Source organism: Pomacea canaliculata, linkage group LG2 (assembly GCF_003073045.1).
Source record: "Pomacea canaliculata isolate SZHN2017 linkage group LG2, ASM307304v1, whole genome shotgun sequence".
In the NCBI taxonomy this organism is placed as follows: Eukaryota; Metazoa; Mollusca; class Gastropoda; order Architaenioglossa; family Ampullariidae; genus Pomacea; species Pomacea canaliculata.
Window position 1 is genome coordinate 26,866,678 of NC_037591.1, and position 133,587 is coordinate 27,000,264.

Sequence of the window (133,587 nt, forward strand, 5' to 3'; positions counted from 1 at the left end):
TCTTTGTATGAGGTGGTAGACTGACGAGAATTATTTTGCTTCAAAAAGGAAAACATATATATATATAGTATTCATGAAAATTTGGGGCCTACAGCTGTTTGCATTACGTAGTCGAGGGGGCTGTGGAGTTTGTGCTTCACGTAACACCAGTAACTACAGCTGCATCTCCAGCAAAGTAGCTGGCCCTCTACAACAAGTACTACCAAGTAGGGAAAAAGCAGACTGCCTTCAGAGGAAATCCGAATCCAGGGCAGACCAGACAGTCGAACAGTAATCTAACTCGTTCATGCAATAATCTTTGTATTTCTCATCTCAAGACATTTTACAACAATAGAATTATCTCCATATTTCTGATTTCTTATTACCTGCTGCTCATGTCACTGATTACCTGACAGAAGGCGAGACTAGTGCATCTACGATGACGTACAACGGTCTTCCCTTCGCCGCTAGTGACAAGTCAGTCAAAGCTTCCTCGATATCACCATCATTATAGAAGTCATATTTTAGAAGATAAAGGTGGCCTGATTTCACAGTCTTTGCCAGTTGTGTTTTTATGGTCTGTTGCAGCAAGCAATACGTGATCAAGCATCCTGCACCTCCCCGTCTCTGGGTGCTGACCATGAAGACGTCACGTCCACATCGCAGCCATTCTGTAGCCTTCAGCTGCAGCACCAGACTTTTACCTGTACCAGGAGGTCCAGTCAAAAGGACCCTGGGAGTCGCTGTGTTCAGCAGATGAACTTGCTCAGGGAACAATGTAATAACAGCATGACACAGGCTCGTGGACGATGAAGGTTGCTCCAAGGTTTTGAGTGACAGGCGTGGGGGTGACAGGCATGGAACAGTCACTGTTACCGCCGATCCGCAGAATCTAGTAAATGCAGTGAAACAATCTAAAAATATAGTACAAACTAGTAAAACACAAAATAATGTATCAATATTCGGATTAACAAAAAATAATATTTCCAATTTGACATAATTTCCATTGGGTTGAATAGTTGAGGGGTTTCATTTGAATACACCGCTTCTCGATTTACGAGTGGCCAGTTACTCGAATTTAGAAGAACGTGTACGATATTTCATCTCCAAATATTTTATTCATCGACTTTTGCGCAGTTAGCCCAATACAGTCGAATAACAGAATGCGATCATCATCATTATCATCATCATCATCATCATCATCAATCAATCAATCAATCAATCAATCCATCATCCATCAATCATCTATCATCATCATCATCATCATCATCATCATCATCATCATCATCGTCGCCCAGCATTTCATGCCAGTTTATGTTGGGATTTAAGTTGTGCTGCTGCTAAATTCGAATACCCTCATCTTTATTTATTTCCCAGCTAATGCGTTAGAATCCCTCACAGCATGGAAATATTTTGAAACACTTCAAAATGCTATCTTTTTCGTTTCAGTTTAAAATCATTCTTTTCACAGCTTCTGTCCCTCGAATGACACTCCCATGGACAACCATTCTAACCCATATTTGTCATAAAGTTTATTAGTCAGCTATTATTCACATCAGTGCCATCGGACTTCACCCAGAAGTTCAGACAACTTAAGTCCTGATTTGTTCAGTAGTTGTTTCCAGAATTTTATCGAGCTCTAGTTGCTGGATGTTCACACCACATAACTGACAAACTACAGAGAGTTCAGTGGCTGGTTGCACAAGATGTTTCTAAAACGTAAAATTGTTCTAAAGAAGCAAATGAAACCTTTTTTTAAAAGTCACTCCTTTGCACAAGTGACGAAAATTCAGCTGACGGGAACGAAAATTTGGCTTAAGCAGATTTATCTTGTTTAAAACAGTTTTTTGAAAGTGTAAACTTGTGTTGCGAACTGTGTTATCTAAATACTTTTACAGTATGAAAGAGTTTGAAAGTAGAAATGTGTTGTACAACTGGCCTTACAACTCCTTTGCACACTTTGTTCTTTGCCAACAAGACGTAGTCATGTCCTACCTCCTCTCCGTGCGCTCAACTGTCTGTTTGTTCAAATCTGAGTTGATCATCAGATGGTGATATGACCCAGGGTCACCTAGGGCTCCTCTGTCACCATATCTACCATGCTCACTATCTATTCTCCATTGAAATCATTCGTTCCTCTGGAAACTACACTGTCCTACAACGAGAGACTTTAATGACCAAGTGATTGCCACGTTTTAGGACACCAGGCCTTCTGTCTTCAAAAGGCTGTTTATGAAAGCTATCTCGTGCTGATACTGCGGAGTCTGCTACCGTTTAATTGTTTTGAATATGTTGTTTCTGTATTTGGTCAATACAGAATAAATTTTGGTAAATCTGTTGACAGCCGTTTTTTAAAAAATAGGACCGCTAGGTACGGACTTTAAATTATGTTTATGGTCTTGTGTCTTATCAAATATGATAACTGTTTTTGAAACCTGTTAGTACTAACCTGGCCAACAGTCTCTGGTAATCCCCAAAACTGATTTCGGTTGCAGATCCAGACCGAACCACACATCGCAGCCACCATTTACCAAAGTCAGTGTTGACAATACCCGGGGTACCAGAGACAGAAAGCTGATCAGAGGTGAGACAAAGGTCAGTGACGCCCGCAACATCTGTTGCTCCGAGACACCGACACAGAGCCTGTAAAATAACCAGGTATTGTTGAACCATTACTCAAATGCACCTTTCTCTTTTTTCCCTGAAACAACCCATTTTTCACAGTTCCTGTCTGGTGATAGCTGCACAACATGTCTCTAACACTTAAAACTGTTCTAAAGAAGCAAATTTTTTTAAAGTTTCGCTCCTAGTCATTTAGAAGTGTTGCACAAGTGCAGTGAAAAATAGTACTGATGGAAACGAAAATCTAGCTAAAACGGTCTTTTTTTAAAAAAAACAAACTAGTTTATTATGTTTTAAAATTGTGTTGTGCACTGTTTTTATAAAACTGATTGTGTAAATAAATTTAACGATGCCATAAAGTGTTTAAAACTAAAAATCTGATGTGCAGCTGTTTGTTTTAGTCAATGAACCGTGGAGTACCTCTGTTGTGACTCCGGAAACCGTCTCACCGACACACTGGCCAGTGTTGTGTACGGCCTTCTAGTGCAGTCAATCGCTGAGTTACACGGAGCTACCAAAGAGTTTCTTTCTCCCCCGACCCTGGGAAGGATCAACCGATTCACTAGGATTATAAGTGTCGTCTGTGTTATCTGGGTTCTAATGGCTGGAGATGCGGAGGGCGACAACCCTAAGATAGTGGGACGCCGTATTGTAAGAATCGTTATGGGTGACTGATAATTTGATGATGCTAAAAGTTAGTGTGCATGGTTAAAAATTGATATATCGAGGACTCGAACTTTGGAAATTTTTATGAGTAAGATTGATTAATGTCATTAAGAGTAGAAACTATTGGATTACGAGATATTTGTGATTCCTTTCGAACCCCGCGCCTTCGATGTTCACTTGTCAAAGATGTTTTTGACCATATTCTAGTCAGAACCGTTTGTTGAGATATATGTATGTGTGTGTCTGTGTGTGGTGTACGCCGTAAAGTCCTGATGCACAACGAGGACGTAGGCAGCCACAGGCAATCATTCTGTTGTGTGTTAAAAGAATGCTCACTTGTCTGGCATGTGTGTGTAGCTTGCACTACCCTGCCCTGACACACGGAATTCTAAGACCAACAACAGGGGTTGAGGGGAATGTAGAAGACAGGCACTTTGGGGAACACCATAGAGAACTGGAAAGGATTTAGAGGAATAGGAGCTGATGACGAGGACTTTAAAAACAAATATGGGAAGGGGAGAGGGGGATGGCGGCTGTAGTGCACTTGAGAGATGGCTAGTGGTTGCGTTGTCAGCTGTTGGATCAGTGGACGAGCATGCGACATGTGTTCAGGCGACCCTTGTGACAGCCTCTCACACAGTTTGCCAAGGTCCCAGATGAAAAGTTAAGCACAGTAGTCGAAAAAAGTCCGAATTGTAGCAGGGCAGACGATTCATCCATCAATCAGAGTACTTGTTTAATAAACAATAAAGTAAGTTGAAAAAAGTCGATTATAAATTACGAGGAAACCCACTTCTACCTTAGATAGATCACCAAACTAACTGCTCCACAGTTTAGTCTACTAGCGATAAACAAAGGAAAGCGAACCCATGAAAACACAAAAAGGAAACACGGATGAAGGATAATATCAACATTCAGCTAGCAGGCTCAATGGCAACCCACATTATTTAGGATACACTTGATACTTGGGTATCTGTGACAAAGAAATTTTTTTTACCTCAGTAGATCGGGGATCTTCAGCGAGTGCCATGTGCTGACCTCCAACGATGCAAGAAACTATTAGTAAACTATTTCACAGTACTTGTAAGAGCATATGAAATGATTTTATAGCATGAACATTTCAATGTTACCTCAGTCAGTATCGGATCCTCAGCAAGTGCCTGTTGTACCTGATGACCTGTAAGGTTCGGGAAAGCAATTGTCTTTGTGATGCGCAGGCCTGGGACGATGTCTGACACCAGGTGTGACAACACGGCCTCCGCCCTGTCCACCTGTAATATGGCCTCTTTGAGTTTACTTCGTATCTTGCTGTCTACATCTTGTTGTGACATGCCACTCTTAGATGAGTTATCGCCAAAGGCCTTCACCTCGCAGACGACAAGACCGTAGGTTTGGTGAATGATGAGCAGGTCAAAGTCGCCTTCTTCCCAGTTTCTTAGTGGAGCAGGAGGGACACTGTCGGGTGGAGGTAAATAGTCAGCTGCTGCTGAGTAACAAGGTTCGCCGGGGTTTTGTCCAAAGTACAGCTGACTGAGTACAAACATCACCTCGTCCTTTGCTTCTGATCTTTCCTTCAGACAGAGCAACACCTGCTGTAAGGCTGAGTCGTTTTTGACCGAGTTGTACCAAGGAGCATGTTGGTGGGAAGTGTCCAGTGTTGACTGTTCCTCGTTACAATACAACGAAGCAAAGTCCTGTGCACAGACTGGAAGCCAGAACTGGGTGCCATGAAGATTAGGAAAGGCGTCGTTCACCCACTGTATCCAGGCTTCTTGGCTCTCTTCTAGTGTGAAATCCTGTACACAGGTTATAAAAAAGCGATAATATAATTCGCATAACTAATTTATCTGTGTGGAGCGACTTCAATGAAAGATAACAAACGAACAGTTTATCATACAATTTATAAAAAAACACGCAAAAGCAAATGGATTACACCGTGCGAAACATGAAGTGCGTGGATGATGAGGAAGCAATTGAAGACTTCGCTTGATTATGAAAGTGAGCTTGGTTTTGTGACTAGAAAGGTACAAATGTCGAGAAAGTAGCAGAGAATTACAAACGATGGGTCCAGAGAAGAAGAAAGTGTCTGCCAAATGTCACTCATTTAAAAAGTTGAATAGAGGAAGTAATCATCAGCAGATGATGAGACCGACTGGGATGTCGTTAATTGATGATAACACTACTGATGATGACTCTGACAAAACAATTGTTTGTTGAAAACGGGATTTGCAGTCGGTAGAACATCAATGTTAAAACCAAGTTGCCGTGACAAAGAGAAATGTCAAATGAAGCAGATGTAATTAATCAACAGCAGCTACTACTTTTGTAATCAACACAGAATACGTAGACAAGAGAAATTCGATATTTTTATACATTTTAACGACATTTTACCTTCATACCTTAGCTGTTGGGTACATGTTGATGTGTGGCTCAGTCTCTTTTTTCGTTAAAAATGTTCCTGAGCACAAAAGCATGAATATAGAAAATAGCATAGAAAACATCTAACATTTTATAACAATGATACTTATGCTTACTTCCCTCTTCACTCATAAAATAAAATCTTACTTCTTCTCCTGAATCAAATAATTGAATAAATGTGTGAGTATAAAACATACTTTCCCCTATTTATGTAAGAAGAACTACGATGCAAGTTTTTATTTCCTATTTCCGCTATATTTGTGGTTCACTGGGTTCCTCCTCACATTATCCTTTGGTGAAAGCTGATGAAGAGAACTGTAAAAATTGTTTAAACCTGTGGTCAGCACTAAACAATCTGAGGTAGATAAAGCAGCTGTGGCATCTAGACAAGGCAACGACGGGAAAATCCTCTATATGAAAGGAGAAAATCTGAAGATCTGACCCATCCAGTAAATAGTGATGTTAACTCAGCATCATTCTGCTAAAGTCTCCCATCGTGTAAACTATATATAAGGCAGATTCTCGAGGCTAGCCTCTCACCTTTTTTCTGCCATCTGGCCCGTGCTAGAGGATGATGTATTATTAGGTTCTCTGGAGGGTAGATGTAAAACGGATCACTATGACCCTCCTTTAAGTCCGGTCTTCCAGAACTACTCTTCTGCGAGGCAGGTACCTTCCCAGCCTGCAAAGCTAGTGGGTTAGTAGCTTCAGAAACTGGGTTCCTTCCTGGTTCCAATGCAGTTTGTCGCTTCTGCTGCATCGTCTTCTGGAGGTGATGCAGCTCATCCTCATCCTCATCCTCATCCTCAGATAGCTCAGATAGGAGATGCGTTAGCTGCAAACTCTCCTGAAAATATTGCTTTTGCTCCTGCCTCGCCACCTTTTTGGATTTCGTCACCATTTCTGTGTCGGGCTCCTCCATGGCCTCATAGGCTGCCCAAGCATAGTCATTATTTTTTGAAGTGACAATATAAAGTGTTTTGAACATGAGATGGGGAGAAGACTTATAAGGGTTGTTGTATGGCTATCACAACACACGCCATTTGCTTGATAGTGTAAGACAGTTGTGCTACTCTTAAAGTCAGTATAGGCTTAATAATAATAAAAGCATAGAGATTTCGTTAGAAAATAGATAAAACAAAGTCTATAAGGTGACTATGCCTTTTTTTGCAATATTTGCAACTGGGGAAAACAGGTTGTGAGATTTTAGGAGATAGGAAGAAAGAAGGAAATGGGCGCGTGTAAGGTATTACAGTTACAGTTACACTCAATAAGTAATCTATCATGTCCATTCACTATTTTCTGTATGCAATGAATAGAAAACAAAGCTGCAGAATTTCAGAATCTGTAAAGTAAATGCTTAAAAGTGTAACTGCTTTGTAACATAAATCAAGTTGAAACATGTTAATCCTCGAATGTTGTGGCCATTTTTAAAAGACGATGGAAATTCTGCGGATTGATAAAATAATTGAAATAATAAAAAAAGATTGCTAGTGTAAGTGGGAAAATGTGGAATAAATATGTTTTTAAAGTGGTTTAGCCAAAAACAGCAGCATTAATAATATAAACTCAAATAGTGTTGTTATTCACAGGAACACTATCCAGAAAATTAATACAGATATGTAAATTATTTGTGTTTAAGTTACCAAAACATATTATATCCTATATTTCATGCAGTACTTAAAGTTTATGCAATATATTACTGGAAGTTGTTTTTCCTTCTGTACTCACGTTAAAATACTATCGCACATGCCAAACTCAGTTTGAACAAAATATTACTAAAATAATTTCCCCTCTTGAACTCATTGTGAAAGTACTGGAGTGTATGCGCTACTAAACTTTGCAGTTTCATTGAAAATTCTTCGAAGAAACTGTACAAAGAATAGGATGTGTGCTTTTAAATATTGCTACTTTACCCGTCATCTTCGAAAAGCTAAAGTTATCTAATTGTGGTACTTTACTCTTGTCAGTGCTAGGATGAACGGTGGCGAAGTTATCTTCAAATGTTTTGCTGGTGAGGGAAAACATACTCAAAGATCATGATTACTTTTAATGCAATCCTAAACATGTAATATGGTTGTTTATCGTGATTAATTTCCAATATTTTTTGTAAATGCTGCTCAAAGAAAGTTTTTAAAACTTTATTTTGGCTGTCTGAACCCCCACATTCCTCAGAATCAAACATGTATGGGTCAGTACTTCAAGACTAAGCAAACTTTAACATTGTCCATCTGTTATTACATTGTCTGAACCCCTACATTCCTCACAATTAAACACACATGGCTTAGTACTTCTAGAACTTAATATTATTTAATATTATTCTACGCGGCTGCAGCAAAGTAAATTGATCTTCCAAGGAATCTGTACACTGGCTATGGGACAGCACAACTATACATACTTATATACTGGCTATGGGACAACACGACTGTACATACTTATATACTGGCTATGGGTCAGCACGACTGTACATACTTATATACTGGCTATGGGACAGCACGACTGTACATACTTATATACTGGCTATGGGTCAGCACGACTGTACATACTTATATACTGGCTATGGGTCAGCACGACTGTACATACTCATATACTGGCTATGGGACAGCACGACTGTACATACTTATATACTGGCTATGGGACAGCACGACTGTACATACTTATATACTGGCTATGGGACAGCACGACTATACATACGTACATACTGGCTATGGGACAGCACGACACTTTGAGAACATTTTACGGTTTTTTAATGTGTGAACGTAGAGATAAATAACATGTAACCCAACAGATATGACTGGAACTTTCTGAAGACTATATGTGTACCTGCTTTTTCTTTGGCCTTTTCAAGAAGACTTCCAGTAGTGAGAGCTGTTGTGTATCCAGCCAAGTTTTTCCTCTTTATTTGGTGGAGAGAACACAAAATAGAAAAGTAACGTGAAACAAACTAACAAACATATCAGCGCATGTAATGTGCTAATATGTACTTTTTGTCCATGTCTGCTATCAAACGATCTACACAATTGTTCTGCTAGTACATGTATTCACTGTATTAAACAGAATTAGCCGATGCTACGTTCTGGGTTCGAACTATTTGATTCATATTTGTCAATAATATTGACGAGAGATATTCATTACTGTATGGGAACTGTAATGATGTGGTTAGGTTCTGTTGCTATAAGTACTTTAGTCAATGATACAACCTTTAACCCTGCCGCCATGTGAGTCATCTGGGAGAGCATCTGTAAACCAGGGATCTCAGAAGTAACCTACGATCTCGGTTAATTTTTGTCTAGTGCATCTAATTTTTGTCTAGTAGTTCTTACATGGCTTGGGTGTTATACCTCACTGACATAGCTGTGACTCTAAGTCTGGTAGGGCCGTCACTGGCTACTCACCGTCAAGGGGGTAGAGGGCGGATCATCAGCCGTCAGCTTACAATGTCAGGGTAAGTAACTCACCTAATTCCTGTTGAGCAATGTTTGATGATTGATAATAAGTCAGAAGCTGAAAAAATATCCGAGACATTCCTTACAGTTTGATTACAAAATAACCATGATATGTGTGTGTGTGTGAGAGAGAGAGAATTTCAGTTTTCTGTTGCTTTGGTCAAAATATCAAGGAAAATAATCATCACTTAAAGGTCACAGGTAGCTTGCTGTTGAAGGACTGGTCAGCAGAATTTAAGAACTTGCCGACTTGTTTGACAAAGCATCAGCTTCACAATCTATGGGAATGAATGAGAAAAAAAAACCGGTATTTCCTTTGGTGATAATACGATAAGTCATTTCCTTTCTCTTGCAGAATCTACATCAGCGAGCAGGAAGCGAGAAACAGTCCTACGGAAACCCTCTGATCACAGTAAATAATACACAAGAGCAGGTAAGTATGAACACGTTTTCAGGTTATAAGAAAGTGCAAGGACAATCATGAAGTAAACAACACAAGGAGGCAGGAGAAGAAACAGGCACAAAAGTATGGCTAGGTAATATCCAAGACTAGATACGCTTGTCATTGAGAGGATCAAAGACGATGGCAAACTGACAGAAAGTAAAAGCTGGTATGTAAAGGTAGTTTTTACTGAATTTACATTCCAAAAGCCAGTTTTTATTATTACTACCACTGGTGATTAGGAGACCCTTGGAACATTATAAGATTATAAAGTTTCTTAATATTTTACATTGATGTCATTTTTACTTTGCATTTACAGTAAACAACACGTTGTAACAAAGGCTTAATATCAAATGATTAAAATTCTGAACTGCGATATAAAGCACCTTTTGGTCATAATTATATAGTTTAATAACTAATTTAGTTCATAATGTAAATATTTCAGCAGTGATAATTCTTCCACCTACACGTTTCATATGCCAGTCAGAGCCTTCATATATCTTTAGATAAACAATCGTTGTCCTATTTTAATCGGTTTGATAATATTTATACCACATGTGCCTGTTTGCGCTTTCTTGGGTAAATACTGCCTAAAATGCATTATTTTGTTCAGAGGACGAACTGAACGTTCAACGAATCTCTTAACGAATCTTGTGGATGATCGCTAACATTATTTTTTTCCTAATAAAGAACCTAAAGGCACTCAAACTGTCGCTAATTGTGTGAGTGAGGGCGGGTAGACCTGAGATACCAGCAAGCTGTTGACTATGCTCGCAAAGAATGATGTTGAAATACTTGGTATTTTTAATGGGATTGTGTTATCCACTTAGTGGTCAGACAAACCACTGATCAGAGACAATGTCAGCGAAATAAATTTTATTTAAATGGACTGCTCTTACTTCACAGATAACGATGATTGAACACCGGTAAAACATTCCCATAACCATAATATACGACAACCAGTTACTTGATCTCCTCAAACAGAAAGTGCGAACACAGACACTTAGCTTCCCACGTACACAAACTCTTACATTTTAATTGGTTGTTGCCGTTGGACACAGACGTAAACAACACGGAACATTGTACTCCGAGTTTGAGTAATGTACAGAACCTAGAGTTTAAGATGATTTCTTTTCCAATGTAATAAACGCAAATACGCGGTTACCCTTCAACCACAAGTGTGTGTGTTTTTCTCACTAATCGTGTAATATGAGCGAAAAGTGACTTACATGTTGGGTAATATGAGTGCATATTTATAATCATAATTGAAACAACATTTCATGGCATGTTACACGTGTCTAACAGGCAATGAAAAAATAGCAACCAGATGAAGGTGTAAAGCGAGCTGAGACATGCATGATACAAATCGGCAATTATGTACACCACCTTATAACTGTATTGATTGAACATAAACAATATGGCTGACTCGCCAGCCTGTAAACATCATAGCAAGACCAAGGAAGGACCCCAGATTTCCCATCAAAGGATAATTCTAATCTGGACAGGGACTACATCAAAACAAAACAAAAATTATGTAAACAGTAAAAACTGAAGCATGTTTCTTGCTCAATTATTTAAGTGAGCCATGATCATCTCCTAAACAAGAATGGCAAAACTAAAAATTCTAATGCATAACTCTAGTCCAACGCCATCTTGGCTGTGGATCAAATCTTTCAAACTGTAGCTGCCGAGCGTATTGTCACTGAGTGGTAATAAACATCTTAATAGGCAGGAATGAGCGGTAAAACAACGAGACAGTACATTCTGGAATCTTAGAAATCCTACCAGACAGTGTCGGCAAACTGAAGTAACGATAAAGCAACTGCTTACCTACTCGCAGGACAAGCTCGGACAAGACTGCTGGGAGCGAACTAGTCAACTCTAATTTCTCGAAGTTATTTATAGACGAGATCAACACTATCGGAGTTTTCCGAACCTCAATCAAGTCATACATCTAGATACTGTATGCATGTATTGAGTTTATTAACAGGTGTAATCCAATCAGTGGGAGTTTCCCAAACCTCGCTCGAGAGGAACATCCAGATAAGTACAGATGAAGATGAGTCCTATTCTACTCAGCACATAGGTGTAGGGATATTTACCAGCTTCAGCTCATTAATTAAAGATGCATTTTGTTTTGGTGACGACCTTAACCGTCACACTAAACACTTTTGACGACTCTCTCACTGATGTTTGCCTCCTTTGGATACGTGGACTGCATGGTTAGCATGTAAAATGTAAAATGATTAATACACTTTACATCTAGCGTGTAAACTCTGCAGGTAATGAATTTGTTCGTGATGTGACTAGAAGTTTAATCCATAATTTTAAATAGTAATAAAGAAATTAAGTAAGAAATAAGTTTACAGGAACTGCTGTGGAACGAACGACTGTGAAATATCCAGATCTGTTAGGAGCCCGAGTATATTCTCTTTCCTTTGGGCGTTTGCCATCGCGAGGATGTTGGAGTTGGTGTGACTGGGAACCTTGGCTGGGAAGACCCCTTCACTTTCCAGGACGGTGTACAACGATGAGTGTTTTTCTTCGTCTGTCCGAGCGAATTTCGTCAGCCAAGGATTAACTGTGTTCAGTGGCTGGGTGTAGGACTACCTGTGCCAGTGTTTGAGTGAAATAAGTGCCACCGAGTTCTTCGGAAGTGTGCGTTGGAGTAAGCCTCCCTCGGTAGGTGATGTGTGCGATTCCCGACGCGGTGTATGGTTGAACTTGTTATTAGCCGGCAGGGAACGAGCTAACTGTGGAACATAAGTGTTATATAACCTACTAAAAGTGTAAAGTAACACTATTCATGAACAAGAATGTTGCAGAGTCCCACTGTTCAAGTGGTCCATAACGTTAACAAGGAAGACAATATCTGTACCCCATTCACGATCACAAACTTCGTTGAAAGCGTTTGTCTTTTCTTTTATTTTTAAAAACAGAGCAGTTTCTTCTCGGAATTCTCAAACTTGCATGACAATTCTTTCCAACATATCCACTGCATATTTGTGTGGTAGGCAACTTGTTTGTGATTGTACCCAACGTCCTTCAGCAATTTAAACTGTCGGTAGCTGACTACTCTTGTTGTAATAAGGTTCGTGATCTTCACCACAATATTTACATCACGGTTAGAACAGCCTGTCTAAAACAGTTTCTTATGCATTAAGGAAACAAGTCGCTAATGGGCGAAACCACAAATCGAGACTGTCGGTAACTAGTCGCACAGTCGAATTACCAATGACAATAACAAAATTGTTTATTTTGATAATAAATATAGCAACTGAGAAAGAGGTAATTGCAGAACCAGAAACATGTTTTATTCAATAGAAAAAAATGCATACATATGCGAATACTGGACACGTATAATAGAACACTGAAAAGGTTGTGAAGCCATTGACCTTGTTACTTAGATGAATAGCTTAGGATGTCAAGAGTTCTTACAGTCAAACTTTTAGCTTGTGACTATAAAGGGAGCCATTGTAATGGTGCTAACTGTAACTATACTCAAAATATGGGTAATAAGCAGATCCAGTATTTTATAAATGAGCAAGTAAGATTAGCATTTTATTTGAGACTTATTATTCCAGCTGGAAATGCTGATTACCGTTATCTCAGGGCGAGACCTAGCTGAAGTTTACACAAGCTGTAAAATCCTTTATCTATCGTCTTAACAGAGGAAGAAAATAAAAGTACAATCTTTGTTCTATGCTCTCATAAGATTCTGTAACATAAGAGAACTGAGACACACGACGATAAGTTAATCAACAAGCTGAAATCTCATGTTCCAAAATCTTTTCAATTTGTCAAATATGATCATTATATTTTAGCATCATATTTATAAAAATGTTTAATAATTTCACTTTTTGTCTGTAATAAATGAGGCTTCTGCTGCCTATGTGTACTCTAAATACCGATTCATACATATAAATTGAGGCATTACCTAACACAGCTGCGTAAAAATTTGGAAAAAAAAGTTCATTCCAAATTTATATTATCACAAGCTAGCGCATGTCAGTTCTATCTGTGGAGTGTTTTAAACTTGAACGAACGCACGCATGGTAAAATATAAACTAACACTAACTATACTGGATATACTGATGATCCGAGCATAAATCAATTCGCGACTCTTAAAATACTATTTCACACAAGTTTCAAAAGTATAGTAATAATTATTTGTTTGACATAACAGGTCACAGTAATCCATAAAAGTGTTTATGACATTGTGATATCTTTTCAGATAATTCATGTTCTTTACAATGATTCAAAGTCTTGAATGATTTATTCACAGACTAGTCAAATAAAGCTTAATATAAATGGTTATAAAAAGTTGTCTCAAATATATCTAAGTGTGTTGGTCTCTACACAACGAAGACATCGATATATAATTTGTATGAAAAATATCCATAAATCGAACAAATAGAAATACTCAAAAGCAAGGTGACGAGTCGAGTTAAAGGGCGGGCGGTGTGCATTATTTGTCTAGGGATGGGGTAAATGAGTGCAAGAAACAGCACATTGGTACTGTCAGGTTTCCTGTAGTCCCTTCAGTAAAGAGCCAAGACCAAGCTGATGATTTGCTTCTGCTTCTTATGTTTGTCATGAGAACGATAACAAGTTTTTTAATGATGAAACTTTTGCGACACAGTCACAGTTATCACAGTAGTTATAACAAGTATGTGATGGAAATAATAAAACAAGACATGTCTTTTTTTTTTTACTTAATGACACAAAAATAACTTCATCAAACTGTTGTCAATAGCCAGAATTCAAGGGCAGATCATTCACGCTTGTGGTTGTCTTCTTACTGTACACCTCAAGGCCTCCTTTACACTAATGATACGGGCATGCTTTTATACAGTTGATTGTAACACTGTATCTTTTAAGAAACTCTTTTAATATTCTTTTAACATTGATTGCCCTGTTGATTGGATATTCTCTGTTATTTGAAGAACATTTCCTGTCTTTTGTGTGATAAGCTGCTGAGTAAAAGTTACATCACCGTGGACATTGTTAATGCTGACGGCAGGAAAACTGCAATTGGTACCATTAGAAATAGAGTTTTCCTTTCCATTGCGCTGCTGAAACATGAACATGTTTTGATATATTTGAAAAATATAATTTCAAATATAATTGCTGCAAAACCTCGCATTCTTATTGTGCACAACGATTAGCGATTTTTTAGTCACCTTATTGAGGGGAAAACTGTAGCAGACAGCATTAAGAGGATCAACATTAAAACTAACAAATTTAAAAATGTTTAAAGCAACTTTGTGTGATTTTTAAAAACATTTAAGGAATCATAGATAAATAGATCGATATATCCAGTTCTCTCTATCGCTCACACACTACACCGCCTATTCTTTCTCACTAACACAGCTATCCACTTAGTGGAAGAAAAAAAAGTTATTACCTGGAGATCCACTTGATATGGTGCACTGTTCCACAATGGTTCTATACTCTCCTGCGTTTTAAAGTGTGAAACACGAATGCATGCGACTAGAGTTGAAGGCATCCCTTTATTTTCATTTGATTTACATTTCAGCATCCAGCCAGGACTGAAAGGACCCAGGTCTGTGTATTTCACTGCCTGGTGTTCTTTGGAGTTGTCACATGTTACTTTGCCCCAGTTGAGACAGAATGTCTGGAAAAGAAATAATTTGAGATGCCATTTGCTACATGATTTAAGAAATAAAACCAATTCCAGTGATCTATGAAAGGTTTGTAGTACACCAGGTACTTTTGCTGTCAAATCTGTGTAATCACAAGTAAATTTTGCTTTATCTAGCACTCAAACAGTCAGTTATAAACATCGTACCAAAAATAAAAACTGCTCGCAGTTAAACAATGAGGAATAAAGTTATAATAGTTATGTTCATAAGCACTTAGCCCTGAATTCTTCTCTAAACCTTATCTTACTCCTAAACTTGAAAAACCAAAGCCCCTCTTTCAACCATTTTGAAATCCACTTTTACTCTGGTGACGATCGAGTATTGACTGTTTTTATATAGATTCGTGATACCTAAAAAATCACTTGTCCAAAATGTACTTTTATATACTGAGCACTTGTATTAGTATGCAATTTGATACATGAAAACACGTACTTGATACTCTAGAATTTTATACAAAACATCGTTCATCTTGCAACGTCTCCTCATATTTAATGATTTAATACAAGTTTCTATCTTGAGACAACTTGTGTGGAAGCTTGAAATGAGGAGTTATGTTTGTTAAACAAAACACGAACCTTTTTAGCATATTTCGTGGCTTCAACTTATTTTTTATGAGTGTTTTATAGGTGTCCGGTCACTTAATCCCCAGACACTTCATCCCCGACACTTCATCCCCGACACTTCATCCCCGATACATTTAATCCCCAGACACTTCATCCCAGACACTTCATCCCCGACACTTCATCCCGATACATTTAATCCCCAGACACTTCATCCCAGACACTCATCCCGACACTTATCCCGACATTCATCCCCGACACTTCATCCCGACACTTCATCCCCCCGACTTCATCCCCGAGACATTTAATCCCCGAGACTTTTAATCCCGACACTTCTCCCTGACACTTCTCTCCGACCTCCTCCCGAACTTCATTCCCAGACACTTAATCCTTTATAAAGCATTATGTAATGCTTCTGTCAAAGCATTGAATTAGAATACGTCATCCCCACACTGTATAGAGCAATGTGTGATGTGTGATGTGTGATTTCTAATCACTGATTTTTCTATAAAGCATTGTTTAAAGCCTCTATAAAAGTGTTGAGTTAGTAAGATATTTTTATTCTTCGTTGAACGACAGTTCTGTGAGCTTGAAATATAACCGTAAGAGAAATGCCTCTGGAGTTCATAAAAAGTGGTAAAGGTAGATCGATACTAATTCATGATGGACATGAATTCTGGCTCAAGAAGAAGGCGCTAAACGGAAACATGAACTGGAGATGTACCAAGCATCAATCACTGAAGTGTCCTGTCACGTTAGTGACAGCTGAAAATGAAATCATCAAGGAGTTATCTACTCACAATCATGAGTGCAACAAAGAGAAGGCGATGGCAAAGAATGCAGTTGGGAAAATGAAGGAGAAGATGACTGAATACAACAACTGCGGGGGCTTGTCAAGCTGCAGTAAGTGTCAATTTACTCCATCTGTTTCTCATGGCTCTACCTGGTAAAAGTACTATAAACAGGACTCTTAACCGACATCGTGAGAGACTCAGAAACAAAGATGCTGGTGGAGCTTTGCCACCTCTTCCTGCTGATGCAATGTTTGAAGTACAGCATTATATCAAGGAGTTTCTATTATACGAACTCCATGGGGACAAGCAACAATAATCGCTTTCTAGTTTTCGGTGACAGACAATTACTAGATTGGCTCGGACGCAGCAACTGCTGGTTCGCCGATGGTACTTTTCAAAGTTGTCCGCAGTTTATTCTACAACTCTACACTATTCAATTTCCAATTCGCGCAAGGAGTGATTCCGCAGTGCTGTACTGCTTGTTTCAGGACAAATCAAGTGCAACCTATAATAGATTGGTTGGGTGCAGTTAGAGAGCTAGTGCCTAATGCAGCTCCAGAGACTATGTAACAGACTTTGAAGAAAGCTGCGATGACCACTTTTAGAGAGAAGTTTCAGTCATGTAAAGTAAGGGCTGTTTACTTTCACTTAAGTCAAGCGGTATTACGCAAGTCTCTGAACTGGGGATGAGAAGTGAACTATGACGAAGACGACGAGTTACGTGGAATGGTCAGATGACTCCCAGCACTGGCCTATGTACGTGAGGAAGACATCGTCGATTCCTTCGAATTGCTTGCAGAGTCAATGCACAGACATGATCGCATCGGAACTTCTATCCTACTTCGAGCATACGTACATACGGGGCGCAGACTGCGCGGTAGAGGGGATATACTACGCTTCAGCTTTATTCCTCCAGACACTTGGAACAAATACCTGGACGTCATCGGCGGTGTTGCACGAACAAAAACTCTGTGGAGGGTTGGCATCACGCTTCAATCTCTCTTCTCCTGTCATCACCCAACGATGTGGACATTCCTTGAGGTCTACGTAAGGATTGGTCAGCTACACAAGGCGTCTGTTTACAATCATGCGCCGGCACAGAGAAACGTGCAAAGAGGAAATACGCTGAGTTAGCAACATTGTAGAGAAATATGAGTCAATGGATCGTCTCTGTACCTCCGATCATTAGCTTACTTTCATATTGATTAACAGCAATTACTCCGAACACTCAAGAACAATTTTCATATCATATTGTTGAAGAACATTAATTTACTTGCTTATATGAACTTTAACTAATGTTGTAGATGTTCAATGACGTTGAAGTTAATAGCATGAATTTGAATTTGAATTTCAATTAATAAATTTCAAATAAATTTTTCGCTGATCTTCATAATTTTTATAGTTTAAGAATTTAGTTTAGGGATGAAGTGTCTGGGGATGAAGTGCTTAGGGATTAAAAGTCTAGGGGATGAAGTGTCGGGGATGAAGTGTCGGGGATGAAGTGTCTGGGGATTAAGTGACTGGGAACCGTTTTATAAACAAAACTGCTGTAGTACCTATCCGCTCATCAGCAGCTGCTTAAAAGAACTAGAGATTATTTCTAATGTAATACTCAATCCAGTGTATATATATATCTCAGAATGTATACACCACTCTAAAAGCAATTAGCTAACGTTTTAGTGTTTTTAACTTGATTATCCGACAAAAGAATGCTATATGTGGCCACAACAAGAGAACATAAAGTACATTGATTAAACAGTGCTAAGACAAATATACAATGTAAGAAAAATTGTAACAAGTCATACGTTTGTTGCTGCGAGTTTCTGGTTAAACTGCCACGTAGTCGTCTGTTCATTGTCGATAATAAGGTCCACTTGCAGTTCAGCTGGTATCAACATCGTTTTGAGTTGAAATGTTGTACTTAAGACTCTTTGTAACAATTGTCATCCGGCTTCCACTGTACATGGTAGAACTGTCTTTGTAACATCCCATTAATAGTGTTTTTTTCTTACACTTATACTTCTACGAAACGATTGAATACGTATTTGTGCAAGCCAACAAACCTAAGCAGATTTAATTCTTGTAAGCTTCTGGAGATAAATATTTTGTTTGAAAGTACACAGAATCAGGAAATTCTTTTTTTTCATAATTTGAAACATCAAGTAGGCCTAAAACGATTTTTACCAAATTTTCATTTTCAAATAAAATGTGTTTTTATATATCTCCTGCACTTTCAATTTCTGTGTATCGCTTGTCGTCCGTGTCTGTCTTCCTATCTAACTTTGCTTATATAGCCTTTAACACATGCTTCATCTATTTAAAAGAACCTTTAAATGTATATTTATACTTGTTTAACTGTTGGATTAGATGCTTTAATTATAGAAACTGTTTTCTGCTCACCTGTCGAAAGTCTGAATATGTATCTTGTCCCAGAGCTGTGCTATGACGGACACTTGCACAGACTCATCGTCATACGTGGGAGATGCATACACCTCCAGGCCGATGTTCTGACACAGACCACAGTATGTGCACACGTAGCCACTGAAATGTGACGTCATCACTTCTACCTGTCTTTCTTCATTTACATAAAAATAGACTTCTAATGCCTCTTTGTCAGGTGCCTCTGTCATGTCTTGCAGTCTTTGTATTTTGCTAATATTTATTTCTTCTTCTTGTCCTCCGTGTGTTATGCAGTAAACATGCAAAAGGTTGACGTCATAGTCTGAAGACAGGCAGGTAGGCAGGGTGATCTGAATATGGTTTTGGAAGCAGAAGTCATGACCTGCCTTGAACTCGGCCAGTGGGCTGACGATGGTTTCCGTGGAGGGCAGCTGTAGTTTGTGCTTGATGTACACGTCATTAGCACAAACGGCAGCATGAACTGTGACCTTTGTGTTGTCCTCTATAGCACCTGCTGGTACCTGGAGAACTACATCAGATCCTTGTTTCTGCAGTCTGCCTCCTGCAGCAGAGAAGCAGCCCCGAACTTGCCAGTGATCGCTGAAGATCGGACTGGAGAAAGTGTCATCGCTTGTGTCGGAAACCTCGTCTGTTCTGTCGTCGCGAGGACAGCCGGACTCCATGATGTGCTGTGGAGGTGTCACAGCTGCTGCTTCTCTGAGATCAAGGTTGATCTTAAAAGGAAATGAATAACACTTAGAGTTTGTGTCCTTTTGTATTTCTGTATCCTCTGCCCCTTTCTTACTGCATGGAGCTGATGCTTCGCATTTTCTTCTCTCTTTCTCCTGCGTCTCCTCGACATTCGTGTCAGATTCCACACCACAACCTTCATCTGAATTTTGATCAGATTTTGTTTCAGCATTTTGTCCGTCAGCGGGGGAGATACCTAGACAGCAATGTGTTAGCTTGATTAAATCTACTAAACAAGTACACGCGTGTAAGGACCTTATTTTCAGGTAAATCAATGCATCACAAAATGTGCCAGCTACGACAGACTCGACATTTTTAAGACACTTTATCCTACTGCTTTCAAATCACTAATAACCCAACGAACATAATCTTAAACTAACTGGCCTGTTCACACCTATTCACTCTATTTACCGTTTTGAATGAGTCTGCATGATTTGGAAAAGGATATGCACATTATATAATATTGAAGAATGATGTGAAAAATCCGAAAACATACTTAGAAGTTAGGAATTTGCAAAGCGGCGTGTTAGGACAGTGACTTTTAGTATTAACATGAGCTCTGTCGCTTGGATGTCTGTATTTTTGTTTGGGGGGGGGGATTTACACATGAATCTACCTGACGGTTTTATGTTTAAAATATATTTTTTTATGAATGTACCATTTTTTAGGCTCTGATGTTGACACGGCTTTATAAACCTACAACCAGCTAACCAACCTGGTGACGGGCTGATGTCATCGCTGTTCTCAGTAGTGTCTCCTGATCTGCACTCATCAGGAGACCGGTCAGGCTTCACGTTTGGTGGTAGAGATGCTTCACTGAGATCAGGTATGGTTGGATGCGGAACAGAAGAACACTGAGGATCAGTGTCCAAGGTGGAGGACGTTAGTATTTCGATATCTTCTGATTCTGTGACATGGCATTTAGTCACAGATTTGTCAGTTCTAATATCTTCCTTTTGATCTTGTTGGCTTTCATCCTCAGAAGCTAAGTCGCAGTCCCCGTAGTATTCTGCAGCAAGTAAAGTATGTGTTGGCAAAATCCATAAAATTTATAAGGATAGGTTGTGACAGTTTTGTTATTATAAGGGAAGGTAACATTTTGTTAATTAGTTTCGAGATTTGTTTCTTATTGTCTTTTTACTTTCTCACTATTTTTCATTTTATTTTTGAGTTTTTCATCTTGACAAACAATTTTTCGTTGTTTGCAAGAAGTAGAATACATTCTATAATTTATTCTACACTATCCGTTTATGTGATGAAGAAACTTTGGTCAACTTTGCTTTCATTGTTGCCTTCTACGTCGTATACGTATTAAGAATGACTGAAAACTTATTTATCTTCGTCCTTTTTCATCAGAAAAAACATGGTCTACATAGATATGCAATATCCCACAATCATAAGGAAAAAAAAAAAAAAACCCTAAAAAAATGTCGTATTTACAACAGAGGCTAATTCACAGTATTTCCTTCTACATTCTCCTCTGAACGGGTTTTGTTAGTTTGTTCCTTGGTAGAAAACAAATGCTTCAAGATATTTAATATATTTAAGACTCTTATGTAGCTCAGGTTTGTTCGTAGATTAAGTATTGATTATCATTATACAAATGAAGTAATATCTTGGTTCAGGATGCATAACAGAACGGCTATTTACATTTTAAAAAATATGTATAAATAGCAGTTTCTCAACAATCATAAAATGGTGATATCTCCTTTTATTGTTTGAAACATCTTTTCTTCAAAACATTTCACTCCTCAAAAAAGGCAAACCTCTGTAGGTGATAAACACCAGCTGCGACCTGCACCGGGATATGGTAAGAAGTCCTACATCTTCAAGCTCATCAACGATAGCGACAACTACTTTTCTTTCAAGACCACGAGCATCATCTTCATCTGCAACTACCACCTCGTCTTCACGCGCCGTGACGATGTCCTCGAGGTTATCCCTTCTCATGCACCGGACAGGGATACCCGCCTTTCTCAGTCCTGTCTCCAGGTCCATGAAGTACCTGACATGAATACTGGGCAGTACTAGCACGTCTCTGTACTGCAGGCGCACAGATGTTGTGTCGCTTCTGGTGGGAGCAATAGCAGTAGATGTGGTGGTAATATTTCCTGCAAATATTCAGTTTCTTGTATTAAATGCCGGAAACAAACAAACAAACAAACAAACAAACAAACAAACAAAGAAAGAAACAAACAAAGAAACCAGTAATATTAGCCATGACATAGACCAGCATCACTCATACAGTCTTGTTAACCCTTTGACATTTGACTCTGTCATGTTGACCGCCAACATGTGCCTTAGCTCCTCACACTTTTATGTGGCGCAGTGGTGCTTGTCACTAACAGAGGGAAAGGTTTAGCTCTTGTATCAGATACGACATTCTTTTGGCTCTGTATTTAACACATGTTTACATGGCTATCTCTGGCCTTGATGTTGTCTTAGTGGCGAGTTTAGCGCGAAACACTCATTCCTCCCCCCTGTCCCCCTCTTATCAAATTTATTTTTTTTTATTTACGCCATGTAATAAGTCACAAGGGCAAAAGAATTGCTTGTGTTATCTAGGTGTACGTGGATAAATAGCATTTTGTACATGAAAGTCTCTACCCATTACTCAGTCTACCTATCACCGTTTTATATTACCTACAAGTTGTATACAAGTCGGCCCTAAGCTCTACTTGGGGTGATTAGGAACAAGAAGAGGGGGGGGGTGTTTTACGCCGTGCCAGCAACTGAGGCTATATTACGGCAAGCAGCCAGCCCTGTAAACAGATGCCACGTGCAGAGAAAGAACAGCGTGCCCGAGACGAGAAATGAACTCTGGGCAGCCAACCCTCACTGTATTGGTGACAGGCGCTAACCGTTGCGCCACCGGACCGCTCTAGGAACAAGAAGAAGTAAACAAGTAGGTTATACTGCATTTATGGCAATGAAAGCATTTGACAGTTTACGGCTCTTCTTTTTAAGTTAGTATATATCATACATTTTTATTTGCAGGGAAACATCTCGAGGAACGAGTTTAAATTAGTCCTTTTTCATTTTACTAATTCAAAGGCTGGAAATACCATTGCACGAACTGTACCCCTACCTGGAACATCAGCAAGAACGTCCATTAGGATCTTTGCCACGTGCTCACCGCACGTAACACAACGGTTGATACGTCGCGTGCTTCTGTGACTGCCTTTGTGTCTTGGGAGAGGGAATCGCTGGACTGGTGGGCCACGTGGACTCTCATACTCCCCACGAAGGCTGTAAGTCTCCGAAAAGCGGATGGGTATGGTTAAATATTGAACTTGCCAGCGGGACGGTGCAATCTCGAGATAATTGCTTGCCGCCCAGAAATACAGATGTGGAACTTGTGTCAGTAACTTGTCCCAGAATATTTGTGCGCGGTAACTGTAAAAAATGTAAAGAAAAAGAACGATTTTTCTCAATGTTTGATAAACGTATGCATTTTTGTATGTGATTGTAGATGCATTTTTAAAGTTTGCGACTTATTGTTGCGATTTTGGCCTCTAAATTATAATAATTGAAGTTTAAAAATGCTCTATAAAATGAAGTCACCTTCCTCGGCGAACTTAACAATTATCTTTGCTGATACATGTAAACAATGGTTGCTTTCATTGCCTTTATAAATTTTGAACGTGTGAACATTCTGTTGTAGTGATGCAATAACTTTACTTTTTATCAGCCGTTTCTCATTGCACTCATTACCTGACTGAAGAGTCCATTTCATCGGCGATGACGTGCAGCACTCCTCCAGTCGCCGCTTGCGATAAGTCCCTCACAGCATTGTAGACATCACTATCTGTTCTAAACCTATACTCCCTAAGGTGGAGCTGTCCAGATGTCCCAGAGGGCGCCAGTTGTGTCTCTATAGTCTGCTGCAGCAGGTAGTACATCCTGTAGCACGCTGCACAGCTGTCCGAGGTGCAGACCAAGAAGACATCGCTTCCACATCTCAGCCATTCTGTGGCCTTTAGCTGCAACACTATGCTTTTACCTGTACCAGGCAGTCCAGCCAGCATGACCCTTGGAGATGTCATGGTCAGCAGGTGAACTTGCTCCGGAAACAATGTAATAACAGCATAAGAACACTGTGTCGTGAAGGGCGAAGGTTGATTCAAGATTTTAAGGCACAGGCGTGGAATGGTCACCGTTACCGTGGAACCGCAGAACCTACAACATTTAAAATAATAGTGTACATGTGAGATACTCACAAGAAAACGGACATAAGAAAAGTAAAAGCTACGTGATAATTAACTAGCACTGATAAGAATAATAAGAATAATAAGAACGATACCTGTGGGACATTATTATGACTGGGAAAAATCAGATGTTCTGACTTTGAGGACCAGAAACGGACAAAAGGCGAAGATTCTAGCACAATGGAGAAGACACTAAACGAGAGCTTCTTAATTTGCAGGAAAGTGGTCAGTTCCATTTTCACCGTTGTAAAACGGCGACCAATGACCTGGTTTGGCCATGTTACACGACACAACACTACACAACACTACAGATATCGGTAGATATAGGCGGTATAAACCTAACCTGTAAATTTCAGCCTCCAAAACCCATCCGTTGACTAATTATCCTCTACGTTTCGCACCTGTGACCAACGAGCGCTGATAACAGTGTACTACGTCACGTTGGTACACCATTGACAACATTGCCTGCAGTCAACATCAACCAGAGAAAGAGAGAACGAGCGACAGTTGGGATTATTCAGACGCTGACAGTCGACTTTCTCGTGGTTCTGTAAAACTGCTACTGTAGTACGAGAAATACAGACTTTCAACGTCCGAGTAAGCCGACGTTTCTGACATTCTCCCTCTTATTGGTGTTGACTGCGTGACGTAGTCCACTGTTAGCGTGACGTAGTACACTATCAGCGCTAACTGATCACAGGTTCTAATCGCGTTCTTTGCTAGTGGATGATTAATTAACGGAGGGGTTTTGGAAGCTAAAATTTACAGGTTAGGTTTATATCGCCTGTATCTACCGATACATGTAAAAAAACAAGCCATTTAGGTTGGTCTTTAAGGTACCATAGAAGTCGGTCGACGCAGAGGTGAACAGAAGAATAAAAGGGCTAGCAAACGATAGGGAATGGTCATTTCATGCAGGCCCTGGTCCTCACCGCTCAACACAGGCCTAAATGGTGAGCATCGTTTGCTTGTAGGTAGGTTGTCTACTTTAAGGGTATCGCCGGATTCTTAAGATTCATTGTAGATTTACCTTTGTTGATTTTACTGGAAAAAAGAATTATCTGACCACACTTTTCAGACACCAAAGTAAGTGGCTTTTCCCAACCAAGCATAAGTACGCGTATTAATTTACCTTTGGTTTTCTATTATATAAATTAATAACTTTTATTGCAGCGCGCGTGTCTGCTTGTATTATGAAATATACGACAATCATTAATTCAAGACGCTCTTATGAATTCTGACATGTGTCGACTGTGTGAAAGACAAGATAGTTTTAACAATTACCTGGCCACCAGCGTCTCGTACCCATCAGAAGTCATTGCGGTCTCAGATCGAGACCTAACCACACATCGCAACCACCATTCCCAAAGTTCTGTAGAGACATCCTGCAGTGCACCGGACAGATACAACTGCTCAGAGCAGAGACAAAGACCAACGACACTGACGAGGTCAGCTGCTTCCAGACATCGACACAGATCCTGTAAGACAACCACATGCTGCATAAGTATATAATGAATACAAACTGTTATTAACACTGACAGTTGACAATTAAAAGAGTAAAGCCCTTGCAGCACTCTGTTTCAGAATTTTTTCCGAAACATCCACGCTTGATAACGGACATGCAATGTAGAGTCTGTTGTAAAAGTGGGAATATTGTTAACATATATATAAATGCTTTGTTGAGATAAGTTAGTGAGTACACAGGAATAAACATATTGAAGGTGCTCGTGAACTCGACTGTAGTCAATAAACACAGTATACTTTCTCACTGGGTTAGTAAAGGTGGTGATTGTCATCGCAAATAAAAACAGTAAATTATATTCTTTTTTAATGCTAACTTAAGCTTTCATGATGCTCATTATTCTACAGTTCTTACCATCCATATTCCTCATATTACTAACTGGCGCTCGGAACATAACCCACCAACCCCTATTCAGGCTTGTCTAGGTGACAAACTACTGGGTACACTGCTCTAATGGACTAGATTGTACCCTGGTGGCACAGCGTCACTCAAATGCTGTTTCTCTGAAGACACATTCAATTCTGTCATCATCATCATCATCATCGTGCGGTGCACCACCACCATCATCATCATCATCCAATCATCGATCAATCAACAATCAATCATCATCATCTTCATTGCTATTATTCACTGACAATGTGCATAGGTTTGTTGTGTAATTGTATATCGGCTTAAAACAGTTTTTTGGTGGATCTAAATTTATGGATGGAGTATGACCGTTGCATTATTCTCAATTTTATCCACGTACCCAGTTATCACAGAAACAAGAAACTCGTTTGTATCTCTGTCTCTCCACTTATCGAATGATTTACCAAGGTGTCTCGACATCAGTCGAAACAAATTAGTACAAATGAATTATCTGCATAATTCTGAAAAGGTTTATTTCATTAATTAATTTATGCATGGAGATAAACATAATGCAGATAAATTAAAGATAATATTTGGATTTTGATAGGTGCAAAATATGTAAATTCGATTCGCAGAAAAACACAATTTCATCTCACATTTACAGGTGACTTAAATTCCAATGATATGATTAAAAAAGGTGGAATTTAACACTTTGTGCAACAGTGTCCGGGGGTATGGATGAATGCCAGTGTGGAATTTCATGACCACGCACATTTCTCAATGTTAAAGATGTCACATGGACTAACCTCCCACGATGTAAAGTAAGAAACCATTAGTAAACTCTTTTAAGTTAATCGTACGAGTATATAAAATGTTTTTAGAGCATGAACATTGCAATGTTACCTTAGTCAGTATCGGATCCTCAGCAAGTGCCTGTTGTACCTGATGACCTGTAAGGTTGGGGAAAGCAATTGTCTTTGTGATGCGCAGGCCTGGGACGATGTCTGACACCAGGTGTGACAACACGGCCTCCGCCATGTCCACCTGTAATATGGCCTCTTTGAGTTTACTTCGTATCTTGCTGTCTACATCTTGTTGTGACATGCCACTCTTAGATGAGTTATCGCCAAAAGCCTTCACCTCGCAGACGACAAGACCGTAGGTTCGGTGAATGATGAGCAGGTCAGAGTCGCCTTCTTCCCAGTTCCTTGGTGGAGCAGGAGGGACACTGTCGGGTGGAGGTAAATAGTCAGCTGCTGCTGAGTAACAAGGTTGGCCGGAGTTTTGTCCAAAGCACAGCTGACTCAGCACAAACATCACCTCGTCCTTTGCTTCTGATATTTCCTCCAGACAGAACAGCACCCGCTGTAAGGCTGAGTTATTGTCCTGAGGAGGACATTGCTGGGAAGATCGGGATGCATACTGTTCCTCTCTCCAATAGGTCAAACCAAAGTCCTGAATGTTGTGCACGAGATCTGCACCCGCAGGACGCCAAAAATAAGTGCTATGAAGAAGATCAGGAAAAGACTCTTTAACCCACTGTATCCATAAATCTCGGCTCTCTTCAAATTTGAATTCCTGCACATTATTTAGAGAAGTATAAAATTAACAAAAGTATTTGTATGTAATTTGTCCTTAGAAGGTATTTTTATGTTTTATACGATAATTGTTGTTTTAAAAATTGACTTTAACCATTAGCATATTGTAGCGGACAGGGGTATGAGTGGATGAAAGGTTGTCACTTGTGAATGTCCAAATATTAGTAGAAATCGTGGGCCTCGTGATTTTTGGATACCCCGTGAGTTTCAGACCTCACGAGCAAGGCATGTAGAGCTCCCGCCGTGTGGAGGGTGACAGAGGCTGTATATATAGACGAGAGTTGGAAGTCTATGGGGGGCAATTGTTTTTGGATTAACACCGACAGTGTGTACGTGAAGAAGCTGTCTGGAAGTGCGAGCGATATGTGTCGTGTACCGGAGACGTTGTACAGTCTCCAAGTCACTTCTGCTGTGTGCGGGGGAGTGAGGCGCCGGGCTCGAAACGGCTAGAGGTTTGTTTGTCAGCCGGAGTCGACGTCGACGACGACAACACCAGCAACAGGAATGATGGTGGCCTGAGGAGAGGACCCCCCGCCCCTCCATCATCCGGAACAGCTTGAGGGCGTTTCGACGACAGGAGGCCTGTCTTCTGCAACTCCACTGCTATCTGCAGGGGGGAGCGATTAGCTCGGCGTGAGAAAGTCAGGAGAGACTTGACTAGTGTGAGCAGTAGAAACTTCAGGCCCGCTGGTGACATATACGGGGTGCATACTGGTGCAAGGCGACGGTACGCGTGAGAGCTCGTCCCAACTCCCTACTTGTACATCTATCATCGCGGTGCCGGACGACGGACGAACAAAGTCATCGGCCATCATTTCTTCTGCGTTGCGTCTAGAGTGCCCTCCATACAACAAGAACAATTGTGCAAAATCGCAAGTGACAATTGTATGTGCTCATCAGAGACTATACATCCCACATAGCAAGGACGTTTGGTTGAAGCTAAGTGGCATGTGTATGTGTATTGTGTGGTGGAACGAATGTGATAGTTAAGATTAGATTAATTGACTCATTAAGTTTCTGGATTAGTATTAAGGAGAATAATTAGTATTAACGGGACATCCTAGATAACTAGCCAAGATAGGGAATTAGTTCATTTGCATGTTCCTTTTTATTCCTTCATTGTTTTGTAAGCTCTCGGCATTTTTTCCTTGCCACTTAATAAGTATTCTTTGCTTTCACTGAAATTGCGTTGCGTTGTTTGTTGGGGTGTGCGCTGAGTTTCTCAGCTGTTTGTTGCGGTAGATTACTCAAATTGTGCTTTTTTTGGTTTCTGAAGCTATATTTCAGTGTTGCAAGCTTTGTTTGAATCAAATATTTTGTTTATTTTAAGAATGGCTAACTAATAAAACACATGTGCTCTTTGTACAAAAAGTGTTTGCATGTTTACAACCAGGACCGCAAACGTGCTTTTATTTTTTTTTTACGTTTTTAAAAGTAACGTTTTATAGATTTAATTATGTGATGTTTATCTTAATATGATACGGGGCACATTAAAAACCAAGTGTAAACTAGTCGTCATAATTTTTTCAGAATCAGTAACAATCACACTCTGGAGTCATCCGATGACCCCTACCCACCGACCACAGTCTTTGGTATGTCAAGGGTTACGTTGGTAGGACATGCATATCTAAACAAAGTTTAGGCCTTAGGGTTAATTAGTTAGGCGGTTAAAAAAAAAACAAAAAACCCCCCAAAAAAACCAAACAACTAGCAGATATTCCGTAAAAACTAAATCTACGTATTTCTAAATATAGTTTTCTTATATACTGCAATAGTATCGTATACAGGCAGTCCTCGACTTACGACGTTCTTCCGTTCCTACGTCTTGTCGTAAACCTATTTTCGCTGTAAGTCGGAACATACGTACATACAGTACATAAATAAAATACTGTAAGCACTTATCCTATCCTAACACAGTAATGAAATGAAACACGCACCAAACACGAAGTTCGCGTGACGACGTTTACGACGCAAAACCACTGAAGTGGAAACAAGGCTTTATACAGGAGATGTGTCGTAACCACGAATCATCGTAACTTGGGGCTGACGTAATCAGAGGACCGCCTGTATAGCCATATGAAATTCTATATTCATTCTCTTTCATGATGACGGAAAATGTATAAAGATTATACAAATCTATATCCTGTATACGCGACAACGACACTGTCACCTCATACCTTTGCTGTCTGGTAAATGTTTATGTGCGACACAGGCTTCTTCTCCGGTACAAAATGTCCTGAACAAATAACCAAGATGCTCAAGAATATCATAGACGGCATCTAACATAGAGATATTTATAAACAAGCAGCTTGTAATATTTTGAGACTGAAATGTTTTAGCATTAACGTTATTTGTTACATTTGTTGCTAGGGAAACCTAGATTTGACCACAACATGAAGTCGCTGACCACTTGAGGTCAAATATCTTATGACAGTATAAAGGACTGACATGGTAAAGATGTCAAGTTTTAAAAAGATAAACACAGAGTTTCAGGTCAGCTTGATTATTTACGTGAGGGAAGTTTGTCGACATGGAAATGTAAATGGACAAGTCTTGCTATGCGATGGGAGTCAGAATACTAGGGAGCAGTTTGGTTTGTCGATAGTAGGGAAGATGTAGTTTAGGTAAGTAGTAGTTTTCCGACGAAAGAACATAATCCAAAGTAGAAATCCCCGACGCACGGTAATGGTAGCAAAGAGAAGACTTTAGTTAACCGTGACCAAACATTATTTAGCTGTGATGTGGGTAGAAGGGCGAGGTCTAGGTTACTGTTGGTATCACTTTTCAATTATTTCATCACCCGATCCCTATTTCCAGTATTTAAAGAAAGCTTACTTTCTGCGTATTTCCAGTCTGTATAATTGTTCCTTCTTCCTTCCACAATGGGCCACGGTTCAGGTAGACCTGCAGTATATGAAAACACTCAGATTAGAAAAGTTGTCATTTTGGACACATACGTAGTATGGAAATCCATTATCATTTAAACAGTAATGTCTAAGCAAACATAAAAAGTATAAAAGATCGGTTAAGCTAGGATACATTGTTCTACCCATCAAAACACTCTTTTAAAACCCTTAAAGTTTTATCTCAAATCCTAAAAATTACGGCTGACCTGTTTGGGAGATGAACACCAGTTGTGACGTGCAATGAAATGCAGCATGTTCAGTCTCTCCAACGACGACTACTACTTTTCTTTCAAGACCGTGAAGTTCATCTGTGGACACCATCCACACCTCGTCTCTATTGGATGTGACCATGTCCTCAGTGATATAATCTGTCATGTCCTGCACTGGAACACCCGCATTTTCCAGTGCCTTCTCCAGATTAATGTGGTCGTATCTGCCTTTCACTATCAGCACGTCTCTGTATGGCAGGCTCGGAGATGTAGTATCCCTTTTGGTGGATGTGATAGATGTCAATGATGTAGTGGTGTTTTCTGCTGGTATTCAAATAAAATTTAAAAAATAATATTCTTTTTATTATTCGTTTATTTTAGCAGTTATCAATATAACGATGACGTAGACCCGCATTATTTATGAAGCCTTGTTAACCCTTTAAAGACCTACACAATAATTCGCGTTGTTTTTTTTTTGTTTTTTTTTTTTTTGCAGTTATCCGATAGGTATAAGACTATAGATGATAAAACTAAGCTATGAATGTCAGCCAGTAGTTAATTATCCGGTAAGAAAATACATGATTCGCATTTGCGATGAACAAGTGCCGTGAAATAAATTCCATCATGCTACTACACAATCACAACGTTGCCAGCAATGAACATCAAACAGAGATAATGAAGGTAACGAAGATAACGGATTATTCGAACTCTGAAAGTCTGCATTTATCGTGCTATACTGACAGTGTTTTCAAAAGAGTTGAACAACTACATTTTATGTGAGGTTGTTTTAAACAAATATGATATATGGTCGACCGCCTAGAAAACATCCTGTGACGTAAAACTAGTTAAAACACCCGCTTGTTACCGCTGCATTGGGAGGGTCTGGGTTCCATGACGGTTACATAATGACTCTGACAGTGCTTGTCAAGCTTTGATCTACATTTGTCCTTGTAAGAAAGGCTTAAACAAGAGAAGATGCTTTCTTGGTCAATATATCCTATCCAAACAGTAACATCCTTTTAAAACTTTGCCAAAGGCTTGCTCATTTACCATATATTTTGCAATAATAATAATTAAAATAAAGAAAAAGAAGAAGAATACTTATCGAGCACCGAATCCTAGCTAAAGCCAGTCTTACCTTGACAAATTAGACAACAATGTAAATAGGTAAAAGTTAATACAAAAAAAATAATTTCAATGTTAATACAAATTAGTTGTACAGTGGCGACTCGTTATGTCATCCAACACGATAGATGTGATATCAGAGACTAGCTGTAACTTTCTGCTACAAATTGTACCGAGAGCCAGGGGATGGCAAGATAACAAGATGAGACAATGTGTGTGTGTGTGAGCGTGTCTCTGTGTGTCTACCAAACAAATACGCTCGCAGTCACGCACTATAAATTATTCAATCAAAATAGCTTCTGTGAAATTTTCCAACCTGCAAGGACCCCGCTAAAAATAACCAAGTGAAAATGTTTTTTGAACGGACAGGTTTTGCATTTTTTAAAAACTTTTAATACAATTTATCTAATGGACATTTTAGGGAAGTGAATTCCAAACCTTGAGGCGAGTTCTAATAATGTTCGGAACATTAAGCATCAATCTTTTGGCTCTTAGGATGTTCACAGGAAGAGTGAAGGGGTGTATAGGCTGTCATAATATCGGAGATACGGTACAGTGAAATAATTGTGAAAAACTGTTACAATTTAACAAAAGTTTGTACTTAGTATTTGTACGGGCAGCCATTGCAAAATCTTTACCATAAATGTACAATAATTATAATGTGTAGGAAAATGATCTATTTTAAAATCTTTCTCGGTAAAAGGATGGAAGCAGCTGAAAGTACAGACAACATAAAATTGACTGTTGCTCAGCAGGTGGTAATGCGCTAAGGTACGGATCTCATGAAGAAGAAATGCAAACTTCTCTATGTAAAATTTATTAAGCGCTTTAATCAGTTGACATGAGACATACATAGTTGGAAGTGAGTTAGTGCCACTCAGTTTGCTGTATATATTACGGCCAAAGCCCGAAGTACGGCTAGTTCCCGAACAGGTCGGCTGGTCTGCACTTTGGCCGACAGGTGTGGTCACAGACCGATGAACGTGAAATGACCAGTGTGTATGCTACTTTGACAGACCATTTCCCGAAGAGGCGGAATATCCCTGACAAAGCTCAATGTGCTCATATATCTCTACACCAGATGTTGACAGAGAAGCATTTTGCAGTTGTCATGAACGTCTACAGCGGTTTCTACAAGCTAGGAATAGGACATGGTGTCCTCAAACAACTGAATCCCAGAAGTGAATTTTTCATTCTTCACGAGGAACTGCTGACACTGGAATCTGTAGGCACGGAAGAATAATCCTACCAACCGTCGCGTCTTCTCAATCACTGACCGGCAGCCAAGGCTGCACTCAATGCAACTGCACTGTTAGGGGCGCAGCATATCGCTGCAGATGTAGAAATAACAAACTGTCGTGTAATTCAAAATGAGCTAAAAGTTCATCAAAAATTTTATTCGGACTTTGGGCTATCACCCCATGCCATTTTGCAAACTGGCCAGCCAAATCCCCAAATCAAAAAAAAAAAAAAAAAAAGATGGGACATTGGCCATTTAATTTAAAGCAACAGTGCGATTTCCCGTTAGTCGGACACTTTACTGTTTGGCCGATTTCGGACTTTGGCCGTAACATGGAGTATGATATAAAATACTTTATCATGTTACTGTAATGATGTGTCTTTAACAGAGATATAAGTCTGCTTAGACATCCAGAGTAAAGTGTTAAACTATAGTTTCACAATATTTGGTAAACTCTATTCCGTCTTCACAGTTCTGTAATGCGCAGAAAGCTGTCCAGTGTAGTCTACTTAACATAAACTTGAATTACTTTACATAGCATTAAGTTGACTGTCTGTTTGTAATAACAAGCACAATCACAATAAATGACTTAAGTGTTTGATGAGTTAATGTTTCTGGTGTCAGAAGTAACGCTGAATACAACATTTACTTACCTGAAGCACCAGCAAGGAGACACTTTAGGAACCTGACCACAAGCTCACCGCACATATCACAGCCGTCGATAAATTTTCTTTGATCATGTTTTGGGAGAAGGAACCACTGGACTGGAGGGCCATGAGTAGTATCGTGCTGCCCACGTTGACTGTATGGCTTGAAAATACCTGGACGAAAATCTGCTAATTCCATCTCCACAGACTTTGGAAATCGGATGGGTCTGGTAAAATGCTGCACTTGCCAGCTGGACGGTGAAAACTCGAGGTCATAACCTGCAGCCCAACAATGGAGATCCGGAACTCTTGTCAACAACTTGTGAACGAAGTGTCTGATGTTGTACCATTCGTTCCTGACGTGTAATTTGGAATGAAAGAAACAAACATTTCAGAATACTTGCTAGTGGTGAATATGAAATCCAGGGCAGCCCAGTCAGTCGAACAATAATCTAACTCGTTCATGCAACAATCTTTGTATTTCTCATCTCAAGATATTTCACAACAACAGAATTATCTCCATGTTTCTAATTTCTGCTGCTCATGTCACTGATTACCTGACAAAAGGCGAGACTAGTGCATCTACGATGACATACAGCGGTCGTCCCTTCGCCGCTCGTAGCAAGTCAGTCAAAGCTTCCTCGATATCACCACTATTATAGAAGTCACATTCTAAAAGATGAAGCTGGCCTGATTGCCCAGTGGGTGCCAGTTGTGTTTCTATGGTCTGTTCCAGCAGGTAATAAGTGATCAAGCTCGCTGCATGAGCCCATCTCCGGGGTCTGACCACAATGACGTCACATCCACATCGCAGCCATTCTGTAGCCTTTAGCTGCAGCACCAGACTTTTACCTGTACCAGGAGGTCCAGCCAGAAAGACCCTGGGAGTCGCTGTGTTCAACAGATGAACTTGCTCCGGGAACAATGTAATAACAGCATGACACAGGCTCGTGGACGACGAAAGTTGCTCCAAGGTTTTGAGTGACAGGCGTGGGGGAGACAGGCATGGAACTGTCACTGTTACCGCCGGACCGCAGAATCTAGTAAATGCAGTGAAACAATCTACAAATATAGTACAAACTAGTCGAACACAAAATAATGTATCAATATTCGGATTAACAGAAAATAATATTTCCGATTAGACATAATTTCCATTGCGTTGAATTGCTGAGGGGTTTTATTTGTAACTTGATTTTAATGAGTAGACACCGCTTCTCGATTTACGAGTGGCCAGTTACCCGAATTTAGAAGAACGTGTACGATATTTCAACTATTTTATTCATCCAATTTTCTGCAGTTAACCAATGCAGCCAAGTACCAGAATACGATCATCATCGTCGGCGTTGTCGTCGTCATCATCATCATCATCATCATCATCATCATCATCATCATCATCATCATCATCATCATCATCATCATCATCATCACCATCATCGCACAGCATTTTATGCCAGTGAAAGGAACTATATTGAGTTGCTGCTAAATTCGAATACCATCATCTTTATTTCCCTGCTAATGCGTTACAATCCCTCATAGCATGGAAACCTTTGGAAACACTTCAAAAACGTTATCTTTTATGTTTCAAGCTCACATCATCCTTTTCACAGCTTCTGTCCCTCGAATGACACTGCCATGGACAACCATCTAACTCATATTTGTCGTTAAGTTTATTAGTCAGCTATTTTTCACATCAGTGCCATCAGACGTCACCCAGATGTTCAGACAACAAAAGTACTGATTTGTTCAGTAGATGTTTCCAGACTTTATCGCTATCTCTACTGGCTGTTCACAACACATAATTGACAAACTACAGAGTTCAGAGGCTGGTTGCACAAGATGTTTCTAAAACATAAAGCTGTTCTAAAGAAGCAAATGTTGAAACTTTCTTCCCGAAGTCACTCTAATGCACGAGTGCATACCAAAATTCAGCTGACGGGAACGAAAATCTGGCTTAAGCCGTTTTATCTTGTTTAAAAGAATTTTTTTTTAATGTGTAAACTTGTGTTGTGCACTGTGTTATCTAAATATATTTACGTTCTGAAAGAGGTTGAAAATAGAAATGTGTTGTACAACTGGCCCTAGAACTCTTCTGCACAATTTGTTCTTTGCGAACAAGACGTAGTCATGTCCTACCTCCTCTCAGTGAGCTCATCTCTCTGTTTGTTCAAGTCTGAGTTGATCACCAGATGGCTGTGACATGACCCAGGGTCACCTAGGGCTCCTCCTCTGTCACCATATCTAACATACTATCTATTCCCCATTAAAAATCCTTCGTTCCTCAGGAAACTTCACTGTCTTTCAACGAGTAACTTTAATAACCAAGTGGTTTCCATGTTTTAGGACAGCAGGCCTTCTGTCTTGATTTGTTTATCTTGGTCATTCGACAGTTCAAAAGGGCTGTTTATGAAAGCTATCTCGTGCTGGTACTGCAGAGTCTACTACAGTTTAATTCTGTTGAATGTGTTCTTTCTGTATTTGGGTGTGTATGTGTTTTTTGTCAATACAGAATACATTTTGGTAAATCTTTTGACATCCGTTTTTTTCAAAAGGATCCGCTAGCTATGGACTTTAAATATCGTTATGGTCTCGTGTCTTATCAAATATGATAACTGTTTTTGAAACCTGTTAGTACTAACCTGGCCAACAGTCTCTGGTAATCAGCAAAACTGATTTCAGTTGCAGATCCAGACCCAACCACACATCGCAGCCACCAGTTACCAAAGTCTGTGCTGACAATACCCGGGGTACCAGAGACAGAAAGCTGATCAGAGGTGAGACAAAGGTCAGTGACGACCGTAACATCTGTTGCTCCCAGACACCGACACAGAGCCTGTAAAATAACCAGGTATTGAATCATTAGGCAAATCACCTATCTCTTTTTATCCTGAAGCAACCTATTTTTCACAGTTCCTGTCTGGTGATAACTGCACAACATGTCTCTAACATTAAACTGTTCTAAAGAAGCAAATTCTTTTTAAGTTTCGCTCCTAGCTATTTCGAAGCGAAGAACACGGCCAGTGAAAAATATTATTAATGGAAACGAAAATCTAGCTAAGACAGTTTTCTTTTTATTCAAAAGAAACTAGTTCATAATGTTTTAAAAATTGTGTTGTGCACTGTGTTTTTCTAAAACTTATTGTCTGGTCAAATCACTGGAGACAACGACAGTGGTAGTGAGTAGTTCTACTTTCTGTTTCTGTCATCATTGGGTATCATGAACTTGAAGTAATTCTGTTTTGTGTTAAAAATGATATGTTGACATGTAAAGCTTTTAGGAAGTAGATGGAAACTTAAAATTCGTTTTGTCGTTTCTTCATTCGTTACATGGGTTTGAAAACCCTAGGTTACTATCATCGAACACTTTCAAGCTTGCTTAAGGTTGGGAGGCATCAGGAATGTTGATTGTTTTAATCGAGTTTCATCAACAGTCTACTGATCCAAAAGCATTTGACAGGGGATGATACTAAAGATCTTAAGTCAAAGGACCGTAAGAATAACGAATTATGTAAGTGGTTCACAGTGTCAAGGTTACAATTTGAATATGTAGTTCAACTCTATGACTCTGACACCTTTACCATCTTTTATTTCAAGCCTCGACCTAGCAATACTTCTACTGCGATGTCGAATAACTTGGCCTTACCTGAGGATTATTCAAAATGAGATGATTTGATGATGCTTTCAATTTTATGAAAGATATTCAACATATAGTTATGGACGACTCAGTACACAGCCACGAGACAGTTCTATCAGAATGTATGCTTTTTCTGCTAATAACAGGCTTTTTGGAGATATCAAATAATAATAAAGCTTACTTATAGAATATCATATCCTAGACATCGAAAATCTCAGTGCGCTTTGCAAATCACAACATCCAGCATCGAGAGTTCTTAGCAAATAAATCACATTCTATGATGACAAAGAAAGACCAAAGCCCAGATATAGTAAAACATGGAAAAAATAATTAGGGGCACAGTGTTTGAGACATTTGACACAAAACCATTTCAGTTTACAAGTACTACGGTCGTTGATTGGCAGTCAGTGAAGTAAGCTAAGCAGGAGGATATGTCACGTGATGTCTTACTTTACCGGAGCATCAGGCGAGCAGCGACATTCTGCAAGAGTTGAAGGTTGCGGAAGCGGGAACTAGAAGGCTAGAAACGAAGGAGTTGCAGTATGAAGGAATATGAAGGAAACAACCAGCTGATGGCTGTCTAGTGTCAGGTAACGTAGATAGCGAAAATGAGTCCGAGATGGAAGTTTTGATTTATTGGCTACATGGAGAAACTGGTGTTCAATTTGACATTTTGAATGAAAGAAAGAAGTGACGAAAGAAAGAAGAGCGATTTCTGTGAGTGGAGAGGTATTGTATAACTGAGTATAGTCTGGGATGGCCAGATGGTGGAATACATGGTGTCAAGGACCAGTCCGTGCCTCCGTGTTTTTCAGATTGTTTTAACCCCTTGTCGACTGATGGACTGCAAGTGTAGATTTGAATGGGAGAATGAATGGGAAAGTCAGAGGGGAAAGGGTTAACAGAGAGACGAAATATTTGGTGGACCCGGTTCAGCAGTAGATTTTTGGCGAGAACGAAGTAGAAATTTTACTTAGCCGGAATAGTGAAGGAAGAAGACTTGCCTGAGTCACGACTTGTAAATCTCCTTCGTTGATATTACAGAGTAGAGCAGGGATGCGGCGCGGTACTGACCCCCTGTGGATTAACCTGGCCTAAACAAGGCTTTTATTGTAGGGCTGAAAAAACTGGAGCCCTTCATGATGAGTAAGAATCGCATCCCCGGATCATTCCTTGATCGCTTTCGGTCCAACACCCAGCAGCACTTGGGCTAACTGAACGAGATCAACCAACGGGCCTGTCGAGGATTTGTATGTAGGCCAGTAGAGTACCGTCGGCCCCGTGACGTCACCTCAGCTGTGACCCCGGAAACCGTCTCACCGACACACTGGCCAATGTTGTGTACGGCCTTCTAGTGCCGTCAGTCGCTGAGTTAGGCGGGGAAGGATCAACCGATTCACTAGAATTATAAATGTAGTCTGTGTTATCTGGATTCTAGTGGCTGGAGATGCGGAGGGCGACAACCCTAAGATAGTGGGAGGCCGAATTGTGAGAATCGTTATGGGCGACTGATATTTTGATGATGCTTAGAGAGGGTATGATGAGAGTTAGTGTGCATGGTTAGAAATTGATATATCGAGGACTCAAACTTTGGAAACTGTTATGAGTAAGTTATGAATTGAGAGATTGATGAATGTAATTAAAAGTAGAAGCGACTGGATTACCAGTTATGATTTGTTTCCAAACCCGCGCCTTCGATGTTCACTTGTCATACGTGTGTTTGACCATACTCTATCAGATCTGTGTGTTGAAGAATGCGGACTTGTCTGGCGTGAGTGTGTAGCTTGCACCACCCGTGCCGTGACACATGGACAACAACAGGGGTTGCGGGTAGACTGCGTAGAAGACAGGCCCTTTAAGGAACACTATAGAGAACTGGAAAGGGTTTAGAGCAGGGATGCCCAACCTACGGCCATATCCGGCCCGCGACGCGGTGCCATCCGGCCCGCGAAACTTCTGCCCACAGTGCAGGAAATCGGAATGGTAGTAATAAAAAAAAAACGAAAAAAAAAAACCGAAAAACGGGAAGAAGTATTTATCCTTATGTAGGGGCGTTTCCCAATCTTTTTTTCGATGGACGAACATTTTGATTCAGTGCTCCGACTTGGTGTCTCTACGATGAGGCCGGACATTCAGAAGTTGGTTTCGGGAAAACAACTTCAAATATCCCACTAATTACTACATAATTAATGGTAAGTACAACTTGTTTCTAATAAAAAATGGTATCTGCTCTATTTTTTTTCTTTTTTGTATTTTTGCGGTGAAGTGGCCCGCGACACGGCTGTCCGAAATGGATATGGCCCGCAGGCCCAAAAAAGGTTGGGCATCACTGGTTTAGAGGATTAGGAGCTGATGACGAGGACTTTAAAAACAAATATGGGAAGGAGAGGGGTGAATGGCATCTGCAGTGCACTTGAGAGATGGCTAGTGGTTGTGTTGTCAGCTGTTGGATCAGTGGACGAGCATGCGACATAATGTGTTCAGGCGACATGTGTGACAGCCTCTCACACAGTTTGCCAAGGTTCCGGAGGAAACGTTAACCATAGTAGTCGAAAAAAGTCCGAATTGTGGTAGGGCAGCATGATTCATCCATCAGTCAGAGTTCTTGTTTAATAAACAATAAAGTAGGTTCAAAAAAGTCGTTTATAAATTACGAAGAAACCCACTTCAACCTTAGACAGGTCTCCAAACTAAATGCTCCACAGTATAGTCCGCTAGAAATAAACAAAGTAGAGCGAACCCATGAAAACACAAAAAACACAAAAAGTAAACATGGATGATAGATAACATCAACATTCAGCTGACAGGCTCAAAGACAGACCAGACTATTTAGAATACACTTGATACTTGGGTGGTGATACTCTGTGTGACAACGAAAAAAACTTTTACCTCAGTAGACCAGGGATCTTCAGCGAGTGCCATGTACTGACCTCCAACGATATAAGAAACTATTAGTAAACTGTCACTTTACTGTAAGAGTAATATAGAATGATTTTAGAGCATGAACATTGCGATGTTACCTCAGTCAGTATCGGATCCTCAGCAAGTGCCTGTTGTATCTGACGAGCTGTAAGGTTCGGGAAAGCAATTGTCTTTGTGATGCGCAGGCCTGGGACGATGTCTGACACCAGGTGTGACAACACGGCCTCCGCCCTGTCCACCTGTAATATGGCCTCTTTGAGTTTACTTCGTATCTTGCTGTCTACATCTTGTTGTGACATGCCACTCTTAGATGAGTTATCGCCAAAGGCCTTCACCTCACAGACGACAAGACCGTAACGACGGTGAATGATGAGCAGGTCAAAGTCGCCTTCCTCCCAGTTCCTTAGTGGAGCAGGAGGGACACTGTGGGATGGAGGTAAATAGTCAGCTGCTGCTGAGTAACAAGGCTCGCCAGACTTTTGTCCGAAGTACATCTGACTGAGTACAAACATCACCTCGTCCTTTGCTTCTGATCTTTCCTTCAGACAGAGCAACACCCGCTGTAAGGCTGAGTCGTTTTTGACCGAGTTGTACCAAGGAGCATGTTGCTGGGAAGTGTCCAGTGTTGACTGTTTCTCGCTACAATACAACGAAGCAAAGTCCTTTGCACAGACAGGAAGCCAGAAATTGGTGCCATGAAGATTAGGAAAGGCGTCGTTCACCCACTGTATCCAGGCTTCTTGGCTCTCTTCTAGTGGGAAATCCTGTACACAGGTTATAAAAAAAATGATAATATAATTTGCATAACAGATTTATTTGTGTGGAGCGAGTTCAATGGAAGATAGCAAACGAACAGTTTATCATACAGTTATTAAAAAACAGACAAAAGCAAATGGATTACACCGTGCGAAACATGAAGTGCGTGGATGATGAGGAAGCAATAAGAAGACTCTGCTTGATTATGTAAGTGAGCTTGGGTTTGTGACTAGACAGGTGTGAACGTCGAGAAAGTAGCAGAGAATTACAAACGATGGATCCAGAGAAGGAGGAATTGTCTGCCGAATGTCACTCGTTGAATGGATGAAGTAATCATCAGCAGATGGAAGGGACCGACTGGGGTGTCATTAAATGATGATAACATTATTGATGATGACTGTGACAAAACATAGTCTGGAAATTTCGCACTTGTAATTTATTTTGTCGTGTATATATAACTGTTTGTTTCAAAATGGATTTGAAGTTGGTATAAAATCCATGTTTTAACCGAATTGCCGTGACAAAGAGAAATGTCAAATTAAGCAGATGTGATTAATCAACAGCAACTACTACTTTTGTAATCAACACAGAATACGTAGACACAAGAGAAATTCGATATTTTTATACATTTTTAACGACATTTTACCTTCATACCTTAGCTGTCGGGTACATGTTGATGCGTGGCTCAGTCTCATTTTTCGTTAAAAATGTTCCTGATCATAAAAGCAAGAAAATCAAAATATCATAGAAAACATCTAACATTTCATAACAGTGATACCTGTGCTCGCTTCCTTCTTCACTCATAAATTAAAATCTTCTACTTCTCCTGAATCAAATAATTAAATAAATGTGTGAGTATCAAACATACTTTCATCTATTTATGTAAGAAGAACTACGATGCAAGTTTTTATTCCCCATTTCCACTATATTTGTGGTTCACTGGGTTCCACGTCACATTTTCCTTTGGTCTTAAAGCTGATGAATAAAACTGTAAACATTGTTTAAACCTGTGGTCAGCACTAAGCAATCTGAGGCAGATACAGAAGCTGTGCCATCTAGACTTAGAAAGCAACGACGGGTAAATCCTCTGTATAAAAGGAGAAAATCTGAACATCTGACCCATCCAGTAAATAGTAATGTTAACTCAGCATCATTCTGCTAAAGTCTGCCATCGTGTAAACTATGTATATGGCAGATTCTCCAGACTATCCTCTCACCTTCATTCTTCCATCTGCCCTGTGCTATATGATGACGTATTGTTAGGTTCTTTCGAGTGTAGATGTCAAACGGATCCATTGACTCTCCTTCCAGTCCAGTCTTCCAAAGTTTTCTAGTACTACCCATCGAGACACCTCTTGGTTCCAATGCCAGTCGTCGCTCCTCATACTTCCTCGTTAGGATCTCATCGGCGGCCTCATATCTCTCAGCTGGGAGAAGCTTTTGTTGCAAACTCGCCTGAAAATGCTGCTTTTGTCGCTGCCACGCCAGTTTTTTCGACACCATTTTTGCGTAGGCCTCCTCCTTGGCCTGATTGCCTGCCCAAGCGAAGTGATTACTTGTTGAGGTGACAATGTAAAGTGCTTTGAACATGGGACGGGGAGAAGACTTATAAGAGTTGTTGTATGGCTACCGCAACACAAGCCATTTTCTTGATAGTGTAAAGACAATTGTGCTACTTGTTAAGTCGTATAGGTTTAAAGATAATAAAAAACACTGAGATTTTGTTAGAAAATAGAAAATAAATTCTGTACGGTTAATATGAGCTTTTCTGCAATATTTGCAAACAGGGTGTGGGGCAGATTTTAGGAGATATGAAGAAAGAAAAAAATGGTCACATGAGAGCTATTACAGTTATAGATACACTCATTAAGTAATCTTTCATGTCCATTCACTATGATCCTTATGCAAAGAAGAGAAAACAAATGTGTAGAATTTCAGAATATGTAAAGTAAATGTATAAAAGTGTAACTGCTTTGTAATGTATATCAAGTGAAAACATGTTAATGCTCGAATGTTGTGGCCATTTTTAAAAAAGATGAAAATAATGTTCTGGATAAAAACAAAGATTGTTAATGTAAGTGGGGAAAAGTGGAATAAATAGGTTTCAAAAGTGGTCTGGCCAAAAACAGCAGCATTAATAATATAAACTCAAATAGTGTTGTTCTTCATAGGAACACTATTCAGAAAATTAATACAGATATGTAAGTCGTTTGTGTTTCAGTTGCCAAATTATGTTATATCCTATATTTCATGCAGTACTTGAAGTTTATGCAAGATATTACTGGAAGTTGTTTTTCCTTCTGTACTCCAGTTAAAATACTATCGCACATGCCATACTCAGTTACAACAAAATCTTACTAAAATAATTTCCCCCCATGGATTCATTGTGAAAGTACTAAAGTGTATGCGATACTAAACTTTGCAGCATCATTGAAAATTCTTCTAAGAAAATGTACAAAGTGTACAAAGAGTAGGATGTGTGCTTTAAGTATCGCTACGTTACACGTCATCTTCGAAAAGCTAAATTTTCTAATTGTAGTACTTTACTATTGTCAGTACTAGATTGAACGGTCGTGCGGTTATCTTCAAATGTTTTGTTGGTGAGAGACAAACATACTCAAAGATCATGATTACTTGCAACGCAATCCTGAACAAGTAATCTGGTTGTTTATTGTGACTAATTTCCAATATTTCTGTACATGTTGCTCAACGAAATCTGATTCTCACAATTAAACATATGTGGCTTAGTACTTTAAGAACAATATTATTTAATATTATTCTACGCACATGGAGCAAACTAAATTGATCTTCCAAGGAATCTGCAAACTGTTCCGACCGTTGTATTGTTTAGATGTTAAGGGACCAGCTCTGACGTAGCAGGTTATTCCCGCCAAGGTTCGAGATTTTCCAGGACTTACTGACTAGAGTTCCAAATCGTCATCGTTGAAATAAGATAATAAATAAACGATTGTGCTTGTCAGGCGCTATAATTTCCAGAATATGTTTATGTTGTCTCTACCTACCAGAATCTGTTAACTCGGACCACTGGAGTTTGTCTTTGATATCTTAAACACCAAGTATGAGCCCTAAGATAATTTTTAAGTGTCTACCCAGCTTGTTAAGTGAACCATTCCTTCAATATTCACTTGAATCTCAACACAGACTGAAAGTGGAGTATCAGGTGTAATGTAGGATTAACCACCATCAGAAGGATTAATGAAAGTGCTACATAAATGCATGTTAAATACGCTCTCGTGGAACTTTCAGAGTCATATCTAGTCCACAAAATTCCTGTTTATATACTTCATTGCCTTTTTTAGCGACGTGTCCAGCTTATTAATTTCAACTGTTATTTTTAAAAGTGCTGTGCACCACTAGCCGGATCGCTGGGATGCAAATCCAACGAGTATACATACTTATGTACTGGCTATGTGACATCACGACACTTAGAGATCATTTTACGGTTTTCTGATGTCTGAACATTGAGATAAATAACACGTAACGCAATAGATATGACTGGAGCTTCTTAACACTAGTTGTGTACCTGGTTTTACTGTGGCCTTTTCAACACGACTTCCAGTAGTAAGTGGTGTTGTGTATCCAGCCCACTTTTCCCCCTTTATTTGCGGAGAGAACAAAAATAAAGAAACAACGTGAAACAAGGTAACAAACATATCAGCGAATGTAATGTGCTAACATGCCCCTTTTGTCCATCTATTGCAGGGATGGCGAACCTATGGCACGCGTGCCCAAGGTGGCACTTGAAACGATTTTGTGCGGCACGCGACGAAGCTGATGGATTTTTTAAATTTTCAAATTATCATAAGTAATAGCCTTCAATTTTTTCAGAAAACTGTAAATAATATTAAAGAAGTGATGTTGGATCATATTCCACATAATTTTTTCATATTACTTTTATTAACTTGGGTATCATATGACATAGCGTCATAGCGCATAATAAATTTTGAATAAGACAAATCTCGTTTTTGAAAGAGTTCTCCTTAGCTCCAGCCATTTTTCAGATTCTGAAAACGCCTCGGTCGTACACAAGGAGGTCCTACGTTGTTCGCTAGCGTTTCAGTCAATAATTTTTAAAAATAGTTACCGTAACATGTCATTTTCAAACATTGAAGAATACATGGTATACCCCAGATACCAAACTGTTATCATCTACCTCACAACAGCAGAAGTCGCATTGATTGACCTGCCCCAAGACTTCAAAATCTGTAGGTCAGGATAATAACGTTGAATAAATAAGTATTATTTTATAATTTATAATTTTATACTAAGCAGCTTTATTTTTTCCGCGCAGCAAACTTACTGTTTACTAGCTGTAGCACTTCGTTTCTATAGCGGCGTCATTAAGTAGACCGACTTGGCACGCAGCAATTTTTATTGCTTTGAAATTGAAATAATTGGCACTCGGACTGAAAAAGGTTCGCCATCGCTGATCTATTGTATTGTATGAGTATTGTCCATCCACAATTGGTCTGCCAGTACATGTATTCATTGCGTTAAACAGTGCTATACCTCACCTACATAGTTGTGACTATAAGTATGTTAAGGCCGTCACTGATTACTCACCGTCTGGAGACTAGAAGGCGGCTCATCAGCCATGTTGTCACTTCGTCCGCCGTCAGCTTACAATGTCAGGGTAAGTAACTCATCTCCTTCCTGTTGGGCAATGTTTGATGATTGATAATAAGTCAGAAGCAAAAGAAATATCCGAAACATTCTGTACAGTTTGATTACAAAATAAACATTATATATATGTGTGTGTGAGAGAGAGGGAGCCGACGAGAGAGTTTCCTGTTGCTTTGGTCAAAATATCAAGGGAAATAGTCACTTAAAGGGCACACTTTGCTTGCAGTTGAAGGACTGGCCAACACCATTCAAGAACTTGCCGACCTGTTTGACAAATCATCAGCTTCACAATCTATGGGAATAAATGAGAAAAAACTTAATGTATTTGTTTTGGTGATACTACGATAAGTCATTTCGTTTCTCTCACAGAATCTACTTCAGCGAGCATGAAAGCGAGAAACAGTCCTACGGAAACCCTTTGATGACAGTAAATAATACACAAGGGCAGGTAAGTATGAACACGTTTTCAGGTCATAAGAAAGTGCAATGAAAATCATGAAGTAAACAACACGATGAGGCAGGAGAAGAAAGAGGCACAAAAGTATGACTAGATAATATCCAAGACTAGATATGCTTGTCATTGAGAGGATCAAAGAAGATGGCAGAATAACATAGAAAGTAAAAGCTGGTATGCAAAGGTAGTTTTAACTGAATTTACATTCCAAAAGCCAGTTTTTATTATTACTACCACTGGTGGTTAGGAGACCCTTGGAACATTTTAAGATCATAAAGTTTCTAAATATTTTGTATTGATTTCATTTGCATTTACAGTAAACAACACGATATAACAAAGGCTTAAATATGAAATGATTAATATTCTGAACTGCGATATAAAGCACCTTTTGGTCAAAATAACACAGTTTTATAAATGATTTAGTTCATAATGTAAATATTTCTACAGTGATAATTCTTTCACCGACATATTTAATAATCAGGTTTCATATGCCAGTCATAGCCGTAATATATCTTTAGATAAACAGTCGTTGTCATAGCTTAATCGGTTTGATAATATTTATAGCGCATGTGCGTGTTAGCGCTTCCACAGGTAAATAGCACTTTAAATGTTTTATTTTGTTCAGAGGACGAACTGAGCGTCCAACGAATCTCTTAACGAATCTTGTGGATGATCGCTAACGTTTTTTTCCTAATAAAGAACCTAAAGGCACTCAGACTGTCGCTAATTGTGTGAGTGTGAGGGCGGGTAGACCTGAGATACCAGCAAGCTTTTGACTATTTTCGCAAAGCAGGATGTTGAAATCCTTGGTATTTTTAATGGGATTGTGTTATCCACGTAGTGGTCAGATAAACCACTGATCAGAGACAATGTCAGCAAAGTAAAATCTATTTAAATGAACTGGTCTTACTTCACAAATAACGATGATTGCACCCCGGTGAAGCATTCCCATAACCATAATATACGGCGACCAGTTATTTGATCTTCTCGAACAGAAAGTGCGAACACAGATCTTAGCTTCCCACGTACACGAAATGTTACATTTTAATTGGTTGTTGCATTGTGGCCATTGCGCACAGACGTAAACAACACGGGACATTGTACTCCGAGTTTGAATAATGTACAGAACCTAGAGTTTAAGATGATTTCTTTTCTGATGTAATAAACGCTAATACGCGGTTATCCACAAACAAGAGAACATTCTTCAACCACAAGTGTGTGTTTGTGTGTGTGCACGCTAATGGTGTAATATGTGCGAAAAGCGACTAACATGTTGGGTAATATGAGTGCATATTTATAATCAACATTGAAACATTTCATGACATGTTACACGTGCCTAACAGACAATGAAAACATCGCAACCAGATGAAGATGTAAAACGAGCTGAGACATGTATGATACAAACCGGCAATTATGTGGTTCCCAGTCACTTAATCCCCAGACACTTAATCCCCGACACTTCATCCCCTAGACTTTTAATCCCTAAGCACTTCATCCCCAGACACTTAATCCCTAAACTAAATCCTTAACTATAAAAATTATGAAGTCAACGAAAAATTTAATTGAAATTCAAATAATTCAAATTCAAATCATGCTATTAACTTCAACGTCATTTGAACATCTACAACATTAGTTAAAGTTCATATAAGTTAGTAAATTTAATGTTCTTCAACAATATGATATGAAAATTGTTCTTGAGTGTTCGCGAGGTAATTGCTGTTAATCAATATGAAAGGTAAGCTAATGATCGGAGGTACAGAAGACGATCCATTGACTCATATCTCTCTACAATGTTGCTAACTCAGCGTATTTCCTCTTTGCACGTTTCTCTGTGCCGGCGCATGATTGTAGAACAGACGCCTTGTGTAGCTGACAATCCTTACGTAGACCATCAAGGAATGTCCACATCGTTGGGTGATGTCAGGAGAAGAGAGATTGAAGGGCGTGATGCCAACCCTCCACAGAGTTGTTTGTGTTATAGAGGCATTGAACAATGCTTTATAGAAGAATCAGTGATTAGAAATTACTTATTGCTCTATACAGGAATAAGTGTGTGGGGATGACGTATTCTAATTCAATGCTTTGACAGAAGCATTACATAATGCTTTATAAAGGATTGAGTGCCTGGGGATTAAGTGTCGGGGATGAAGTGTCTGGGGATTAAGTGACCGGACACCCAATTATGTACACCCACCTAAAACTGATAACTGTATTGATTGAACATAAAACAATATGGCTGACTCGCCAGCCTGCAAACATCATACCAAGACGCAGGAAGGACCCAGGACGTCCCATAATTCTAATCACGACAGGGAATACATCAAAAAAATAATAATAAAAAAAAATTATGCATACAGTAAGAACTGAAGCATGTTTCTTGCTCAATTATTTAAGTGAGCCATGATCCTCTCCTAAACAAGAATAGCAAAACTAAAAATTCTAAGACATAAAACTAGTTCACCACCGCCATCTTGGCTACGTATCAAATCTTTCAAACTGTACCTGCCGAGCGTATTGTCACTGAGTAATAATAAACCAGGATAATAATAATAATTTATGTTAATAACCAGGAATGAGCGGTAAAACAACGAGACAGTACATTCTGGAATCTTAAGAAATCATACCAGACAGTGTCGGCAAACTGAAGTAACGATAAAGCAACTGCTTACCTACTCGCAGACTCCCTGTCAAGCTCGGACAAGGCTGCTGGGAGCGAACTACTCAACTCTGATTTCTCGAAGTTATTTATAGATGAGATCACCACTATCGGGGTTTTCCGAACCTCAGTCAAGTCATACATCTAGATACTGTACACTGAGTTTATTAACAGGTGTAATCCAATCTGTTGGAGTTTCCCAAACCTCGCTCGAGATGAACATCCAGATAAAGTACAGATGAAGATGAGTCTTATTCTATTCAGCACATAGGTGTATGGATATTTACAAGCTTCAGCTCATTAATTAAAGATGCGTTTTGTTTTGGCGACGACCTTCACCATCACACTAAACAACTCTGACGACTCTCTTACTGATGTTTGGATACATGGACTTCATGGTTAGCAGAAACAGACGCTTGACTGTTACGAGAAGTGCTTACTGGTATGTCACGAGTGTGGCGACCGTGATGAATACAAAGTCCTTCCGGAAAGAGAAGGTGAAGAAAGATGAGTGAGGGACGATGCACGCCCAGAAAAAGAGGAAAGGAGGAAAGGAAATAATTCATAATGACAACAATTTCACTCGGTCATCGAATCAGCGACAGTGGTTTGCAAAATAATTTAGCAATTTAATTACAACCACCTAAGCCGTAACGACAGTAATCAAACCTGAGACACAAGATGACAAGTTTTTCAGTTCCCTTCTCCTGCCCTGTCGCCTCCTACCAGACTAAAGCTACTTTAAGCACTTTATGTAGTTAATCAGGATTTGAGATGCACTTCACATATCTAACGCTGTCACACAAATTGCTGTAAGCTATATTGAAATATGAGACCTTGATCTCCGCCGTATCACTGGCCAAATTCCTGATCCGTGTACTCATCGTATTGTTTTCCATCTCTCTGACTCCTAACATCCGTTTCTTTTGTAGCTGCTGTCGGGCTTGTGTGATAAGCGTTTTAATTGATCAAGCAGCCCGTGATAAGAGGATGTCATGATAAAGACCCTTCATGTAATCTCTCAGTCGCTACTTTATGTGCCTAGTGATGTTCGTTGGCGTACATCTCGAGAACAGAAGGCGAATGAGGGAAATTTCACCAGATTTGAATGAACGTGTCTGGCACTGAGCTTTACTCTTTACTAAAGATGCTCCTCACTAGTCCTTTAAGAAAGTTTATAGTGAAGGGATTTTAAATTAGAAAATCAAAGTTACCTCAGCAGGACTGTTTATTGTTAAAGGTGTTTCCTGTTTCCTTATTACACTAAAGGGAATGGATGGATAGATGTCACAAAGCTAGATAGTGTGTGTGTGTGCGTACTTTTATGCAGTGTATATGTACGTAGTGTGTGTCTCTGTGTTCCCCTCTGTAGTGTGTGTGTGAGTGCGCGTGGCTGCCTAGTTGCAAGCCTGTTTACCCAGTGTCCCCAAGTATAAACTACAATGTAACCCTACCTAAAAATGTCACCGCAAATCTTGCAAACATTAACCTTCTTAGCTCGATGGCCACGACAACACTTCTCTAACGACAAATTCAGACCGATACATCTGACGTGCTCAGCGGTGCGCATCCACTGAGTGACGTCACAACAGTGTGTCACAAGTGTAGGAACTGTGAACAGCACACTAACCTATATCCGGAACAAGGCTCCTCACGTCACTTGCCACTGCCGCCTCGGGTAAACGTGTTTCTCCTTTCGTGAACGTTCAGCCTTGCTAGTGGTAAGTACACAGCATTCATTCAAGTATCCCTCTAGCGGTCTGTTCACAGTGACAGAATGACAGAGATATTAAACGTACGAACAGTTTATTAGTTTATTGCTTAATCTTCGTTAATTTTCTTTTTGTTAAACTGACTCAGGATGGAGGCGATTGGTAGAAATGTGTTCGTATACTCGCATGCTTGTAAAGCATATACACTTTGTATCTCTGAACATTTGTTGTTATAAGTGAGTCTGTAATAAACTTTTTTTAATGAACAAAATCCTCTCTAAAAGAAGATATGAGGGATGTGGAAACTGTTTTCTGAAATAGAAATGGCGAGTAGGGAGCAGCCACTTTGTGATCTGCGTACGGTTAACAGAAAACGAGTATAAAGAGCAGTAATTAAAACTGATGATATTACTTGCACACTGGTGTTTACCTCCCTGGAATTCCTGACTCGAAGATGTATGTTATCTACCCCACACAGCCTATTGGCTTTTATATCGATGTACCTACCAAAGCTTTAGAATTAGATCATGGGTTTGCCAAGTTCCTCTGCCCCGGACCAATCTACCAACGGTCGTGACGCGAGGTCTGGGAGAAAACACTAGAGGGCTGAGTTTAGCGACTCAAATACGTCACTGCCATCCGTTACTCATTCTAATGTTTTCAATATTAGTAATTACACTTGTTGTCACCAGCGCGTTACATCGCTGTGGGATTCGCTCTCACAAGCACGCTCACAGTCACGCTCGTTAAACAGACACTCCCACTGCCGATGCGAGCAACGAAACCTCAGTGAATGAACATAACACGCGCATGAACAGAAAAAAACCAGCAACAACAAACATAAACAAGGAGCCCCACAGTGTCGCGTGTCGGCGTGTTATGTTCTGCTTCGCGTCAGTTGCTCTCAGGCCTCTTCTTTTCGGGACCCGACTGTAACCCCTCTCCCTTTGACTTTTCTCCCCCCCCCCTTTCTTTACCTTGTTTCTTCGCGCGCGGTCCTTGGCACGTTTTTCTGTCTTTTCTGGACAGTTGTCATCCAGCAACGGACGGCGCCGGATTTGGGGAACGGTGCGAGACCATGGCCCTGGCGGCCTGCGCTGGTCTTCTTGTCACGAGTGGTTTGGGCATCCTTTTACTGTTCTTTTGTTTTTCGTCTTTGTCGTCGTATGTCCGCCATAGTTTCAACTGTCCGCCCGTACACACTGCAGCCTCATCGCCATGTCGGCGCGTAAGCAGGGGACCCTGCTTTGCCGCAGTGCAACCAAGCCTTCTGTGGAACAGCTAGTGCAGTGGTTCTTAACCTTGTTTGAGGTACCGAACCCACAAGTTTCATATGCACATTCACCGAACCCTTCTTTAGTGTCATCACGAATTGCGGGTGTGTCTTGACCTCCGTGGCGGAGACTCCGCCGAAAACCTGAGACCGACTCACCGAACCCCTAGGGTTTGATCGAACCCCGGTTAAGAACCACTGAGCTAGTTCCTGAAAAAGGACCCTCGGGGAGCGTGTGCCTAGGCGAGAGGAAGTGTGGGGGGAGGGGGATGTCAGCGCTGGAGCGGCACGAAGGGCCAGAGGGCGGGCTGCAGTCAGCGGACACCTTGAGCGGACATTTGATCTGCCACCCCGCAGTGCTTGCGGGTGGTGTGTCCTCGTGATTGCTTTGTATCTCGCCTGCGCACAGGGCAATCGTTTTGTTTTATTTTTGTTTATTTATTTTAATCTATCCCTTGTTTATGTGGATGTTAGAGACGTATGAGACGTTTCTCTTGTATTATTTTATGTGGTTAATAAATTATAGTTTGTGTTGTAACATTAATTTTGTCTTTGTCATTCCTGTGTGGTCTGAGCTCAGTTGCGGTTCGATTGGTACGTCGCGACCCGTGTCTGGCCGAGCGAGGGGTTGCCAGCGCGCATCCGGCGACGTCGAGAGCAGGGTACGCGACACGCAGAATATCAAAACATACAATCAGACGCCCTCGCCAGCCCAGAGACAGAAAGTAAACTAACCCTTGACATCACAGCATCGCACGCACTTTCTTCCCAAGTAATTGCCCTGATCAACCGCGCCGTGACAGCCACTAGGCCCGCTAGCTATGAGACCTGATAAGGGCTAGGAATGAGAAGGTAACTACTGCGTGAAACAAATGTGAGGGGTTGGGAGTCCTTGGTTGCGCACTTTCCATGTCCCACGCCCGCTGCATCCAGGTCCGTGCAGACCGGACGCTGCTCCTCTGCCGACCGCTTATCCCAGAGCCTGCCAGCCCCTGACAACAAATCACATTAATGATCCCCATATTCACAACCCCATAACAGCACAGATTTATTGTATCCGGAATATCAAATAGGTTCATTATTACAATAATGGTTATATACGATTTGGTTCAAAACGCGTTCAATTCACACTTTCAAACTACTCGCACTCACTGTACGCACACGTCCCCTAACGTGTTCTTTCACATAGATTTGTCGTGGGCAACAAAACTTTTATATCAGTCAACATTAAACACACACACGATACTGCGAACTATATAGATATATAAAGTCTGTAGGTCTTCCACGCCGCGGCCTGTAAATCAAAGTTGACGTATGTTTTTGAATATTGCGTTAAAGTCTTAGTTACTCACACCGCACTGCCTGAAGAGAACGTCTGTGCAACCCAAAAGTAAAACGTCCTGGTAAATTCCTCCCTTTCCCTGGTCCAGAAGTTGTGCAGTCTTGGCAACACTTGGCTGATATCCACAAACAAAACTTTTAGGGGAAACCACATGCACGTTCCGGTTCGTAATAGGAGTAAGTGCTGACTTGGCAGACACCTAGTCGACCACTAAGAATATATTCTCTGGGATCAACACACAAGATCCAAAGCGAACACCACAAATAAATTCTCTGGGATCGACACATAAGATCCAAAGCGGACACTACAAATAAATTCTCTGGGATCGACACACAAGATCCAAAGCGGACACTCCACACTTTCAGTCCTCCTCTCTTCACTCCCCACAGCCGTCTGCTCTCTTCCAAATAATTTTCACGCTACGTCCCTCTAAAATTGCGTCATAAAATGACGTCGGGTTCTGACGCGAAACCACGACGCAGCAAACACACTCTCATACTGGTAAGGGCAATAATCCCTGACTAACAACAGACAGGGGCAATAACCCCCTGTTCCTAACAAAACACATGTGAGAGTCGAGGGGAAGTGATAGGGAAAAGACTAGGGTCGGATGACTAAAGTAAAATGCGAACCTCTTTTTTTTTTTAACATGCCTGTGTTATTCAAGACTTTGTAAAAACTGTTTTTCGCTAATAACATGTGGTTATTTTGCATTTTGCAGTCCCTGAAAAAAAAAAATTTTCTTGTTCCAGCTACAGAAAGTTGCGAGTGTATAGAACTGGGATTTATAACTCGTAAGAGACCTGAACAAGAAAAGCCATTGTTTTTAACGCCATCATGGCGGCGTCTGAACATCCGCTGAGAGACTCTGCAGGGGACATAAGGTGCATCGCTTGTCCAAAAGTACCTGCCTCTCACTTGTGCACGCACTGTGGTCACATGTTCTGTCAGGCGTGCACGGATTGGCTGCGGCATATCAGCGTGGGAAAGGTCGACAACTTGCGCTCCATTTTGCGATCAGAAAGCGAGAGTGGTCCCCAAATCTCAGAAGAGATTTCAGTCTCGAAAACTCTCCCAACCAAGCACAACTGCCATCTGGTGGCTGGCTGGGTGACGGACGTTACAAGAAAGCTGCAAGATGATGGCGCAGAGGCTCGCAGTCGAATCTTGCGAGCAGCGGACGTCCTGGAACAAGCGGTGGCAGCCTGGAGAGGAAGTCTCCTACAGGAAGTCGACGATCACGTGATCAGATCTACACGTCAGCTCGAAGGACTACAAACACAGTTGGAGAAACATCCACGTGACGTCTGCTCGGTATGCGTGCGTGAGTCGGTTACACGTGACGTCACCAACGTGTTTCCCAACGACGCATTGCGAGGATGCAGACGATCGGGGGAATCCCCTTCTGTAGATAAGTTTCTGGTTGCGAAAATGGACGAGACCGTCATGGAGAGAGTGAAGGAAGACATCAAGAACATTTGCTGTCTTGCCTTTTCAACGATCGGCGTGGGTATCCGATAGAATCTGTAGCATAGCAGAAAATTGTGTATTCGCCTAATATGAATTTAAATAATAGAAAGTACATGTATCATTCCGCAGGGTGTATTAATAAGAGTTTAGTTACCAGGTATGATCATTGAATTCCCTGCATTAACTTTCGTCGTCTAATTGAATCTGTGATGCTGTGGGAGAATTTTTCTGGGTGTTTTTGGTCGCGACAGTTGGTAGTATATGGTAATCTCACGAGAATTATTTCCCACATAAAGGTGTACTTAATTAACAGTTACATAAAAAATAAGAGATAACAAATGACAGCAGCATGGTCGAGTATCAAAATCAATTAAAGTTTTATATGAAACGATAAGTGCTTAATGATGAAGTCAGAATTTAACAGATTAGTTAATGACATGTGGACATAAAAGACTAAAATTAAAAGGTATGAGGAACCATATACAGTATACACATAGGCCCACTTAAAGCTCTTAGTCTGTTTAAGGAAATTATGAAGAATAAAAAAGAGTTTTTTAGTGTTAGTCCAGGATGACCAACGAGTAGCTAATCAGTATCAAAATGAATGTGAGAAGCCAGTTGAATTTTATGACTAGTAACTTGACAGATATTATTTTTAAAAGAATATTTTTATAAAACATGTAAAGGAGCTACCTTAACATAAGAAATTAGCTATTAAATGTCTAAATAATCTAAATTTTAAGATACTGCAGTATGAGGCCTATAATGTAAACCTTGGTCAGTACCACTACCAATATAATAATGTAGAGGGGCGGATGTCATTTGGGAAGTTCCTTGAGCAAATGACATAAGGTGTGAGGTCAAAATATGGTGACGACAGACGTAAAAGAAACTGAAAGAGAGCAGACGACAGCGTGTCAGCGAAGGAGCACGGATGTGTGGCGCAGCCCTGGCCATTGTTCTACCCCGTTCATTAAAAGGTTGCACCTGCTGACGGCTCCTGCTTTTATTTGAGTGCTGGACGGTTGTTGTTGTCAGTCCAAAACCCCTGCACTCGGTTACAATAGTAAGCAGGAACTTTAATGACAGACATACTTTTAAACTCTGAAATTGATGATGGCGACTGAATGTATTGTGGTAGGCTGTTTCAGTCAGATATTGTCTTTTAAGATAAATTAGTTACAAATGTCAAAAATTTTATAGCTTGTGTGGGAATCATATTTATTTTCTTCTGACAGGAAGCCTGTGAAACCTCTCTGAAACAAGAAGAGATGCCTGAAGACAAGAAGTTTAACCGAGTGACTGGGTCGTCTGAGAGCGCCTGCTCGCAAAGTTCAAGTAGCAGCTGCAGTGTCGCCAGCCTCCTGTCTGTGGACGATGTGCAGGACGGAGTGGAGACGGTCGCGCAGTGTGAAGGGAGCTTTAGAGAGACCGATACACACGACAACTGCAGTGACTTGCTTTGCACTGGAAACGCCGCGGAAGGCCACACTACACTAGACTACAGGGAAGATGACCAGGGGAGGCAGGGCGGGAGCTCAGATGTCTCCGAGGACTGTGAGCCAGAAGACTCAGGTGAGGTCGTGAGTGAAGAGGCTGACGTCACAGGCCAAGGTGAAGGTCGTGTGTATGTCGGGACCGCGGGCAGCGTTCACATCGCACAGACTCTCATCGAGGTGGACATTCGTGCAAACGGTAAGTTAGTGAGTGAGTGAGTGAACATGACATGGATAAAGGCAGATACTCAGACAGCAAAAGTCTCAGATCAAAGAGATCGAAAAAGTTCACAAGTACCTCGAGAATGTTCGCTGCAGCGGAGCTCAAGCTGAAGCTCAGTGTAACGACTGAAAATTAACTAAAAAAAAAATTAACTGAAAAGTCTGGTTACAATGACTACTAGAACGCCTCCCATTGATGTAATTTTCTCAAGAACCCTATCGTTTGTGTGCTTGAAAACAGGAGGAAGTTTATCGGAAATTGTGAAATGCTGGCTTTTTGAATTTACTGCGAAAATTAACAACATTAACAATGAATATCCGTGAAACTGCCCGTATCGATGGACGGCAGCTGGGTGTCAAAGTTTGAGCTAGTAGACAGCTTTTTGTGAGCTAGCTATGTGTGTAGCTGCAGGACTATGTTACTGCTAGCTGTTAGCAGAGAGATGTTGCAAAGACTGCAGGCACCCTAGAAAACTAGGACTAGGTTGTACGAGCGCCTGTAAAATCGTTTCTTGTCAATCGAAACCTTCACTCTCTGTAAAGCATCAGGCATGAATTTTCTAACTCCTCTCCTCCTGATCATTTGTCTATGGTGCAGTGTTTTACAAAAAATGTCTTGAACTACACTTTAAGAGTAACCCGCTTTGTTTCAGAGCGTGACAATGCAAGAGTGGCGGCACCGCAAGGTTGCAGCGTGATGCAACACGTTGATCGCGTTGTGGTGGCGCAGCACAGCACGACACTCAACATCCATGTGGGCGACCGGCCGGACCTGGTGCAGCACGTCCTTATTGAGCAAATCACAGACCCTGCACTTGTTCATGCAGGTCACTCCGTCCTGCCATACTTTCGTGTTCAAATCCTACTTACCCTTTGTCGTGAACTCTCGGGTGAACTCTCTCTTGGAGATGGTAGAGGTTGTGATTTCCGTCGCTCCAGCCAATCACGCTCTCGATACCTCACCTAAAACCCGTCGACATTTACTGCATGCATCTATACTAAATTGGTTATTGACACTTTCAATTAACTCATCGAGCTCCCAGCATGCATCACCCCAATAAACAACTCAGGCAATTTAGTATATTGAAGGAATATTTTTAATTTTCGAGAGGATTGTATAAATTACAGAAAAATGATACGATTTCAAAATATGAAAATATGGTCGTTATCTAGGTATTCCGTTAACACTAATTATGCTCCTTAATATCACCAGATATCTAGTGAGTCAATCTATTCTTAACTACGACACTCACAACACTATACAATCCCTCATTCCGTACAATACACATACACATGCCGCCTAGCTTCACCCAATCTTTTGCCGTGTGGTGTGTTAGCCCTTGCTGGACACACCCAACTGTCACTTGCGATTCCGCACAATAGTCTCTTGCTGTGTGGAGGACTCTCTCAACGCGCCGCAGAAGAAATAGTGTTCGTGAACGCCTTTTATTTCTAGGTGATGTAAGCGTCGTGGTATGAATCCGGAGGATCTAGTCCACCTTCAGCCAGTTTGCTTACGTGCCCCACTTGTCTTGTGAATAGAACAGATAGGCCAACCCACACGAAAGCTCTATCCCCACTCTTTCGTGACACCCTTCTTTCATCTTTGCATCCTGTCCTCATTGCTATTTTCAGTCTAACGGGATCGCTCGCAGGGACCGAGTGTCTGGCTGGTTATAAGGCCCTGTAGCTCACTACACATGGGTATTGTGAAGAGTTCCCTCATCCGAGCCTGTCTGCTTATTTCTGCCTCTCTGTCTTCTACATATATATCTCTCTCTCTCTTATTTTCTCTGTGTATGTGCTTGTCCATATTAGCACTACCAGTGTATTTATCCTTACCTCTAACTTCATACGGGTTTTTATTTTTTTAAAATTTATTTTATGTCCAGTCGACAAAGTGCTTGTGGCGAGAATATCGTGGCGAACGGAAAGTGACAGGAAGGAATCTGCAGAACCACAGGGCTACACTTCTTCGGATGCTCAGACAGATGAAGAAAACCACACCTGTGACAGGGACGCAACAAAATTCGACGAAGCCTGGCACAAAGAGACCAGTCAGAGAGAAGGTCTCAGTCATCTTTGCCAGGACCAGACCAAGGAGATGGAGGTCAAAGTCGCGAGGTTTGTGGTCAAAGTTCAGGATGTTCATGACCAGCTTGTCGCTGGCGTGCTGCAGCAGCTGGAGGCGGGGAAGCTGGAGGACGTGGTGAGGCGACTGTACACTGACTTTAACGTGCGCCTGATGGCAGTGGACTGCGGCCTCGGCTTTCTCATGGACGTCCCGATGGCGCAGTGGAGACAGGCGAAAAGCCAGCATGTGGACATTCAAAAAGTCCTCAGCGATCTACTTCCTGGACAAAGGTCACAGGAACTGGACTGGGGCGATTTGGAAATTTGTGAACCTGACAGGGAGGGAAACCATGCCGATCTTCAGCTGGGGAAGCCTCTATCTTTACAGGTACAACTGTTAATAGCCTGAGTTGCGTCTTGTTTTAAAAATTCTTTATTCCTCTACCTTTTTCTATATTTTTTACCGTCCTTCTTTATTTCAGCTACCCTATGCCGTAAGCGATGACTGTCAGTTCATTAGTTTCACGATTTACCATAGTTAAACTACGGTTTAGTCCACATTTATAGTGATGAAGAAAGATCTTTTGCGTAATGGTATACGCAACCTTCTGAGTAACGACAGCACGATCTGTTTCAGCGGGAACCGAGGAGTCCATGTGCCAAGAACATGTCTCTCTGGCAAGATTTTATCAGCCTCCATTTTCCTGAACGACACTCTCAAACCTACACCATTCCTGACTCTAACGGCCAGAGCTCTCTGACCACGCAAGTCTCACAGGCCCAGTCTCTCGATGACTTCAACACGGAATCTGCACATCAGCGTGCGCTCTTCTGTCTGAAGAAAATGGCGGAGGCCCAGACGGAGGTCATGGTGATTCTGGGCCAGCCTCGGCTTGGCGACCGTTCACTTCACACTCCCTTCACTGCTGCGGACGCTCATATGTTCCCTTGTAATTCCCCTCCTCCGACCTTGACCCAGTCGCTCGTGGGCTGGGGAAAAGGTGACTGCAGTTTGCTCCTCGTTACTAGAAACTACGGTCTGGTTGTTTGCCAAATGAAAATGATGGGTGTTAGTCATTTACGCTCCTTTCGACAGCCCGAGGAAAAGTTAGATGTGTTTATCAGAAAGGTCGCGAGGCAGGCGATGCAGCAGATCCTCCTGAGGGAGAGAAGCGTAAGTTGGGTGGTGAATCAGTATGCTCCAGGACTAGCCGTTAGAAAAACGCTTGGACTGCCTTTCGTGACATCACAGGAATTCGTCGGGGCAGTGAGTGGTGACCCGACCTTGCTGCAGGTGAGAGCTTTGCTTGTCTTGACCACTTTCACTTTGTGATTGGGTCATGCACCTCTCCTTTTAAATCCGATTTATTGATTGTTAACCCAAAACTTTATTATTTTAAGGCACAAGCTTGGCATTAAAAAAGCAAGAGAAATATTCTAAGGGAAAGAGAAGAAAAAGGTATTATCGATTATGATAATTGATGATGATGAAGATGATGATGATAATGAGTGATGATGATGATGATGATGATGATGATTGTTCTCTGTACAGGAATTAAGTTACTGTCTAGAAACAAATGCTTCCGCTGCAGACATCGCCGAAGTCTGTCTTTTTGCTGACCACTTTTCGTCATCTGACCAAAAGCAAAGCGACGTAACCCGAGAAGCTTTGATTCGTCTGAAGGAGTGGTGGGTGCGACGAGTGGCTGGATCTGGACCGGACTCTCTCATGACCTCCGAACTCTATGACCTGCTCCTGGCATGGTATGTCAATTAAACCTAACTGCACGTCGTAATTAGATGACCATACTCCGCTGCAGGTATCTGGCGCAGGAATTAAATTGGCTTTCTCATTTTTTTTTCCTCTCTCTCTAATTACTTCTATAATTCTTTTTAATTAACAAAAAGTTCTTGAACTTAAGGCATTGCTAAGGGCTGAGGGCTGATAGGGTGTTGTATTATAGACAAAGGGAAGCTACTCATGGGGGAAACTAATATCAAATTCTGTAGTAGCCTCCCTTGAACTGTAGTCGACCTTTCGGGCAAGGAGGGTTGAGGTTTTGTGCATCACAATCAAACATGGTGATGTAAATTGTTTACTAAATTTATTTTTACATTACATATTCGTCTGGATTAGGTCATCTACCATGGTTAACATTTCTACGCTTCCATTCTATGTATGTGTGTTCGGTACCCTCTCTCTCTTTATGGGTGCGGTGTTTATTATTAGTTTTACACAGCACGGTAACTAACATAAATCTTTTATTGAAGTTGAATCAAACAGAATTAATTTTTTTATGAAAAAAGATCGACCTTAAGCTCCCTGTTCAGGTTGAATATATTAGTTTCTTAGACAATGAACTACCACAACTGCCTGTTAAAGGTTCTGCGGGCATCTGATGTCGGTGAAACTGCCCTGCCTTTCTGAGCCTCGTCTATCGCTCTCAGTGCCGGAGGGAGCCTCAGACGACAGATGCGCGCACATCACTCTGTCCAGACAGCAGGTGAACCAGTTGCACTCGGCTCCACCCCGCCTGTTTGTCAGCGGTCCACCCGGCACGGGAAAGACAACCCTGCTGCTGCTAGCAGCCATGGACTGGCTCGACCGCCGCCGTGACGTCACAGTGGTCATCACGTGGCTCAAGGCCCGCCCCGCTAGTTACCTGCTGCACAACCTCCTGCAGCAGCACGTGCGTCGCAGGACTCTGGCTGGCAAGGATGTCGGAACCGTGAATCTGGAGGAGCTGAAGATGGAAAAAGACAAGCACGCAAAGCGGGCATTAAAAAGACTGCGAAAAGTAATGTCGTCACGTGAGCAACTCTTCCTCGTGGCAGACGAAGCTGGGCCCGACAGGTACGTCACGAGGTCACCAAGCAGTGACGTTTGCCTTTATGAGCATTCACAAGCATTTTATTAGCGTCTTCAGATACTCGGATTGCAAACTCCAGCCTCGTATTAAAATAGCTGAAACAAATCTTTCTACAAGTTTTTCTCATGCAAGAAACAATTGTAACAATTATTAATAATTATATAAGAGAACAGTAAGCTGCTGTTAAACTAATCCTAATCAGATTAATCGATGAAAAATAATTAAAATATGCGAATCCCCGCGAAACTAATCCCAGGGTAAGACTGTGAAGCGTGAGACTCGCACTGAGTATATTCCATCGGTGTATTTCATGACAGAAAACTGACCTGTGTGAAGCAGATTCCATTGTGCTTTGTTGCTGCGGTTTTGAACTTCCTAGTGATGTTTTGTATGTCACGCCCACCATCGTATGAGCAGTCGCAGATTCTCCAATGCAACCTCGATTATGCGAACTCTTTCTTGATTGACTTGCTTTACATTTACTAAAAAAAACAATGCGTAATAAAACCACCAGTAACAATTCTTTCGCTTTATCTATTAATTCATGAATAAGTTGTTCCATTAAAGTAAATTCCTAGCCCTGATATTAAAATCGAAAAACCTATTAATGGTCTTCAGGATTTTGCTATTTCTGACCTGCTTATTTAAAATATTATTTTATAGTTTTTGTTTCACATCACTAGAAAAATTTCCGAGTTTCGCGGTCATCAGGCTAAAAAAATAAAAGCACTGCCAGGTCGCTTCTGACCATTTGCTAACAGAAAATCACTAGCATCACTCTTGTTTTGTTGGCAGGACGCTGATCTTTCAGACTCTGTGTTTCAACCTGTGTGCCCACATACCTGACCTACGCCTCTGGGCGGCATCCACCGAGTACGGGCACGCACCTCTAGGGTGGCAGATGGAGTTTTTGAACATACCCGTCCGTAGTCCTCCCAAAATGGTTGGAGAAATTTCGCAAGATAAAGAGATTTTAACAGGTAAACTCCACACCTACGATAGGAGAGCCATTCCCACTAACCTACATTGGCCCCCTCACACCACGGTGAGGCACGAAGGTGAAGGGCACTCGAAGAAGACACCTCACGACTGCGTCCAGTGTGGGCGAGAACTGGCCGCCTGTCTGCAAAGTCTTGGCGTAGGAGTCGTTGGTGAGTGTGTGTGTAGGTCTGTTGTGTTCACGTTTTTATTTAAGTGTTCCATATGTCAGTGGTCATAAGTATATGTATTTAGAAGTGCCTACGTGCGTGTTTTGTTGTTGTTGTTTTTTAAACGTCTACGCACTTCTGGTCCCTATTGTCGTGTTCTGTAAATCGTTTAATTCCGGAGCCTTAACTTAGAAATAATCAAAGTATAACGATGTGCCAGATAATGAAAGGAAGGCAACTCAACTTAATCGAGTGATTCAAGGGAGAGTATTCACACTACGTGACGTAAGGTTTGTAATATAAAAATTAACAACATTTTCATCACCAAGATTGCTTGTAAGTTTCGCTGAGAGATATTTGCTAAGAAATTTTGTAAATTTTCTTAATCAACCTTTGTTTTGTTGATTGCAATCGATATTCACCAGTTACCGATCTATTTGATTAATGATTCTACTATGAATATATCAGAACATTTAGCATTTTTCATATGCGAAAAAAATACAATCTTTGTCTGCCTTCACCAACATGATTGTGTTGCTAATCAATATTTTTTTTAACACAGATCAAAGCGTTGTTGCCTCGATGACCAGCTACGACAAAAGCAGTCATGCAGCATCGAGTGGCCTCAGGTTCAAGGACGTCTTCATCTTGTTTCACGAGAACTTTGGTAACAACTGCGGTCTGCTGGCCGGCCTGCGAGAGAGAAACGTTCCCGTCAGTACAATCAATGAAAGAGACGTCAGTGACGTAGAGGACGTAGTACGGGCCACCAGTGACGTAGTGCGCGTCGGTCACTGGGATGCTGTGCGCGGCCTGGAGAGGCGAGTGGTGGTCTACGTGAGTCGGCTGAACTACTCTCAAGAAGGCGAACCATGGTTCAGCAGGCTCCGCGGTTTGTCGAGGTGCACTGAGCATCTGTTGCGAGTCTACCAGCCATTCGACTTTACCTGAACTGTGTGCGAATCAACTCATATTACAGTCACTTGGAGAAAGTCAAAAGTGAGACGTTTTAGCTACATTATTTTGCCCGATCCCCACCCCCTCCCTTTGTCTCTTTATTTAAAAAAATCCACTTTTTGATTCTCGTGAGGAAACCTAACCTTTTTACCCTTAATTATCAATATTGACGACTTTAGTCTTTCACGAGCTATTGAATACAAGCAAATAGAAATCATTATTTTCGTCTCACATGCAACACCAAGGGAATAAAGGCGAGGTTGGAAGGGGAAGCAATGCAAGAAATGTATGGACCTCTCTTTTGCCAGTTACTTCCCCAGGGAGCCGAGGCCACTGTCTGGGGTTTCCGTCAGACAGGATCCTCTTAGAGGCCGATCACAAATAACTGTCTCCCATTGCCAACTCTCCTCCACCTGGCAAGTCGCACCTGTCTCCATCCACCGCCTGTGTGGGAGGTAGACAGGTGGACATCAAAGTTGGGAATTAAAACCTTTCCCTACCCTTGACTTCCGGTAACAAAGCCATGCACACACATGCCTTACCGAACTCTCTTTCTCTATTCCATCCCAAACTACACCACCACCGAAGAAGGAAAATAGTTGGAAATAGGCTTAATATTAGACTGATATACGATCTGATAGAACATTTAAATGAAAATAAACAATCTGTTTTACTAATATGGCTGGATTTCGAAAAAGCCTTCGACAGTATTTGTTGGATTTTTATGCTTAAGGTTCTATATTCCTTTGAATTTAGCCCCCTTTTCTGTAAATTATGCAAATGTTAAATCAAGTGTGTCAGTGAATGGCACACTATCAGAATGGTTCCAAATTAGAAGAGGATGCAGGGAGGGGGACCCCATCTCACCTTATTTATTCATTTTGTGCATAGAAATTCAAGCTATTATAGTCAGGAAAAATAATTATACAAAAGGTATAAAAATTCACAACTCTGAAAGTAAAATGGTATAACATAACTAAACTTGGAAGAGGACAGACCCTATTGATGAGCACTTTAGATATGTTTGGAAAGATATCCGGATTGGTACTAAACATCAAAAAAATCAAGTGCAGTATGGCTTGGGAGCAAAACAAACTCACCGATTAAGTTCTTACCACATTTACAGATACAGTGGAATCCAGAAAAATTTTGAATTCTCGGTCTTCAGTTTACAAATAACCTAAAAGACTTTATAAAATTAAACTATGAGAGCAAGCTTGCTGAAATTAGAATGTTGTACAAACTATGGTAAAGGAAAGACAGTTAGTTCCATTATGGAGAGTAGCAATACTTAAGTCCTTAATTTTGTCAAAATGAGTACATCTGTGGTTACTACTACCTAACCTTCCAGACTATACATTATAAATGACATACAGAAATCCATCTTTAGGTTTGTTTGGAATGGAAAAAATGGCAAAATTAATATTAATATATCCATTACAAATATCTATGCTCGAAGCATGGGCATACATGATGTTAGAACTTACATGAATGCTTTAAAATTATCGTGGCTGTGGAAAAGAAAGAAAACCAGCCACAGCTGGAAAAAATATTTTATCCACACATATAATAATTATTTGGACAAACTGGTCCCTGCAGTTTGCCACTTTATAAAGGCAAATAGCTTCTGGACAAATGTATTAAAAGCGTACAGGATATTTGGAGAAAATATAGTGTGTGAAAAACATGAAGAAATTCTGTGAAAACCTATCTTTTCTAATAACGATTGGGAATAAGCAATTCTAAACAGAAGATGGGTGGAGAAAGATATATATATATACACTTAATGAAATACTTAATAGATGAAAGAGGACTACTTTTTATCATATCCAGCTGTTAAAAATAAATATGATGTCAACATTAACTTTATCTCTTTTAATGGTTGCAAAAGGCTATAAAAACATATATAAACTTAAATACATTGAATAAAACAGATTTGCCTTCATCTACATATGACACAAACAAAACTTTAAGAATATTTCGATCAATACAGAAAGGAGCAAGACTATATTATAATAAAATGATATCTAACACATGTATGCCAACTGTTGTTTAAAATGGAATGAAAGGATAACAAAAATGATGATTGACATGTTATATATAATTCAATGGCTAATATAAAAGATATTAAATTAAAATGGCTTCAAATCAGAGTGCTACATAGAACTCTGGGGACAAAAGTAATATGTAATGATGTCTGCAGCTTTTGAAGAGACGAAAAAGAAAATATTCAGCATATATTTTGGAATTGTAAATATGTAAATGATTTTTGGAGAAATTTACGAAATTGTATATTAGACAAATGTACAAATGCTCCACAGATAACTATCAGTGAACATTTGGTTCTGTTTAGATGCAGTAATAACTTTGAGACAGGTGTTGCACTTGATTTAATATTATGGCTCTCAAAAGCATACTTATATTGTTGTAGATTTAAAAAAGTCATCCCTAAGTTAGGACCGTTTATCCACATTTTGAAAAACAGGTATACAATCGAAAACTTTAATGCATGCTTAGAAATAAACGAAGAAAAGTTTGCGAAGCACTGGCTAGCATATAAACAACTTGTTAACTAGATTCAATGCTGACTCTATATAGAAATTACTTCATGATTAACTAAAACTACATATGTCTTGATATGATATACATTAATGTTGTGCTGTCAGCTTATGACACATAGGATCCAAGGGGCCTCCTATGATGATTGCTTGATTTGTGTGAGATGGGGAAAAAACCCACATACTTTTCTGCTGTGTAAAATTTTACTTTGCTGGCTTCTCTGGGTAGATGGATGTATTCTTAAAATGACTGTTAATCTATGTGCATGTGTTTGTTTTTATGTTGTTATATTGTAAAATATTGCTTTTTGTTATGTATATTTATATTGTAATGCATCTGTGAACAAAATTATGTATTGCTTATGTCTCCTCGTAGTCTGGATACCTCTATCTACTTGAAGTGTTTGTGAGTAGATATGTTTTCGTTCCCCTATTTAACATTTATATACTTGAAAATAATATGTAGGTGTGGTATGCCTAGGATGAAACGAATGTCATATGTTTATAAATTAGTATATGTCAAATGATTGGTTGAAATGTGCGAAGTGCCTGAAAAAAGAGTTGGGGTATGGAAGCTTTTTTAAATTATGTATTATGTTTTATTTATGCCGTGTGTTGAAGGCTATCTATATTTGAGTAAGTTACAACTAAAAGTCAAAGACAAACCACTACAACCTATGCTGTTTCTATTGTCAGCTGCTTCTTTCATAGGGTAGGGTATGATGAGGTTGAGGAAAGATTTGTGCAGATTGCCATGGATGCGTTTGTTGATTTAGCTATGCAAATTGTTTTATGTGGTAGTATTTTATGTTTTATGTATCTATTGTTTAGTAAAAAATAACTTCAATAAATATTTGAAGAGTGTAGGGGAGCATTAAAAACATGCTTAAGTGCAAATGTGAGGATTTCTCCATATGCTTGTTTTAACTAAACCCAATATCTCCTCAGTATATTTCAACACTGATTTTACCTGGGAGTCAAGGAGTTTCCAAAAGATGGGTAGGCTATTTGAGTTCAGCTTTCTAATGGTCTTAAGAATTTCTAGCACACCTTTTCTCCTTGCATGCATAGCTCATTCCATGCTACAGTAAAGCTCATCTTAGTGGAAAAGGGTATTCCTAGTTATTTGTAGGTCTTTTTTACTTTCACTTCTAAAATACCACACAACCATTTTTCATTAAATGGAGGTAGCCACTTTTCCTAAAAACCATAACATTAATTTTATCCAAATTGACAGCCAACTTCAGTTTAACTGCTTCTTGTTCAGTAAACTTGCTGATTCTCTAAGCCAACAAATGTATCAGAAACAAGAGCCACAATAATAGTAAAAATAATTTCTACAGTCTAAGGTATGAGTTTGGATCTCATGTTTACGTCCCTTGCTTTTTTTAAATTTATTAATTAGAAACATTTGAGAACTTAGTAAACATCCTTGCTTGACATCTTAAGGACATTCAAACATATCCATATTTACAGACTTATCTGTAACATATGTAGAAAGTGATCTATGTATCTATACATGATCTATAAAATAATTTGAGAGAGAAAGCAAAAGACAATAGAAATGAGCCAGAAAAGGGAGTAGAGCGAGTAAGGTGACCGTTCTACCCAAAAACGTCGTGAACTGTCAACTGAGGGAAGGGACACCAAGACTGTGAGTAATGTTTCTATTTTCTTACACCGGTACTGTGCATGAATAAATGTGGCTTAATTAAAGCGATATATCAAAAGTTGACAATATAAACATGGATGAAAGCGTTAGCAACATAAATTAATATATCAGTGATAAGTTTCGTAATCTTTGTTTAAGGTGGAGGTTCACTTTGTCCGGTTCTTCGCCATTTATTCAATTTACACTTGCTATAAAATGCATTTGGTGCACTTGTTACTATCTTGTGCACGAGGTGAAGTTTCTTATACTCAATCTTCATCCTGTGCTGGATGGCTGAGGGGCAAGATGCAGGTCGCCAAGTAAGTACTGGACGTTAATGGTCGTCTTGTCGTTGGAACCATTGGAAAAGCGATTTTCATCTTCGGTGTGTTGCTGAAACATGAAAAGGTTTTAAATATTTTTGTGGATTTGGCTGCAGTTACTGAATTCAATAAGAAAACCTGTCACCTTAATAAACAAACTAAATTCTTTATATGGACGAACCAGTCCCCCACATTCTAAAAAAGAAAAACTAAAATTCAAACTTTGCACATCGTTTTGGTTCGTACATAATACGACAACAGTATCGCTGTTGTGAAAATTAAACTTTTTAATGTCGATTTTGCAATAATCAATGGTTGATGTGGAGGTTGGGTTGTAAAAATTAATTAGAGTGGAAGACAGATTGATAAGGGATAGACATGCATTAGGAGCAAAGATTTCCCTTCTTGCTAGGTGAAACATACATTAGCTTACTCAGAAGCTTACGTCAAGATGGAAATAATAATAAATAATACATTTTTGATAGATATAATTTGTATATTATGGAATCATAAGACAAACGCTTAACGTTTAGATAGGAAGAGAGAAATGAAACAAAAATCTCTAAATAAAGAAATGTGTGGAAACAAAGTATTACCCTAACATCGATCTCGATCGGTGCACAGGAAGAATCCGGTTCCAACTGTCCTTGTATTTGAGAGTGTGACACGCGAACACAAATTTCTAAAGTGGACGGTGTCGCTCCCTCTGGACTCATCAGCGTCCAACAGGCGCAGAAAGGGCCCAGCTCAGTATATTTTATTGCCGGAATATTTATGCATTTTGTACACTCTATTTTATCCCAGTTAAGTTGAAATATCTGAAAAATTATGAAAAGATTTTTTATATACAGTGTGGAAATATTTTCTTCCTTTCCTTTGTTTAAACATGTTGTAATGTATAGTAACACCCATTTAATATAGATATGTGAATATTTCATTAAACTTCTTAGTTTTATAGTTTAGAGTTTCTTACTCATCTCGGCTATCCATGTTTGACAGAAGAGTAAAGTGTTAATGATTGTGATTACACATATCTTTTGTAGCAAAGAACATAATGCTAAGTAGTAACAATATTTGAGAGAGCTTTTCCGTCACATAAATCTTAGGACATTATATGCATCATGTTTATTAAACGACAAAATATTTTAAGAGTGTCAATGAGTAAATGAACTCAAATACTCTGCACGTCGATAGAAAGCAGTGGTAATGACATCTATAACCCTGTTATACCTTTCTTGTATCTGGCAAAATGTCTTGAAACTTGATGTGCTGCCACATATTCTGCTGTTCATCACTGACTGTCAGCTCCATAAGCAGCTCAGCTGGGGTGAACATCTTTCTGAGCTGAAATGTGTCTCTCAACACCAGTCTGTAAGAGTCGTTTCCCGGGTTGCCCTGTATGGCATGACGATAGCAGGATCATTTTTAAAATACACCACTTCATGTGGTTGTAACTTTTTCGAAGCTTATATGCATATTATATAGATATAAATAGGGATTATCTAAAACATCGTTGATTATAGTTCAAAGAAACTATTACATTACCCACTTAGCCAGCCATATGGCACAGTCATCGTCATCTATACATAAGGTGTCCCTTTTAAATAAAACCGTTATATAGTGCCTTACCTTTTTGAACTCTCGAAGGTTTAGCCTGTCCCAAAGTACTGCCCTCAGAAACACTCGTACTTTGCCATGTTCATGCCTGTGAGATGCGTACACATCGAGACTTAAGTTTTGACATTGAAGACAGGAAGTACACACGTAGCCGCTGAAGTGTGTCGTCATAACTACCACCTGTCCTTTTCCATTTACATAGAAATACGCTGCTGGCTTCTCTTTTTCCGAGGTCTCTGACAGCTCTTCCAGTCTCCCCAGCTCACTGATTGTTATTTGACTCTCAGGTTTCTCAGATCTTATGCAGTAGACGTGACAAGTATGAACGTTGTAGTTAGATAACAGACAGGTGGGCAAGGTGATCTGAACATGTTTCTGGAATGGCAAGTCGGTACTCGCCGAGAACTCGGCCAGTGGGCTGACGATGGTTTCCGTGGAGGGCAGCTGTAGTTTGTGTTTGATGTACACGTCATTAGCACAAACGGCGGCATGAACTGTGACCTTTGTTTTGACCTGTATAGCACCTGCTGGCACCTGAAGAACAACATCAGATCCTTTTTTCTGCAGACTGCCTCCTGCAGCAGAGAAGCAGCCCCGAACTTGCCAGTGATCGCTGAAGATCGGACTGGAGAAAGTGTCATCGCTTGTGTCGGAAACCTCTTCTGTTCTGTCGTCGCGAGGACAGCCGGACTCCATGATGTGCTGTGGAGGTGTCACAGCTGCTGCTTCTCTGAGATCAAGTTTGAGCTTCAAACAAAATGAATAACACTTAGAGTTTGTGTTCTTTTGTATTTCCGTATCCTCTGCCCCTTTCTTACTGCATGTAGCTGAGTCTTCGCATTTTCTTCTCTCTTTCTCCTGCGTCTCCTCGACATTCGTGTCAGATTCCACACCACAAACTTCATCTGAATTTCGATCAGATTTTTTATCTGCGTTCTTTTTTTCAGCGGTGGAGATACCTAGACAGCAATGTTTTAGTTTGATTACATCTACTAAACAAGTACACACGTTTAAGGACCTTATATTTTTAGGTAAATCAATGCATATGAAATGGAACTCTCAGCAGATGTGAATCTGAAAGCATTAACGAAAAATGTTTTCTCGTTGCTGTCAGCATCAATATCACGAAAAGTGATGAAAAGAAAACATCAACTCTACTACTTGTATTAAATGTTTGATTAACAATATTACATTTTATAAATCTTTTAAAAACTAATCATAAGTGTAACATAAATGCACGCAACTGAGGCTCTCGTATCAAGTATAAGAATGACACAAGTTTTGGAAAGGAATAAAAGTCAACCGTCTAGCTTTTCTCTCCACTCGACAAATGCGATCTAGAAAAATGTGTAAGAAGTGAAAGTTTGTACCTCAAAATATTAGCCTCAGAGTCATCGCAGACCTCACTTGTACATTATGATAAATTAAGAGAACTTTGGAAACGCATACATTTTTATTAAGGAGTGAAAAGGAAGGAACAATTCATCAAACATGTGTTCCCCCGGAAAAAATTGAGAGCGCTGTCGGCTCCAAACTTTTATCTGTTCATAAACATCATAACCATCTCGTGCAGCATGCATGACAGACCACTTACATTTTAACCACATAACTAAAGTTTCGCTATTTATAAAACATGAACCGTTTATCTCAACATTTTGAAATTGCTTGACTTGACTTTTAAACTTTAGTGGTGGTCTAATCGTGGATGAAATGGATTTTCAAGTACCTGCAAAATTCGTAGCGTAAATTATTTATCGTCTATCGTTAACCACCTGTGAGGTCCGCATAGACCCCAGGTATACATGCCACATACAAATGAATTCCAAGAAATAAAAATCATCAAAATTTTCCCCTCGTCTTCCTTGTGTGTGCCTGATCTAATGGTTTTGCTTATCTCCGTCTTGAATTACTCATATCTTCCCTTTAAAACAGACCTGGGCAAAGGCCGGCCCGCGGGCCGGATCTGGCCAACCTTCTGTCTCTGACCGGCCCGCCCGCCAGTATATATACTATATATACAGTATTGGGTAAAACTGAGTTAACTATATTAGTCCGGCCCTATAAAACGATCCCAATTTTTCATGCGGCCCCTTGGGAAAATTAATTGCCCACCCCTGCTTTAGAACCTACTTTGGTGTCCATTTTCCCTTTTATTCAGTCGAGAAAATGCCTGGCGTAGTGGTGGACTATACAAAAGCTGGTTCCTTATTTTACAATGAATGTACGATTTCTGACATTATTATAAAATGGACGAACATGGAGGGAGAAGTAATTTATGGCGAAAACTGGAAGAAGATGACTTATGATGAATTTGAGTGCGTTGTGGGTGAAGTGATTTCGACTGGTGTCTATAAAGCTCAGGATGAACCGAGAGAACAGTTGTGGAGCAAGAAGCACGTGACAGCTATTTTTCTAAAAGCGATGCTCAAAGATTCGTGCAATTGAGGAGACAGAGAGCTAGTTGATGATGCCGCTGAAAGACTCAAAGGTGTCACAATGAAAAGCTATCACCAGTCTCTGAAATAGCTGATGATTTGAGTAGATAACTTGAAAGAATAAATAAAAGAACCCTCAGAAAATGTGACTGTCAATGAACAATTAGTCGTCTTTATGGGCCGATGTTTTTTCAAACAATACATTCCTATCATAAAAATCTGGGTCTGATGTGACAGCACAACGTATACACGACAAGAAGACCTGATCAACCAAGAGAGCAGAACCAGGGTGAAAGAGTTGTGTTGGACATGATCTCTGGGTTGGAAAATGGTGGAAGGAGCGTAACGCTGGGAGAGAAACTTCTTGCTAAGAAGATTACCTTGGCGGGGACCATTCGTAAAACCTGAAAAGAAATTCCACGTGCTCTTACAGAAACACAGAAACCAAAGGAGGGCAAAGAAATAATACACTCTGCTTTTCATGATTATGGGATGCTGTGTTTTTATTGTCCAAGGAAAGGCAGGGTAGTAATTGATTGTAGCACTTCACATGATGTTACCAACACCACAGTAGAGAAAAAACCTCGGTTGATTTTAGACTACAACAAGATAAAAGGTGGCGTGGACACAATGGACTGATTCTCTGCTACACCACGAAAAAAAGACAAGTAGATGGCCAATGGTAATCTACAACATGTCTACATTGGTTGGACTTTCCTTAACCTCGATCGAGTGGCAACTTGGCAAAAGTCACAAACGATGAATCTTTGTGATAAAACTTTTGGACTTGGAAAATCTAAGATCCCGTTCCCATCCTTCGACAGCTGCACGGAATACAACTCCATTGTCAAGTAAGCAATAGCGTTGTTGCTTTGTTTACCCAAGATCGAATGACGAAAAAATTGGACAGTTTCGATTGTTATATGATATTTTCCTATAGAATTCATACAAAGCTTGTATGTGACATATGTACTCGGCAGTTATCAGATATTTTAGCCTGAATGATCTTGACTTTTGTGACAATAGCAGAATGTAGGCCTAATCAAAACAATTAGTTCTGACCAACTCATGAGATACAAACTCTTCGTATCCTTTTGTAACATTACTATCTTGTCTCGTGTTAATTTGTGGTACGTGTTAATTACACTGATTTTCGCATTTTATTGACTTGTCATGTTGCAAAATTCTGCAGCACGAAAAGTATACGTGGGCAAAATAAGTAAAATTTATAAGGATAGCATGTGGCAATTTTGTTTTGAGAAGGTAAGGTAACAATTCTGCAACATTTTGTAATAGTGTCGAGATTTGTTTCTAATTGTGTTATTGCCTTTTCTTATTTTATTTTTGAGTATTTTATCCTAAGCATTTTTTTCTTTGTTTGCAAGAAGTACAATACATTTTATTCCCGTTCATTGATGAGTAAATTCTAGTCAACATTGTATTTCATTGTTGTCTTCTGCGTCGTAAAGGTAATAAGAATAACTAGAATGTTATCGGCGTCCTTTTTCAGAAAAACCCAATGAAACTAGATTATATGCAGCAAAGGCTATTTACAATATTAAATGTAAATGGACAAGCTTCCCTAAGCGATGAGAGTCCGAATACAATGGAGCAGTTTGGTTTCTCTATACTAGGGAAGATGCAGTTTAGGTAATTCACAGCTTTCAGACGAAAGAACATAATCCAAAGGAGAAATTCCCGACGCACGGTGATGGTAGCAAAGAGAAGACTGTAGTAAACTATGAGCAAAACTTATTTCGCTGCCACGTGGGTAGAAGAGCGAGGTCTAGGTTAGTGTCGGCATCACTTTTCAATTATTTCACCACCCGATCCATATTTCAAGCATTTAAAGAAAATTTACTTTCTGCGTATTTCCAGTCTGTATCCGTCTTCCTTCTTCCCTCAACAATGGGCCACTGTTCAGGTAGACCTGCAGTATATGAAAACACTCAGATTAGAAAAGTTGTCCTTTGGACACATGCGTCTTATTGAAATCCATCCTCATTTAAACAGTAATATCTATGCAAAGATAAAATGGAAAAAGGTTACATCCATTAAAAAACACTTTTAAAACCGTTATAGTTTTATCCCAAATCCTAAAACAATAAGTCTGACCTGTTTGGGAGATGAACACCAGTTGTGACGTGCAGTGGAGCACACCAACATAATTGTCAGGTTGAGTTTCTCCAACGACGACTACTACTTTTCTTTCAAGACCTTCAATATCATCCGTAGACACCATCCACACCTCGTCTCTATTGGATGTCACCATGTCCTTAGTGATATGCTGTCTCATGTCCTGCACTGGAATACCCGCATTTCTCAGTGCCTCCACTAGATTAATGTGGTGGTATCTTCCTTCTACTATTAGCACGTCTCTGTATCGCAGGCTCGGAGATGTAGTATCCCCTTTGGTGGATGTGATAGATGTCAATGACGTAGTGGTGTTCTCTGACAGTATGGAAATAATATTAAAATAATAATATTCTTGTACTATTCGGATATTTTAGTAGCTATCAATATAACGATGAAGAAGACCCGCATAATTTAGGATGCCTTCTTAACTCTTCAAAGTTATCGATAGGTATAGGTGATAAAACTAAGCTATGAATGTCAGCCACTAGTTTATTATCCGGTAACAAAATTCATGATTTGCATTTGCGATGAACAAGCGCCGGGAAATGTACTCCGTCATGCTACTACACCAGTCACAACATTGCCAGCAACCAACAACAGAGATAACTAAAGACATTTCGCATTATTCGAACTCTGAAAGTCTACATTTATCGTGCTATTGTGACAGTTTTTTTCACAAAAGTTGAATTAAAAGAAGCTTTGGCTTCAATGCTCCAATTCCAAAACAAGTTAAATTGTCATTGTCACCTGGAAGTATAAACCGGCAAAAGTGAATAAATGCAACAATGAACAGAGTGGTTAGCAGAGGGTTTATAAAACATGCGGTTGGTCTAGAAAATGATCTGTTTTGAAATCTTCCTCGGTAAAAAGATGGAAGCAGCTGAAAGTACAGACAACATAAAATTAACTGTTGCTTAATAGGCAGTAATTCGCTAAGATACGGATCTCATAAAGAAGAAGTGCAAACTTCTCTATGTAAAATTTATTAAGAGCTTTAAGCAGTTGACATGAGATACGTGGTTGGAAGTGAGTCCTGTTTGTCAGTGCCACTCACATTGCTGTATATGTTACAGCCAAAAAACCCTGAAGTTCGGCTAGTTCCCGAACTGGTCGGCTGTTCTGCACTTTGGCCGACAGGTGTGGTCAAGGCCCGATGTAGCAGAAATGACCAGTGTGTGTGATACTTTGACCGGCCATTTCACAAAGAGGCGGAAAATCCCTGACAACGTTCAATGTGCTCATATATCTCTATACCAGATGTTGACAGAGAAGCATTATTGCAGTTGTCATGAACGTCGACAGCGATTTTTACAAGCGAAAAACAGAACATGGTGTTCTCAAACAACTGTACCCCAGAAGTGAATATTCCATTCTACACGAGGAACTGCTGACACTGGAATCTGTAGGCACGGAACAATAATCCTACCAACCGTCGCGTCTTCTCAATCACTGACCGTCAGCCAGGGCTGCACTCAATGCAACTGCACTGTTAGCAACAAGTCGCTGCAGATGTAGAAATAACAAACTGTTGTGTAATTCAAAATGAGCTAAAAGCTCATCAAAAGTTTTATTGTGACTTTGGCCGATCGCCCCCATGCCATTTCGCAAACTAGACAGCCAAAGTCGCTCATCAAGAAAGGATCGGACACTGGCGGTCAGTGTACAGCAACACTGTGATTTCCCGTTTAGGCGGACACTCTCCTCTTTGGCCGTAACATGGAATATGATATAAAATACTTTATCATGTTACTGTAATGATGTGTCTTTTCACAGAGATATAAATCTTCTTATACATCCAGAGTAAAGTGTTAAGCTACAGTTTCACAATATTTGGTAAACTCTATTCCGTCTTCACAGTTCTGTAATGCGCAGAAAGCAGACCAGTGTAGTCTACGTAATATAAGCTTGAATTACTTTAAATAATATTTAGTTGACAATAACAAGCACTATCAATGACTTGCGTTTGATGAGTTAACGTTTCATCAGTAACATGTCATTAATTATAAAAATACTTCTCTTGAATACTACTGATGTCAGAAGTAACGTTGAATACAACATTTACTTACCTGAAGCACCAGCAAGCAGATCCTGTAGGAACCTGACCACAAACTCACTGCATGTATCACAGTCGTCGATAAATCTTCTGTGTCTTCTGTGATCATGTTTTGGGAGAAGGAACCGCTGGACTGGTGTGCCAGGTGTTGTGTCGTGCTGCCCACGTTGACTGTATGGCTCCAAAATACCCGGATGAAAATCTGCAGCTTCCTTCTCCACAAACTTTGGAAATCGGATGGGTCTGGTTAAATGCTGAACTTGCCAGTCGGACGGTGCAAACTCGAGGTCATAATTTACAGCCCAACAATGGACATCCGGAACTCTTGCCAACAACTTGTCAAGGAAACGTTTGTACCATTCGTACCTGACAGGTAATTTAGAAGGAAAGGAACAAACATTTAAGAATATTTGCTAGTGGTAAATATGAATGTATACATCTTTGTATGGGGTGGTAGACTGACGAGAATTATTTTGCCTCAAAAAAGGAAAGCACACAAATATATATATATATATTTAATTGTCATGAAAATTTGGGGCTTCCAGCTGTTTGCATTACGTAGTCGAAGGGGCTGGGGAGTTTGTGCTTTACTCTAAACCAGTAAATACAGAAAAGCAGCTGGCCCTCTACAACGAGTGCTACAAAGTAGGGAAAAAGCAATCTGCCTTGATAGGAGATCGAAATCCAGTGCAGCTCAGTCAGTTGAACTATAATCTAACTCGTTCATGTAATAATCTTTCTGTTTCTCATCTCAAGATATTTCACAACAATAGAATTATCTCCATGTTTCTGATTTCTTATTATCTGCTGCTCCTGTCACTGATTACCTGAGAGAAGGTGAGCCTATTCCATCTACGATGACGTACAGCGGTCTTTCCTTCGCCGCTCGTAGCAAGTCTGTCACAGCTTCCTCGAAATATTCATCAAAACAGATGTCATAATCATATAAGTCAGTATCTAGAAGATGAAGCTGGCCTGATTTCCCAGTCTTTGCCATTTGTGTTTCTATGGTCTGTTCCAGCAGGTAATACGTGATCAAGCTCGGTGCATGACCCCGTCTCTGGGTGCTGACCATGAAGACATCACGTCCACATCGCAGCCATTCTGTAGCCTTCAGCTGCAGCACCAGACTTTTACCTGTACCAGGAGGTCCAGTCAAAAAGACCCTGGGAGTCGCCGTGTTCAGCAGATGAACTTGCTCCGGGAACAATGTAATCACAGCATGACACAGACTCGTGGACGACGAAGGTTGGTCCAAGGTTTTGAGTGACAGGCGTGGGGGAGACAGGCATGGAACAGTCACTGTTACCGCCGGACCGCAGAATCTAGTAAATTAAGTGAAACAATGTACAAATATAGTACAAACTAGTCCAACACAAAATAATGTATCAATATTCGGATTAATAGAAAACAATATTTCAAATATGACATAATTTTCATTGCGTTGAATAGTTGAGGAGTTTCATTTGAAACTTGATTTTAATGAGTAAACACCGGTTCTCGATTTACCAGTGGCCAGTTACTCGAATTTAGAAGAACGTGTACAATATTTCATCTCCAACTATTTTATTCATCCAATTTGCGCAGTTAACCAATACAGCCGAGTAACAGAATACGATCATAATCATCATCGTCGTCGTCATCATCATCATCGACCAACATTTCATGCCAGTGAAAGGATTTATGTTGGGCTGCTGCTAAATTTTAATACCCCAATCTTTATTTATTTCCCAGCTAATGCGTTACAATCCCTCATAGCATGGAAACATTTGGAAACACTTCAAAAACATTATCTTTTATGTTTCAAGCTCACATCATCCTTTTCACAGTTTCTGTCCATCGAATGCCATTCCCATGGGCAACCATCTAACTGACATTTGTCGTTAAGATTATTAGTCAGGGCTATTCACATCATTGCCATCAGACATCACCCAAATATTCAGACTACAGAAGTCCTGATTTGTTCAGTAGTTGTTTCCAGACTTTATCGCGAGTTCTAGTTGCTGGCTGTTCACACCACGTAACTGACAAACTACAGAGAGTTCAGTGGCTGGTGGCACGAGATGTTTCTAAAGCATAAAGCTGTTCTAAAGAAGCAAATGTAGAAACTTTTTTTCAGAAGTCACTGCTTTGCACAAGTGCATAAAAAAATCAGATGTTGGGAACGAAAATCTGGCTTAAGCAGTTTTATCTTGTTTAAAACAGTTTTTTGAAAGTGTAAACGTGTGTTTTGCACTGTGTTATCTAAACACATTTAAGTTCTGAAAGAGTTTGAAAGTAGAAATGTGTTGTACAACTGGCCCTACAACTCCTCTGCACTCATTGTTCTATGCCAACAAGAAGTAGTCATGTCCTACCTCCGTGCACTCAACTGTCTGTTTTTTTCAAGTCTGAGTTGATCATCAGATGGTGACATGACCCAGGGTCACCTAGGGCTCCTCCTCTGTCACCATATCTAACATGCTCACTATCAATTCCCCATTAAAAATCATTCGTTCCTCCGGAGACTTCACTGTTCTACAACGAGAAACTTTAATAACCAGTTGGTTTCCACGTTTTAGGACAGCAGGCCTTCTGTCTTCTTGCTGATTTATTTATTTTGGTCATTCGACCGTTCAAAAGGTCTGTGTTTATGAAAGCTATCTCGCGCTGGTACTGCAGAGTCTACTACAGTTTAATTCTTTTGAATGTGTTCTTTCTGTATTTGTGTGTGTATTTTCAATACAGAATAAATATTGGTAAATCTTTTGACATCCGTTTTTAAAAAATAGGATCCGCTAGATATGGGGTTTAAGTTATCTGTATGATCTCGTGTCTTATCAAGTATAATAACTGATTTTGAAACCTTTTAGTACTAACCTGGCCAACAGTCTCTTGTAATCAGCAAAACTGATTTCGGTTGCAGATCCACACCCAACCACACATCGCAGCCACCATTTACCAAAGTCTGTGCTGACAGTACCCGGGGTACCAGAGACAAAAAGCTGATCAGAGGTGAGACAAAGATCAGTGATGCCCTCAACATCTGTTGCTCCCAGACACCGACACAGAGCCTGTAAAATAACCAGGTATTGTTGAACCATTACTCAAATGCACCTTTCTCTTTTTATCCTGAAACACCCATTTTTCACAGTTCCTGTCTGGTGATAACTGCACAACATGTCTCTAACACTTAAAACTGTTCTAAAGAAGAAAATTCTTTGAAGTTTCGCTCCTAGTCATTGAGATGTGTTGCACAAGTGCAGTGAAAATATTACTAATGGAAACGAAAATCTAGCTAAAACAGTCTTATTTTTATTTTAAAAAAAATCTAGTTTGTATATTTTTTTCAATTGTGTTGCGCACTGTGTTTTTCTAAAACTGATTGTCTAAATAAATTTAACAAGGCCATAAAGTGTTTAAAATTAAAAATCTGCTGTGCAGCTGTTTGTTTTAGTCGATGAACTTTTTAAGTTTCTGGTCAAATCACTGGAGACACCGACAGTAGTAGTGAGTAGTCGTACTTTCTGTTTCTGTCATCATTGGGTATCATTAACTTGAAGTAAAGCTGTTCTGTGTTAAAAATAATCTGTCGACATGTAAAGCTTTTAGGATGGAAATGGAAACTTAAAATTCTCCTTGCCGATTTCTTCATTTGATACAGTGGTTTGACAACCCTAGGTTACTATCATCGAACACTTTCAAGCTTGCTTAAGGTTGGGCGTCATCAGGAATGTTGATTGTTCTAATCGAGCTTCAACAACAGTTTACTGATTCAAAAGCTATTGATAGATGAGACAAAAGATCTTAAGTCGAAGGACTGTAAGAATAACGAAGTATGTAAGTGGTTCACAGTGTCAAGGGTATATGTTGAAAATGTAGTTCAACTCTATGATTCTGACACCTTTACCATCTTTTATTTCAAGCCTCGACCTAGCACTATTTCTGCTGCGATGTCGAATAACTTGGCCTTTCCTGACGATTATTCAAAATGAGAGGATTAAATGATGCTTTCAATCTTATGAAAGATATTCAACATATAGTTATGGACGACTCAGTACACAGCCATGAGACAGTCCTATCAGAATGTATGCTTTTTCTGCTAATAACAGGCTTTTTGGAGATATCAAATAATAAAAAAACTTACAGAATATCATATCCTAGACATTGAAAATCTCACTCCGCTTTGCAAATAGCAACATCCAGCATCCAGCATCGAGAGTTCTTAGCAAATAAATCACATTCTATGATGGCAAGGAAAGACCAAAGCGTAGACATGGTAAGACATGGAAAAAATAATTAGGGGCTCAGTGTTTGAGACATTTGACACAAATCAACTCAGTTTACAAGTACTAAGGTCGTTGATTGGTAGTTAGTGAAGTAAGCTAAGCAGGAGGATATGTCACGTGATGTCTTACTTTACCGGAGCATCAGGCGGGCAGGGACTTTCTGCAAGAGTTAAAGGCTGCGGAAGCTGGAACCAGAAGGATAGAAACGAAGGAGCTGCAGTAGTCCGGGGGGAGAATATGAAGGAAACAACCAGCTGATGACTGTATCATGTCAGGTAACGTCGATAGTGAACATGCGTCCGAGATGGAAGTTGTGATTTATTGGCTACATGGAGAAACTGGAGTTCAATATGACATTCTGGATGAAAGAAAGAAGCGAGGAAAGAAAGAAGAGCGATTTCTGTGGGTGGAGAGGTATTGTATAATTGAGTATAGTCAGGCATGGCCAGATGGTGGAATACACAGTTCATGCCTCCGTGCTTTTAAAATTATTTTAATCCCTTCTCGACTTATGGACTGCAAGTGTAGATTTGTATGGGAGAATGAATGAGAAAGTCAGAGTGGAAAGGGTTCACCGTGAGACGAAATATTTGGTGAGCCTGGTTCAGCAGTAGATTTTTTTGCGGAACGAAGAATAAAATTTACTCAGGTCGGGATTAGTGAAGGAAGAAGACGAGCCTGAGTCACGACATGTAAATCTCCATAGTTGAGATTACAGAGTAGAACAGGGTAGTGTCCATTGACGCTGGATGCGAAGCGGTACTGACACCTTGTGGATTAACCTCGCCTAGACAAGGTTTTGATAGTAGGGGCTGATTGAGCTGGAGCCCTTCTGGATGAGGAAGAATTGCCTCCCCGGACCATTCCTTGATCACCTTCGGTACAACACCCAGCAGCACTTGGGCGAACTGTACGAGATGGACCAACAGGCCTGTCGAGTATTGTAAGTAGGCCAGTGGAGCACTTTCGACCCCGTGACGTCACCGTGGAGTACCTACGCTGTGACCCCGGAAACCGTCTCACCGACACACTGGCCAGTGTTGTGTACGACCTTTGAGTGTCGTCAATCGCTGAGTTACGAGGAGCGGCCAAAGTTTCTTTCTTCCCTCGGGTAAGGATCTCACCTCGGGGTAGGATCAACAGATTCACTAGGATTATAAGTGTCGTTTGTGTTATTTGGATTCTAGTGGCTGGAAAGGCGGAGGGCGACAACCCTAAGATAGTGGGAAGCCGAATGGTGGGAATCGTTTTGGACGACTGATATTTTGCTGATGCTTAGAGAGGGTATGTTGAGAGTTAGTGTGCGTGGTTAGAAATTGATTATTGAGGACTCAAACTTTGGAAACTGTTATGAGTAAGTTATGAATTGAGAGATTGATATATGCAATTAAGAGTAGAAGCTATTGGATTACAAGATGTTTATGTTTCGTTTTGAAACCCGCGCCTTCGATGTTCACTTGTCATAGACGTTTTTGACCATACTCTAGTCAGAACTGTGTGCTGAGATAATTATATATATATATGTTTGTGTGTTGTAAGGCGTAAAATCCTGAGCCACAACGAAATAAACATGATGTAGGCAGCCACAGGCAATCATTCTGTTGTGTGTTAAAAGAATGCTCACTTGTCTGACGTGACTGTGTGTGTTGCACCACTCGTGCCTTGACACACGGAATTAAAAGACCAACAACAGGGGCTGCGGGTAGAGAGTGTAGAAGACATACCCTTAAGGAAACACTATAGAGAATTGGAAAGGGTTTAGAAGAATAGGAGCTGATGACGAGGACTTCAAAAACAAATGAGAGAAGGGGAGGGGTGAATGGTGACTGCAGTGCACTTGAGAGATGGCAAGTGGTTGTATCGTCAGCTGTTGGATCAGAGGTCGAGCATGCGACATAATGTGTTCAGGCGACCAGTGTGACAGCCTCTCACAGAGTTTACCAAAGTCCCGGATGAAAAGTTAAACATAGTAGTCGAAAAAGTCCGAATTGTAGCAGGGCAGACGATTCATCCATCAGTCAGAGTTCTTGTTTAATAAACAATAAATAAGGTTCAAAACGTCAATTATAAATTACGAGGAAACCCACTTCAACCTTAGACAGGTCACCAAACTAAATGCTCCACAGTGTAGTCCTCTAGCCATAAACAAAGTAGAGCGAACCATAAAAATACAAAAAGTAAAGATGGATAAAGGATAACATCAACATTCAGCTAGCAGGCGCAATGACAGCCCACACTATTTAGGATACACTTGATACTTGGTTGGTAATACTCTGTGTGACAAAAACAAAACAAAAAAAAAATGCAAATTTTACCTCAGTAAACCGGGGATCTTCAGCGAGTGCCTGTTGTACCTGGTCACCTGTAAGGTTCGGGAAAGCAATTGTCTTTGTGATGCGTAGGCCTGGGACGATGTCTGACACCAGGTGTGACAACACGGCCTCCGCCCTGTCCACCTGTAATATGGCCTCTTTGAGTTTACTTCGTATCTTGCTGTCTACATCTTGTTGTAACATGCCACTCTTAGATGAGTTATCGCCAAATGCCTTCACCTCACAGACGACAAGACCGTAGGTTCGGTGAATGATGAGCAGGTCAAAGTCGCCTTCCTCCCAGTTCCTTGGTGGAGCAGGAGGGACACTGTGGGATGGAGGTAAATAGTCAGCTGCTGCTGAGTAACAAGGTTCGCCGGAGTTTTGTCCAAAGTACAGCTGACTGAGTACAAACATCACCTCGTCCTTTGCTTCTGATCTTTCCTTCAGACAGAGCAGCACCCGCTGTAAGGCTGAGTCATTTTTAGACCAAATTGTACCAAGGAGCATGTTGATGGGAAGTGTCCAGTGTTGACTGTTCCTCGGTACAATGCACCGAAGCAAAGTCTTTTGCACAGACAGGAAGCCAGAACTGGGTGCCATGAAGATCAGGAAAGGCGGCGTTAACCCACTGTATCCAGGCTTCTTGGCTCTCTTCTAGTGTAAAATCCTGTACACAGGTTATATAATTTGCATAGTATATTTATCTGTGTGGAGAGAGTTCAATGAAAGACAGCAAACGAACGGCTATCATACAGTTATAAAAAAACAAGCAAAAGCAAATGGATTACACCGTGCGAAACATTGTGCGTGGATGACGATGAAGCAATTAGAAGACTTTGCTTGATTATGTAAGTGAGCTTGGTTTTGTGATTAGAAAGGTACGAATGTCGAGAAGGCAGCAGAGAATTACAAACGATGGGTCCAGAGAAGAGAAGAAGTGTCTGCCGAATGTCACTCGTTTAAAAAGTTGAATGGAGGAAGAAATCATCAGCAGATGGAAGAGACTGAATGATGATAACATTATTGATGATGACTGTGACAAAACAAAGTCTGGAAATTTCGCATTTGTAATTTATTTTGTCAACTGTTTGTTTCAAAATGGATTTGCAATCGGTAGAACATCCATGTTAAAACCAAATTGCGGTGAGAAAAAGAAATGTCAAATTAAGCAGATGTTATTAATCAACAGGAAATACTACTTTTGCAATCAACACAGAATACGTAGACACATTAAGAGAAATTCGATATTTTTATACAGTTTAACGACATTTTACCTTCCTACCTTAGCTGTCGGGTACATGTTGATGTGTGGCTCAGTCTCATTTATCGTTAAAGGTGTTCCTGAGCATGAAAACAAGAAATCAAAAATATCATAGAAAACATCTAACATTTCATAACAGTGATACCTATGCTTGCTTCCCTCTTCACTCATAAATTAAAATCTTGCTGCTTCTCCTGAATCGAATAATTGAATAAATGTGTGCGTATCAAACATACTTTCCCTTATATTGCCCATTTATATAAGAACTACGATGCAAGTTTTTATTCCCCATTTCCGCTATATCTGTGGTTCACTGGGTTCCACATCACATTTTCCTTTGGTTTTAAAGCTGATGAATAGAACTGTAAAGGTTGTTTAAACCTTTGGTCAGCAGTAAACAAGTGTAAAGATAAAGCAGCTTTGCCCTCTAGACTTAAAAAGCAAAGACAGGAAAATTCTCTGTATAAAAGGAGAAAATCTGAAGATTTGACCCATCCAGTAAGTAGTAATGTTAACGCAGCATCATTGTGCTAGTCTCCCATCGTGTAAACTATGTTTAAGGCAGATTCTCGAGACTAAGCTCTCACCTTTATTCTTCCATCTGTCCCGTGTTAGAGGATGTATTGTTAGGTTCTTTTTAAAAGACGATGGAAATTCTGCAGATTGATAAAATAATTGAAATAAAATTTTTTTACTGTAAGTGGGAAAAAGTGGAACAAATTGGTTTTAAAAGTGGTTTAGCGTTGCTATTCACAGGAACACTTTCCATAAAATTAATACAGATATGTAAATCATTTGTGTTTAAGTTTCCAAATTATGTTATACCCCATATTTCATGCAGTACTTAATGTTTATGTAATATATTACTGGAAGTTGTTTTTCCTTCTGTACTCAGGTTACAATGCTATCGTACATGCTGTACTCAGTTACAACAAAATATTACTAAAATAATTTTCCTCCTTGAACTCATTGTGAGAGTACTAGAGTCTATTCGCTGCTAAACTTTGCAGTTTCATTGAAAATTCTTCGAAGAAACTGTACACAGATTAGGATGTATACTTTTAAGTATCGCTACATTACCCGTCATCTTCGTAAAGCTAAAGTGTCTAATTATGGTACTTTACTCTTATAAGTACTAAATTAGTACTAAGTTATCTTTAAATGTTTTGTTGGTGAGGGGCAAACATACTCAAAGATCATGATTACTTTCAATGCAATCCTGTTCACGTAGTCTGTTTGTTTATTGTGACTAATTTCCAATATTTTTGTAAATGTTGCTCAAAGAAATCTGCTCCTCAAAATTAAACATATATGGCTTAGTACTTCAAGAACTTAATAGTATTTAATATTATTCTACTCTGCTGGAGCAAACTAAATTGACCTTCCAAGGAATCCGTACACTTTTTCGACCGCTGTACATTGTTTTGATGTTAAGGGACCAGCTCTGATGTAGCAGGTTATTCTCGCCAAGGTTTGCGATTTTCCAGGACTTACTGACTAGATATCCAAATCACCATCTTTGAAATAAGATAATAAATAAACGATTGTGCTTTTCAGGCGCTATAATTTCCTGAATATGTTTATATTGTCTCTACATACTGTAATCTGTTTATAACTTGGACCACTGGAGTTGGTCTTTGATATCTTAAACACCAAATATGAGCCCTAAGAGAATTTTTAAGTGTCTAGCCAGCCTGTTAACGGAACCATTCCTTCAATATTTCTTTTAATTCCAAAACAAGCTGAAAATTGACTATCAGGTTTAAAGTAGAGTTAACCACCATCACTAACATTTAACTAACAGAAGGATAAATAGAATTTCTACATAAATGTATGTTAAATACACTCTCATCGAACTTTCAGAGTTATATCTAGTCCACAAAATTCCTGTTTATATAGTTCATCGCCATTTCTGAGCGATGTGTCCAGCTTATTAATTTCAGATAATTTTTTTAATTTGAGATAAATAATACGTAACGCAATGGATATGACTGGAGCTTCTGAAGACTATTTGTGTACCTGCTTTTTTTGTGGCCTTTTCAGCACGACTTCCAGTAGTGAGTGGTGTTGTGTATCGAGCCCTCTTTTGCCCCTTTATTTGGCGGAAAGAGCAAACAATTTTAAAAACCGTGAAACAAGGTATTAAACATATCAGCGAATGTAATGTGCTAACATGTCTTTTGTCCATGTCTGCTTTTAAATTATCTACACATCTGTTCTGCCAGTATATGTACTCATTGTGTTAAACAGTATAAGCCGATGTCGACAAATGGTTTTTCATTTGCTACGTTTTGGGTTCAAACAATCTGATTCACATTTGGCAATAATATTGAAAAAAACTAATTTCCATGTACGGTTTAAAAAATCGTCTTTGACAGATAGTCATTACTGTATAGGAACTGTAATTATGTGGTTAGGTTCAGTTGCACAGTTCACTGCTATAAGTACTTTAGTCATTGAAATATCGTTTAACCCTGCTGCCATGTGAGTCCTCTCGGAAAACATCTGTAAACCGGGGATCTCCGAAGTAACTTATGGTCTCGGAGATAAGTACATCTAATTTTCGTCTAGAAGTTCTTACATTGTCTTGGGTGCTATACCTCACCTACATATCTGTGACTATAGCTATGTTAGTACCGCTACTGTCTACTCACTGTCTGGAGACTAGAAGGTGGATCATCAGCCATGTTGTCACTTTGTCCGCCGTCAGCTTACAATGTCAGGGTAAGTAACTCATCTCCTTCCTGTTGAGCAATGTTTGATGATTGATAATAAGTCAGAAGCTGAAAAAATATCCAAGACGCTCTATATAGTTTGATTACAAAATAACCATCATATATATGTATGTTTGTGTGTGTGTGTGTGAAAGAGAGAGAGAGAGAGTTTCATTTTTCTGTTGCACTGGTCAAAATATCAAAGGAAATAATCATCACTTAAAGGTCATACATCGCTTGCAGTTGAAAGACTGGTTAGCAGCATTCAAGAACTTGCAGATCTGTTTGACAAAGAATCAGCTTCACAATTTATAGAAACGAATAAGAAAAACTTATTGTATTTATTTTGGTGATAATACGATAAGTCATTTCCTTTCTCTTGCAGAATCTATATGAGTGAGCAGGAAGCGAGAAACAGTCCTACGGAAACCCTCTGATCACGGTAAATAATAAACAAGGGCAGGTAAGTATGAACACGTTTTCAGGTCATAAGAACGTGCAATGACAATCATGAAGTAAACAACACAAGGAGGCAAGAGAAGAAACAGGCACAAAAGTATGACTAGATAATATTAGAGACTAGATACGCTTGTCATTGAGCGGATCAAAGACGATGTCAAACTGACAGAAAGTAAAAGCTGGTATGTAAAGGTAGTTTTTACTGAATTTACTTTCCAAAAGCCAGTTTTTATTATTACTACCACTGGTGATTAGGAGACCCTTAGAACATTTAAAAATAGTAAAGTTTCTAAATATTTTATATTGATTTCATTTTTACTTTTCATTTACAGTAAACAACACGTCATAACAGAGGCTTAAAGGGATTCTAAAGGCAAAATAAAACTGTTTAGAATGGCGTAAAGAGTAGGATAAATTTGAATCTCGTCTATTTATATGTGTGTTCATGTGGAAAACGTTGAAGATTTTTAGTAGAATGTTGTGTTTAATAAGAGAAATTACACGGGACTCTTTTTTTGCTTCCACGAAGTCTCGTTCTCCGTCACGTGACCCTATGACGTGTGGTTTCCATGGTGAGAGCCATGCCTCGAGAATGTACTGCACCCAATTGCCACGAAAAGATGGGAAAAGATTCAAAATTTTCTTTTCATCAGTTTCCGAAAGACAGAGCCTTACAAGCCTTACACACAGAGTGCGTCATACGAATAAACAGATGACGACAAATCTTCGCAATGACACAGATACAGACACTTCCTGTCAGAGACTGACGTCACAAGAAGACTCTGACGTCACAATAAGACTCCTCTAATTGATCATCTCGGGAAGCTATCGTGGTTACTCGGCGGAAGGACACAAGGGTCGATTTCACTGGATTTTTTCGATTTTCATAAACATCGGCAACCGAAATAGTGTTAATAAGTGGTAATTAAGTGAGAAACGAATCCTTTATTTCTCCTGTGTTGCTCTCGTGCTCTGTAATTGTAACTAAATATATTTTTGAAACGTTTGACCGTCACCGCAGCCTTATCACAAGCCTTGAGTATCCCTTTAAATATCAAGTGATTAAAATTCTGAACTGCGATATAAAGCATCTTTTGGTCATAATTACATAGGTTTATAAAATAAATTAGTTCATAATGTAAATATTTTTTGCAGTGATAATTCTTCCACCTACATATTTAATAATCAGGTTTCATATGCCAGTAATACCCTTAATATATCTTTAGATAAACAATCGTTGTCATATTTTAATCGGTTGGCTAATATTTATAGCACATGTGGCTGTTTGCGCTTTCTCAGGTAAATAGCACTTTAAATGTATTATTTTGTTCTCGGTAAAGGACGAACTGAACGTTCAACGAATCTGTTGACGAATCTTGTGGATGATCGCCGACATCATTCATTTTCCTAAGAAAAAAGGACCTAAAGGCACTCAAGCTGTCGCTAATTGTGTGAGTGTGAGTGGGTAGACCTGAGCTACCAGCAAGCTTTTGACTATGCTCGCAAATGTCGAAATGCTTTTAAAGGCTTTGTGTTAACCACGTAGTGGTCAGACAAACCACTGATCAGAAAGAATGTCAACAAAGTAAATTTTATTTAAATGGACTGGTCTTACTTCACAGATAACAATGATTGCACCTCGGTCAAGCATTCACATAATGTATATTATACGACAACCAGTGACTTGATCTCCTCGAACAGAAAGTGTGAACACAGACTCTTAGCTTATCCTGTACAGGAAATATGTCACATTTTAATTGGCTGTTGCCATTGTGCACAGATATAAACAACACAGGACATTGTACTCCGAGTTCGAGAAATGTACAGAACCTAGAGTTTAAGAGGATTTCTTTTCCAATGTAATAAACGCAAATAAGCGGTTATAAACACACTAGAAAACCTTCTTAAACCACAAGTGTGTGTGTTTGCTCACTAATCGTGTAATATGTGCGAAAAGCGACTTACATGTTGGGTAATATGAGTGCATATTTATAATCAACATTGAAACAACATTTCATGGCATGTTACACGTGTCTAACAGACAATGAAAATATCGCAACCGGCTGAAGGTCTAAAACGAGCTGAGACATGCATGATACAAACCGGCATTTATGGACATCCACCTAAAATTTCTTAACTGTACTGATTGAACATAAACAATATGGCTGACTCGCCAGCCTGCAAACATCATACCAAGACCCAGGAAGGACCCCGGAAATCCCATCAAAGGATAATTCTAATCACGACAGGGACTACATCAAAACAAAACAAAATTTATGTATACAGTAAGAACTGAAGCTTGTTTCTTGCTCAATTATTTAAGTGAGCGATGATCATCTCCTAAACAAGAATGACAAAACTATAAATTCTAATGCATATATCTAGGTCACCAGCGCCATCTTGGCTACGTATCACATCTTTCAAACTGTAGCTGCCGAGCGTATTGTCACTGAGTGTTAATAAACATCTTAATAGGCAGGAATGGGCGGTAAAACAACGAGACAGTACATTCTGTAATTTTAAGAAATCCTACCAGACAGTGTCGGCAAACTGAAGTAATGATAAAACAACTGCTTACTTACTCGTAGGCTCCCTGTCAAGCTCGGACAAGACTGCTGGGAGTGAACTACTCAGCTCTGATTTCCCGAAGTACTTCATGGTTAGTAGAAACAGGCGCTTGACTGTTGCGAGTTGTGCTTCCTGGTATGTCACGAGTGTGGCGACCGTGATGAATACAAAGTCCTTCCGGAAAGAGAAGATGAAGAAAGGGGAGTGAGGGACAATGCACGCTAAGAAAAAGAGGAAGAATAAGAGGAAATAAGGAAGGGAAATAATTCATAACCACAATTTCACTCTCTCTTATCGAATTGGCGACAGTGGTTTTCAAAATAAGTTAGCAATTTAAATACAACCACCTATGCCGTAAGTACAGCAATCAAACCTAAGAGACAAGCTGACAAGTTCTTCAGTTCCCTTCTCCTGCTGTCCATTCCCGCCTCCTACCAGACTAAAGCTAAGGGATACTCAAGGCTTGTGATAAGGCTGCGGTGACGGTCAAACGTTTCAAAAATATATTTAGTTACAATTACAGAGCACGAGAGCAACACAGGAGAAATAAAGGATTCGTTTCTCACTTAATTACCACTTATTAACACTATTTCGGTTGCCGATGTTTATGAAAATCGAAAAAATCCAGTGAAATCGACCCTTGTGTCCTTCCGCCGAGTAACCACGATAGCTTCCCGAGATGATCAATTAGAGGAGTCTTATTGTGACGTCAGTCTCTGACAGGAAGTGTCTGTATCTGTGTCATTGCGAAGATTTGTCGTCATCTGTTTATTCGTATGACGCACTCTGTGTGTAAGGCTTGTAAGGCTCTGTCTTTCGGAAACTGATGAAAAGAACATTTTGAATCTTTTTCCATCGTTTCGTGGCAATCGAATTTTTTTTTTTTTTGCTGCGCAATGAGCATTCTTCTGAATGGATACCTGCGCATTATAAATAGACATCATCATCAGCAGCAGCAGCACATTCTCAAGGCATGGTTCTCACCATGGAAACCACACGTCACAGGGTCAAGTGACGGAGAACGAGACTTCGTGGAAGCAAAAAAAGAGTCCCGTGTAATTTCTCTTATTAAACACAACATTCTACTAAAAATCTTCAACGTTTTCCACATGAACACACATATAAATAGACGAGATTCAAATTTATCCTACTCTTTACGCGATTCTAAGCAGTTTTATTTTGCCTTTAGAATCCCTTTAAGCACCTTATGTAGTTAATCAGGATATGAGACGCACTTCACATATCTAACATTCTCAAACAAATTGCTGTAAACCGTATTGAAATATCAGACTTGATCTCCGCCGTATCACTGGCCACATTCCTGATCCGTGTACTCATCGTATTGTTTTGCATCTCTCTGACTCCTAACATCCGTTTGTTCTGTATCTGCTGGCGAGCTTGTGTGATAAGCGTTTTAATTAATCAAGCAGTCGGTGATAAGAGGATGTCATGACAAAGACCCTTCATGTAATCTCTCAGTCACTGTGCCTAGTTATGTTCGTGGAAATTTCATCCAGATTTGAACGAACGTGTCTGGCACTGAGCTTTACTAAATCTTTACAAAAATGCTCCCCACTAGTCCTGTAAGAAAGTTTATAGTGGAGGGATTTTCACTTAGGAAACGTTACCTCAGCAGAACTGTTTATTGTTAAAGGTGTTTAGTGTTTCCTTACTACACTAAAGGGAATGAATGGATAGATGTCACTTACGAAGCTGGATTGTGTGTGTGTGTGCAAGTACTTGTATGCAGTGTGTCTGTAGTGTGTGTCTCTATGCTTCCCTCTGTAGTGTGTGCGCGCGCGCGCACGCGTGCCTGCCTAGTCTCAAGCCTCTGTTTACCCAATGTCCCAAGTATAAACTACAAAGTCACCAAACCTAAAAATGTCACCGCAAATATTGAAAACATCCACCTTCTTAGCTTGATGGCCACAACAACACTTCTGTAGCGACAAATTCAAACCGATGCGACTTCCGGCGTGCACAGCGAGATACGCGGTGCGCATACACTGAGTGACGTCACAACAGTGTGTCACAAGTGTGAGCATGTAACCGCGAACAGTACACTAACCTATATCCGGACAACGGCTCCTCACGTCACTTGCCGCTGCCGCCTCGGGTAAACGTGTTTCTCCATTCGTCAACGTTCAGCCTTGCCAGCGGTAAGTACACACAGCATTCATTCAAGTATTCCTCTAGCGGTCTGCTGTTCAGAGTGACAGAATGACAGAGATATTAAACGTATGAACAGTCTATTACTTTATTGCTAAATCTTCATTACTTTTCTTTTTGTTGAACTGACTCAGGATGGAGGCGATTGCTAGAAATGTGTTCGTGTACTCGCATGCTTGTAAAGCATGTACACTTTGTGATCTCTGAACATTTGTTGTTATCAGTGAGACTGTAAGAGAGTTTTTTAATGAACAAAATCCTCTCTAAAAGAAGTTAGGAGGGATGTGGAAGCTGTTTTCTGAAAGCAAAATGGCGAGTAGGGAGCAACTACTTTCTTCGTAAGCTGCGAACAGTTGGAAGAAAACGAGTATAGAGATCAGTAATTAAAACGGATGATATTACTTGCACACTGGTGTTTACCTCCCTTGGATTCCTGACTCGAAGATTTATGTTATCTACCCCACACAGCTTATTGGCTTTTATATCGAGGTACCTACCAAAGGTTTAGATCATGAGCCTGCCAAGTTCCTCTGCCCTAGCCAATCTACCAGAGGTCGTGACGTGAGGTATGGGAGAAAACACTCGAGGGCTGCTGTAACGTTTAGCGACTCAAATACGTCACTGCCATACGTTTCTTAATTACTCTAATGTTTTCTATATTAGTAATTACAGTTGTTGTCACCAGCGCGTTACACCGCTGTGGGATTCTCTCTCACAAGCACGCTCACACTCACACACGGTCAACAGACACTCACACACCCGAACTAGGGTGGGAACCATACCCTCTTCCCCGTTCTTTGACCTGCGTTGAGTCAGCAAGCGACACGCAGCAGCCATCATCTTCGGGTAGTCACATGGCAGTCATGTGACTAGGAGAAGCAACTCACCATACTGCGCCAAGAATTCCTAGTTGTTTGTGTCAACAAACGTGAAATATCTCAGTCACGTGTCATGGTCTGGTTTAATCTTCACCGACACAGATAACATTCCATGCCGACAGATAATTGAGTGTAGTGGGTCGGCATGGACTTTACCTTGTGTTAGCATCGTTAGGCAGCTACTATAGCAACTTGATTGGTCGGCACTTGGCAAGAGCTGGTAAGGTAGATAGGTAACGGCTTCCCAATGGAACATCGCCATTCAGATACAAGCTGCAACATTTCTTTTCTTCTTCTTTTTGTTGTGGCCACTCCCCACAATGCTCATGAATGCTCATGAAACTCTGATAAATGAATCTTTGTATACACACACATTTACATTGCAAACATAGAATTTAAAAAGCAAACATAATAGCATAACGCAAACGTGTCTACCTGAATTCTATGCATCGTTATACGTGTACTACACATACAGTAAGTCATTAGTCACATTATTCAAACTATACCACCAATAAAGGCTGCAAGTAATAAGTCTGTTTAAAATATTTAAACGCAGATATTTCGAAATTAATTTTTAAAACTATACTTTGAAAAGTTCTCTTTAAAACCTAAATCATCATATAAGGGTCGGATGACAATAAAGTGCGAACCACTTCTTTTTTTAAGCATGCTTGTGTTATTCAAGACTTTGTAAATACTATTTTTCGCTATTAACATGTGGCTATTTTGCAGTCACTGAAAGAAAAACTTCTTGTTTCAGCTACGGAAGGTTGCAAGCGTATAACTCGTAAGAGACCTGAACAAGAAAAGCCATTGGTTTTAACGCCATCATGGCGGCGACTGAACATCCGCTGAGAGACTCTGCAGGGGACATAAGCTGCATCGCTTGTCCAAAAGTACCTGCCTCTCACTTGTGCACGCACTGTGGTCACATGTTCTGTCAGGCGTGCACGGATTGGCTGCGGCATATCAGCGTGGGAAAGGTCGACAACCTGCGCTCCATTTTGCGATCAGAAAGCGAGAGTGGTCCCCAAACGAGTCAACTGGATGTCTCAAAAGAGATTTCAGTCTCGAAAACTCTCCAAACCAAGCACAACTGCCATCTGGTGGCTGGCTGGGTGACGGACGTTACAAGAAAGCTGCAAGATGATGGCGCAGAGGCTCGCAGTCGAATCTTGCGAGCAGCGGACGTCCTCGAACAAGCGGTGGCAGCCTGGAGAGGAAGTCTCCTACAGGAAGTCGACGATCACGTGATCAGATCAACACGTCAGCTCGAAAGACTACAAACACAGTTGGAGAAACATCCACGTGACGTCTGCTCGGTATGCGTGGGTGAGTCAGTTACACGTGACGTCACCAACGTGTTTCCCAACGACGCATTGCGAGGATGCAGACGATCGGGGGAATCCCCTTCTGTAGATAAGTTTCTGGTTGCAAAAATGGACGAGACTGTCATGGAGAGAGTGAAGGAAGACATCAAGAACATTTGCTGTCTTGCCTTTTCAACCATCGACGTGAGTATCCGATAGAATCTTTAGCATAGCAGAAAATTGTGCATTCGCCTGATATGAATTTAAATAATAAAAAGTATTCCGCAGGGTGTATTAATAATGTTTTAGTTACTCAGTACGATCACTGAGTTCCTTGCAGTAAATTTCGTCGTCTAATTAAATCTGTGATGATGCGGGTTAATTTTTCTGGGTGTTTTTGGTGTCGACAGTTGATAGTATATGGTAATCGCACGAGAATAATTTCCCACATAAACTGGCACTTAATTAACAGTTACATAAAAATATTAAATAACAAATAACAGCAGCACCATCAAGAGTATTAAAATCAGTAAAAAGTTAGATATGAAGCGATAAGTGTTTAATAATGCAGAGCAAGATGAAGTCACAATCTAAAAGAAAAGTTAATGACACCTGGACATAAAAGACTAAAATTTAAAAGCATGAGGAACCATGTACCGTATACACACACTCACTTAAAGCATTTAGTCTGTTTAAGGAAGTTATGAACAGCTAAAAAAAAAATTAATTAATATTTTTTAGGGTTAGTCCAGGATGACCGACGAGTAGTAAATCAGTATCGAAATGAATACGAAAAGCCAGTTACATTTCATGAATAGTAACTTGACAGATGTTATTTTTAAATGAACATTATAATAAAACATGTAAAGGAGCTACCTTAACATAAGAAATTAGCTATTAAGTGTCTAAATAATCTAAATTTAAATTAGTCACTGCAGTATGAGGCCTCTAATGTAAACACTGGTCAGTACCAATACCAATATAATACTAAGCAGGAACTTATATGAAAGACATACGTTTAAACTCTGAAACTGATGTCATTGATTGAATGTATTGTGGTAGGCTGTTTCGTTCAGATATTGTCTTTTTAGATAAAATAATGACAAATGTCAAAAATAGTAAAGTTTGTTTGGGAATTATATTTATTTTCTTTTTTACAGGAAGCCTGGGAAACCTACTTGAAACATGCAGAGATGCCTGAAGACAAGGAGCTGAGCCGAGTGACTGGGTCGTCTGAGAGCGCCTGCTCCCAAAGTTCAAGTAGCAGCTGCAGTGTCGCCAGTCTCCTGTCTGTGGACGATGTGCAGGACGGAGTGGAGAAGGTCGCGCAGTGTGAAGGAAGCCTTAGAGCGTCCGATACACACGACAACTGCAGTGACTTGCTTCGCACTGGAAACGCTCCGGAGGGCCTCATTACACTAGACTACAGGGAAGATGACCAGGGGAGGCAGGGCGGGTGCTCAGATGTCTCTGAGGACTGTGACCCAGAAGACTCACGTGAGGTCGTGAGTGAAGAGGCTGACGTCACAGACCAAGGTGAAGGTCGTGTGTATGTAGGGACCGCGGGCAGCGTTCACATCGCACAGACTCTCATCGAGGTTGACATTCGTGCAAACGGTAAGTTAGTGCGTGAAAAATCCGGTTACAATGGCTACTAGAACGCCTCCCAGTGATGTAATTTTCTCAAGAACCCTATCGTTTTTGTGCTTGAAAACAGCAGGAGGTTTATTGGAAATTGTCAAATGCTGGCTTCTTGAATTTACTGCAAAATATAACAACATGGACAATAAATATCCGAGAAACTGCCCTAATCGATGGACGGCAGTTACGACTATGTTACTGCTAGCGGTTAGCAGAGAGATGTTGCAAAGACGGGTACAGAGATCTGCAGGCACCCTAGAAAACTAGGACTAGCGTGTACGAGGGTCTGTAAAATCTTTTCCTGTCATCGAAACCTTCACCCTCAGAGGCATAAAATTTCAAACTCCCCTCCTCCTGATCATTTGTTTATGATGCAGTGTTTTACAACTAATGTCCTGAACTACTCTTCTCTTAAATTCGCTGCGCGTCGGCTAAAGCTCCCCGACGCACTTACGTAGCTTCTGTAACCTGTGTAGTGTCTTAATTTGTAAATCTGTGCGTAAATGAACGAATACATAAGGGAGAAAACACAGGAGCCTTTAGGATACGTTCCAGTTTCGATTGCTTCCCTTTAAAGCATAAAAAAATCAACCAATCAGGTATGTTCTCATCTTTGAAAGACTTTAAAAAACGCGAAGGTTTGTTTACTTGAGCGCCATATTGATATTCATTGCTGGCTACGCAATTTGACGTGGATTTGTACTCAAACAACAGAAAATGAAAAGAAAACAGTAAGTAATATTTAAATTCTAATGTATATTCTAATAGAATATGATCTTGTTTGGTACTTTATGTTTGTATAAATTATGTAAAAATAATTTTCTTAATTTCTGACTTTAGGCCGATTCTGAATTCTCTGCCCCATACAGTTACTATCTTCGATGTGAGCTTACTGAAGAAATCAGAACCTATAATTCTTAAAATTAACACCAACGCAAATGTTTTTAAAATGCTCTTTTAAACGGTGTATCACATATAGTTGCTTTTTTGTAGGTTAACAGATATAATTTTTTTAAATCACCGGTGAAAATTTGCTTCGCGTTGCACTCAGTGCTCCGTAGTGGAGTAACCCGCTTTCTCTCCCTTTGTCTCAGAGCGCGACATGGCAAGAGTGGCGGCCCCTCAAGGTTGCGGCGTGGTGCAGCACGTTGATCGCATTGTGGTGGCGCAGCACAGCACGACACTCAACATCCATGTGGGCGACCGGCCGGACCTGGTGCAGCACGTCCTTATTGAGCAAATCACAGACCCCGCACTTGTTCACGCAGGTCACTCCGTCCCTCCATACTTTCTTGTTCAAATCCTACTAACCCTTCTGTCATCTTTGCATCCTCGCATCCGGTCCGCATTGCTATTATCAGTCCTTATAGCCTAACGGGATCGCTTGCAGGGACCGAATGTCTAGCTGCCTACAAGCTCGCTAAACATGGGTATTGCAAAGAGTTCCCACATCCCAGCCGGTCTGCCTATTTCTGCCTCTCTTCTGCATCTCTCTCTCTCTCGTTTTCTCTGTGTATGCACTTGTCCATATTAGCACTACCAGTGTATTTATCCTTACCTCTAACTTCATACGGGTTCTTTATTTATTTATTTTTTTTTTATTTTTATGACCAGTCGACAAAGTGCTTGTGGCGAGAATATCGTGGCGAACGGAAAGTGACAGGAAGTTATCTGCAGAACAACCGGGCTACACTTCTTCGGAAGCTGCTCAGACAGATGAAGAAAACCACACCTGTGACAGGGACGCAACAAAATTCGACGAAGCCTGGCACAAAGAGACCAGTCGCAGAGAAGGTCTCAGTCATCTTTGCCAGGACCAGACCAAGGAGATGGAGGTCAAAGTCACGAGATTTGTGGTCAAAGTTCAGGATGTTCACGACCAGCTTGTCGCTGGCGTGCTGCAGCAGCTGGAGGCAGGGAAGCTGGAGGACGTGGTGCGGCGACTGTACACTGACTTTAACGTGCGCCTGATGGCAGTGGACTGCGGCCTCGGCTTTCTCATGGACGTCCCGATGGCGCAGTGGAGACAGGCAAAAAGCCAGCATGTGGCATTCAAAAAGTCCTCAGCGATTTACTTCCCGGACAAAGGTCCCAGGAAGTGGACTGGAGCGATTTGGAAATTTTTGAACCTGATATGGAATGAACACTCTGTCGACCTTCAGCTGGGGAAGCCTCTATCTTTACAGGTACAACGGTTAATAGCCTGCGTTTCGTCTTTTTTAAATTCTTTATTCCTCTACCTTTTTCTGTATTTTACTCTTTCTTTTCTTTCCTTTTCTTTTCCTTTCCCTTTCTTTCTTTCTTTCTTTCTTTCTTTCTTATCAGTTTCATGCGTTACCATAGTAAAACTACGGTTTTATACACATTTATTGTTATGAAGAACGATATTTTGCGTAATGGAAAATATCACCTTCTGAGTTTCGACAGCACGATCTGTTTCAGCGGGAACGGGGGAGTCCATTTTCCCAGAACATGTCTCTCTGGCAAGATTTTATCAGCCTCCATTTTCCCGAACGACACTCTCAACCTACACCATTCCTGCCTCTAACGGCCAAAGCTCTCTGACCACGCAAGTCTCACATCCACAGGCCCAATCTCTCGATGACTTCAACACGGAATCTGCACATCAGCGTGCGCTCTTCTGTCTGAAGAAAATGGCGGAGGCCCAGACGGAGGTCATGGTGATTTTGGGCCAGCCTCGGCTTGGAGACCGCTCACTCCAAACTCCCTTCACTGCTGCGGATGCTCAGATGTTCCCTCGTAATTCCCCTCCTTCGACCTTGACCCAGTCGCTCGTGGGCTGGGGGAAAGGCGACTTCAGTTTGCTCCTCGTTACTAGGAACTATGGTCTGGTTGTTTGTCAAATGAAAATGATGGGTGTGAGTTATTTACGCTCCTTTAAACAGCCCGAGGAAAAGTTAGATGTGTTTATCAGAAAGGTCGCGAGGCAGGCGATGCAGCAGATCCTCCTGAGGGAGAGAAGCGTACGTTCGGTGGTGAATCAGTATGCTCCAGGACTAGCCGTTAGAAAAACGCTCGGACTGCCTTTCGTGACGTCACAGGAATTCGTCGGGGCAGTGAGTGGTGACCTGACCTTGCTGCAGGTGAGAGCTTCGTTTGTCTTGACCACTTTCACTTTGTGATTGGGTCATTTTTGAAATCCTTTTAAATCCGATTTATTGAATGTTAACCCAATACTTTCTTGTTTTAAGGCACATGCTTGGCCTTAAAAAAGCAAGAGAAATATTCTAAGAGAAAGAGAAGAAAAAGGTATTATCGATGATGATGATTGGTGGATGATGGATGGATGGATTGGTGATTGTTGTTGATGATAATGATGATGATGATGATTCTCTGTACAGGAATTAAGTTACTGTCTAGAAACAAATGCTTCCGCTGCAGACATCGCCGAAGTCTGTCTTTTTGCTGATCACTTTTCGTCATCTGACCAAAAACAAAGCGACGTAACCCGAGAAGCTTTGATTCGTCTGAAGGAGTGGTGGGTGCGACGAGTGGCTGGATCTGGACCGGACTCTCTCATGACCTCCGAACTCTATGACCTGCTCCTGGCGTGGTATGTCAATTAAACCAAACTGCACGCAATTAAACGATGACCATACTCCGCTTTATCCACTTATTTTGCTGCTAAGGTTCGTATACATATTTTACCGATGGCATAACATCTTTTTCAAAGCAAAGCTGCGACGGAATGAAATTGGATTTCTCGTTCATTTTTCTGTCCTCTCTCTTATTACTATCAGAATTGTTTTAAATTAACAAAAAGTCCTTGAACGTATGACATTGCTAAGGGCTGATAGCGTGTTGTTTTACAGATAATGGGAAGCTACTCATGGCGGAAACTAATATCAGATTCTGTAGTAGCCTCCCTTGCACTGTAGGCAGGCCTTTCGGGCAATGCGGATTGAGGTTTTGTGCATCACAATCAAACAGTGACGATGTTAATTGTTTACTAAATTTATTGTTACATTACAACTTTGTCTCGATTAGGTCATCTACCATGGTTAACATTTCTACATTTCCTTTCTGTGTGTGTGTTCGGTACCACCTCTCTCTCCCTTTGGGTACAGTGTTCATTAGCTTTATTCAGCACGGTAACTAACATAAATCTTTTATTCAAGTTGAATATAACAGAATTAATTTTTTTTCAAAAGTCCTTAAGCTTTCTGTTCGGGTTGAATATATGAGTTTCTTAGACAATGAACTACCACAAGCTGTCTGTTAAAGGTTCTGCGGGCATCTGATGTCGGTGGAACTGCCCTGCCTTTCTGAGCCTCGTCTATCGCTCTCAGTGCCGGAGGGAGCCTCAGACGACAGATGCGCGCACATCACTCTGTCCCGACAGCAGGTGAACCAGTTGCACGCGGCTCCACCCCGCCTGTTTGTCAGCGGTCCACCCGGCACGGGAAAGACAACCCTGCTGCTGCTAGCAGCCATGGACTGGCTCGACCGCCGCTGTGACGTCACAGTGGTCATCACGTGGCGTAAGGCCCGCCCCGCTAGTTACTTGCTGCACACCCTGCTGCAGCAGCACGTGCGTCGCAGGACTCTGGCTGGCAAGGATGTCGGAACCGTGAATCTGGAGGAGCTGAAGATGGAAAAGGACAAGAATCTAAAACGGTCATTAAAAAGACTGCGAAAAGCAGTATCGTCACGTAAGCAGCTCTTTCTCGTGGCAGACGAAGCGGGGCCCGACAGGTACGTCACGAGGTCACCAAGCAGTGACGTTTGCCTTTATGCGCACACTAGCATTTTACTAGCCTCTTCAGATACTCGGATTGCAAACTCCAGCCTCATATTAAAATGACTGAAACAAATCTTTCTACAAGCTTTTTTCTTTGCAAGAAACAATTGTAACAATTTGTATTAATTACATAAGAAAACAGTTAGATGCTGTTAAGCTAATCCTCACCAGATTGATCGATCAAAAAGAATTAAAATATGCGAATCGCCGCGAAACTAATCCCAGGGTAAGACTGTGAAGCGTGGCACTCGCACTGAGTATATTCCATCGGTGTATTCCATGACAGAAAACTGACCTGTGTGAAGCAGATTCCATTGTGCTTTGTTGCTGCGGTTTCCAACTTCCTAGTGACTTTTTGTAGGTCACGTCCACCATCTTATGAGCAGTCACAGATTCTCCAATGCAACCTCGATTGCGCGAACTCTTTCTTGATTGACGGGCTTTACATTTACTAAGAATGCGGAATAAGACCACCATTAACAATTCTTTCGCTTTATCTGCTAGTTCATGAAAACCCTATTAATTTTCTTCAGAATGTTGCTATTTCTGCCCTGCTTATTTAAAATTTTTTTTTTTTTTTGCTTCACATCACTAGAAAAATATCCAAGTTTCATCAGTCTAAGAAAGTAAGAGCACTATCACATCGCTTCTGACCATTTGCTAACAGAAAATCGCTAGCATCACTTTTATTCTGTGGGCAGGACGCTGATCTTTCAGACCCTGTGTCTCAACCTGTGTGCCCACATACCTGACCTACGCCTGTGGGCGGCATCCACCGATTACGGGCACGCACCTCTAGGTTGGCAGATGGAGTTTTTGAACATACCCGTCCGTAGTCCTCTCAAGGTGGTTGGAGAGGTTTCTCGAGATAAAGAGATTTTAACAGGTAAAGTCCACACCTACGATAGGAGAGGAATTCCCCGCCACCAACAGGGGCCCTCACACACCACGGTGTGGCACATAGGTGAAGGGCACTCGAAGAAGACACCTCACGACTGCGTCCAGTGTGGGCGAGAACTGGCCGCCTGTCTGCAAAGTCTTGGCGTAGGGGTCGTTGGTGAGTGTATGTGTGTGTGTAGGTTTGTTGGGTTCACGTTTTTATTTATGTATTCCATATGTCGGTGGGCATAAGTATATGTATTTAGAAGTGCCTCTGCTCACTGCTGTCGTGTTCTATAAATTTTTTAAATTCCCGAGCCTTAACTTAGTAATAAAGTATAACGAAGCGACAGATAATGAAATGGAGGCAACCCAGCTTAATCAGGTCATTCAAGGGAGATGATTCACACCATGTGATACAAGACGTACTATAAAAATTAACAAGATTTTCATGACCAACATTGTATGTGAGTTTCGGTGATATATATTTGCTAAGATATTTTGTAAGTTTTCTTAATTAACCTTTGTTTTGTTGAGTGCGATCAATATACACCAGTTACCGATCTAATCGATTAATGATTCTACTTAGTTTGAATGTTTCTGAACATTTAACATTTTCCATATGCGAAAAAGATACAATCTTTGTCTGCCTTCACCAACATGATTGTGTTGCGGATTTATATTTTTTTTAACACAGATCACAGCGTTGTTGCCTCGATGACCAGCTACGACAAAAGCAGTCATGCAACATCGAGCGGCCTCAGGTTCAAGGACGTCTTCATCTTGTTCACGACGACTTTGGTAACAACTGCGGTCTGCTGGCCGGCCTGCGAGAAGAGAAACGTTCCCGTCAGTACAATCAATGAAAGTGACGTCAGTGACGTAGAGGACGTAGCACGGGGCACTAGTGACGTAGTGCGTGCCGGTCACTGGGATGCCGTGCGCGGTCTGGAGAGGCGAGTGGTGGTCTACGTGAGTCGGCTGAACTTTTCTGAAGAAGGCGAACCATGGTTCAGCAGGCTCCGCGGTTTGTCGAGATGCACTGAGCATCTGTTGCGAGTCTACCAGCCATTCGACTCTACCTGAACTGTGTGCGAATCATCTCATTTCACAGCCGTACCTCCCTACCTGTACTGTGTGCTAATCAACTCATATTACAGTCACTGGGAGAAAGTGACTCGTTTTTACAGTCACCAAGACAAAAGTGAGACGTTTTAGCGACATTATTTTACCCGACCCACCTTGTCTCGCAGTAACTTTTTTATTTTAAAAAAAATCCATTCTTTAAATCTCGTGAGGAAACCTAACCTTTTTACCCTTAATTATCAGTATTGATGACTTCAATCTTTCACGAGCTATTGAATTCAAGCTAATAGAAATAATTTACTCTCACATGCAACACCAAGGGAATAAAGGCGAGCGAGGTTGGAAGGGGAAGCAATGCAAGAGATGTATTGACCTCTCTTTTGCCAGTTACTTCCCCTCGACGTGCCTCAGACCCTCGCACGCAGCCTCCTTCCCCTTCTCCTCCGGGTTTGTGACCCCTTTAACTGCTCTGCTGTGGTTTTCTTTGTGGTCAGAGCGAGTCCTGTTTGTGGCACGCGCGATGCTCTCTTCTCAGCTGGTATTTGACGAGTTGCCATGGAGACCGGCTTTAAAGTGTTGATCACATTTGTTTAGTGCTTGATGCATGCGTATAACATTCTAGTTATGGATGGTTGGATCAGTGCGTTTTCCGACTTTTACTTTCATCTGTTTTTGTCTTTCGTTCATGTCTTCTAAAGAACATAATCTGAACCCTCGTTCCTCTCTTCTTCATCGCCCACACATTGTTTGTTTGTTTTGCTAAGTGATGGAATACTGAGGTGTTTTGCTTTAGATTTTTGTACGTCACTTCGTCTTGGGACGCTAAAGCTTCATTTTATTTTGATTAGAAATGTATATTAAGTGTCTTAATTTTCCTGGTAGCGTCCTTGGCTACCATTACGATCAACTTATGTTGACTGGGTGGAATAAGATAAGGGCACTTAGTATACTTTCTTAACATCCGTGAAATTGTTCATTTTATTGTATTGAGTTTACACTCAAGAAATCATCGGTATTCATTATGTTAATGTCGTTGAAAACGTGATCATAACCTCCTCCTCATCATCAATCATTATATTTTTCTTCACCAGTAAATGGCTGGTATTTCTGAGCACAGTGTACTCTCTTGTGACTGCGTGTGATGTCGGGTTTCCATCGATCCATCTGACGTGACGTGATGTGATATGACACTTACACACGTTTTTGTAATCCAAACACTTGTGCACTTCACACTCCCACGCCAGCAGACACTTTCATCTTATTCTCCTGCACTCAGTCACTCACACACGCGCGCAAACGCACACATACACAAAATACACGTTATGAAGACGAGAAAGTGCAGTGGATGCAGGTTTATTACGCACAATGACATACAAAGCTTGAGTTTGCGTGTACTGGACAAGAGTTCGCATGAACTGCACTAGATGTACTCAAACAAAACAGCACGTCACCACGACACCCAGCGCCAGACCAAGCCAGCTAGCGCTGACGTCACCACACAGAACTTCCAGGTGAAGTACATCTACAAATACAGGGAAAACATTTTAAACGATATTCATCCCAAACCCTCCAAATAAAAAATAAGCCAACCCACCCACTTCCTTCCAGAATTATTAAAAACTTCATCTCAGGCTCCCACCAGCGACATCAGTAGCTGCGTCGCACCCGCGCCTACACGTGTCAGTCGGGTATGAAGGTATATAGGAAAAAAATGAAATAATAATTGTTGACTTGCAGGTGAGGGGTTTCATATGGAATAGACCCCAGTTCTCAAATTTTTCAGTCTTGTAACCGTGCGGAGTCCACACACTCTCCAGACCACCCTCTTCCTTACTCCCTCCGCCCACTGAACTACATCCCTGCCCGTTCTTCTCACCCCCACCGTAACTCAACCTCCACTCCCCCTCATCCCCGTTCCCATTTTCGGTGCGACTCAGAGACTGTGGACTCGATCATCTCTGCATGACCACATTCTACATCGGAACAGCGGGGAGCTAGGATGGTGTTGGGGAGTAGGGATGGCAAGGGACAAACAAAAATAAAATAAATTAAAAAAAAATTAAGAGGTAACTGCGTCCGCGAACTGCTTGGTGGCAGTTACAAATATAGCAACACGCTTCACACCCATATGTCGTTGAGAGTCTTCATCGATTTGTGTTTAAATCTTCTCACTGACTTTTTCCCGCGTTCTCTCTCTCTCTCGGAATTTAATAACCGCCGGTAGTCCAAACAGGTCTCGCGAAGGACACGGAAATAGCAGGGACACCCCAAAAATAACATCCTCACTTGTGTCTGATTGGCTCTACGTCCATCAAAGCAAAACAACAAGAAAAAAATAACCTGGTCGTTAAACTGCCTCCGTTCGTATTCCCTAAATAGTCGCACAGTTGTGATGAGGCTTCTTTTCTCTTTCGGGAAACTTGGGATTGGGGAGATGTAATTAAGGACCTTTCTTAGAATGTCATTAGCGGTCTTCAGCTTCATTCGTAGGAATACTGTGAATAATTAAGTAAAACTCTCGGCTTTAGAGACTTAAAAAATAATTCCACGGTTGGTGCGCTCACTGACTCGGTCAAAACTCTCTCGTATGCGTTCGTTCGATTGCATTCTCTCCCCTTGCACTCCCTCCCACCCCGGCACCAGCCAATAAACATATCCGACTGCTGCGCAAATAATGATTAATACCCCGGGGAAAACAAGAACGGCAAGGGAAGGAATAAAGTGAAGGGAGAGAACTTAGTCCTCTGCCAGATGGCGTATCAGCCCGAGATACACATCTACTTCCGCTTGACATCCTAGTCTGCGCCGCCGGCTTATCTGGAAACGCCTCCCACAAACTACTTTTCTCCCCTCAGACTGTTTGCCTGGAGAGAGCTCTCACAAACTGTTCGCCTTCCGAGGAACAGCTCTCAGAAATTGTTCACCTTCCCGGAAACAACTCTCACAAACTGTTTACCTACTGAGGACAGCTTCTAGAAACTGCTTGCCTGCCTCTATGTCGTTTTCCTTTTTGTTTTCGTCCCTGGACGTATAAATCGACACAGGAAGGGGAAAGAAGCCAGTTAGAAGAGGGCAATAGAGTGACATTATTTGAAGCCATATTTTTCTACATGCATCAAAACAAAAGAATCAGATCTTAGAAGCATCACCGACACTCGATGTTGGTCAAACACCAACAGTTGTAAGTGAATGTCTACCTCTGCACGTGTTCAGAAGCCAACCACAGGGTAGTGTTGCCCACCACTGATCACGTGGCGGTATTATTTCATGCAAGTGGCCTCACAACAAAGTCTCATGGAGACATCGATAAGAAAAGGTCAAACAGACTGACACCACACGCGCTCGCACCGTGACGACACAAACACCAGACGAGGGTGAACCCCGAGCCCGGCAAGTCTGGAATGACGGAGAGCCGAGAACACAGGCACGTGCAACCGCTGACTGTGTGATTTACACACTCGCACAGATGAAAAATAGTCAACCAGCATTTTTTTTTCGCACTCAATTTTATGCCTCTCGACATAAAATATTGTTTCGTATTTTTTTTCTTCTTCATCACATCACGTATTTGACACTGACGGCCAGTATTGCACCAAGTACGGACTGACAAATACACAAGTCAAGAAACGAATCAGGGGAAATAATACATGGCTTATGTACACAAATATCTATAAATCAGGTAAACACTTGTCCATATTGGTAGATAAATCAACATGTATTTTTTAAAACCAGTTTTAATCTCCCAAACACATTTGTTTCGTGAACTACTTGGACCCGACCTGTCTGAACTGTTTGAACTATGAACTCTGAGATCTGTAGACGTAGCCTGGCGGTGTATTTACGTGAGTGGGTGCGTGTGTCTAATAATAGCAGCAACAACAGCAGCACTTCGATCAGTAGATGGATAAGCAGTAGCAGATGTTGAAAAAAAATAGTTGTACCTCGGCATTCGACCACAATCCGTTGTGGAAGGCTGAACACGTGTTTATTTATTATGTGTTTAATTGGTTTTGGCAGCCACCAATAGCTAGCTGACTTGTATTATTCATAGTCTTTTATAATGTATGTAAAAAGATGGGTTTGGTGTTAAACATTTTACCACTGAAATGTACGATGAGTTTAAAACTAAGAACTTAAACATGTAATACTGATCAGACACGGATGCCACTCTCATACTTGACAATAAAATCCTTTCTCTAAAACCCACTGTTGTTACTGATGTTTTCCTCTTTCTTTCACTTAAAGCACTAGAAATGTTTCGGGTGCCATGGTGATCATATGCCTATATGTATAAGTTAAAAAAAAACCCACGAGATTTGGAACACAGCGACAGGATATATCTTCCGTAAAGTGACCCTTTACCTCATGTTTCGCCCGGATGTGTCACCGTGGTAAAACACAGGTTTTAAAAATATGATCTAGTGCCAAGAAGTGGTCAAGGACTGAAAAAGAAATTTTCTCTAAAATATTAGTCGAGGACTGAAATGTTCGAGCACGGAGCAGTCCGACTGCCGAGGTACCCATGTACTTGAAGAGTTGTTGTTCATAATACTAAACGGGAAACTGCACTCTGTGTCAGAGATGGAGACCAGCAGCGATTCAGCCTCCGTACTCGTCGCCTACCACTTAACCTACTCGTCACCAAAGGCACATCACCAGCAAAGTATACTCTCTTGTCCTGATGGACTACAACAGCAGGCGACTGCACTAACTGTCGACTGTCCATGTTGGACGATGACGGGGTGGACATCGTCTGATTTGTGTGGCTTGTGTAGCAGAGGATGTGAAAGGACCAGGCTGCACGCCTGCTCGTACATTCTTTTCCATAAACTAACATTTATGGATAGCTTTCTTGTCGTACGAACACTTCATGCAACTGCTCCTGATCTTTACCCACAAGAGTCACGTGAGGGACTTGGGGAGACAGAGAGCGACTGTCTAGCTACGCAGTGTCGCAGTTCTGACGCCAAGTGAAAAAAAATTTTTCAGTTCGATTTATTTATTTATTTTCTTTAACTGATCAAGACGTACGGCATATTCCAGACAAATGTCGCAAGTCCAGAAATAAAAAAAAATTAATTGCGACATCAGCACAAAGGAAGCTGGAACGTCAGAAGCAAAGAATGTGAGCGAAGCTGGAACGTCAGTGAAACAAACAAAAATCTTTAAACGAAGCTAAAACGTCAACAACAAAAACATCAACGAAGCTGGGACGTCACCAGCAAAAGACAATGAACGCAGCTGGGACGTCACCAACAAAGAACTCGAAGCCTGAACGTAACCAGCAAAGAAGGTGAACGCAGCTGGAACGTCAGCAGCAAAGAACTCGACCGAAGCTTGAACGTCAGCAGCAAAAAACTTGAACAAAGACGGGACGTCAGCAAAAGGAACTGAAACGAACCTGAAAAAAAAAAGAGGAAAAATAGTGCCAGGTCTCGGCAGCACACAGGTGTAAATACACACGTCGCGATTACAGTAAACATTGGTGACAATGCGAGGTTAAATTTGGTTGTCATTAGTCCCAACGATTTAATGAATAATAATTATAGGCATGAGATATAGTGCTTCAATTTAAAATGTTTCACGCAAACATATTTGAAAATTCCCAGAATTCTCCTTAAACAAAGCTGTGGTTATCGCTAGTCAGATTACTGTCCAGACAACATATTCCTGCACATTCCCTTTTTTCCTCTCATCAGGAAACAAATAACTCACCTGGACGTAATTTCTTACAGGATAAAGGTTTAAATTTTTATGAAAGCTAGTTACTGGCCCTTCCCAATTGTTTGAAAACACTTTTATCTAAAAATTTTCAACAGACAGCACTGCACTTCTTTTTCTTTCACTTCGACTTTGCACATGGTGAAAATCTCACACACCTTGAATTTCTTCCAGTTCCAGCTGTAACACCAGGTGGCAATCGACTACAGACATGGCGATAATATATATATATATTTTTTTACATTGATTGTGTCTGTGCCATGATCTAAGTCCCATAACATATGCAAAGAAGGTTATAATCGTAAAACACAAAAGGTCGCGCGTGCGCGTGTCGTCTCGGGCGACATCTTGCGAGGTTATTAATTTTACTGAGGTCGGGTATGTGTGGTAGGACTGTGCCTCATTACTCGCTGGTATTTAATAATCAGAAGAATGGAGGTGATAAAAAGCTGGCACCAGTCGATAGTGTCCGTCGCTAAGTCGTTCATCAAGCAACAGCTCTGGGGCTGGGGTCAACCAAATGCTTCGACTGCAAGAGACGGAATGCGCCAACAGCTTGCGGACTGAAACATGGACCAGCGGTCGCCGTGGCAACCAAAACATTTATATTCCTCAAACGACGGGAAATGCTCTCGTGATCTTTTAGTTTGTCCATTGGGATTGTGAATCACCTTCTTAGCACACACACGGGCTATAGATGCTAGATATGAACACACTTGTGTATACCTTTATCTGCTCATTAAAAACCTTAATGCTCGTTTCCAATTCTTCGTCTTTCGAATGATCATGATATTCCACTTGCCCACGCTCTGTACCCGGCTTTTAAAGTGTTTTCACATTTTAACAATATATTAACATAAACTGTCTTCAAAGGAAAAAAAAGGCACAAAAACGGAAAAACAATAACAAATATTTAAACAGATTAATATGAATATTCCAAGTCTTTTTGTTGGAACTACATACCAACAATGAACAAAAAATTGATGTGTTTGAAAAGAAAAGGAGTTATTCCTTTCAGTGAAGAGTGCGGGTGAAAAGGTCGCTAACGTCATTAACACCTGCTGGAGAAAAACAATGGAAGTCGGTGACGAGAATTCAGGTGGGCGCAGACTACAAAGCAGACACGTGTAGGCGGTGGACAGACACGATGAGGCATTCCCGACAGCCTCTTCCCATGTCTCACCTGTTGTACACACAGACACGCACGCAAAAAAGCGATAACTACCAACCGATGAGAATACACGTCAGTACGAGGACGTCACGCGGCCGTTACTCAGTGCACGTGCTGCACGTCACACAGACTGCAGTGTTGGCTACAACTGAATGTAATAATCATGTAATAACGATCCAAGAGACAACACCATCTTCGCTCTTGATAGAACGATTTATGTCCACAATGGGGTGGACTTGACATTCCTCACATCTCACCCAACAAGAATACTGTCAGTGCTGGAAAACAAATACTGTCAGGTCGCCTCTCCTTTCAAAGAAAAGAAAATCCATGAGACAACATAATCTTCTTGATGATATAATTAGTTTTTCGTGACTGGGTGGAACTTCTCATTCCTACAAAACAAAGTATGCTTGAATTAAGGGAAGGTAAAATACAAACTTAACAATGTCTCACTATAGGTCATACATTACACTGAGATAAAATAAAAATAATTATGACACTGTGGTCCAGATGATGACCACCAATATGTGACAATGTGAAGGTCCAAATCCCGGCCAATGGTATATCATTGTTAGAGTCTACACATGGAAACAGTGTTGTGTGAGGATCACATATAAAAACAGCTTTGTAAGGTCCAGAGAAGGACAACAACATGGTGTTTGGCACTCTGGCCAGTGACTCGGACAAGGCGGAGGTGAAGGTCTGCATGGCAGCCAGTGGTAGAACGCGCTGAGGTCCATGGTAGGTATAACACGGTCAGGGTCTAAATGCCGGTCCGTGAACAAACACTGGAGACAACAATGGTGAGGGGGGGACAATCAGCTTCCGTTCCGACGAGAGTGGACACAGAGAACACATGTCGGCACTGAGAACACATGCGGGCACCCGAATCAAAGAGGTGGTCAGCAGCTAAGAAGACGGGTACTGGGAATTGTGAAGACTGGCAGAGAGACAACAGGACAACATCGTCATCTGGCAGTCTGGACACCAACCAGTTCAGTCAAGAACAGGACTTCACGACCCAACATCAGTCGTGCATGAGTGAACACTACTTACAAATTTAGGGGTAAGGGGATTTTTCCCTCCTTCTGTTTTGAGTCTGGTTAGTGGATTTTTAAAAAACATAAAAAGGTGTTTTCATCGAGAGATAACTCCGCAATACGACAGAAACTGGGTAATAAAAGAGTTAACTACGGTACCCAGAGAACGTCCCTTGCGGACATCCTGTTAAAAAAAATTCTCCAAGACAAAATATGAACCAAAGTACCTCACAATTCTCATGTTCTGTTCCGTTGTCTGTCACACGCCTCTTTTTATTTCTGATAACATATGGGAGACCTGAGAAGGGTTGCGTTGCCGGAGGCAGTGTTGGGGAGAGAATGAGAAAGGGAGATGACTGCACGCCCTCCAAGTCGAGTTCCGCTGTCGACCCGTTGTTTCTGGAGGGCGGAGGTTGTTAACCTGTTTCATGTCGCCGGCTGCTGCGATAACGGAGGGGGAAGAAAAAACTCCGGACCCGGAGGTAGTTGTCGGAAGGTTGGTGGATGGAAGGGTGGGTCACGGGGTACAGAAGTGGGTGGGTGGGGAAATTGTGCTCATAAACACTGCCAACCCTAAGCCACTGTCACAGACCCTCTGTGAACCTCTGGCTGTGGCAAGTGTGGATGTCGGGAAGGGATGGTTTCCTTCCGCTGACAACACGATCTGTCCAACGTGTGGCCGTGGGGAGGGACTGTAAGTAAGAAACCAATCTCACTGGCGGGAGGAGGACGACGGGTGTGAGGGGCTGGGTTGGGTTGCGACTTTGCATGGTTTTTTTTTTTATGGGGGCCCGACAGCTCACTCCCCCTTTTTCTGCCCTTTACACCCTAACCCACGACAGGTGGCGGGCATCCCGAATGTGTCTCGGCTAACGACTTACAGAAAACATATCCCACAGTCCCACATGGTGTTTGAGATGCCGTTTAATGTCATTTTTAACCGGAGAAAAGTCGCCGATAATTTAAAGTTTGGCAGAGCTGCTTGTTAATGTCAAAAGTTTGAGAAAGCATCAGTCTGGGGGCAAACCGTTCAGAACATTTACACTTTGAACCACTTCTGAGATGTGACGGTTCGGCAGACGACAGATAAAAACGGTCGGCCAAGAACGGTCTCGAAGGTTCACGAGGTTGTATTTGATGCCTACCCTGAAAAGTTAGATGTTCGTGGTCTGTATGTAAAATACTGAGTCTATTGAGACCGTTGGTGCTGGGATAAAGCCTACAAATGCGCTTAAATTAAATCTCAAGCCTGATCCTGACTTCGGGTGGCTTCTAAACTAGAAAATGGAAATTAGAAAAGGCATTGACACAAAAGCCTGTGTGGCGGTTCCTGGAGATTAAGAGACTTGGCTGTGTTTGTGATCACAAAATATGGGCATGTCACTTTGACGGGTATCTCGGATCAAAGACGGTCTGAGAGCTCGGCACTGGCTGTGACGTAGCTGTGGTTCAGTGGCGAGGGCGAGTGAAGGTGGGGTGGGATGGTGGGGAAGGGGGCGTCGCTAAGCAAAGGCGAAGCTTGTGTTTGAGCGCACCCGGGATGTACAAAGGACAGTCGCAGTCGATGAGCAAGGGAGCACCGTGTCACTGAGGACAAGGAGTTCGATAATCACAGACAGAAACGGCGTTGGTATCGACCGACCTCGACAACCCTTCCCTCCATCTCATCCGTAATATCACAACTGTTCTCAATGCCCGACTCTTGAACAGCCAGATTTTCTGTTTTTGGACCGCCAACCGAACTGAGCGGTACGCCATGTACACTGCGAGACTAAAAGCAATTTGTCATCTGCACAAGACGGGGAGAACCAAGGGTAAGGTTAAAAAAAGATTAATAGATAAAGGGCAACTCGGTGGAAAGGCAGCTTGCAAAATAACTGCACTCTTTCATTTTTTGAATGGCACCCGCACAACTGACTTTTTTTTCTTGCGTGGAGGCGAGGCGGGTAGTGCGGATCAGAAGGTCACTAGTTCAAGACTCAGGCCTGCGACTAACCCTCCTCCCGCCTCACTTCACACTCAGCTATGATAGAAACAGGAATTACAAGGATGTTGTTTTTTGGTTTTTTTTTTTAAAAAAAGAAGAGTAGTTGTCCGCCCTTCTACATGCCGTTTCTAGGACACGTAACATGCCCCAAATGTATTTCACCTCCCAATACGTTATTCCTTTGCGTGTGATGTCACAGCTGCACAGTCGGTGGAGTCGTCAGGCCGGAACATTGCTGTCCTTGACTGACGACACGCACACCAGCCGGTGTACATATACAGTCTAACGACCCACACACAGCCTCGATACACGAGACTTCTACGTAACGAGATCACGTGGCCATTGAACACGCAATCAGCAACCGAGCGTCACACCGCAAGGTCGTGGGCTGACCTGATCACCACTCGGCTCTTGGAGACCGTGGGACGATCGCAAGAAGCTTATTCAGGCGTGACGTCATCACAACATCAGCTTGAGTGACGTCAACGTCATAAATACGGGGCTGTCACGTAGGCTACAGTACGTGCGGCTTTTCGCGAACGTCACTAAATATGGAGCTAAAGTGACTGACTCCCACAAGTCATTCTGTTGACGTGGTATGGGAAAGGGAGAGAACTGTGTCCACTACACGAGGCCTGTCCCGAACTCTCTCCCCCTGAGATAAGACAGGGACCACAACACCACCGGAAACAGCCAAGTGCCCCTATCCCGCCGAGATGCCTTCATAAACAAATGCTTCGCATTGTAAACAATGGCCAGTCAGGGACACTCCATCAAATGCGCGGTCGCCCCTCGAGTGAAAACAGTTTTTCAACTAACGCACCTTTAAAAAAAAAAAAAAAGCAGCAGCGAGGATAGGGCTGGGGGTCCCCAACTGGAAAATAATAATGAGACTGAAAAGTTTGGTGTATAAGGATAGGAGAGACACTTTCATACTCGAATTATTCCTCAGTTTCATGTGAACAACACGAATTAAAACTCCTCGTGTAGACGATGGGCCGAAGTAAATACAAATAACTGAAAAAAGTAAATAAAAACATTCCTTTCTTCCCAAACTATTTCGTAGTGATCTTTACAAGACAGCAATTTTCTAATCAAAGCAAATAATGTATTTTAAAGTTTTGAAAATGACAAGATTCCCACCCCCAAAGAATTAAAATATTTATTAGCTTAAAAATTATTTTCCTTCTTCGGTGGTGGTGTAGTTTGGGATGGAATAGAGAAAGAGAGCTCGGTGAGGCATGTGTGTGCATACCTTTGTTACCGGAAGTCAATGGGAGGGAAAGGTTTTAATTCCCGACTTTGATGTCCACCTGTCTACCTCCCACACAGGCGGTGGATGGAGACAGGCGCGACTTGCCAGGCGGAGGAGAGGTGGCAATGGGTGACAGTTATTTGTGACCGGCCTGTAAGAGGATCCTGTCTGACGGAAACCCCAGACAGTGGCCTCGGCTCCCTGGGTGTTCCAGCGACAATCAAGATTTCCCTGCTGCCCCTGATGTTGTATTGGCTTCTGCGTGTCCCATACTGCACTTGGTATGCGGAGGATGAGGCTCCCTCCATTTTGTTTAAACTATCGCCGCTGAGAATTGAACGCGTGCTCACCAGACCATGGAGAGAATGAAAGTCCACATATCTTCCTGCCAGACTTTTAATCTGCGAAGGTATCAGATTTCAGAGATATTCCCCAGCAAAAACCGCTGAAATTTAGTTGATTTTTTTTTATTCTTTTAACTATTCCTTTTATAAAATTTCAAAAGGATGATAAAAAAGCTCGGGAAAGCAGCCTGAAGCGTTACATAACTGGAATTGTTCGCGAACTACAAACCACAGACAACGCTTGTGTCTGAGAGGATACTGCGGCAGGGTTGAGATGTTGTCATTTATAAACACATACCTTAGAGGAAGATTAAAAAAAAGTAAGTTTGATAATTTTTTTCTGAGTCATTTGTGCTGAGAGAACTGTGCTGTGTCTGAGTTTCTGGAGAGAAAAGGGTGGGAGGAAAAATGATACGTTTAATGCCGCCATTGCCTCCATCCCCTTCCTCCATCCCCCTCCATCCTGTGTGGGAACCGTTAGCTGAGCGCCTGCAGACGCCTGTGCACCTGCCTGTGGCCGCCACAGTGTCTAACACTAACACCGGCGAGTAGCAAGGCACTGAGCTCGAGGACCACTGCCAGCCGGAAGGAAAGAAAGAGGGACTGGAGAGAGGGCTAAAGATGGGAGGCAGGAGCTGGGAGAGAAACACCAAGGGTGGGGTTGTACCTTCTCAATATCCCCCCTCGGTGACAGGGGACTTAGGGTGGGTAGCTCGCGACCAGCGACAACCATCAAAGCTGCAAGCGGGTGGAGTCGGGTAACTCGGTCTGTCATGGACAGGCAGGTCTACAAAGAACAGGTAACTGCATCGGGCTCCACTCCTGGGGGACTCGGGGACAGACGTATTAGTAGCCTGGGTTCAGGTTGACAAGTCTTGTGTGTGGGTGGGGTGGAGAAAGGAAGGGGAGGGGTAGATAAGAGAGAGCACCGCGTGCAGCTCAACAAAAGACTGCGTCAGACGCCGAGTCATTACCGGGTACCGGCAGTCCTGAGAATAATTGTCCATTAGCTTCTATAGCCACCCGGTTATCCGCCCGAAACATTACCTCGCCGCTGCTTCTGACACCTGATCTGTCCTGTTGGCCCTCGACTCCCTGACCAGTCAGGTGTGACCGAGGCTTTACGAACATTCCTTTTCTTTCACTCACAGACACTATCAGTGTGTCCACAAAGTCAGGGTTGTCTGACAGACGAGGGTATGTATAGTTAATTAAGCTATCCGACTTCACTGAAGTCCTCCTGATAAGGTGCGGACCGTTTAAAACGTGAACAAATCAAGTCCACTGGGCTGACACTGGTTTATTTAAAAGTCTGATGTGAAAAAGATAATTAAATGTTTGCTACAAAACATGTCAGCAGAAGGGAGAGTTAATAGATTTTTATTTTATCAAGTACCAGCTTCTGTAGGACAATTTGTTATCTTCGAATTCAAATAAGTCAATTAAAAAATGCAATATATCACGAGGAAGGTATTTTGAAAAATCCAGTCATGAAGGTGAAACCTTTTGAGCTGATTATTATCTCTTACCGCACCTACACACGTCTCGGCCATTTTGTTTCGAAATGTCGGAATGAATAAATTGTGGTTTTAAAGTAGTGTTCTTTGGGAATATTGTTGGCAGAAAGTTGTCTTTCCCTCCCCTTCTCCCCCACTCTGTGTAAGTGTCCCTTGAACATTGAAGTTCAAGCACTTGTGGAAACAGTGATGTCTACAAATACCAAGTAACGAAGTGTACAGTTGCTGAGCCTGGAATCTCCTGTCATGAACTTACAAACAACCACCCGCGCTCATCATCCACCAGCGATTCAGCTTTCGTTGCAATCTGCAACATTTTAACAGAAGACAGAAGATGATGCTATCACAGAAAGAAAAAAACCATCGAAAGCATCAATCTCTTCGTTACACTTCTCTGTGGACTTGTAAAGGGAGGGGTGGGGATCGCCAGTCACTTATGCGCGGCTTCGATCAGGCCCAGCTCGTTCGATCTCGCGAGACTTCCGCTGCGCTTTGCGCCATGTCGATCGGGAGGAAAAACAAGCGAGACAGCATCGTGACCCGAATGCCCCTGCACGGGGGTTCCTCCCAGACCCCAGTCCAACGCGTCCTCTGCACAAGCGCGACCCCCTGGCCATCAACGGATTAGCCGAGCAGCAAACTAATTACAGTTCCAAATGGCTTGCTAAGCCCTCTAATATTCCCCTCCTTCCGAGACTCCCCCCTTCTCATATTCCCCTCCCTTCCTCAGGTACTTCCCCCGAACCCTCTCCATCGCCAGCTCTGCCGCTTGTCCATGCAGCTGCCGTGTTGGTGTGCTTGCTGCACGCTCGCGCGGTCGCGCACGCACGCACGACGAAACCCTCCGCGGCAAGTCACAGTCCCTGGGCCACCCGCTCGTGCGACCTTCGCATTTCTCGTGGACGACCGACCGACCGTCCGTCCGACCGACCGTCAGACCGACCGACCATTGTTGCACGGAGGGCGTCCGTCGTCCATGGTTTCGCTGCGCGATCGATGGCAGGAGGAGAGGGGACCGGGGGCGAGGGGGGAGACAGTAATTATGCCGGCCGTGCAAAGAAATGCTCACGCTCGGAAGAGCAGACGCCAAATTCTCTCGGTCATTCCGTGCGGTGCAAACGGGAGGAGAGGAGGGGAGGAAGAGAGGCCGCTTTACGCGATGCGAGCTGCAGCGCCAGCTCTGGGAGGAACACACACACACACGCACCAATGTGACGCGCGCCTGCTCCCCCCAACAACGCACGCGCCGCAGTGAGCGACAATCAGCGCTGCTCAATAATGCAGAGTCTGAGTTGTGTGACACTCAGTCCATCCAGTATATTGGTCTCAAGTCTTTTCAACAACATCATCAGTTCAGACTAACGGATGTAAGCCTCGAAAATCCAGATAAACATAAAACCACCTTTTGTTTGTTTGTTTGTGTGTGTGTGCTCGAACGCATGCATGTTAGTGTGGAAAACATATCTTCAAAAGATCTTTCTTTCACACAACCATCCTCAATCATCAAAATCACAATCTCTTGATGCTTCAAAATCAATCAACTTTACCTTCAGACAGCTTTGCCGACGTTAAACATCAAAGCGTGATACATCAATCAAGTTCTGACATGTGGAAAAAAAAAAAATCACAACTGACCAAACACCACAGAAGCGCGAGACACAAAGAACAGACAAGTGGAGGGGGACCTCAAGTCTAACTAACCTTTCTGACTATTGCCGTAGAATGTGCACTCACCTGTGACAACTTAGTTCTTCACAAGCGGCATGGCAACACAGATACACACAAGCTCTGTACAAGATGTCTCCTCCTTCCCATCCCCACCCTCCCTCAGGCTGTAATGTTTGCTCAGCCAAGCGTGTCCTCACTACACTAGTCTATCGAAGCTCAGGTCAATGGCAGGACAAGTTTCCTGATGTTAGTGATGGGTGTACAGGTGAGTGAATACCTGACACAGCCACACCTACAGTGCTGTTAAACCAGTAATGACGATAGAGTCCTTCACGGTGTCTGAGCACGCTGGTCCTAAACAAACAACTCCGATAAATAACTCTAAATTACTTCCTCCATTGTGTTCTCCAGACAAGCTTGTCACTCCTTATCTGCACCTTCGCCAAGTGGAGTCAGGTGTCGGGCACTGCCTCCTACTACACTGCTCGGATGCTGGAGATAAGACTGGAGGTGACTCCACGCGCACAGGTTACCTCTGGCGGCGCTCTTTGATCTCGTGTAGATGTCAAAAGGTTTGTGCGCAGCCACACTTCACCTCCGATCCAATGAATCATAGAGAACTGTAGTCACTTTCCACGTGGTGTCAGCCAGGTAAAGAGTCATCTGTCAAAAATGTTAGGGAAGAGGGTGGTGGTGGTGGTGGTGGTGGTGGTGTGGGTAGGAGGTGGGTTTTTACGCTGTACACTCGTGTGCACCTGTGGGTACACGTACTCAGAGTTGATCTAGTGCAGTTATCAAAGTCGAGTACAGTTACAAGTGGTGGTACACTGGAAAGTCCGACAGCAGCTAGTTTACACAAGTATGGCGCCAAACTATGTCACATGCACACAAAGCAGACATGCATTGTTATAAATCACGTGACCCAGTCCCTCTTTCTCTCTCTCTCTCCTTCTTTTGAAGCAGAATGGCCGCTGAAGTCCAGCTGGAGATGGGAGATGGTGATGAGAGAAGAATGGTCTCTGCAGAAAATCGATGACCTATTCTGGAACAAGGTCCTCCCACAATACCAGCCTCCCAGCTCTGAAGTTCTTTCTCTCTCTCTCTCCTCTTGCTGTACACAGCCGCCGTCGTCGACAATGATGGAGTGAGAAGGATGCCTTTGTCGCAGTTGTAGCTCTCGTGTCGGGAGTTACCTACAGTGTCCGGCTTCATGTTTGAGCAATGTGATAAGATGAAAGGGAAGATGGGGGGTAAGGGGGGGAGATTTTATGGTTCGCTGACCTTCGTACGTGCTGCTCCCAACAAGTGGTCGACAGGTGACGGTTAGACAAAGGTCTGAGCCGACACGGTGTGTGGTCAGCCACCGAGTCCAGCAACAACAGCACAGACCTCTGACAAAAAGAAGAAAAATAAAAAGCACGTCGACACCAACAGAGGGCGCATCAGTCTTTGTGAATTGTTGGCATTGCACAGGTAGTCTCCACCTGAGGGAGAAATAGTTTTGTGGAGGAGTTCACAAAGCAGTTTAGGAGGCGACTGATGGGTCAGCTTGTTTGAGGGGCATGTCTGTGAAGGTCTTTCTCCTCCTCCTCCTCCTCCCTCCTCTTCCTCCGTCACGACTCTCGGGGTGCGTGGGGTCCTTCACGTATCCTCCCGTCCCTAACCTGCTGTCTGTTTGTCAACGAGGGGCAAGCAAGGAGAGGAGGTTGGCGACTTGCTTTTGTCACGTCGGTGTCGTGACGTTTGGAGCGATGAAATGATTGATCAGGGCTCGTGACAAAAGGAAGGCGTCTTGGTCGCTGACACGTAGACCTCACAGGTAACCACAGGTAAACATGAAGACAACAGGCGGGTGTACACACAGAGAGAGGTACAGCAAAGGTTGGAGGACAAGCGGGGCTGGGAGAGCACTGACTGCTCGTCTTCAGTGACCACTGGTCAACACACTCACACACAGACAGACACACAGACAATCACACCAAGCAGCTGGGCAACGTGTGGACAATCAGTGGGAGAGCTAAGTACAGTAAGTACAATATTGCAGACGCTGATACATTATCAGACTCTCTCCCAGATACGAGTGTAATCCGACTCCGGTGGAGCTTATAACAGTCATGACCCCGACTAGGAGTGACGGGGTCAACATCAGGGACTAAATCCAACGTTTGGTCACTTCGTCACAAAGAGTCAAGTCACATGACGAGATATCTAGCTTCACGAGGAAATTTCCAGATTTGTCCACCCGGCACTTAAATCAGACTGGCTATCTACCTTAATTATCAAAATCAATGGCGGAGGAAGGAGGTTTGGTTGGGTGGACAGGAAGGGAAAAAAATATGCCACAACACGAAAGCACATCTTGTTGTATTCACAGTTCACAAACCAAAGAGTCAGACGTGAAAAAGAAACGATTTTTTTTTTTGAAAAAAAAAAATGTTTCGGAAATCTCGTTCTCTCCCACATTCTGCTCCCGCCATCTTTGAGTCTGCCATTATTTCACAAATGCAAATGTGTACAACAACTGCGATCACTGAGCGAAAACACAAAAGCTGAGAGACATGCCAGCAAATAAGCCACGTCACGCCACAATACCACGCATGTCACGTCTGTAGGAAGTGACGTAGTACAGCAAAACGGACTCGACCGCCAGGTCGTCGTCATCATCATCATCATCATCTGCCTCTTTCTCTCTCTCTAGCTCGCTCTCTTTCTCTCATCTTTTGTTTCCCAGGGTGTTAACCATACCCGTTCCACCTCCACACGTCGACCCACACGTTCTCAAAGTGACGTCAGTGGCTTCCAACCTGCTCGCTGACGTTTGTCACCGTGACGTGCAAACCAATGGTGACGTCATCAAACTTCCGTGGTCTTGATGCGAACTTTATTCTCCTTCCTCCGTGCGGCTAGTCACGCACTAGTCTCCCCCTGCAGGGTGAGAGGGGAGCCGGCGCCGCCCGCGGCCGTCGACAGGAGGGTGCCCGCGGCGCTGATGTTGTTGTTGCTGTTGTTGCCGTTGTTGTTGTTACTGCTAGAGGTGTTGTTGTTGATCCCAGCGGGGGCGGGGGGCAGGACCGGGGGGAAGCCGAGGCCACCGGCCTGCGTCAGGTTGATGAGGGCGGGCCGAGGGCGAGTGGAGGTGGGCAGGGAGAGGGTGTGGTGGTGATGTGGGGTGGGGTGGTGCAGGGTGTGGTGGCGCGCGGAGCCGGCCAGTCGTGGGGGCTGGTAGGGGGGTGGGGGATAGTCGTCGAAGACGTAGCCCATGGCCTGGGTGGGAGGATGCGGGCGATGGAAGGCCGACTCCTTGACGTGGGTGTTGTGGTGGGCAGGGTGCAGATGCACCTGCCTGGGGTGGGCCGCCACATGCACATGCGCGTGGGCCGGGTGCAGGTGGCTGTTGAGGGCGTGTGGGTGCGGGTGGGCCAGGGGGTGGTGCCCGGCCCCCGCCGCCATTCCGACCCCCCCGGGCCCGGCGGCCAGCAAGTGGGGGTTGATGCTCTCGTAGCTCCGCCGCTCCGGGATGACCTCGTAGTAATTCTCAGAGCTGGCTTGGCTGTTGTACTCGGCGCCCTGCTCCCGGTCGCTCAGCGACGGGTTGACGTAGAAGATGTCGTCTTGCGTCATGGTGGCCTGCGATGACGTCACGCTACTGCCTTTGCTGTTGGCCGCCCGCCGCCGAGCCACCAGCCACAAGACGAAGAAGACGGCGGTGGCGATGAGGGCCAGCCCCGCCACGATCCCCAGCGCCACCGACACGTACACGTCGTTGTCGGCCTTCGGGGAAGGAGGGATGTAGGTCCGGACCAACGGGTCCTCTTCGCAGTCGCCATAGTAACCAGACACGTTGAACGCATAGGTGAGGGTGAGAGGGGAGGTGGCCTGGCAGCGACTGAGCGCGAAGTACCAGGTGCGAGGTCCGCTGGACCTGAAGATGCGCTCGCCCACACAAACATAATACGGCTCACCTGTCTCGTTCCACACCGAGCAACCCACCGTGCGGTTGTGGGTGTGGAGGGGGATGATCTGGTTGTTGTTGTTGGGCAGCACCCCTTCCCGATCCTCGCAGCTCATGTCCTGAGTCAACCCCTTGATCTGGTCGTCGTAGTAGATGAGCAGGCTGGTGCAGCATTCCTTGACGGGGTAGGAGATCTGGTACTGTATCTTGGCGTAGTCGCGCTGGAAGGCCTTGTCGAGGAGGTAGCCGTACCACAGTCGCTCCGTGTAAATGCGTCCCTTCAACACACACAGACCACTGGTGTCGGGGACGGCCGCCATCACTGCCTGGCGGTCGTGGCCGGCGAGGAAAACGAGCAAGAAGAACCACCACATGAAAAACACACGATTCGGGTGGCTGGCAACACACTGGAGAGAGCCGCACGGTCTCCGGGACCCGGGGTAGTCCGAAATGTTCGGCGGCGCTCTCAGCACTGACAGAGAGGGACCCGCCATCTTGGCCGCTCTCTGCATAAAGAGGCGAGGCGGAGCGCGGCCGCCAGCAGCTGTGTGTGTGTGTGGGTCTGTGGACGTGCGTGTGTGCGAGGTCCGTGCGAGTGTGGGTGTGAGAGAGAAGGAGAGGCGTTGGTGAGAGAGCGAGAGACTGAGGGAGGGGGAGGCGGGTGCAGGGCGCTTGCTTGGCGCGGTGACAGCGCGCGGCCTTCTGTCAGCACGCACATCTCTTCCACATTCTTCGCGACTGTCGCGCGCGCGTCGGAGCTGCCGCCATCGAGAAAGAGTTCCGCGGCTGGCGATTGGCTGCTGGTCTTCCAGGTTACAGAGAGATTCCCTGGTGGGAGAGCTGGCTTTGAACGATCGGTGTGTGTGTGTGGCCATGCAGCGACAGTTGTGTGTATGTGTGTGTGAGTGCGTGGTCATGATGCGACAGTTGTGTGTGCGACTGTGTGCCATGCAGCGACAGTTGTGTGAGAGAGTGTGTGGTCATGCATCGACAGATGTGTCTGTGTGTGTGTGTGAGAGAGCGAGTGATCCGTGCACCGGTGGTCAAGACATCAGAAGATGTTCGACAACCCACGGCGGTGACTCGACACACGAACTATTTTCTGCGCGACCTCCGTGTGACAGCCGAGCGTAGCATACTACAAAGACGCGGCAGTGTTTAGAAACATGGAGTTTGTTTAACCAGCCTCCGAAAAAATGCGATATAATCGCACGATCCGACAAGGGTCCGTCCATCTCTGGCAGGTGTCTTTTTTTTTTCTCCTCACTTCTTAGAAGGTTGACTGCTCCGTCTGCTTCTCGGCACGGGCGATGGCAGAAATATTATCTTTGTCCTTTGTCGATGTGTTTATTGGTGTAGTCAACGCTGTTTTGTTGTTCGACATACAGGGTGGGCTTGAATGGGGGAAGTAACCGTATGAAATCTTGTGAAGGGGTTATTATCCAGAATATCAGTTCAGATAGGATCTGTGATTATGTCATATGTAAGCTACGGTGTGCACGCGCGTATGTTGTGTGTGTGTGTGTGAGAGAGAGAAAGAGAGTCTTCCAGGTGTAAGGTCTGTAGATAGGAAGATGATGGTTTTCTTTCTCTCACTCACACACAGACACACAGACGCTCAGCTTTCTTTCATCTCCGGGAGCACGACCCCTGCTCAACCCAAACTGCCGCCTTGCAGCTGTCTTTATCAATGATATATTGCACCTGTTACAGTCTTTTGACGATGAAGGTTATACAGCATCTCTCTCCATCTCTCTCACTCTCACTCTCTCTCACTCTCCCCCTCACTTACACTCACACCGCGCGCGCAGGCTTTCGCAAACAGTTGACTCGTCCTGGTGCCTTACAAATAAACATCTTTGCGAGTTGGGTAGAATGTATACATCGTCTAGATATTACTCCACCTCATTTATTTCATTGCCTTCATTTTGTTTGATTGTTGAGGAAAGGCAGAATCTAGATACACATCTGCTTTGCTCTGAATTATTTTTCCTCAAAAGTACTAATAAAATGTGGCTAATGATCATTAAACAAAACAAAAGTTTGTAGGACTATTTCTGCATATAATTCTTGTCTTACTAAGGCGTAGACAAGGGGATTTCACACAGAAGTTTTTATTTTTAACAAATGAAATATGAAATGAGCTAATTATGAGAGCGAATTCCCCCAAACCACCCGACGGGTTAACCATCCACAATTTTAAGTAATTTTAAGTTTAGCAAAATGATTCCAACATGTTTGTGTACTAGTCACCTCCAGCTAAAGCTCCACTTGTCCACCACAACAGCCTAAACGGTCAATCATTAACATCAACATCAATTTAAAGCTAATCTTAAAGCTACAGATTAATGTAATGCAACTGCAGCATAAATGCAGTCATTAGAAAGGTCAAAGGTCGTCAAAGTTCATTGATGCAAGGTTGTGGGGAGAGGAGCAGCCAGAGCTTCACAGTCTGTGTAGACATCCTGCAGACCCGCCCCGCATCTGCGACACATGCTTGCAATTTCCTGCAACGACGGCACTGAGTCTGCAATTAGAGATGATGGGAAGATGGAGGCAGCTTATGACAGGATCAACACAATTCTCACCCCAGCGCAGTCGCAACCTAATAGTTTCCGCAAACTGCTCTCTCCTGCTGCAGGTCTGTTGGGCAGACTGTTTTCAGCTTTCCACATTCTGCCGCTCGTTCATTCACCACCACCTGCTCTCATTCGACTTCTGGGGTAGCTGTGTGTTTTTTTTTCTCTCTTTCTCTCGCTCTAGTTCTCTCTTCTCTCTCACCTCCACGCCCCATTAAGGAGAATATAATAAGAGGCAGGTGTATGATGTTGGGCATATCGTGTGGGGTGGGGATGGGTGGAGGAAGTGTGTGGGGATGATGGGGAGGGGAGGTTTTGCTAGAGAGAATGTTTTTGTTCCCAGCAGACACATCGACTACAAGAAACGCAGAACCTCGGTGAACACTCGATGTAGACTTTGCGTTCTTTAAGAATCTACCATAAGAGTGATCAGACTTCGTCTTTTCTTTTTTTATTTGTTTTCTTTGTTAGAAGTGGCTTCTCTTTGTTAAAACTAGCTTCTGTCTTGCTAGAACTAGCTTTTCTAGCTCCTTGCTGCCTCGCGTGTCTGCCTCATTCGCCTTCTTCTCTTCTTTTCCCGCCTCCTCCATCCTGCTCTTTCTGTGAGTCGTGCCAATCGTAGATTGAACTGAAACTTGTGTGGAGAAATGTGACTCATGAAGGTGTCTGCAGCTGTCCTGCATCCAGCTCATCAGTCACTGTGGCTTGTTACAGAGAAGAGCAAGGATGCGAGACTGGGAATGACATCCCGCCTGGTGCACGTGCATACCGTGTGTTGCTGATTCAACTGCAACACTAACAAAGATAAATTACCGTTTATAGACAGTTACATATTAGTGTAATATACTGAGGGCGAGCGAGCACTCGTTTCAATAAAAACAAAAGAATAAAGCCTAACAGAGAGGAAGCTGTCAGTGTAAATTATGGGAAATAATGCAAAGCAATAAATGCGCGCTTTGCAAGTAAAACTCGTTACCCGGGGAGGACTGCCAGTCGCAGACTCGGGGAAATAAATATCACACGCGGTAACGAAGTTACCGGAGATGAGTTTGGCGATAACATTTACCTGGTCCATCGCTTGTGCGGACGCAGCGGAGACACCGAAGTACACCACAAAAAAAAATCACTACGAGCTCGAGTTCCAAAGTTAACTGTGAAAAAAAATTTTTTTTAAATAATGTGAAGGGAAAAGGCTTGCTTTGGGATTCGAGGCGTATCATTAAACTTCTATATTGCTTCAACTGACTTAATTGGCGTTTGGCAGTTGAAGACGAAATCGAGGCTGAAGGTTGGTTGCCAGGATCCGTCGTGTGACGTCATCTACTCGTCCAATCAAACTGCAACTTGGCTGTTATTATTTCTATGGGATTGGTTAACGGGAGCAGTGATCTGCTTGCTCTCATTTACGGCGATGTCTGGGAGGCGATGAGACTGAGCAGGATTTTAAATAACTGTGAAATTCAGGAGGACAGACAGTGGAATATAACATTGAAATATAGGTATGATAGGATGACTATTGTCTCAATAGCGAGACAGACTTTTAACAACATAACGATTTATTATTGTATACCTCATTGAATACAACACTTGGACCTCAAAATTAAATTATTCGAAAGCCACTACAGACAGGAAAATCATAAATGAAACGACAGGATAAGATGAAAGAACATCAGAAGTTAGTGTCAGACATCGGAGGGCAGGACTCCAATGGACAAAAACAAAGTGACAATGGCGACGCTTCACGCATGTACTTAAGGATGCAGGAGTGTTAAACATCTGTCCGTGATCAAACGTATGAAGATCACATTGAATATTTTTACTTTTTTTTTTTTTTTTGGTTCCTCTTTCTTTGGTTTAACAGTCGGCTTATAAAATGCTGCAAGGAGGCGACAATTAACAGCCACGTGTTTTCCATCAAACTGTTCCCTCCCATTAGTAACACGTCATCTTGCCAGGGACGACAAATCTTGTCCCTAGTGTCAACGGAGACAGCTACATTTACAAGGGCGGTAACTCTTCCTGCCCAGTCCCTGCGCGAGCTGTGGAGGCTGGGTGACGGGGGGAGGGGGAAATTGCATTGCGGTAGCAACAGCAGCAGCAGCAGCAGCGACGCTGGCGACAGCGCGAAGGCACGATTGTGACGTGCTTGGCTGTCGTGGGTAGCTGGAACTGGAGCCGGGTCTGTGCTGTTCCCTCCCCCTGGCCTCCCCTGCCATCTCTCCTTCCCTCCTTCTCAGCGCAGCACCTGTGTCACTAACATGTCAGAAGAATCCTTCGATCCTTTTACACCCATCCGCTATTTCCACTCCCCCTCTCCGTCTCTCCCTGGAGGTCACGTGAGATTTAAAAGAATCAATACCATGTCTTAGGAATTCAAGATGGCCGCTTGCCGGCGCAGCCTCCCGCTCCACAAAAGCAAAATGGCGGTCAGAGACGCAACCACCGTGCGATGTCTGCTAGCAAAAGGGACGGAATCAATTTGATCCCCTGGAATCGGGTAGGGGAGAGAAAAAAAAAAGTGGGGGAGAGGATCGGGCTGCATGCTGAAAGGAGGTTTCCACCGTGGAGGAGGGCATGGTGAGTGCGCTTCAGTGATGACGTGTACGGGCGTGCAGCCGTTTTCCAGCCTCGCAGACGTTCTACGACGATGAAAAGAACTGGGGGGGGATGGGGGGAATAAGAGTAGAGGATGCGGAGGACGCTCTGTCAAGGGGTGCTCTGACAGGGTTTTCGTTCAGCACCTCTTAAAAAAATTATGTTTAAGCCAGGTGCTCGAGTGATTGATCGAAAGATGACACGATACTTGCAAAAAAACGACAGGAGGGCAGAAATTAGGTCACCTATGCTCTCAACAACAATCGTGTTTGTCCAAACATTCCCCCTTTCTTCTTTTTTTTTTTTTCAAAGAAATTCTTTAACTTTTTTCCTGTTTTTTCTTTGTATTTTTCTGTTTTGTTACCTTTCTCACAGGCTCTCCCTCTCTCTCCGCTCCCCTTATCCTCCCTAATCTCAAATACTGACGCACCTGAGAGAAAAAGTTTGTAAGTACTGACGATCGAAAAGACGAACAGCACCGCAGGACCTGAGCTGCGTGGAGCAGACGTTGGCGAACAGGTTCACGTGAGTAGTTTGCGATCAGCAGGTATAAAGAAAAACAAAGACAAACCGTTTCTGCAAGCTAGCCCTCAGCGTTGCCGCAAACTAATCCCTCTCTCTTCATTTACTAGGAATTCCCAGGCGGTCAGAACCATTCCCCTCACATCTACCCCCCATCATCAACACACCATCGCAATTCTTTTTCTACTCCCACCCCCTTACCTCCGCCTTCCCCTCCGTGTTGACTGGCCGACTCAAACATTTAACTCTGGGCCCTGGGCGCCTGTAGGGCCCAGCGGGCCTCCCAACACTGCCCGTCGCCCCAGCTATGCGCGATTAGGGCTCGGCCTACTTGTTAAGGGAGCTAATCTGGCAGCAGCGAGCAGGCGTGTGGGGGATTAAGGCCCCAGGAATGCCAGACGGGGCTTACACACTTGCCCCGGCAGCCTCCACAAACTTGTCTTTTCTTTTTGACCGAAAGACGGGAAGGTAGGGAGTGGTAGGGGTGTGGGGAGCGACGGTAGTGGGGGACTTCTTTGATTTGCCTTTGTCAAGGTGGACTTCGATCACCTTAGGTATGGAGGGAGGTAGAGGAGAGAGGTGACCCCGACGGGGTAATCAGTGCGCTGTCACGAGCCCCAGTTTCAATCTGTCTTTGGAGATGACACCGAGAAAGGTGGTGACCTAATCTCCAGGAGAAAGAATTCAAAAAATGTCGAGGCGGGAGGTGATAAACTCGTTACTCCTGTATGTATTGATGATCTCTGTTTACATCAAACATCACACCCTGTATACAGTCACTAAATACTTATATACTCCTAAGACAAATGATAGCGACTACTGTTGTAGCCAGTGTTAAGTTTAGGAGTTCTTACCTTCCTCCTTTCATGATATATAGCACGTACTTTCATGACTTATATCTGTGTTCCAGTTTAGAGGACATGATTTAAAATGAATCAGAACAATAATATATGTCTTCGAAGTTTGAAATGAAGTTGAATACTTGCGTTAGATATTTTTTTTTTTAAAGAAAAGACAGGATGGTTACAAACATGCACAAAACCCGCCGAGTTGGCCAAGGTCTGCAGCAGACTTCGGGATGCGGTTGTCTGGCGGCACATCCACCCCGCCGTCGCCACTAATGTCTGGCCATTAGCTGATGGCGAGGGTACGCTCGCCAATTAAGGTCACTGCCGATATCCGCCATCATAATTGCCATCACGTCGTCCTCCTGTCAACGAGGGGCCGGCCTATCAGCGGCGACGTGATGTCATTAGCTGTGTACTGGTGTACACGTCATACTTGAAACCGTCACATTACCGCCCGCCACCATCAGCAGGCGGCGCTAGTGCAGCGACTGGATACATGCTGATGGACACGAGAGGGCGTGTGGGTAATAGAGGGAGGGAAGGAGGAGAGGAGATGAAGTGGGGAGGGGGAGAGTAAATTAGAAGGGGAGGCGACCAGTGGATAAAGTTGTAATGATTTTTCTTTACACACTATTGTAGTCGCTTTGTCTGGGAACGACGATGATGCTTCCATTGTGTAGGATGATTTGTTGTTATCAGTTGTGGTGGTGGTGGTGGTGGTGCGTGAGGTGGGGAGTGATAGTCCTCTCTTATGTGTTGGACAAAAAGCTGTTTACAACTACGTTTTACCCCTCTGTCCAATTTTTTTTAAAATATTAGACTACCTTTATATAAAACCGGCTTTGTGTACTCACGGTATCTCTCTCTTCTATCATACTTGACCTTTAACACAGATGCTTACAGTTGCCACTTTGTGCTCATCACAACAGAGGAGTGGCTGGGCTCAAGAGGCTGGAAAGAATGTTGGCTGTTTTTCATAATTTTTATTTTTCATTTCTGATCGTATTTTCTTGCTGAATTTGGTCAAAGAGGAACAGCAACAAACTGAACATTATGAAACTCTTACTGCATTAAAAGCAGGACCAAACCGATTTAAAAAAAAAATAAAACACTTCTTCGACATGATAACCCAGGAATGACACCAAAGGAGCAACAAAGAAGGCCATTCAACACCTGGATTTATCATCTCTGCTGCCTTACACCTGGTTGCTAGTGATTTCCATCTGCTTCCACAACTGAAGGAATATTTGAAGGAGCAGTGAGCAAGAGGTGAAGTCTGCAGTCAAGAACTGGTTTGAAAAACAAAGCAATAATTTTTTAAAAAAAAATAGAGGATGCATTTCAATAGCGGAAGTGCATTGAAATGGAGAGTCATTTTTTTTATAGAAACAAAGATATGCAACTTTGAAAATAATTGAGAATTTTTCGATTTTATCTCAATGAAATGTTTCAGTGGAGGCAAAACTTATTGCCCGCTCTGCAAGTGGGCTGGAATTTACTTCGAGCCTGCAACTAATTTACAGGCTTCTCGTCGATGACATCTGTCCTGTGGCCATTGTCAGCCACTGATCCACACACTCACCATTTAGCACAGAGAGAGAGAAGGAGAAAGAAGAAAGGCGTGAATGTGTTCTCCCAAATACACATAAGGATGCTCCACGTGCGGCAGACCGCAGTTAACAAGCAGCGAACGCATCCATTAGTCTTGTGCATAGCATTTGTAAGTCAAATCGCATGGCTGCTGGCACCTACATCTATAGGCGGCCCACCGAGCAGCGGCTGCAGCGCCACCTATACCGCATCGACGACCTACACGTCGGCCGCTGGCTGATGACGCCACGACATACATCACCGTAGACTGTAGGCCTGCAGATGTGGAGCGGACCAAACGCTCGCCCGTTTGCCCGCACAATGCAAATGTCAGCCGTGCGATCGCCTTTCAAGTCTGCTGATCGAGTATCTTGTTTTTGTCGCGACTATCGAGTGATCTGTTGGAACTGGCGCGAGGGCCATCGATCAGCACGTTTCCGTTTGTCAGCGACGAGCCTCGAGCCCCACCCCATCTCCCCACCCGACTTACTTTCCCTCAACCCACCCTACCCCAATAGACACGGTTGTCGACTAAAGTCTCGACTTGTACCCGACATCATCTTGTCTTGTCCAGAGCATCTGACGTCCGCGAGTCTTCCACCCTCGTGTTGCAGATGCCGACAGACTTGGTCCGTCGACCACGTCCTGCTGGAAATCACACACACCCGCTCTTTTCTTGTTCTTTTCCACTTGCCTTCATAGGGGGTAGTGTCCCCACAAGCTCCCCCCCCCCAAGGCGAAAATCGTGGGTGGGGGAGGGAACTAATCGCTGATCATCGAGGATACTTTGACGCCTCGGAGTCCGCGAAGGCGAGAGGAGATGCACGTTCGCGCAGTTATGTCCCTCCCCTTGGGGTCCCTTTCGTAGATATAGCTCGGAGGGTCTCTTCAGGATGCAATTACACTTGCACACAGGGCTGCAGGCTTGAGACATATTGGAGTCCACGTCCCGGTGTTTGAGGCCACCTCGATGATCCTCTCAGAGTCAGCCAGACGCTCTCGATGGAATCGGGGGAAAGCGGCGAGATAGCAAAAGGGAGGGTGAGGGAGGAAAGGGGTAGAGGGGGAGGAAAAACAACAAGACGACGCTGTGTTGACTTTAAGTAAGAAGGAAAGCGGAAAAGCTCGTATCGAAAATCGATGATGCAGTGGCTGTAATTGCGGCCTGGAGCTGCGCGCGCACAGGACTCCAATCACGTGAGGTTCATAACGTAGGAGCGTCTACGTCCTCACGGCAGATAGGAACAAATAATTACTTCTGTGAGAAATCCCCAGCCTGGCAGATGTTGCTGCTCGCAGGTCAGATTAATTTGGTGGGTACAGTATTTACAACACTCTCACAACACACGAATCTTGTTTCTGGTGGTCCGACATTTTAGTCCCTGGCATCTGTAGCTCCTGTGTGTGTGTGTGTGAGTCTGCTCAACACAATAAAAATTGCATATTTTTTGTTGTACTTAAATGTGAATGTTTTGTGTATGTGTAAATTATATGAGCTGTGCATTTGCTTTTAAACAAATGTAATTGTCGGCTTCAGTAACTATTCTTGCCGCCTTCACTTTAGTCGTCTTCTTCTCTTCCTCTCTCTTTACATCAGTCTTATCTAGACATCTAAATGCACTATCCTCAAATGTCTGTCAGTTATCAATCATCGACAAATAGGCAGCTGTTACTGTCAGACACAGCAACGAGCAGCTGATGAAATGCTATGTATACACTCAGTGTGATAACTAAAATATGGTTTTAATAAGAATAATTTAAATATACCTTGAGAGCGTACAGGTAGCCCGATTATAGTGGACAAGAGTGACTTGTTAAAGTCCTAACTTATCTCGAAGCCAGCTTTTGTAAAGGTGCGCTCTAGCCGCCTATACCTGCCCAACCTGTACTGGATCAGGTACCACCGACAGTATAGGCGAGTCGGTCAGCTGAAGGAAGCGCTGGTATCGAACCGGCTAGTAAATACGCCTTCGGGTTAGAAGCCGTTTACCCTCCCAACTTGCTAGAAAAGCTACACCCTCCCCAACTTGACGACGAAAAAAAGGTTTACAGCACATAAATAATGTATGTAACAGGCATGTCAGCAACTGGAAACAACGAAGCAACACCCTCATCACCAAAGAAAAGATCGAAGTCTGACAGCCAAGGTCCCGAGAACGCCAAGATATAAGACAAAGTATGTAACCCGGGTACATTCATACGTTGCCACAGACTCTAGACAACACACCTTGCACCCAACACTTGCGCCTCCAACTGATGGAATGCTCTGTTGTAAACCCGAAACATTATCTGTCCCCGGGTGGTAGACAAATCAGCATTTTTTTATTTTTTAATGACAGCAGTGAGGCTGCTGCACACGAGGTGCGTCAGTCTCGGCCGGAACGTCAGATGTGAAGATTGTATCTGACGCGGCGAGTAACGTGACCGCGGTGCACGTGCTCGCCTGACGCTGATGGCGCGGAACAGCACGTGCTGCTTGATGAGCCTGTGATGGACAGCGACAGGTGCAACGGCTCCCTCCCTCTCTTCCCCGCAGCTCTCCCCACCCCCTGACTTCTTACCTCCCTTCCCTCGCCTCACCTCGTCTAGCGGCGCGCGGTCAAGCTTGACCGAACAAACTGTTTTCCATGCTTCTTTGCCCGTGCTACCCACCCTCCCATCTTCGGTTCCCCCTGTTCCGCGTACCCTGAACAACTGAACAGCGGAGAGACTTGAATGTTCAGTCATTCCTTTTGGTTTTGAAGTTAAAACGTGTGTGTGTAAACAACAGTGTATATATATATACACACATCATTATTTATCATTGTTTCACTATCTGTAATGGCAAGGGCTTGTGTGTGCACGTGTGTGTCCCCTTTTAGCGCTTTGTTTATATTTCTTTTCCTCTTTTATTTTATTTATATTATTTTATCAATATTCTGACGTCCACTTTGTTGAATTTCACATCTCCCCGAAGAATCAACATCATATTTATCTTATTTTTTGTCTCATCTCACCTCTTCAATATCAGTTCCCCGATATCTTTTTGATATGCCCTCCTCTCTCTCCACATTTGCTCTCTCTTCAATTTTCGCTGAGCCGCAGAACTGAAGCGAAGACGATGTGTGTGCGACCGTAGCCGCCTCCAGCTCAGCGCAAACTAAATAAAAATCTCCTCCCCAAATCTTCTCCATCTTCTTTTCCGGTTAGCAGCCAGCAGCTTTTCGAGTCGTCTTCAAGGCCTGAAGATGGGAAGAGGGTGGTGTGTGCATAGGGTGGGTGAGGTATAGGACGGGGTGTGTATGGGGTGGGGGAGTAGCTGTGATGAGGCGATCTAATAACTACTGGCGCCTGGTCGCATGCCCCTCCTGATGTAACAGCGCTGTCGTGTGGTCGACGGTCGTAAGACCTAGCCATGACTTGGGTACCTGCTTGTTATCCATGGAGTCATGGTCGTGCTCTAATGTCGTCTTCATGTGTTTTGTTTTTCTGTAGAAAGCTTTGTGTGTGGAATGTATATCCACAGTAGGTCTTCGGTATCATAGCGGGTAAAAGGTCCCTTTCCTCGGGGTAGGTGGTGAAGCCAATGACTGCAACGGATGAACAGTCAGAAAGCCGGGGTTAACCTCTTCCACTCTCTCGTCCCTCTCTCACTTCGATTGAGGCACTGTATGTGTGTCTGCGTGTCTGTCTGTCACACACACATCACCTGGTCACGCACGGACACAACTTGTGTTTACAAGGGTTTACCAAGTCAAGAACAAGGTCTGACCCCTTCTGCTGTTGACCACAGACACAGGTAAATCACCTTTACACGTCTTCACCTGAGTGGCCGGAGATAGGGATCGCGGACAAGGGACTAGGGTCAGAGGGGTCAGAAAAGAGAAAGGCTGGCCTCCCTAGTCTCAACACCACTCAGCATTTTCCTGCAAAACAGACTTTAACCGGTTTGACATCACCAGGCAACACGGCACACACCGCATTGGCGCACTGTAACCTCGGACACCAGTTCTGGTTTCAAACATAATTCAGGATTTATTTTTTACAATGATTTTTCTCACTTGTTTAAAAATCAGCTGATTTTATAAATGCACTAGAGAAGAGGAAATTGTTTTTATGAGAAGATATCGAAGACTTACATTCAGTCACTACAAGCAAAAGTTATGTGTGGTATGCGGATGGTTATAAGCCCAATATGAATTTTAAACTATTGAGGAAATTACACATATTAAGTTAGTTGTGCCACTATGAAAATAACTGATTTTTTTTTGGTAACTCGAACAGAAAGAGCACTTCACAAATACAGCCGTTTTACTGTTGGTAAGTTGTATTTCAAGAGTTTGGAGATGATTTTATAGATAGTGGTGACGGCTGACAAAAGTTATGATGGAGGAGGAGATAGGCATGTATCACTAAGTCAAAAGGTTTTTTTCACTATAGACAAACATTAGTCAACGAGTCGATGCAAGTGAACAGAGTCACCTAGCTCTGAAGAATATAACTGGTTAGCAAATTGAATCCCTTGCGGCCTGCATGGTGTGCGGAGTAGGCTGTGTTTTCC

General features: G+C 42.1%; 7 protein-coding genes across 15 annotated transcripts in view; 3 read left to right on the forward strand and 4 right to left on the reverse strand.

The window, feature by feature from the left end:
- Positions 1–11,446, reverse strand: part of LOC112557458 — a 164,655-nt gene extending 153,209 nt beyond the window's left edge. Inside the window, exons 1-8 of one of the 5 annotated variants that reach the window (XM_025227325.1) lie at positions 11,404–11,446; positions 9,081–9,150; positions 8,509–8,581; positions 6,226–6,618; positions 5,667–5,725; positions 4,398–5,063; positions 2,429–2,622; positions 389–871 (exon numbers count right to left, since the gene is read on the reverse strand). In XM_025227325.1, coding sequence (XP_025083110.1) covers positions 389–871; positions 2,429–2,622; positions 4,398–5,063; positions 5,667–5,725; positions 6,226–6,607 — 1,784 coding nt within the window. In that variant the 5' untranslated portion in view covers positions 6,608–6,618; positions 8,509–8,581; positions 9,081–9,150; positions 11,404–11,446. Of the gene's footprint in view, positions 1–388; positions 872–2,428; positions 2,623–4,264; positions 4,303–4,397; positions 5,064–5,666; positions 5,726–6,225; positions 6,619–8,508; positions 8,582–9,080; positions 9,493–11,403 lie in introns of those variants that run through there. The other 4 variants (XM_025227328.1, XM_025227326.1, XM_025227327.1 and 1 more) reach the window with 4 other exon arrangements.
- A 2,602-nt stretch (positions 11,447–14,048) lies between these two features.
- Positions 14,049–48,670, reverse strand: LOC112557460. 4 transcript variants are annotated; one of them, XM_025227332.1, is made up of 22 exons: positions 48,623–48,670; positions 45,440–45,529; positions 44,400–44,472; positions 42,073–42,390; positions 41,510–41,568; positions 40,198–40,863; positions 36,183–36,376; positions 34,104–34,586; positions 33,553–33,902; positions 30,532–30,855; positions 30,255–30,323; positions 29,597–29,655; positions 26,725–27,399; positions 25,236–25,429; positions 23,458–23,922; positions 22,832–23,139; positions 21,510–21,854; positions 20,459–20,752; positions 18,994–19,939; positions 18,399–18,550; positions 14,981–15,211; positions 14,049–14,648 (listed from the first exon to the last, which is right to left on the reverse strand). In XM_025227332.1, exons 2-20 carry the CDS (start codon positions 45,470–45,472, stop codon positions 18,475–18,477), a joined length of 5,931 nt encoding a protein of 1,976 aa, XP_025083117.1. In that variant the 5' UTR covers positions 45,473–45,529; positions 48,623–48,670; the 3' UTR covers positions 14,049–14,648; positions 14,981–15,211; positions 18,399–18,474. The 4 variants fall into 4 exon arrangements, with proteins under 4 accessions (XP_025083117.1, XP_025083116.1, XP_025083115.1 ...); XM_025227331.1 differs by having other exon boundaries at positions 14,049–14,645; positions 30,532–30,858; XM_025227330.1 differs by having other exon boundaries at positions 30,532–30,858.
- Positions 48,671–50,277: 1,607 nt separating this feature from the next.
- On the forward strand, positions 50,278–67,286 carry LOC112557462. 2 transcript variants are annotated; one of them, XM_025227336.1, is made up of 10 exons: positions 50,286–50,330; positions 53,689–54,442; positions 55,645–56,101; positions 56,778–56,951; positions 58,017–58,585; positions 58,835–59,491; positions 59,750–59,961; positions 60,581–61,051; positions 61,863–62,218; positions 62,778–67,286. In XM_025227336.1, exons 2-10 carry the CDS (start codon positions 53,774–53,776, stop codon positions 63,164–63,166), a joined length of 3,954 nt encoding a protein of 1,317 aa, XP_025083121.1. In that variant the 5' UTR covers positions 50,286–50,330; positions 53,689–53,773; the 3' UTR covers positions 63,167–67,286. The 2 variants fall into 2 exon arrangements, with proteins under 2 accessions (XP_025083122.1, XP_025083121.1); XM_025227337.1 differs by lacking the exon at positions 53,689–54,442 and having other exon boundaries at positions 50,278–50,330.
- On the reverse strand, positions 63,769–89,762 carry LOC112557463. The gene is made up of 15 exons (XM_025227338.1): positions 89,545–89,762; positions 86,444–86,572; positions 85,809–85,881; positions 84,377–84,445; positions 83,811–83,869; positions 82,529–83,195; positions 78,805–78,998; positions 76,773–77,270; positions 75,959–76,311; positions 73,872–74,207; positions 73,618–73,686; positions 69,334–70,280; positions 68,935–69,099; positions 68,301–68,522; positions 63,769–67,774 (listed from the first exon to the last, which is right to left on the reverse strand). Exons 6-15 carry the CDS (start codon positions 83,126–83,128, stop codon positions 67,658–67,660), a joined length of 3,501 nt encoding a protein of 1,166 aa, XP_025083123.1. The 5' UTR covers positions 83,129–83,195; positions 83,811–83,869; positions 84,377–84,445; positions 85,809–85,881; positions 86,444–86,572; positions 89,545–89,762; the 3' UTR covers positions 63,769–67,657.
- Positions 89,763–91,580: 1,818 nt separating this feature from the next.
- LOC112557465 lies at positions 91,581–98,118 on the forward strand. The gene is made up of 6 exons (XM_025227343.1): positions 91,581–91,689; positions 93,338–94,091; positions 95,048–95,504; positions 96,623–96,796; positions 97,143–97,714; positions 97,971–98,118. The coding sequence occupies exons 2-6, from the start codon at positions 93,408–93,410 to the stop codon at positions 98,091–98,093; spliced, it is 2,010 nt and encodes a 669-aa protein (XP_025083128.1). The 5' UTR covers positions 91,581–91,689; positions 93,338–93,407; the 3' UTR covers positions 98,094–98,118.
- A 29-nt stretch (positions 98,119–98,147) lies between these two features.
- Positions 98,148–103,316, forward strand: LOC112557467. The gene is made up of 5 exons (XM_025227344.1): positions 98,148–98,632; positions 98,891–99,102; positions 99,774–100,244; positions 100,992–101,347; positions 101,867–103,316. The coding sequence occupies exons 1-5, from the start codon at positions 98,183–98,185 to the stop codon at positions 102,253–102,255; spliced, it is 1,878 nt and encodes a 625-aa protein (XP_025083129.1). The 5' UTR covers positions 98,148–98,182; the 3' UTR covers positions 102,256–103,316.
- Positions 103,317–103,592: 276 nt separating this feature from the next.
- LOC112557468 lies at positions 103,593–121,676 on the reverse strand. The gene has a single exon (XM_025227345.1). It carries the CDS (start codon positions 121,423–121,425, stop codon positions 119,869–119,871), a length of 1,557 nt encoding a protein of 518 aa, XP_025083130.1. The 5' UTR covers positions 121,426–121,676; the 3' UTR covers positions 103,593–119,868.
- Positions 121,677–133,587: the final 11,911 nt, after the last annotated feature.

Coding starts and splice junctions, on each gene's coding strand:
- LOC112557463 (XM_025227338.1), bottom strand. CDS start 83,128: ATGGCACCCAGTTCTGGCTTCCTGTCTGTGCAAAAGACTTTGCTTCGG. Junction 77,271..78,804: donor TACAAGAGACTGTTGGCCAG/GTTAGTACTAAA, acceptor TTAATTTACTAG/ATTCTGCGGTCCGGCGGTAA. Junction 73,687..73,871: donor GGTGTTCATCTCCCAAACAG/GTCAGACTTATT, acceptor CATATACTGCAG/GTCTACCTGAACAGTGGCCC.
- LOC112557462 (XM_025227336.1), top strand. CDS start 53,774: ATGGCGGCGTCTGAACATCCGCTGAGAGACTCTGCAGGGGACATAAGG. Junction 58,586..58,834: donor GGAAGCCTCTATCTTTACAG/GTACAACTGTTA, acceptor GATCTGTTTCAG/CGGGAACCGAGGAGTCCATG. Junction 59,962..60,580: donor TATGACCTGCTCCTGGCATG/GTATGTCAATTA, acceptor TGCCTGTTAAAG/GTTCTGCGGGCATCTGATGT.
- LOC112557467 (XM_025227344.1), top strand. CDS start 98,183: ATGGCGGAGGCCCAGACGGAGGTCATGGTGATTTTGGGCCAGCCTCGG. Junction 99,103..99,773: donor TATGACCTGCTCCTGGCGTG/GTATGTCAATTA, acceptor TGTCTGTTAAAG/GTTCTGCGGGCATCTGATGT. Junction 101,348..101,866: donor TCTTGGCGTAGGGGTCGTTG/GTGAGTGTATGT, acceptor TTTTTAACACAG/ATCACAGCGTTGTTGCCTCG.
- LOC112557460 (XM_025227331.1), bottom strand. CDS start 45,472: ATGGCTGATGAGCCGCCTTCTAGTCTCCAGACG. Junction 41,569..42,072: donor GGGCAGATGGAAGAATGAAG/GTGAGAGGATAG, acceptor TTTTATGATCAG/GAACATTTTTAACGAAAAAT. Junction 20,753..21,509: donor GGTGTTTATCACCTACAGAG/GTTTGCCTTTTT, acceptor TACTTGCTGCAG/AATACTACGGGGACTGCGAC.
- LOC112557468 (XM_025227345.1), bottom strand. CDS start 121,425: ATGCAGAGAGCGGCCAAGATGGCGGGTCCCTCTCTGTCAGTGCTGAGA.
- LOC112557465 (XM_025227343.1), top strand. CDS start 93,408: ATGGCGGCGACTGAACATCCGCTGAGAGACTCTGCAGGGGACATAAGC. Junction 94,092..95,047: donor TTGCCTTTTCAACCATCGAC/GTGAGTATCCGA, acceptor TCTTTTTTACAG/GAAGCCTGGGAAACCTACTT. Junction 95,505..96,622: donor GGTTGACATTCGTGCAAACG/GTAAGTTAGTGC, acceptor CCTTTGTCTCAG/AGCGCGACATGGCAAGAGTG.